Source organism: Hemicordylus capensis, chromosome 9, assembly GCF_027244095.1.
Source record: "Hemicordylus capensis ecotype Gifberg chromosome 9, rHemCap1.1.pri, whole genome shotgun sequence".
Taxonomy (NCBI): domain Eukaryota; kingdom Metazoa; phylum Chordata; class Lepidosauria; order Squamata; family Cordylidae; genus Hemicordylus; species Hemicordylus capensis.
In genome coordinates this window covers 6,389,827-6,491,063 of record NC_069665.1, presented here as the reverse complement: position 1 = coordinate 6,491,063, position 101,237 = coordinate 6,389,827, and the positions used below count along the sequence as shown (strand labels likewise).

The window sequence follows — 101,237 nt, the reverse complement described above, 5'->3', positions numbered from 1 at the left end:
TGGACTGTTGTTGGGTGCAAAGTCGGGTGTTCTGCCGGTATCTCCATCTCTTCAGAGCTGTGCTACGTGAGAGGAAAGGGCCTACCACAGTTGTGCTCACCGTAACTAGACAGTAACAGTAGATGACTTTCAGGCAGGGGCAGAAACGGTCCAACTCCAGTTCTGAATGGAGCATGGAGTGTTTTTTACTCATTTTTGTTACAGAACTCCTCAGTAATAACAGGGATTGGCCTTGTCTAGCCACTCACAGGAAGTGTGTCCAAAGCCTCGAAGAGCCCTCTGTTGGGTTTCATCAGTTCCAGAGAGACATCTTCAGAAAAGCAAGAGTACTACACCCCTAAGGTAGAAGGTCTCAGGCAGACCCTTAGAATCTCTCTGAAGGTTGCAACAACTTAGGAAGGAAATAATTCACAAAACCTAGGTCAGGGTTTCTTAACCTTGGGCCTTCTGATGTTGTTGGACTACAACCCCCATCATCTCCAGACATGGCCTTTGTGGCTGAGGATGATGGGAGTTGTAGTCCAACAACATCAGAAGGCCCAAGGTTAAGAAACCCTGACCTAGGTTGATCCAAACTCCTTAACAGCCAACTGCAAGGGACCTTCCCTCCACCCTAAATTCCCCCACACATCCCAACACCTTGGAAATATCACAGGTGAAAACTTCTGCTGCAAATCAACTATTCTGCTTAAGCTTTGGTTACCTTAAGGAATAATAAGCAAAATGTATATGCAAACCTTTATTACAGTATAAAATGTTTAAAATGCTTACTCCATAAAATATTTTAACCACTAGTCTCCAAAGCAAAGAGACCAGCATACTGTCCTGTAAAGTCCAAGTATTTGGCTTTGGTCAAATTGTACGTTAAGAACCCAACACTGACACTCAACACTCCTTGTACCAGAGTGACTTTATGGATGCGTCTGTATCCAAGAGCAGAATGTCAGCCTATTTCAACACTGTGCTGTTTGCACTGCCAGCTCAGTAATTAGTAGAGAGCGTTCTTTTTTAGAGTGCATCTGATCAGACGGGGGCAATGAGCGAGGAAAGCATTGATCACGGCTGGGCTAACTGGACAGGAACAATAGATCTCCTTCAGATTCTCACTGCCCAATGCCAGCTCTATGAGCACCTGGTTGAGATTCTCAGAGGCGGAAGTATAAAAGACCAGTTTCTCCAAAGTCCTGAAATAGGTGTCAGTAATATACCGAATGTGGTTCACCATACATATGCAGCCGTTGAAGCGCAGAGCGGACACAGGAATATTGGGCTTTAAAAAGCGAGATATTATCACGGTATGGACCAGGGGTCCAAACTCCAACCCTACCCGGAGTTTTGGGTGTCTCTCAGTCAGAGCAGACCAAACCTCTTCAGGGATGGGGCTTACTTCGCCCTCACAGAAGATGCCCAAGAACTTTAGGGGTCCTCTGCTTGGCTTCAACAGCACGTGAAATACATCTTCAGAGAAGGAAGCAAGATGGATCCCCAATGCTGATAGTTTAGGACACCACCTCAGAACCCCAACGATGGTATCTGGCCTGAGGACAGTTAATCCAGAGCGGTGGTTGTTGATTAACAAGGTGTGCAGGTTGGGGTTGCGAAATGCAATCCAAAGGATCAAGTCATTGTTCAGATTAAAAGAAGTTTTTTGTAAGTCAATATACTGAAAATCCATCTCTTCTGCCAATGCAAGAAGTCTCCTGAAGCTCTGTAAGATGTCTGGGCAAGAATAGAAGTAAATATTATCTCCACGGCACACGATACAGAGTGCCCTCACATTGTGGCTCCTCCAGACCAGCGTGTCTAAAATCTTGGTGACTTGGCTGCGATAGAGGGATTGTGTCTGATCAACCACAATCTTTAGGTGTTCGATATACTCCAGGAACCAGTGCAGCCTCACCAACATGTCCACCTTACATGCATCCACTGTGTTGAAACTGGAGGAACATAACGGTACAGCAAGTTCAAGTTATAGCGCGTCCCCTGGAATGCTGCAATTGCTATTTATTGGCATTCATTTAAAATGCCTTGAAATACTGAAAGCCTCAAGAAGACACTTCTTACACTGAGCAGCAGAGGTCAGACTAGAAGATCTCTAGGGTCCCTCACAGCTCTAACATTCCATGACATGAACAGAAGCACTGCAAGAGATGCCTTTCTGGGATTGTGCCTCCTACTCTGAGGGTGGCTCCAGAAGGGAAGGCAAAAGGAGGCAAGTGACCCCTCAGAAGTACCCCATTTCCATTTGAGAAATTTAAGATATGGGACACAGTTCAGCCACCCAGAAATGTTGTTTGATCTTTATTTATTTTATTAGATTTATATACCGCCTTTCATTAAAAACAATTTCAAAGCGGTTCTTCTGTGCTCCCAGGAGCATTTTCTGGAGCTCCCACTGGAGGGGTTCCTAAGCTTGGTCCCCCAGATGTTATTTGACTCCAACTCCCATCATCAGAGTCAAAGACCATTGTGTCTGGGGATGATGGGAGTTGTAGTCCATCATCAGGGAAATCCAAGTTTGAGAACCTCTTATTTATTCAGCACATTTGTATACTGTCCCTTATACAAACACCACAATTAGAAGACCAAATCATTTTAAAAATAAATACCAGTTAGCTTGAAATCTAAAATCTTGATTCAACAGGCATGCTTTCAGGTGTTTCTTAAAGACAGCCAGAGTTGGGGATCTCCAATTTTGTTTGGGCAAAGGGCCTGGGGCAACCCTAGAGAAGGCCCCATTTTGGGTTGCCAAATAAGTTGGTGGCGACCACAACCACACCTTCAATATGATCTCAATGTTGGTTAGGGTTCATGAGGAAGAAGGTGCTCTCTTAAATACCTTCAACCCAAGCCATTTAGGGCTTTATCGGTAATAACCAGCACCTTATGTTTCACCCAGAAACTAGTTGGGAGCCAGCCAATGTAGTTCTCTTAGAGTGGGAATAATGTGGTCTCTTCAGGTAACCCCAGGAGGCCAACCTGGCTGCTACTCTCTTCACCAACTACAATTTCCAGGCTACATACAATGGAAGCCCAATGTAGAGCACATTGCAGTAGTCAAGCCTGGATGTTTCCAGCAAGGGCACCACTGTTTTAAGGCTGTGTATCTCCAGAAACAGGCCAAGTAGGCATATCAGTTGAAGCTGATAAAAAGCACTCCTGGCCACTGCCTCAACCCAAGATACTAGGGAGAGATTTGGGTCCCAACTACATTCCCCCTCTTTCAGGGGGAGCATAACCCCAGCCAGAACAGGCAGATCTAAACGACTTTCTACATTCCAGCATCCCACAATAACTCACTCCATTTTGCTTTAATTCGCTTTCACTTTGTTCTCCATCATCCAGCCCATTACCAACTTCAGGCAGGCATTTAAAGAAGATAAGGCTTTTCCTGATCAAGTTGACATGGATAAAGCTTTGGGTGTCAACAGCATACCAATAACACCCTGCATTAAATCTCCCAATGCTCTCTCCTAGCAGGTTCATGTGGATGTTAAAGAGCACTGGAGATCAAATGGAACCCCATAACAGCAACAAATATTTATATACCGCTTTTCAACAAAAGGTTCCAAAGTGGTTTACATAGAGAAATTAAATTAAATTAAAAATTAAATTAAATTAAATTAAAATAGATGGATAGATCTCTGTCCTCAAAGGGCTCACAATCTAAAAAAATAAAACATTTTTGAATCGAAATGAAATGAGACACCAGCAACAGCCACTGGAGGGATGCTGTGCTGGGGGTGGATAGGGCCAGTTACTCTCCCCCTGCTAAATAAAGAAAATCACCATGTTTGAAAGTTGCCTCTTTACTCATACAGATCTCACTTTGAAGAGCAACAATCTTCAAGCGACACCTTCTGACATCTGTCCAAGAGGTAGGGGCAGAACCACTGCAAGGCAGTGCCTCCTACTCCCAACTGCTCAGACGATCCAAAAGGATACCATTGGCAAAGGTATCATCAGTCACTGAGAGGTCCAAGAGGACCAACTGAGTCACAATGACCCATCAATTCCTTGTTGGTTAGCCCATAACCTGTGCTAATGTTGGTTTAAAACTGGTCCAAGTTGAGCTCAAACATCCTTAGTTCGAGAACCAACTTAAGGAGGCATAGTTGGCAATTAGTTTCTGCTTTGCCTTGCTAATCCCCGCCACCACTCCCCCACTGCATGACCTCGGATAAGTCACTATTCCTCAGCCAGGGTTCCTTTTCTGCAAAATCAACACAGCCACCTAACCCGAGCAATTGCAATCTACCTTAGCCCACAAGTTCTGGGCATCAGTACCACTTTAGGGGACAAACGCTCAGAGTGATTTTTTGCATTGTATACTCCCCTAGAGATGAAACATCAGGTGATAGCTCTGAGGTCCCTGCATCTTTCTCTCTGTTATCACCCCTCCTTTATCCCTACCTGGAAATGACTAGGATAAAATTGCAGTCAGTTTTCGCACAGAGGAAAGGGATAGGGTCAGGGTATGAATGGACAAGTCCTTCTGCTCTCTCCGTGGAGTAATCTCTGGGAGGACATTCCTGCCAACCTTCATTTCCATTCCCCTGACATCATCATCAATATAGCTTTATCGTAGTTTTTGTGCTTTTAATAGCTGATAAAACACCACTGCAAATTTGGCCACTGCAGGGCCAATGGTCAGGACAATCCAAGCATGATAATACTTTGAAGACTGAATGGCGAGCAATGAGATCACCTCTTCGCCATCTCTAGGGGCGATGCCCTTGTTCAAAGTCACAATGAGCATCTATCCCTCCCAAGGTGATACCGACCATCCCAGCTGGCTTCCAAACACCCATCTGACTCTAGAAGCAGCCTTTGTGGCTGCTTCTTCTCACCTGACTTCAGTCGAACTCCAGACAGAAGGGGTAGAAACTGCCTCTGCCCAGCGCTGGCAGACCGAGAAGGCTGAATGTCTGTCTTCGAGAGGCAGGTAGGCAAATATGTGGATCAGAAGTTCTACTGGGATGTAGTTCCAGATATCCTTGGTGGGTGTGGAGATCTCCATGGAGCAGCTGGCTGTAAATTCCATGTGTGGCTTGATCCGCTCTGAAAAAGAAGTTGGCCCCCCAAGCAGAGCTGGTCTTAGGACACGACAAGCAGGGAAACTGCCCCCTCTCATTGCTGCCATTAAAATTAACTGGAAGGGCACTCCACACTGGCTGATGTGCACCAGGCCCCAGACCGCACCAGGGCTCTCTAGAGATACTCCTGCCCCAAAGGAAACATCACTGGAAATTCAGACCAAGCCCAAGATAAAATTATGTCAGTATTGCTCCAAAGAACAATGCACACAAACATTCCTGGGATGAAAGCATGGGAGTTTCTCATTTCATAGTCACACGATTATGTGCTCTTGTGAATAGGATTCCATAAGGTAGAAGTCAAGGGCCCTCACAAGCCATGATGTAATGAACAATTTTAAACACTGGGGGAGAAATGTCCCCACCCGGAGGGACAGGCTCCACTGACTGGGGGATAGCTTGCTCTTTGGTTTCCACGGCACCTCTGATGAAGAAGCCTGGATGAAGCAGGCAGGAGCTCATCTCAATTGTTGTACCAGGGCCCACTCCAACAACACAACACCCCTGCATTGAGCTTGGCCCAAATCCCTAGGGGGAATCTCTTACAGCACTCACATGTAGTCACCCAACCAAATGCAAATCATGGCAGGCCCTGATTAGCATCAGGCAAAATGCATGCTCACGACCACAAGGCAAGCTTAACCCCACTGGCCACAAGGTTACCCACTTCAAGCCTGACAGCCAGGGCTCCTCCCCAAAACGGAGTCCTCAGATGTTGGACTACAGCTCCTATCATCCCCTGACAAGGCTATTGTGGCTGGCAATGAGGGGAGATGAAATCCATTATCACCTGAAGACAGGAGCTCTCCCCGGGAGTCCCCTCACTTCAGCATTTCCTTCACATACTTCTGCAGGTCAAGGAGAAAACCAGCCCCACCGCCCTTCACCAGCTCGAAACCGAGAGGGAAGGAGGAAAGCGCCGGTGCTCGAGAGATCGCAGCACAAACCTGAGTTTTGAAAACGGGCGAGCCTAGAGCTCCTCGAGGATCACGCACCAAGCCCGCCGTCAGCAAGAGAGCTGCTTCCAGTCCTCAGTGCTCTCCGGTTGGTGCGCTCCCGAGCAGGGAGAAAAAGAGCAGCAGCAGCAGGCGCCACCGCCCATAACCAGCAGTCGCGGGACTTTGCTGCGGGGAGGCTCCACGTGGCCGCGGGGCGCACCTGCCTGCCTTTTGGGCGCCCAGCCTGCAGTGCGCAGGTGCGCGCCTCGGGGAGTTAACTCCTTCATCCCCGGGGCAGACCTGGGGAAAGAGGGGCAAATGCTGGACACACCCGGGGTGGATAAGGAGGGGGCGTCAAGGGGCTGGCTCCTGCGTGAACAGTGTCAATTGTCTCTCGGTATTACTCCCTCCCCTCCATGGATGGCGTGTGGGATGATGTTGTTCCCTCTTGGAGAGCAGGTGGGCTGGGCTGGCCAGTTTGGCTCTCCGCTCCTCCCACCAGAGCGCTGGTAGCTCAAAGCCAAGTCCTTCCTCTCCTGGAAGTTTTGCTTCACCTGCTCACCTGGCGGAGTTAACTCCTTCACCCCCGGCGCGGACCAGGGGTAGGAGAGGCAAACGAGGAGATGTGGAAAATGTGGCGGCGGGAAGGAAACGTGGTTGGCTTCTGAGTTAACATACTCTGGATGATTTTATGAATTGCCCCTTCTTTGAGACAGTGTGTGTAGTGGTCCACCAGGGGGACCCGATCTCAAATCTCCATGGGGACTCTGGTCCAGTCACTTAGCTCTCAGTCTAATCTATTTTTATTTATTTTATTTACATTTATATCCCACTCTTCCTCCAAGGAGCCCAAAGCTGTGTACAACTCCATACTTAAGTTTCTCCTCACAACAACCCTGTGAAGTAGGTTAGGCTGAGAGAGAAGTGACTGGCCCAGAGTCACCCAGCAAGTCTCATGGCTGAATGGGGATTTGAACTCGGGTCTCCCCGGTCCTAGTCCAGCACTCTAACCACTACACCACACTGGCTCTACCTCCCAGGACTCTGTAGGAACTCTAGAGCAGGTGAGTTGGGCTCTCCCTCAACCAGAGCTCTCTGTATTTCTCTCACACCCTATTTCAATAGGGAACTTCAAGGGAAAGTCTTGCATCTCCATTGACCAACTTTAGCTCTTCCACTAATTCCCAAGTGTTGTTGACTACAACACCTATCATCCCCAGCTGTGATGACCTCGGGGATGATGAGAGTTGTAGTCAACATCTGGGAATCCCTGTTACAGGGCTGACGAATATGACAAATATTTATATACTGCCTTTCATCAGAAGTTCCCAAAGGGGTTTATATGGATATAAACAATCAAACAAAATGGCTCCCTGTCCCCAAAGGGCTCACAAATCTAAAAAACAACAACCCCTAATTTAGGCCCCAACAACAACCACTGGAAGAATGCTATGCTGGGGGTGGATAGCCTGTTGCTCTCCCCTTGCTCAATAAAGAGAATCATCACTTTTAAAAGGTGGCTCTTTGCTCAGTTAGGAAACCCTAACCCAATGGCTTAGGGAAATAGGCAGAACCACAAAAGAACAATTTACATGATGGCTCATCCATTAGTACCATTTGGCATGTATGTCAAACAGGAAAACACACAAAGGGCTCATAGGACTGAAAGAAGCCTCCTGTGACTATGCCCACTGCATATCTCAAAGGGTCATTCCACAAACTCCCAGTGGAACAAGACCTTTGTCCTTGTGATGCTGGCCAAGTGGAGGCCATAAAGCAGTATATCATATACTGCCCTATCTATGATGTGAGCGGGGGGGGGGCGGGAATACTGAGACATATTATAGATGAACTTAACAACAAATATTTATATACTGCTTTTCAATTAGAGTTTCCAAAGCAGTTTACATAGATAAATAAATAAGATGGCTCCTTGTCCCCAAAGGGTTCAGAATCCTTAAGCATTTGGATGTAGAATGTTTGATTTTTCTTGTGGATGCATGCAATTCTGTCTTGTCAGTTATCAAGTTGCCACCTTCACCTTGCTTTGTTTCAAACTCAGAAAGAAAACCACATGTTCTAAATTGTAGCATTGGTTTCATGTTAACCTAACTGAAGTAACTTCTTGGTATGCTATGCTTTTTCTTTTACGTTATGTCCAGCTTACTGTGGTCAGAAGTGCACCTAGGTAATGCTGGAGCCTGGCCAGAAAGACCTTTTGCCCACCACCGGATAAGAAGCAATGCACTATTATTATTTTTACACCAGAACATGCTCAGGGAAAGCTGAAAACTCTGAGATTCTGAATAAGATACTTCCCACTGACTTGCAGAGGTACACCACATTTTGCATGGACACTCCTGCTGCTTAAATTATCTGGCTGCCCAGCATTTGGAAGGCACCCCCCCAAGCTTGTGGGGGGACTGGACCTCCACCCAGAAGTCCAGTCCAAAGACCGCTCTCTCTTATTACTTACCTCCTATGTGATGAGAAGGCAGGCTTCAAAGGGAGCCTCATAAGCAAAGTGACGGGTCTGGAGTTTGGGCTGAACAAAAGCCAGTTCCTTCCCCAACTTTGGCCATGGGAACTGAAGGAGGAGCATGCGACCAAGTTCCAAGTCTTGGGCATGCTCCTGAAAAATGGCTGTGCATGTTTGGCAAAAAGTTAGGTAAGAGGAGGGCAGTTGTTCTATGCTAGCTAGCCCCAACTGGGTAGGGTGGAGTGGGACATGCTTCCCCTCCACCCTCAAAACCATGCTGGGTACACCATGTGGGTTGGCTGCCAGCATCCTACACGGACTGGGGCTCACAGACGATCACTCCCCCTTCCAATTTTTGCCGATACACAGACAGTTCTTAGGAGTCCACATGGGATTTGGAGCCCTGCTGAATGCAAATCCATTCATTTTGGTCATGAGAACCACCCCTGCTTCTGTCAGAGACTGGTCATTGCAAATGTACCCTTACATTAAATGCTAAGTTACTGCTGGACTGTTGTTGGTTGCCAAAGGGTGGCATTCTTTGGTTATCTTCAGTGAGTTTCTCTTCAGACCTACGCAATAAAAGAGGAAAGCACTTACCGCTGTTTGGCTAAGCACATAGTAACAGGATCTCTTTCAAACGCATGCATTTCCTTCCAGGGGCGTAGCAAGGTTGGAGTGGGCCCAGAGACAAGATTTTAAAATGCCCCCCTTCACTGAAGCTCAGCTCATGAAGTAAAGAAATCTTAAATGAGGCTGAACAGGGGTAACAAAAAGCATTTTAATCTCTCTATCCTATGTGCCACAATAGAACATCATCCTTTTTAAAAAAAAACGTTTTGTAAATTGTGGACGATGCAAGTCATTTAATGGTCCTAGAGAAAGACCTGCTGTTCTGGTAGCTCCAGGTCTTAACACTCACATCAGTTTCAAAGGATGAATACAACTGAAGGAAGCCTGGGGAAGGTGTGTGCGGCTGGGGGAGTCAGTCATGTGACTTGCGTCTGGGGGCAGTGGGACAACCCCCAGACAACTGTCTCCCCTTGCCCAATTATAGTTATGCCCCTGTTTCCTTCACACACACACACACACACACACATTTCATTCTGAGGAGCTGAAGTCATCGGATGGGGTGGTGTGCAGGACCAGCTTTTCCAAAGTCCTGCTGTAGCAATGAGTAACAAACTGAATCTGGTTCGCCATATACATAGAGGTGTTAAGATGCGGAGTCGTGACGGGGATATTACTATTATTAATTATTAATTAATGACTTTAGGGTTCAAGGTATCTTCCAGGCAGGGACAGAATAGTTAAACTCCAGTTCTGCATGGAGCATTGTTTCTTACTCACTAGGACCAGGGCTCCTCTGTAATATCAGAAATTGTCCTTGTCTAGGCACTCCCAGGAAGTGTCCAAGCCCTTAAAGGGCCCTCTCTTCAGTTTCACCACTTCCAGAAGGACATCCCCAGACAGGCTAGTGTATTAGACCCCTAAAGCAGATAATCTAAGACAGACCCTCAGAACCTCACAGCTGGTTACAAGAAGAAAGGAAAGAATTGGCTTAATCCATGTTGATCAAAAACCCTTAACAGCCAACTCCAAAAGGAGCTTTGCTATACCTTAAATTGCCCCAACACATTCCAACACCTGGGAGTTACCACAGGTGAAAACTTCTGTTGCAAACAAGCTATTCTGCATATGCTTTTTACACCTAAATGAATATTAAGCAGATTGATAAAAATGTATATGCAAACCTTTATTGTAAGTTATAATTACCAAAACATATATTAAAATGCAAACTTCATAAAACATTTTAACCACCAGTCTCCACAGCTAAATGACCTGAGTGCTGTCCCGTAAAGTTAGAGTCTTTGGCTCTGTGTGCATTTAGAACCTAACGTTTCTCAACTCTCTCGCTACCACAGTCACTTTTAGGATACACCTATATCGATGCTCTGGAAGAGCAGAGGTCAGATCTATTGCACTTGCAGCAAGCAAAGATTAGAAGGGAGAGAACTTGGATAGAGTGTATCTGATCAGACCAGGACAATACAAGAGAAAAGCATCTATCACTGCTTGGCTAACTGCACAGGAGCAGTGAATCTCTTTCAGATGCACACATCTCTTTGCCAACTCTATGAGAGAGTCATTGAGCTCACCGGATGCAGCAGAGTAAAAGATCAGCCTCTCCAAAGTCCTGCTGTAGTTGGCAGTAACAAACCGAATGAGTTGTACCATGTACGTACGGCAGTTAAATCGCAGAGTGGCCACGGGAATATTTGGCAATAAAATCCGAGACATTTTCCACGTAGGGACCAGGGGACCAAACTCCAACCCTACACGGAGCTGTGGGTGTTTCTCAGTCAAAGCAGACCAAACTCCTTCAGGGATGTAGCGCTCTACGCCCTCACAGAAGATGTCCAAGAACCTGAAGGGGCCTCTGCTTGGCTTCAACAACTCTCGGAACACACCCTCAGAAAGAGTGGCATGGTGGACCCCCAACGCAGATAATTTAGGACAAACCCTCAGAACCTCTGCAATGGTCTTTGGCCTGAGGATAATTAACCTAGGGGGGTGGTTGTTGATTAACAAAGTGTGCAGATTCGGGTTACTGGTTGCAATCCGCCGGACCAACCCATTGTCTAAAGTAAAAGGTGTTTTTCTGAAGTCAATATACTGAAGATCAATCTTGCCTGTGTTTCCACAGATTTTTCTGAAACTCTGCATGATGTCTGGGCAAGAATAGAAAAACGGTTTATTTTCACTGCACACAATAGAAAGTGCCTGCACGTTTTGGTTCTGCCAAGTCAGCATGTCTAAAATCCGAGTGACATTCCTCCGGTATAGCTGCCGCGTCTGATCAAGCAGAATCTTCAGGTGTTTAATATGGCGCAGGAACAGGTGTAGGCTCTGCAGCAAGCACGGCTGACTCATCTCTCTTGGGTTGCAACTGAAGGAACATTGGATAAGACAAAGCAGTACCATGTCCCCAGGAATGCTGTATTTAATCATTATTTGCCTTCATTCTAAAAAGCAGGCATAATCCTGCAACCCCAGTGGCTGCTGCACAACCCCATCCAGATTGTGCTTAGGAGTCCTGCTCACTGAGATACCTCCTTCCTGCCATGGGATACTGAAAACCTCAAAGATACACTTCCTGCACTGAATAGGAGGCCAGAGTAGAAGACCTCCCTCCCAACTCTAACATTCCATAAAGTGAACAGAAGGTATGTAGGAGATGTCTTTCTGGGATTGTGCCTCTTACTCCGATCAGTTGGACCAGGGGTTCGTGGGTGGATCCATAGGGGAGACAAGTCTGGGCAAATGCCCCCCCCCCTGCAAAAGGTAGCCCCATTACCATTTGAGAAATCTAAGATTTGGGACACAGTGGCCCACTAGAGGCATTTGGTGGGCCACTGTGTGAAAGGATGCTGGGCTAGATAGGCCTTGGGCCTGATCCAGCAGGGCCTGTCTTATGTTCACCCAGAAATGTACTTTGCCATCTCTGTGTGCCCCTCAAGTTTTTTTCTGATGCCCCCAATACAAGGCTTCCCCATCCTTGTGCCCCCAGATGTTGTTCAACTCCAACTCTCATCATCAGATCCAAAATGCATTGTGGCTGAGGATGATGGGAGTTGTAGTCCCTCATCTGGGGGACCCAACTTTGAGAACCTATGCCTTAGTTTAATGGCATTTTTATACCATCCATGATGCAGATCTCTGGGCAGTTGGCAGATTTCACACACATGCAACAATTCAGAGATTAAATCAAAACAATTTAATAAATAAAATCAGTAAAGATTAATCAGGCTTTTAGATTTAAACAGGTATATCTTCAAGTGTTTCTTAAAGACAGCCAGACACAGGGAGCTCTAGTTTTGTCCGAGTGTGCATTCCAAACTCTTGGGGCTACCCTAGAGAAGGCCCCATTTGAGGGGAGGGAGGGCACCACTAAATGAGCTTAGTGGCAACTGCAACTGGACCTCCCCTGATGATCTTAACAGGTGTCGAGGTTCATGTGGAAGATGGTGCTCTCAAATACTTTGGATCAAAACCATCCAGGGCTTTATAGGTAATAATCAACACTTCGTATTAAGTGGAGAGTCCGCCTCTTCTTACCTGATCTCAGTAGAACTCCAGACAGAACCGATACAAAGTGCCGCAGCCCAGCGTTTGCATACGGAGAAGGCTGTGTGTCGGTCTTCAAAAGGCAAGTAGGAAAATATGTGGACCAGAAGTTCTTCTGGAATATAGTTCCAGAAGTCCTGGGTGGGTGTAGACATCTCCTTGGAACAGCTGGCTGTAGATTCCAAATGCAGCTTAAGCCTCACTGAAAAACAAGATTCCACCCACCCCGCCCCGCAAGCAGAGCAGTCCTTAGGGCACAGCAAGCAGGGAAGCTGCCTGGGTCCCACGCCTGTTGCTGCCATTAGCCTTAACTGGAAGGGGTCCCACACTGGTGGCTGGTTTGACCCAGGCCCCACACCCCACCAGGTCTCTCTAAGGATACCCCTGTTCCAAAGCAAACATCATACAGATCAAACCCAGAATAAAATTATGTCCTTAGAATGAGGCATGTAAACATTCCTGAGATGAAAGTGCAAGGTTCTCTTTTAATAAAGGTAAAGTGTGCCGTTGAGTCAGTGTTGACTCCTGGCGACCACAGAGCCCTGTGGTTGTATTTGGTAGAATACCGGAGAGGTTTACCATTGCCACCTCCTCCTCATCAGTATGAATTGATGCCTTTCAGCACTTTCCTATATTGCTGCTGCCCAATATAGGTGTTTCGCATAGTCTGGGAAATATACCAGCGGGGATTCGAACCGGCAACCTCTTACTCCCTAGGCAAGTTACTTCCCCGCTGCACCATTTTACTAGTCACAACATAATGTGTTCTTGTGAACAGGATTCATAGGAAGCTGCTTTATACCAAGACAGACCATTGATTCATCTAGCTCAGGATCGTCTACACAGACTGGCAGCAGCTTCTGCACGTTGGCTGGCAGGAGTTTCTCTCAGCTCAATCTTGGAGATGCTGCCAGGGAGGGAACTTCCCAGAGCGGCCCCATCCCCTGAAAGGAATATCTTCCAGTGCTCACACATGTAGCCTCCCATTCAAATGCAAACCAGGGCAGACCCTGCTTAGCAAAAAAGACATTCATGCTTGCTACCACAAGACCTGCTCTCATATGGTATGAATCCCATATAGTAGAAGTCAAAGGCCCTGAAAAGCCATAGTGTGCTCAACTGCAAGATGTCCCTTGCAGGAAATCTAAGAGAGGAGAGCTGGTCTTGTGGTAGCAAGCATGACTTGTCCCCTTAGTTAAGCAGGGTCTGCCCTGGTTGCATTTGGATGGGAGACTACATGTGAGCACTGTAAGATATTCCCCTTAGGAGATGGAGCCGCTTTGCGAAGAGCATCTAGGTGCCAAGTTCATTATCTGGCATCTCCAAGATAGGGCTGAGAGAGACTCTTGCAAGCAACCTTGGAGAAGCCACTGCCAGTCTGTGTAGACAGTACTGAGCTAGATGGACCTATGGTCTGACTTGGTATGGGGCAGCTTCCTATGTTCCCACAGGATAAACTCCGCTCCAAGATCACTAATCTTACTTGAATACAAGGGGGGAAACCACAAGTCAATAGCATCCTGTAAAAGATAAAAGTGTCCAAAAGTAGTTCAGGAAAGGTTGGAGCAAAGATATGCTTAAGAATATGCATAATAAGCATTTCTTACTGAAAGCTCCTTATCAAACCTTGTAATAAAGGGACCCATCAATGCAGTTTCCTTCCTGTAGTGGGACCCATCTGACTGTTCTAACTGGAGATGAGACACAATTGATGATGTCTGTTGATGAGCTGCTGTCTCACTGATGTATCACTATGTAAACCTATGATGATTACCTATTCTTTTCACCCTTCATAACTTTATACTGATAGTATATTATTGGAACCAACTACCTGAATATTTAAACGCATTAGTTAGCTACCCCATTGAATTCTCTATGTAATCCATACACATGCAAGTATACAGTAGCATTAAAAACAAGTTCCCAACGATAATACCGAGGGGCACATCTCTACTTCTATAAGTCACTGTTCTATTTTTTTCTTTCTTTCCTGTTTTCACTTAGAAGTTCGGGAAGTGCTCACAGAGGGTGTACCTGCTGCTTGGGCAGTTGGGGGGGAAAGCTCAGAGATTACATAAACCTTGCCGCGGTTGCTGGAGAAATCACGGGACAAACCCAACGCACACGCATCCGTGTTTTGAAACCAGCTTCTACACTCTGGACCAGGCCAGAAATTCTTTTTCTTTGGGCACACCAAAGAAGCTTAACCCTCTCCCCACAACAAGAGACCTTCTTGCTCCTTTACCTTCAGTTGGTGCTTCGCAGAACAGAGAGAAAAAGCAACAGCAGCCACGCCCGGCCAGCGTCTCTTCTGCGGGCAGCGGGACTCCACGTGGCCGCCCGGCACACCTGCCTGCCATTGGGCGCGCAGCCTGGACTGCGCAGGCGCGCGCTGGGGAGCTGCTCACCTAACGGAGTTAACTCCTTCATCCCCGGCGCGGACCTAGGGAAGGAGAGGCAGACGCTGGAATACAGTCAAGGTGGCAAAGGGGAAAACGCAAAGGGACTGGCCTCTGCGTTAATGTGCTGCGGCTTGCTCTAGAAATGGCTCCCCTTGGGCCAGTGTGGTGTAGTGGTTAGAGAGTTGGACGAGGAGGGCGGGGTTCAAACCTCCGAACCATCGTGAAACTCAGGGGGTGACTACGGCCAAAAGACGAGGCAAGGTTTATTCTAATGTGCAGCGGAAACGAGGTGTTTGTACAGATCGGAGCAAAGGTAAAGTGTGCCGTCAAGCCGATTTCGACTCCTGGCGCCCACAGAGCCCTGTGGTTTTCTTTTGGTAGAATACAGGAGGGGTTGACCATTGCCGTCTCCCGTGCAGTAGGAGATGATGCCTTTCAGCATCTTCCTATATCGCTGCTGCCCCATATAGTACCTGCAGGGATTCGAACCGGCAGCCTTCTGCTTGTTAGTCAAGCGTTTCCCTGCTGTGCCAGTTAAGGTGACTTGCAGTTCGATGTAGGGTTGGTTAATAAGGAACAGAGTTGTAGAAAGAGATGAGGGGGGGGGGGAAGTGTCCTGGGTCCAGCAGCCCTCAACTGCAGTTTTGGAAGGCAGACGGCATCCAATCTTTGCACAGCGCCTTCTTTTTCCTTCCTTATCTTCCCTTCCTTCCCTTCTACTTCCTTGTCTCTTTCTCCTGTGTTCTCTATTCTTTCTCATTTTCCCTCCCCTCTGTTGTGTTTCTCCTTTTCAATTAGAAAATGTTAGGGCACAGGGGCGTAATTATAACAGGGCAAGGGGAAACAGTTGTCTGGGGGCCCCACTGCCTTGCTCCCCCCCCCCGCAAGTCACATGACTGACTGCCCCAGCCACGCACCCGCCCAGGCTTCCTTCAGTTGTATTCATCCTCCGAAACTGATGTGAGAGTTACGACCTGGAGCTACCAGAACCGCATGTCTTTCTCTAGGACCATTAAATGACTGGCATCGTCCACAATTTACAAAACCTTAAAAAAATATATTTAGGATGATGTTCTATTGTGGTGCGTATATATATATATATATATATATATATATATATATGCACTTTTTGTCACCACTATTCAGCCTCATTTAAGATTTCTTTACTTTGTGAGCTGAGCTTCAGTGATGGGGGAGATTTAAAATCTTGTCTCTAGGCTCACTACAACCTTGCTACACCCCTGTGGGTGCTATTTGGTTTTTAGAACAGCCTTAGCTCAGGGCATGTTGCACCCCCTATGAATTATGTTGAGTCTCTTGGAGAAAGGCAGGAGCACAGAGTTTAAAAAAAACTAGTTTTAATGTGAACTAGATATTCATCATAATGGGGATGTGAGTGTGAGTGCACTATATATTGTGAAGTGTGTGTGTGTGTGTGTGTGTGTGTGTGTGTGTGTGTGTGTGTGTGTGTCAGTGAGGGGCCCATTTTACAATCTTGTCTCTGGGCCCCCTCCAACCTTGCTATGCCCCTGCTGGGAAACATACCAGCTGGGATTTGAAGTGGCACCCTCTTGCTCCCTAGGCAAGTTACTTCCCCCCTGCATCATTAGGTGGATTCTGCGTCTCCAGGTAGGCTGGGATAATAATGTGGTAGAGGGACCAGCGGTCCGGCTCAGTGCAAGCTTCCTGGGTTCCCAGATGTTGGGGGACTACAACTTCCATCATGCCTAAATCCCCCCTCCCCTTTCCCAAACCATGGACTTATCACAAGCAAGACCAACCTCTGCAAATAAACTGTTTTGCATGAGCTTTTGACATCTAAATGAATATTAAGCTGAATTGTGAAATTTCATATGAAAGCCTTTATTGTGAACTACAATTTAAAATCATTTTTAAAATTAAGATGCATAACTTCATAAAAATAGTTTAACCCTCAGTCTCCAGGGCAAAGAAACCCAAGTATTGTCCCATAAATTTCAAGTAAGCATCTTTTGGCTCCATTTCAGATTGTAAGTTTAGGGTCCAACACTTCTCCACCTTCTGTCCCAGTTCCTTATCTCCACTCTGGAAAAGAAGTAGGAAGTTTACTTCACCTCTGTCAGTTTCCACTGCCAGCAGTGATCAGGTTTTCAGAGTGTATTTGATTAGACCTGGGCAATACAAGAGGAAAGCCTCTTCCACTGCTTGGCTAACTGTACAGGAACAATGAATCTCTTTCAAACGCACACAGTTCCTTGCCAGCTCCATGAGAGACATGTTAAGGTCATCAGACGGGCTGGTGTTGAGGTCCAGCCGCTCCAGGGTCCTGCTGTAGTGGTTAGTAACCAACTGAATGAGTCCCACCAGTCTGTAACTGTATTTAAACTGCAAAGCAGTCACAGGAATATTCGGCTTTAAAGTTGCAGATATGTTCGCATAAGGGACCGTGAAACAAAACACGAGCCCTACACAGAGCTGGGGGTGTTTCTCAATCAGAGCAGACCAAAGCGCCTCAGGGATGTCGTCATTCAGGCCCTCACAGAAGATGTCCAGAAAGTGGAAGGGGCCTCTGCTTGGCTTCAACAATTCTTGAAATACCTCCTCAGAGAGGGTGGCATGCTGGACCCCCAAGGCAGATAATTGAGGACACATCCTCAGCACCTCAGCGATGGTCTCTGCCCTGAGAATATAAAATGGAGAGAGGCGGCTGTTGATGAGCAAGGCACGCAGGTCCGGGCTGCAGGCTGCGATCAGAAGCACCGTCTCATCACCCAGAGTAAAAGAGGTCTGTCGGAGATCAAGGTAGCGAAGACCACGCAGGCTGCTGAAGCTCCACTGGAGATCTTGGTCAGAAAAGAAATAGGGCGGACGCCTTCCCTGGCACACCATACTCAGCGCCCGCACCTCATTATTCTGCCAAATCAGCATGTCTAAAATCTGAGTCATGTGCTTCCGATTTGCTTCCCGGGATCCTTCAAGCACAATCTTCAGGTGCTTGATATGGCACAGGAACTGGTGTAGCCTCTGCACCACACACTCTTGATCCATCTCCTCTGCATTGCAACTGAAGGAAGATGGGAAAACATATCAGGATTGTGCTGAGGTGTCCTCGTCATTGCCCTGAAATACTGAAAGCCTCAAAAGAACTACTTTCCGCCTCCAAGGTCCCTCCTAACTCTAACATTCCATGAAAGGAACAGATTGAAGGGCTGTAATGCAAGCATTTCGGGCATCGTGCCTCTTACTCCAACCAACTAGTCCAGGGGGTCAAGGCTGGCTCTAAAGTGGAGGCAGGAGTGGGCAAGCGCCCCCTGATAGAAGTAGCCACCTGTGCAGCTGCCCCATTTCTCTGTGTCAAATCTAAGACGTGGGACACCGCTCACCCACCCAGAAATGCTCTTTGCCCTTTCTGTGCCCACTTTCATTTTTTTCCTGCAGCCAACAACACAGGTTTCCCAGTCTTGGGAGACCAGATGCTACTGGGCTGCAACTCCCACCATCATGGCCAAAGGCTGTTGTGGCTGGGGATGATGGGAGTTGTAATACAGCAGTGTCTGGTTTGGAGAAGGATATGAACTACGAACAGCCATCCTGAGTTCCTTGGAAACATCCCAACTACCAAAGGATCTCAGTCTCTATAATGAAGTTAGAGAAGCCATTGTGACTGGGGATGATGGGATTGGTAGTTGAGCATCAACTGGGGGATCCAAGTTTGAGGATGCCTGCTTACGTCGGGCTCAAGCATCCCTAGCTGCAGAAGCAAGTTAAGGAGTCTTGGCTGGAGATGTATTTCCTCTTTGTCTTGTTCATTTTCACCCACTGGGTGTGCTCAGGAAAGTCACTATTCCTCATGCAGCATTCCTCCTCTGTAAAATCAATGCCATCTCTGAAGCCAGCTGCTGCGGAGAGACTGCCTCTTCTTACCTGATCTCTGTAAAAGTCCAGATGGAAGTTGTATGAACTGCCTCAGCCCAAGATTGACACACTTGCAGGGCTGCAAGTCTTTCTTTAAGAGGCAGGTAGGAAAATATATGGACCAGGATTTCTGCCGGGACACAGTTCCAGAAATCCTGGACAAGTGTGGACATCTCCTTGGAGAAGCTGGCTGGAGATCCCAAGTGTGGCTTTGGCTTAATCCTCACTGAAAAACAAGTTTGCCCACAAAGGAAACATCATCTGAATGCAGATCAGACCCAGAACCAAATTCTGTTGGTATTATTTTGTTCCAGAGAATGATGCACACTAATGTTTCTGGGATGAAAGCATGGTTAAAAAGGTTCTCTTTTTAACAGTCAGAATAATATGGTCTTGTGAAAGGAATCCCATAAGGGGAAAGTCAAAGAGCTTGAAAAACCATGGTATACTAAATGGGCAGTCACCTGTATACAGGGGGAGAAATACAATATTACTACTACTACTACTACTACTACTACATGTTATATCCCACTCTTCCTCCAAGGAGCCCAGAGCAGTGTACTACATACTTAAGTTCCTTCTCACAACAACCCTGTGAAGTAGGTTAGGCTGAGAGAGAAGTGACTGGCCCAGAGTCACCCAGCAAGTCTCATGGCTGAATGGGGATTTGGACTCCGGTCTTAGTCCAGCAGCCAAGGGAAACCCTGCTTAGCTAAGGGGACAATTCATGCTCCCCACCACAAGACCAGCTTAATTGCACTAGGTCAATCCCAGGGGAATGACCCACTTCAGAGCTGGGAGCCAGAGACTCTCAACCTGGGATTCCCAATGCTGGATCCCCAGAGATTGTGGGACTACAGCTCCCATTACCCCCTGAGAATGCCAATAAGGTTAGGGACAATGGGGGATGCAGTCCACAGCTGGGGGGCCAGAGGTTGGAACTGTTGCAATTGGTACTTCCTCTGCAGATTAACAGGATGAGAAAAGACAGTCCAACTTTTGTCCCCCTTCAGCAGCTAGAAACTGGGGAGAAAGGAAGTTGGAATGGGGTGCAGGGAGATCACAAACTAAACACTCACACACCCCTAAGTTCTGAAAGCAGCTTCTGTCTGGGCGAGGCCAGAGATGCTAAAGAGAGAACAAGCAAAGCCCCCACGCCTCACTCAGCAAGAGCATTTCTTCCTTTACCTCCAGCTGGCTCTTCGCAGTGCAGGAAAAACAGCAGTCCATAGCCTGCCCGGACCAGCCAGCGCCTTTTCTGCGGGGAGCAGGACCCCACGTGGCCGCTGCTGGGCGCACCTGCCGGCTATTGGGCGCACCTGCCGGCTATTGGGCGCCCAGCCTGGACTGCGCAGGCGCGCGCTGGTTTGCTGCTCACCTGGCGGAGTTAACCCATTCACCTCCGAGGTTGAATTCTGGGGGAGGAGAGGCAAAACAGAGCCGATGTAGGAGGCGGGCGGGGGAAGCGACTGGCCTCTGAGTTAGCATGCTCCGGATTGTTTCATCATGCAGGGCTCTCTTTGAGCCAGTGTGGTGTATAGTGGGTGTGTTGGACGGGGACTGGGGAGAGCCGAGTTCAAGTCCTCACTCAGGGGGCTGTGGTGGCTAAAAGGTGCTCTTAAAAACCAATAACTCAACATCATGACTCAGCAAAGCGGACCGTAATTAGCCAATCCTGTTACTACGTCAGTCAGTCCTATGACCGTAATAGGACTGATTGACATAGTAACTGGGCAAAGAGGCACCTTTTAACGCGGTGATTCTCTTTATTGAGCAGGGGGAGAGTAACTGGCCCTGTCCACCCCCAGCACTGCATACCTCCAGTGACTGTTGCTGGGGTCTGTCTTGTGTTTCTTTTTAGAATGTGAGCCCTTTGGGGACAGAGTTCCACCCTGAGCCATTTTTGGAAGGGTGGTATAGAAATTGGATTGATTGATTAATTAATTAATTAATATAAATAGCACATATTACTCTCCTATATCTCATAAGCAGAGGGAGAGTGTAAAAATTGCCACCCTCACAAAACAGGAAAGGAGAGTAGTAATGAGAGGGAAAGAGTAAAGATTCACACTCTCACTCAGAATGAATTTTCCATCACTTTCTTCATTTCTTCTTTGACATTTATGGTGGGACACAGCTGCTCTATATACATAAAGTAGAGTGTGTCAAGGCAATTTATTTTATTTTATTACATTTTATGTCCCACTCTTCCTCCAAGGAGTACTACATACTTAAGTTTCTCCTCACAACAACCCTGTGAAGTAGGTTAGGCTGAGAGAGAAGTGACTGGCCCCGAGTCACCCAGCTAGTATCATGAGGCTGAATGGGGATTTGAACTCGGGTCTCCCTGCTCTTAGTCCAGCACTCTAAAAAGAAACATAAGATAGACACCAGCAACAGTCACTGGAGGTACTGTGCCAACCCCTGCTAACTTGGCAAAGAGGTACCTTTTAATGTGGTGATTCTCTTTATTTAGCAGGGGGGGAGTAACTGGCCCTATCCACCCCCAGCACAGCATCCCTCTAGTGACTGTTGCTGGTGTCTATCTTATGTTTCTTTTTAGATTGTGAGCCCTTTGGGGACATGAATCCATCTTCTTTATTTATTATTTCTCTGTGTAAACTGCCCTGAGCCATTTTTGGAAGGATGGTATAGAAATTGAATAAATAAAATAAAATAATAATATTATGGTACCAGTCAAAGACCATAATCAAGTATTTATTCTCTCTCTCAGTGACAAACAAAACAAAAAGAAGTTAAGCTTTAAAGGAGTCACAGGGATATTTGACTTTAGGATCAGAGCTATTTTGCACGCAGGGACAGATAGTGTGGTCAAACTCCAGTTCTACATGGAGCACTGGGTGCTTCTTCTCACTCCCTGTACCATAGAGTGGCTCTGAAATGACAAGGGTTTCCTTGTTTTGGCACTCACAGGAAGTGTTCAAGCCCTTGAAAAACCCTCTATTCAGTTCCACCAGCTCCAGAAGGATGACTTCAGACAAGCTAGCATAATAGACCCCTAAGGTAGATAATCTTGGGCAAACCTTCAGACCCTCACTGATGGTTGCAAGAACTCAAAGGTAAGGATTTGTTTAGGTCAAAATTACATCGATCAAAAACCCCAGCAGCTAACTTCAGGGGTGCTTCCCCACACCCTAACCCCCCCTTTCCCAAAACATGGACTTATCACAAGCAGGACCAACTGTTGCAAATAAACTGTTTTGACAGCTTTTGGCATCTAAATGGATATTAAGCTGAACTGTGAAATTTCATAGGGAAGCCTTTATTGTAAGCTACAGTTTAAAATCATTTGAAAAAATACTAAAATGTGTAACTTCATAAAATAGTTTAACCTGCAGTCTCCAAGGCAAAGAGACCCAAGTATTGTCCCATAAATTTCAAGTATGCATCTTTTGACTCCATTTCAGATTGTATGTTTAGCGTCCAACCCATCTCAACCTTCTGTCTCAGTTCTTTTTTGGAGGTGTCCATATCTGGACTAGAAGTTTCAGAAGTAGGACTGCTTCACTTGTGTATGATTTGCTCTGCTAGTAGTGATTAGTGTGTGGATAGAGTGTATCTGATCAGACCTGGGCAATATAAGAAGAAAGCATCTATCACTGCTTGGCTAACTGCACAGAAACAGTGAATCTCTTTCAAGCGCATACATTTCCTTGCCAGTTGTATGAGTGAGAAGTTGACATCATCAGATGGGGTGGCGTGCAAAAGCAACCTCTCCAACATCCTGCAGTAGCTGGCAGTAACAAATTGAATATGTCTCACCATGCAATACTGATATGTAAATTGCAAAACAGTCACGGGAATATTTGGCTTTAAAATGGAAGATATTTTCCAGGAAGGAACCGCAAGACCAAATTCCAACCCTACACGGAGCTGTGGATGTTTCTTAATCAGAGCAGACCAAAGCCGTTCGGGGATATTGTTGTTCAAGCCCTCACAGAAGATGTCCAAGAAGTGGAAAGGGCCTCTGCTTGGTTTCAACAATTCTTGAAATACTTCTTCCGAGAGGGTGGTGTGATGCACCCCCAACACAGACAATTTAGGAGAAGTCCTTAGAACCTTAGCGATGGTCTCTGGCCTGAGGAACTTAGAGGGATGGTTGTTGATTAACAAGCTATGCAGATTTGGACTGCTGGTTGCAATCAGAAGGACCATCTTGTTGTCCAGAATAAAAGATGCCTGTCGGAAATCAATATAGCGAAGCTCACTTGTGCCATCCTTCAGGCAGAGTCTGCTGAAGCTCTGCAGGATGTCTTTGCAAGAGTAGAAACGAACACTCTTTCCACAGCACTCAATGCACAGCGCCCGCACCTTGTGGCTCTGCCAAATCAGCATGTCTAAAATCTGAGTCATGTGCTTCCGATTTGCTTCCCGGGATCCTCCAAGCACAATCTTCAGGTGCTTGATATGGCACAGGAACTGGTGTAGCCTCTGCACCACGCACTCTTGATCCATCTCCTCTGCATTGCAACTGAAGGAAGATGGGAAAACATATCAGGATTGTGCTGAGGTGTCCTCGTCATTGCCCCGAAATACTGAAAGCCTCAAAAGAACTACTTCCCGCCTCCAAGGTCCCTCCCAACGCTAACATTCCATGAAAGGAATAGAAGGGCTGTAATGCAAGCATTTCTGGGATTGTGCCTCTTACTCTTATCAGCTATACCAGGGCAGAAGCACTTTTACCCGTGGTCTTCTGGGCCAAAGTCCAGGGCCTCCACACCCCTGGGAGCCCCCAAATCCTTTTTAGTCTGTTCCGGGTGGTGTGGCCACATTAAAAATGTGTTAAAAATACTGTATGTGTGTGTCGGGGTGTGATGTTTAACTTGCAGGGGGGGGCAGACCAAAATTTCCTAGGTGTATGCATCTCTGACTGGGGTTCAAGGTTGGCTCCAAATCCGAGGCAAGTGTGGGCAAGTGCCCCATAAGAAGTAGCCAACTCCCCCATTTCTCTGTGTAAAATCTAAGATGTGGGGCACAGCTCACCGACCCAGAAATGTACTTTGCCTTTTCTGTGCCTGCCTTCATTTTTTCCCCCCTGGAACCAGCATCACAGGGGTTCCCAACCGTAGGAAGCCCACTATCAGGGCCAGAGGCTGTTGTGGCTGGGGGATGATGGGAGTTGTAGTTCAGCAATGTCTAGTTTGGACCAGGCTAGTAAACCCTGCTGAGGACTAGGAACAGCCATCCTGAATTCTCTCGAAACATCCCAACTATCAAAGGATGCTCGGTCTCTATAATGAAGTTGGCATAACTAAAGGCTATTGTGGTTGGGGATGATGGGGTTTGTAGTTGAACATCATCTGGGGGATCCAAGTTTGAGGATGCCTGCTTAAGTTGGGTTCATGCACCCCCTAGCTGCAGTACCACGTTAAGGAGGCTTGGCTGGCCATTTATTTCCTCTTTGAAACTTGGTATGCTCAGGAAAGTCACTTTTCCTCAAGCAGCATTCCTCATCTGCAAAATGAATGCCAACTCTGAAACCAGCTGCTGCAGAGACTGGCTCTTCTTACCTGACCTCCGTATAACTCCAGACAGAAATTGTATGAACTGCCTCAGCCCAGCGTTGGCATACATGGAAGGCCACATGTCGGTCTTTAAGAGGCAGGTAGGAAAATATATGGACCAGGATTTCTTCGGGGAAACCGTTCCAGAAGTCCTGGGCAGGTCTGGACATCTCTTTCAGCTGGCTGAAGATTCCCAATGTGGCTTAATCCCAACTGAAAAACCAGTTTGCCCACAAAGGAATCATCATCTGAATACAGGCCCAACTCAGGATAAAATTCTGTTAGTATTGATTTGTTTCCAAATAATGATGCACACTAATGTTTCTGAGATGAAAGCATGACAGGTTCTAACAGTCACAGGATAATGTGATCTCTTGAAAGGAGTCCCATATGGGAGAAGTCAAGGGCCCAGAAAAGCAGTGGGGTGCTAAATTGCAAATTCGCCACAGGATGAACAGTGTGCCCCACAGTATGAAGCTCATACTCCAGCTGAACCTCAGAAGCTGCCTTAACAAGTCAGGTCCTTGATCCATCTAGCTCAAAATTATGTATATTGATGGTGGGAAGTGACCCTACATGGTTTCAGGCAGCAGTTCTCTCCTTTGCAGCGCTACCAGGTGATGCTCTTCAATTGCACCAGGGTCATAGCAACATCTAAATGTGTTTGTGGGGGGGGGGTGTCCCCAGGACCCTGGAGGAAGGCACTGGATGGGTCTTCCCATTGCACCTCTGATTAAGAAGCCGGCTTGGGGAGGGGGCAGGATCTCATCCTTTCCACTCCAGGCTTGCTATGCCCTGCACTGAGCTATGGTAAATATCTTACAGTGCTCACATGTGGTCACCCATCCAAATGGAAACCAAGCCAGACCCTGCTTAGCAAAGGGCACCATTTTGGCTCACAGCCACAAGACCCACTCAATCCCACTAGGTTATCTCATCGACAACAAGGTTACCCACTTCAGAGCTGGCAGCCAGGGGTCCCCCAACCTTAAGTCTTCAGGTGTTGGACTACAACTCCCATCATCTCCTGCCCAAGTCATTGTGGCTGGCAATGATGGGAGGTGAAGTCCAGCATCTTGATCAGTTCCTTTGGTGACATCTACAGATTGACAGACACAGGAATAAGCCAGGTCACCCCCAGCTAGAAAAGGGACAGGAGGAGAACCAGGGACTGGGGCGGCAGGTGAAGTAACAAACCAACCACCAAACACGCACATACCCCAGTTTTGAAACCAGCCTCTGTCTGGACCAGAGAGATCCTCGGGGGGAGCAAGCACGGGACGAGGAAAGGAGCCAAGCCCCCGCCCCGCAAGGAAGTGGCTTCTTCCTTTCCTGCCAGCCAGCCTCCCACACCGAAGAGGGAGAAAAAGCACCAGCCCCGGGCCAGCCGGCGCCTCTTCTGCGGGCAGCAGGACTCCACGTGGCTGCTGCTGGACTCACCTGCCCGCCATTGGGCGCCCAGCCTGCATTGCGCAGGCGCGGACTTCGGGGCTGCTCACCTGGCGGAGTTAACTCCTTCATCCCCGGCGCGGAGCAATCTTTGGATCCCGCCGGCGAGGTGGGACTGGGAGCGAAGGGGCTTGCTCGCGAGTTAACACGCCTCGGGGTGTTCCGTCAAGTGTACGGTTTGAGCCCAATGCAGAGGTACGAGTTTTGGACTGGGGCCGGGAAACCCGAGTTCAAAGTCTCACTCAGTCATCATGAAACTTGCCGAGGGGTCTTTGCGCCCCGGTCTCCTTAACAGGGGCCGCTGGGCCATTCTGTGCAGTGGGAACTCGGTGTTTCTGCAGCCGGGAATCCGTGGGGTTAATATGGAGCAGAGCTGTAGATGTAGACGGGGAAATGTCGCAGTGGTCCTCAGCGGTCGTTGGGGAAGGAAGAGGGCATCATCATCATCACCCTTCTTGGCAGGGAACCCCCTTCTCCCTTCCTTCGCTGATCTTCCGCTCCTTCCTTCCCTTTCTTCTCCCTCTGTATCCCTTTTTAATGTTCTCTATTCATTCTTGTTTCCCTTTCCCTCTACTGATTTTTCAAATAGAAAAACGGGGTGGGGTGGGCGCTGCTGCTGCTGCTGCTGCACCACTTCTGGTGGCTGAAGCGATTTCTATCTCCTCCACCACCGCCCCGGATATTTTTGTCCCACATTTTGCACCGTATGGAGTCATGAAACTCCCCAGGGCTGCATTCAAGAGTCACCGGGAGATTGGTGCTGATTCCAGGAGATTCCTGGCCAGGCCCTCGCAACTGTAGTGCCCACCAAGGAGCCAACGAGGGAGGCAGGAAGAAGGGATCCACGGGTGTAAAATTAAACACTCCCTGGTTGGGGATGGAGCCATAGCTCAGGGGAGGAGCATCTCCTTTGCATGCACAAGGCTCCTTCACTCCCTGGTAACACCCGAGACTCCTGCCGGAAACCTTGGAGTGCTGCTGCCAGTTTGTGTAGACAACACTGAGCCAGATGGCCCAATGGTCTATGATCCTTTGAGGGTCCCCACCTTAAGTGGCGCAGCGGGGAAATGCTTGACTAACAAGCAGAAGGTTGCCGGTTCGAATCCCCACTGGCACTATGACAGGCAGCAGCGATATAAGAAGATGCTGAAAGGCATCATCTCATACTCAACCCCTCCTGTATTCTACCAAAGGAAACCAGACTCAAACTTAGAATTTAGCATAAGGTCACATTTGCACTTACTGTCCCAAACAGAAGCAGGGCTGGTTCCCCAAACCACAATCAGGGTACCAAGTGATGATGATGAATATTTATAGACTGCTTTTCAACAAAAGTTCCCAAAGCAGTTTAAAGTAAAGTGTTGCCGGGTCGGTGTCAGCTCCTAGCAACCACATAGCCCTGTGGTTGTCTTTGGTAGAATACAGGAGAGGTTGACCATTGCCTCCTCCCAGAGTTACTGGTCTGTTGTTGGTTGCCAAGGATGGCATTATTTAGTGATCTTTAGCATCCAGCTTTACCCTTCTAACTGAGCAAAGAGGCACTTTTAAAAGTGACTATTCTCTTATATTTAGTAGGGAGGAGAGCAACTGGCCCTATCCATCCCCAGCACAGCATCCCTCCAGTGAGGGCAGACTGATCGATCTTTAATCTCTAAAGAAGTTTTCCTAGGTTTACAAATGTATAATACTAAACCTGTGAATTACCTGGGTAAGATTACTATCATTAAATATCGCAGGATGTTTACATTGGCCAGATTCAATGTGCTACCTTCAGCTGAATTAGAAGGTAAATTTAGAGGGATCCCAAAAGAACAGAGACTATGTCCTTGTGGCTCTGGAGAACAGGAGTCTATCTTACATATCTTACTCCGCTGTCTTTTTTATAGGGACTTACGAACTTGTTATATTTCCTCCTTACGGACTGATTTCCCAGGGCATACAGATGCATTTTACGTCAACTATCTGCTCTCAGATCAGAAGGAGGAAGTAACATTTAAAGTTGCTAAGTTCTGTGAGGCAGCTAAGAAGGCTAGACAACAGATGGTAAATCAGATTATGCTAACGGGAAATTGCTGATTAGGATGAGTCCATGTTCCTGATTATATTATGTATATATTATTACTATATTACGTGTATTATTATGTATGTAAATTTTGGTCTATGACTGTAAATAAACATGACATGACATGATGGAGGTTGGTGTCAACTTTAAGTTTCTTTTTAGATTCTGAGCCCTTTGGGGACAGGGAGCCATCTTATTTATTTTCCTCTGTGAACCATTTTGGAAACTTTTGTTGGAAAGTGGTTTATAAATAGTAGTAGAAGACCTGGGCAATATGAGAAGATGACGACTGCTTGGCTAACCACACAGTCACACTGGATCTCTTTCAAACATACACATATCCTTGCCAGGTCTATGAGAGAGTGTTGAAGTCATCAGCTAGTGTGCATGAGCCTCTTCAAAGACCTGCTGTAACATTAACTTGTAATTAGGAACATAGGAAGCTGCCTTATACCGAGGCAGACCCTTGGTCCATCTCGCTCAGTATTGTCTACCCAGACTGGCAGCAGCTTCTCCAAGGTTGCAGGCAGGAGACTTTCTCAGCCCCACCTGCAGATGCTAGGGAGGGAACTTTGAACCTTCAACTTTGAACTTTTGAGCCAGCATGGTGTAGTGGCTAGAGTGCTGGACTAGGACCAGGGAGAATGGGAATTCAAATCCCCATTCAGCCATGCAACTAGCTGGGTGACTCTGGGCCAGTCACGTCTCTCTTAGCCTAACCTATTTCACAGGGTTGTTGTAAGGAGAAACCTAAGTATGTAGTACACCGCTCTGGGCTCCTTGGAGGAAGAGCTGGATAGAAAATGGAAATAAATAAATAAACAAATTTTTGAGACTGCATGTGTGAGCAAGCATGCAGGTGCTCTTCCCAGAGCGGTCCCATCCCCTAAGGGGAATATCTTACAGCGTTCACACATGTAATCACCCATTCATATGCAAACCATGGAAGGCCCTGCTTAACAAAGGGGACAATTCATGCTTGCTACCACAAGAGACCAGTTCTCCTCCCATAACTGAGCTATAGGCCATCTCCAGCCTGAGAAGCATGATGCCTCTCAATACCAGTTGCAGGGGAGCCACAGCAGGAGAAAGGGAATGCACATACCTCTTGCCTGTGGGCTCCCCAGAGGCATCTGGTATGGTAGGCCCCTCTGTGAAACAGGATGCTGGACTAGATAGGCCTCGGGCCTGATCCAGCTGGGCTGCTATTATGTTCATTTGCAAAGTGGGCACAGGGAGAGTTGATATTAGGATCCGAGGTATCTTCTGGTTAGTGTGGTCAAACTGCAGTTCTATATGGAGCACTGAGTATTTCTTATTTCCTGTACCCCAGAGATCCTCTGTAATGACAGGGACGTCCTTGCCTAGGCGCTTGCAGAAAGTGTCCAGACCCTTGAAGGGCCCTCTATTTGGTTTCATTAATTCCAGAAGAACATCTTCAGAAGCCAAGCATAAACCCCTAAGGGAGCTAATTTAGGGCAGATCCTCAGAACCTCACTGATGGTTGCAGGAACTCAGTAAGGAAAGAATTTGTTTAATTCATGTTGATTCAAAATCTGTAACAGCTAACTTCAGAACAGCTTTCCCGTGCCCCTCCCCCCCCCGCAGCCTAAATTGCCCCTCTCCTGTCCAAAATATTGGATGTAACTAACACAAGTAAGAACAACTGTTGCCATTACAAACTATCTTGCATAAGCTCTTGATACCTAAACAAATATTAAACAGAATTGTAATGTTTAATGCAAACCTTTATTGCAAGCTACAGTTCAAAACTTTAAAAATAATAAAATTCATAGCTTCATAAAAGAGTAGAACCACCAGAGCAAAAAGACCCAAGCACTGTCCTATAAATCTCAGGTAAGAGTCTTTGGCTCCATGTCATATTGTAATTTTTGAGTCTCAACACTTCTCAACCTTCTGCCCCAGTTACGTTTTGTGTGTGTCCACAAAAACAGCAGAAATCTGACAAGTAGGACTGCTTCACCTCTGTACTGTTTGTGCACGGCTAGCAGCAATTATCACATTGATAGAGTGTATCTGGTCAGACCCCTGCAACACAGGAGGAAAGCATCGATCACTCCTTGCCTAACTGCAAAGGAACAGTGAATCTCTTTCAAACGCACACATTTGCTTGCCAGCTCTATGAGGGAGACGTTGAGGTCATCGGATGGGATGGTGCGAAGGACCAGCCTCTCCAGAGTCCTGCTGTAGCTGTCAGCAACATACTGAATCTCTCTCATCATGTACGTAAAGGTGTTAAATTGCAAAGCAACGATGGGAATATTGGGCATCAAAATTGAAGACATTTTCCACCGAGGGACCATGGGGCCAAACTCCAACCCGACACGGAGCTGTGGGTGTTTCTCAATCAGAGCAGACCAAAGCTCTTCAGGGATGTAGCGGTCCAGGCCTTCACAGAAGATGTCCAAGAACAAGAAGGGTCCTCGGCTTGGCTTCAACAATTCTTGGAACACATCTTCAGAGAGGGAGGCATGATAGATTCCCAATGCGGATAGTTTAGGACAAACCCTCAGAACCTCAACGATGGTCTCTGGCCGGAGGATCTTTATTCCAGAGGGGTGATTGTTGACTAACAAGGTGTGCAGGTTTGGGTTGCTGGATGCAATCAGCCGGATCAGCCTGCTATCCAGAGTAAAAGGTATTTGTCGGAAATCAATGTAATGAAAATCAGTCTTGCCCTTAGTCAGACAGAGTCTTCTGAAGCTATACAGGATTTCCTGGCAAGAATAGAAATCAGGACTCCTTCCACAGCACACAATAGTCAGCGCCCGTACTCTGTGTCTCTGCCAAGCCAGCATGTCTAAAGTCTGAGCAGCATGCCTCCGGTTTACTTCCCAGAGTTGATCAAACACAATCTTCAGGTGTGTGATATGGCACAGGAACTGGGGTAGCCTCTGGACTACGCAACTCTTATTCATATGATCATCGGTGTTGCAACTGAAGGAAGATTGGGACAGAAGTTATGTCAGCACCAGTGTTGGAACTGCAGCAAGTGACCATTTTAGTATGTCCTCTGAAATGGTGCAATGACTAATTATTTGCATTCATTTCAAAGTCAGGCATCATCCCGCAAACTCTGTGCTGCACAACCCCATCCAGATTGTGCTTAGGTTTCCTCCTCCCCGAGACACCTCTTCTTTCCCCTGAAATACTGAAAGCAACAAAGGAACACTTCCTGCACTGAACAGAATAGTCTTCTCACAACTGTAGGACTCCATGAAATGAATAGAAAGCCCAGAATAATGTTTCTGGGATCATGCCTGTTACCAGCTAGACCAGGGATTCCCAGATGCTGCTGAACTTCTCCCATTACTCCCAGCCACATTGGCCAAAGGTTAGGAACCCCTGGTCTAGGCTAGGAACAACTAGCTTGAATTCTCTGGAAATAGCCCATTCAAAGAACTGGGGCCATACCAACTCAACTGCCAAAGGATGTAGTCTCTAGAATAAAGTCGGTATAATTTTACCTCTGAGTAAAATTACAAAGGATTGTGCTCCAAATGCCGGTGGGGTTGCTTTTGGGTTCAAGGAAGACCCTGGGTATTTAAGAGAGCGCCTTCTTTGCTATGAATCACACCACTGATTGAGATCATCCAGAGAGGTCCCTCTGCCGTTGCCACCGGCTCGTCTGGTGGCTACTCAGGGATGGACCTTCTCCGTTGCCGCCCCGAGGCTTTGGAACACACTTGCTGCTGAAATAAGAGCCTCCCCATCTCTTACAACTTTTTAAAAGGCAGCCAAGACACATTTGTTCACCCAGGCTTTTAATTAGATATTGTTTTAATTGTGTTTTTAATAGTTTTAACATTTAAATTTTGAATTGTTGTAATGTTTTAACCTTTTTATTTGTTGTTTTTATAGTTTTGTTGTAAACTGCCCAGAGGCATTTTGGGCAGCATACAAATGTGTCAACTAACTAACTAACTAACTAACTAACTATAAGAGCAGCAGGGCATTGTGGCAGAGGATGATGGGAACTGTAGTCAAGCATCATCTGGGGACCCAAGATGGAGACCCCAGCCTCACGTTAGGCCCAAACACTCCTAGCTACAGAACAAAGTTAAGGAGGCTTGACTGGCAATTAATTACTGCTTTGTAGTTTTTAAGAGTAATTTTTACTCACTGAGTGTGTTCCGATACGCTACTCAGCAGTCCTCAGCTGTAAAATGAATACAGCCATGTAACCCCAGCAATTACAGAATGCCTTATATTCCATGAGCCAAGCCTGGAAATTTTCCCTATCAGTGTCATCTCCGGGGATGATTCTCATTGTGATACTTGGCTACCCCCCACTTGATTCTTGGCTACCCCACTAGAGATGGAAAATAGATAGGACTGTTGCGCTTACAGCTTTCAGCATGTTATCACCACTTTATCCCTATCCCCAAATGATTGGGGCAAATTTGCAGTCATTTTGGCACAGAGGCAAGGGTTAGGGTAACACCGAACTCCTCCATGAAGTTATATTTTGAGGACATTTCATTTCCATTCCTCTGACATTGATAAAGTTTTATAGTCATTTTTGTGTTTTTAAAAACCTTTTAAATGCCACAGCAAATCTGGCTGCTACAGGCCTGATGATCAGGACAATAAAGGCATCGAAGAACTGAAATCTGAGAGTCTTGCAATGCTATCACCTCTTTTCCATCTCTAGGGGTGAAGATCCTAAAAGAGAACAATGAACATTCACCTCCCCAGATGATACCAAGCACCCCAGTGACTCATGGACTGTCACAAGGGTTTCCAAACACCCATTTGACTCTGAAACCAACCACAACAGAGAGACTGCCTCTTACTTGATTTCGGTAAAACTCCAAACAGGACGGGTGGAAACTGACACAGCCCAGCGTTGGCACACTTGGAAGGCTGTATGTCTGTCTTCAAAAGGCAGGTAGGAAAATACGTGGGCCAGAATTTCTTCAGGGACACAGTTCCAGAAGTCCTGGGTGGGTGTGGACATCTTGGAACAGCTGGCTCTAGATTCCAGATGGGGCTTCATCCTCACTGAAAAACAAGTTTAACCGCAAAGCAAACATCATCTGAATACAGACCAGACCCAGTTTCAAATTCTGTCAATATCATGCACACAGATATTTCTGCACACAAATATTAATCCATGATCTTTAATCCATGCACACAAATATTTCTGAAATAAAAAGCATGGCAGGTTCTCTTTTAATTGTCACAAGATAATGTGGTCTTGTGAAAGGATCCCCTATGGGAGAATTCAGGGGCTCTGAAAAACAGCACAGCAGTATGCTATATTGTGGTCCACATATCCTTCCCACAGGATGAACTCCATTCAAAGACTGCCTTCCCACATATGAGTGGGAATATCCAGTTCTAAGCCCTAAACAACGTCTTAGGGTTAACTAGGAGAACACCTTCTTCTGCATGATCCCCACGCCCACATTAAGGTCATTGAGAGAGCTCCATCTCCAGATGAAACCAGCTCATCTGGCAATATCTTGGGAATGGGCTTTCTCTGTAGTCACTCCTGGGCAATGGAATGTGCTCCCTACAGATGTTCGTGGTTTAACTTTTTCCCTCTTAAGAGCCCTTAAGACTCATGTTTTTAGCCAGGCTTTTAATAATCTTTGAATGTTTAAAATTGTTTTAACAGTTTGTCTTATTTGGGTTTTCTTGTGGTTCTTTTTGTGAACCACCTAGAGCCTTTGGAGTCAGGAAATAAATAAATAAAATAAATAAATATGAGGGGGAAAGCCATCTCAATGAAGTCTCTACAAACTTCAGAATGACCGTGGAAAGAAAAAGGCTCCAGGAAAAGTTCTAGAAAAATATTCAAATATGCATAAGCATTCCATGCTGAAATCTCCTTGGCAAATCTTTAAATAAGGGATCCACCAATGGAATTCCCTTCCTGTTAGTTCTAACTGGAGTTGGAACACAGGTTTTGAGAAACTCTGAACTCTCCCAAAGTTCACAAACAAAATCTCATGGACTGGTCATGTTTAACTCAGAAAATTGCCCCAAGTTCACAATTATTAATCCATGATCTTTTGACGGCTACATGAAAGAGTCAAGCATCCAAGATCTCCCATTCAACATCAAACCTTAGATCCAATGGAAGGAGAGTAACGGGCCCTATCCACCCCCAGCACAGTACCTTCAGTGACTGTTGCTGGTGTCTATCTTGTGTTTCTTTTTAGATTGTAAGCCCTTTGGGGAGAGGGATCCATCTTATTTATTATTTCTCTGTGTAAACCACCCTGAGCCATTTTTGGAAGGGCGGTATAAAAATCGAGTGAGTAAATAAATAAACAAACAAATAAACAAACAAACAAACAAACAAACAAACAAACAAACAAACAAATAGTTCCCCTGATTATTAATACCTATCTACTGCCAACCAGCTGACAAATACACTGTTTCTGCAATACACTAATGGAGCTGAACAGTTTATTTTTGTAAGGGAGATCTTGGGATAATAGGCCAGGATGCCTGGGTGACATTTCCTTAATGCAGGGTTCCTCCCCAGATGTTGACTTCAGCTCCAATTAAAAGGTTGGTTCATTAAGTAACTCCGTATTAGGTTACTACTTGTTTGTGGGTTCAGGCTGTTCTCTCAGTTCCAACCTCTAACACTACATCCTCTCATCACCAGATTGCTGGCTACTGGCATAGGAATTGGGCAGAAGCTTATACTCCAAGTGAACATAAGGAAGCTGCCTTAATCAAGTCAGACCGCTGGTCTATCTAGCTTAGTATTTTCTACACTGGCTGACAGCAGCTCTCCAAGGAGAGGAGAGCTGGTCTTGAGGTAGCAAGCATGACTTGTCCCCTTAGCTAAGCAGGGTCCACCCTGGTTGCATATGAATGGGAGACTACATGTGAGCACTGGAAGATATTCCCCTCAGGGGATGGAGCTGCTCTGGGAAGAGCAGAAGGTTCCAAGTTCCCTCCCTGGCAGCATCTCCAAGAGAGGGCTGAGAGAGATTCCTGCCTGCAACCTTGGAGAAGCCGCTGCCAGTTTGTGAAGACAATACTGAGCTAGATAGACCAAGGGTCTGACTCAGTATATGGCAGCTTCCTATGTTCATAAAGATTCAGGCAGTAGTCTTTCCTTCATGCAAAACAGAGGCTCTGCCACTGAGCACAGCGCTCGCGTGTGGTTACCCATCCAAATGCATACCAAGGCAGACCTTGCTTAGCAAAAAGGGACCATTCATGCTTGCTACCACAAAACCAGATCTCCCTCCCCAAGTGGAAAGAAATTAATAGATCATTAGACAGAGACTGTGCCAGTATGATTCTGGGGATCGGGGATCGATTTTTCACGTTGTACTTTACTGTTCCCTTTACAGGGACTTCCGTCAACGTTTTATTGATCCGCTGTTGGCTGGTTATCCAGGGCATACAGAGATATTTTATGTTAATTACTTGCTTTCTGAAGGAGATAATGACTAATGTCACAAAGTTCTGTGTGGTGGCTAGGAAAGTTAGGCATCAGATAGGAGACCAGCTCATGTAACGTGGGGTTTATTTGTTATGCTGAGACATATCAAACTGCTGTAAGCACTGTTGATTCTTATTGGGACATCAGCTTGAATCGATCATTAGAGAAAAGCCAGCAGAACCTGGAGAAAAGACAGTTGGTTGTGCTGGCACCGTCCCTTTGGCATGTTCTGCTTGGGGAGATCCAGGCTCTGAAGCCCTTCCTCTTCTTGGAGGTTCCCCACTTTTCATCGCAGTCTGATTTCAACCTACTGCTGTCCTTTGGAGTTATTTCATTTTGTCAAGGCTTTTGTTTTCAAGTGTGTTTATAGTGGTTTTAAGAGATTTGCAGGTTGCCTTGGTAGGCCTTCAGCAAAGCAGGGCAGCAACATACTTCTGTAGAGGGGGTGCAAGAATGAGAGAGAGAGAGAGAGAGAGAGAGAGAGAGAGAGAGAGAGATGGGGGGGCAGGCAGTAGCTAGGAGAAACCAGAGGTAGATCATAGTCTGGGGTATAGCTACAATTTAATGGGGATGGGGGGACAAATATCCCAAGGGCCTTAAGGAGTCGGTGGGAATCTCCTGGCTGGGTAACAGCATGCTTTTAGGGCTTCAAAGGCAATAACCAGCACCTTGAATTGTACCCAGAAACCAACAGGCAGCCAACAGGCAACAGAAACCAACAGGCAGAAACCAACAGGCACCATCAGAACCGGTGCAGTATGCACACTGTGTTTGGTCCCAGAAATCAATCTGGCAGCCACATTCTGTGCCCATCTGTAGTCCCCAAATACTTTTCAAGAGCAGCCCCACATGGCGATGTGACTAAGGCATGGGTGACGGAGGGCAGCTCAGCCTTCTCAAGGAATGAATGGTTGCTTCTCAAGGAATGGTACACCAGCCAAAGCTGAGCAAAGGCAGCAGGTTTTCTGGTTTCCTACCTGGTTTTCTGAGAGCAGTGTTGGGCCTAGGAGAACTTCCAAGCTGTGAACCTATTCCTTCAGAGAGAGTGCAACCCCATCCAGAACAGGCCAAAACCCCATACTCTGGTCAGGTCTTCTGCTAACCACCATCACTTCCGTCTTGTCTGGATTAAGTTTCAGCTCGTTAGCCCCAGTATTCTCACTAACAGGGATTCCTAGACGTTGTTGACTACAACTCTCATAATCCTAACTAAAAGAAATTGCAGCTGCGGATTCTGGGAGTTGTAGTCAACAACATCTGGGAATCCATTAGAGGGAACACTGGTTAACCCCCATCCAGCCCATCTCAGCTTCCAAACCATGGCTCAGAACCTCCTCTGCCTCCTTGGGATCTGAGAGAGAAACCCGGAACTGGGTGTCATCTGCATATTGCAGACACCGAAGCTCAGATCTCCAGATGATCCCCCCACCAGCAGTTTCATGTAGATGCTAAACATGGAGCAGGGGAGAGAAACTGAGCCCCTAGCCCTAGCTGCCCCAGAGGCCAATGGCCATGAGGCCAAGCAAACGTCCCCCAATAACACCTTCTCGACCTGACCTTCCAAGTAGGACTGGAACCAGTCAAAGACTCGTCCCCAGCTCAGAGAGGCAGCCCAGAAGGATACTGTGGTCAATGGTATCGGAAATTGTCAAGAGAGATCCAGCTGACTGAACAGAGATGCATTCCCGCTGCCTAGTTCCCAACATTGATCAACCACCAGAGTGACCAAAGAGACTCCGGTCCCATAACTAGGTTGAAAACTGGATTGACATGGGTCCAGATACCAAGTGTCATCCAAGACCCTCTGCAGCTGGGTCACCACCATGGGCTCTACCATGCCCCAAAGGGGAGATTAGACACCAGGTGGTAATTATGAAAACCAGAGGAACCAAGAGAGGACTTTTCCAATATCAGTCTAATAACAACGGCCTCTTTCAAAGGAGATGGAAAGTTGCCCTTGCTCAAAGCATCACTGAAAATAGCCCTAGCCCAACAAACTGTCCCCCCACCCTGGGTGTGGGGGAGGGGGAGAAGGGGCAGTTGCTCCCCCACCCCCATTGAGCCTGTTCCCACTGAAGTCAATAGGGCATACTCCAAGAGAGAGGAGCCCAGCCTGGAATGCGCAGGCGCGCGCCCCGGAGCGGCTCACCTGGCGGAGTTAACTCCTTCACTCCCGGCGCAGACCTGGTGAACGACTACTACCAGTGCCAAACGCTGCTGGACACACTCGGAATAGAAGAGCTTCTTACTTATGCTAAATCATTGTAAACCGCTTAGAGAGCTTCCAGCTATAGAGCGGTATATAAATGTAAGTGCTATTGCTATTGCTATTACTGGGACTGGTTAACTTCTGCACTACCATTGTAAATTCTCCTCAATAAAATAAAATAAAAGGGGGGGGGAGTGTTTCATCCTTACACTGATGGGGTGGTGGGGCAGAGGGTTGCCAACCCCAGCACCCAGCAAGAAGCATAAGAGAGATGAGAATAAAAGATCCACAGGTGTAAAACTAAACACAGTTTTAAACAGGTCGTCCCAACACACTTCCATCCTAGTCCAGGGGTTATCAACCTGGCGTCCCCAGATGCTGTGGGACTACAACCCCCATCGTCCCCAGCTGTAATGATTGGCTGATTTGATGGCTAGGGATGATGGGAGTTGTAGTCCCACAGCATCTGCGGGGGCAGGGCGGGATGGAAACCCCTGCACAAGTGTGCTTCAGATTGAACCAGGAAGAAAAGATTGTTCAGAAGTTATGGGAAACAGTACATTTATTGTATTGTGTAGTGAGATGGAGTTGTGGCAACCATGAATTGTCCCTTTTGCTAACCAGAGTCGGACTTGGTTTGCATTTGGATGGGTAAGTTCTATCCGTTGTTAAGATGTACCCCTTAGGGGATGGGTCATAGCTCAGTAGTAAAGCATCTGTTTGCATGTAGAAAGTCCCAACTTCAGTCCCTGGCAAGCATACTCATGCAAGGCTGGGAAAGAGCTGCTGCCAGTCAGTGTAGACAATAGCTACAGTGTAGACAATAGTGTTGCTGGATGGACCAAAGGTCTGACTCAGTATAAGGCAGCGCCCAGTGTTCCTAATTGAGAAGGGCAGAGGCTTAGAGCAGGGATTTCCAGTCTTAAGTCTACAGATATTTTGGGGCTACGATAGCAATAGCACTTACATTTATATACCGCTCTATAGCCGGAGCTCTCTAAGCGGTTTACAATGATTTAGCATATTGCCCCCAACATTCTGGGTACTCATTTTACCGACCTCGGAAGGATGGAAGGCTGAGTCAACCTTGAGCCCCTGGTCAGGATTGAACTTGTAACCTTCTGGTTACAGGGTGGCAGTTTTACCACTGCGCCACCAAGGGCCCAGCATCCCCTGCCACAATAGCTTGGCCAAGGTTGGGAACCCCTAGTAATTTAACTAGTATTAGATTACTAGATGGAAAGCCAGGCTGGATCTAGTATTCTTTGGGGCGCCATTAAATCACCCATGCTAACCAATCAACAGGTGAGGAAAAGTCCTTGCCGGTTACCTGAACAGAAATGGGACCTCGCATTCCTCTCTGCCTCTCCATCCATACCTTTGACTTACCAGTCTTGAGAATAACTATTGCAAAATGAACTATATTTCGGCCTAAGGTTTTCATCCTGTCTTGTAAGCAGAACAGCAAAAGGAATCTGTTTTTAATATGCACATTTTTGTTGTGAATTGGGGACCTAGGGTACAATGGAGTAAGAGAGTCGCTTAAAGCAATGTTGTTACTAAAAAAAAATACATTGCAAGACCAACCATACAACTGCTAAGAGCTAATTTAGCTTAATGTCCAAATTGAAGTGGCTTCTAGAGGCTCTTGGAGTTAATGGAGAAGAGAGGGGGATAGAGGGAGATCAGTTACCATAGAGGGTACAGCAGTTATCATACAACCTTGTTTCTTCCTTCAGTAGCCAGGTGGATCCTTGTATCTCAGGAGCAAATGAAGGACTTCTTTTCCCTGGGACAGAGCAGGAGCAGCAACCAGCAGGGAAGAATCAAGGGGGTTAGGAGGCAGGGATAGATCCAGAGGGCGCCTGTTCTCCTGAAGCCAGCTCCAGGTGGTAGCAAGGAGGGCTGTGCAGGTGAGATCCAGCAAGAGCGTGTCCACTGCAGCGTCCCAGTAACGGGTGTGACTCCAAAATAGGGAAACCAAGTGAGGGGCAGTCTGGAGGCCAAGGGGAGGACATTGGCTCAAGATAAAGTGCAAATCATCATGTCCTGAGGGGATATTCCAATTGCCCTTCTTTCTTGACTAGGGCAGTCCCAGGGAATCTCAAAAGATCCCATTGTTTGGCTGTTGTGGGCATTACAACACAATGCTAGAATAGGTCAATGCAAATGGAGAGATTGGATGTGCAAACACAGGAACTCTTTTCGGGGGCCCCAAACACCTAGTCAGCTCATCAGTGGTTTAATGCGTACATCTCTGAGTTCCTATCGCCTTCTTCTGATAAGGAGGGAATGCGCATTCATGGACCTTATCTGACTGCCCTGCTGAGGTAATTGGTGAGGCTTCTATGGAGGGGAGGTAAACAAAAGGAGGGTCAATCTCTTGAGTTTGAGAGTTAACTGTTGTGAGTTAACTTTGGGGAGTCTACTTAAGAGTTCCAGCTGCATGGAGAAGGCACACAAGGCTAGTTCTCTTTCAGTCTGGCTCTTTTGCAGCTACTAAATCTGAGCGTAAGGGTCCCACTGCCTACTCAGTGACTCTTCCCCAATATGCCAGCAAATGGAATGCTCACAATGCTGTGAGGCTCCTGAGCATGTCAAAAGTGGGACCCAGACACCTGCAGTCTCAAACATAAGCAGAGAGGCTTCTGGAAGCCTGCAGGAAAGCAGTGCTAGCAACATTACCCTCGTTACCCATTATGATGATACAAAAGGTGGGGAAACCCTCTAAACATGTACAATCTAACGAAATAGAAACCTGTATAGCAAGGAAAGATAGACTTAGGTTCTCTTCAATCGGATCAGAAATAATCATTTACTTAACTCTGTCCAGATGGTGCATTTAGAAAAAAAATTGCCGAGCTGATATTATTAGTTGTAAATTGTAATTGTAATATTATTAATTGTAAACTGCCCTGAGCCATTTTGGAAGGGCGGTATATCAATCAAGCAAGCAAGCAAACACACACATATTATTATTATTATTATTACTATTATTATTACATTTTATATCCTGCTCTTCCTCCAAGGAGCCCAGAGTACTATATACTTAGGTTTCTCCTCACAACAACAACCACCCTGTGAAGTAGGTTAGGCTGAGAGAGAAGTGACTGGCCCAGAGTCACCCAGCTAGTTTCATGGCTGAATGGGGATTTGAACTCGGGTCTTCCCGGTCCTAGTCCAGCACTCTAACCACTACACCACGCTGGCTCTTTCCCTGCTCCATCTAACTCTGCTGTGTTTTCAGACCTGTGTCCTGAAACAGGGGCAGTTTATTCCATCCAGCGGTAACCTCAGCTGTGCAGTCCTTCAATTCTACACAGCCGGCTCAGGAGAGAGTAAACTGAGGTAGCAGTACAGAAGTGGGGTGGTTTACTGCTGAAGCTACAACTGCAGTAAAAGACAAGCTGGTTCTCTGAGCCCCAGGCAGGTTAGGAGGAGTGCCCAGGCGGGGTGTGGTTGCTCCCATGAAACAGTCACGTGTCAGCAAAGGTCGAGCTCGGGAAGTGATCAGATCAGGGTGGGAAGCAGTAGGACATTCTCTTCCTCCACCCTTGGCACACCCTGTGGGTTGCCTGCCTGCCACCATCTCATACCCAGATCAAGGCTAACAAGTGATCACATGCTCCTCCCCCCCCCCCCCCCGGGTCATTCACAGAGAGTTTGGAGCTTGACTGGATACTCTGCTTCTCCTAGCCAGCTGTTGGTTATGAGAACCAGCCCTGCTTGGGCTTAAGACAGAAAGTGCAAATGTGCCTTATACTATAACTCTAAGTTACTGGACTGTTGTGGTCAGAGGTGCACCTAGGTGATTTTGGAGCCTGGACCGAAAAGCCTTTTTGAAGCCCCCCCCCACCTTGCTGGAGCCCCCCTCCCCCGCTGCAAGTTGAGCATCATCCCCCTATACACACACACACACACACACGACAAACACAGTATTTTCAACACGTGGGTTCTTGAGGGTACAAACAGCAACTGAACTCACAAGAATGTAAGAATATCAAATGGGTATATTGATGCAAATCTGCATTAGCAGAGACATGACTTGTCCCCTTAGCTAAGCAGGGTAACCTCTGCCCTGGTTGCTTATGAATGGGAGACTTGATGTGTGAGCGCTGTAAGATATTCCCCTTCAGAGATGGAGCCGCTCTGGGAAGAGCAGAAGGTTCCCAGTTCCCTCCCTGGCCGCATCTCCAAGATAGGGCTGAGATAGATTCCTGCCTGCAACCTTAGAGAAGCTGCTGCCAGTCTGGGTAGACAATACTGAGCTTGGACCAATGGTCTGACTTGGTAGAAGGCAGCTTCCTATGTTCCTATTTCCACACACCTTAATATATTCCCATCTCACATATTTCTTTCCCCACACCCACACCCATCTCTAAAACACCTGGCACAGGCCATAATCACACTCAGCCAAACGCAGTGTGGGCCAGCAGCAACCACACCACCCAGGACAGACTAAAAAGGATTTGGGGGGCCCCAGGGAGTGTGAAGGCCCTGGACGTCAGTCCCAAGGACCAGGGGTAAGAGCACCACTGGTTGTGGTTGCCAAGGGTGGCATTCTTTGGTTATCTTTAGCATGTATCTTCTCAGACCTGTGCAATACGAGAGGAAAACACCTACCACTGCTTGGCTAACTACACAGGAACTTTGAACCTCTTTCAAATGCACACATTCCCTTGCCAGGTTGATGAGTGAGGAGTTGGAGTCATCAGATGATGGGGTGGTGTGCAGGAACAGCTCTCCCAAGGTCCTGCTGTAGCAGTTCGTAACAAACTAAAACTGGATCATTATATACTTAAAGGTGTTAAAATGCAAAGTGGTCACAGGGATCTTTGATTTAGAATCCATGGGGTCTTCCAGGCAGGGACAGTGTGGTCAAACTCCAGTTCTACAAGGAACACTGGATGTTTCTTATTCTCTAGAGCAGGGATTCTCAATCTTGGGTCCTCAGGTGTTATTGGACTTCAACTCCCATAATCCCCAGCCTCAGTGGCCTTTGGTTGGGGATTATGGGAGTTGAAGTCCAACAACATCTGGGGACCCAACTTTGAGAATCACTGCTCTAGAGCCTGAAGTTGCTCCGAAATGACAGGAATAGACTTGTCTAGGACTAATGGGAGGAGAGCTGGTCTTGTGGTAGCAGATGGTCTGTGGCCTGAGGAAAATTACTCCAGAAGGGTGGTTGTTGATTAACAACAAACATGAATTGCTACACAGGGTCTGCCCTGGTTTGCATTTGAATTGGAGATCATATAATGTGAGCACTATAAGATATTCCCCTTAGGGGATGAACAACTCTGGGGAAAGCAACTGCCTGCTTTCATGCAGAAGGTTCCAAGTTCCCTCCCTGGAAGCATCTCCAAAATAGGGCTGCAACCCCGGAGAAGCTGCTGCCTGTCTGTACTATAGACAATACTGAGCTGGATGGATTAATGGTCTGACATAAAAAAGCTTCCTATGTAACATGTGAGAATTTTGGTTGCAGATAAGCCACTCTGCAGAAGCTTTTGACACCTAAATTATTATTAAGCAGAGCTGTGAAGTTTTATATGCAAACCTTTATTGTACATTATCATTAAAAAAATCAACTTGAGTGGCTTCATAAAATAGTTTAACCACCACTGTCCAGGCAAAGAGACCCATGTTCTGTCCCTTAAAATTTTAGGGAAGGTCTTCGGCTCCGTGTCATATTGTAAGTTTAGAGTCTAATACTTCACAGCCTTCTGCCCCGGTTCCTTTTTGGAGGTGTCCAGAAAAGGTGTATGCTCTGGAAAAGCTGAAATTTGAGAAATAAGACTATGTCACCCCTCTACGGTTTGCACTGCCAGCAGTGATTAGGGTGTTGAAAGCGTGTATCGGATCAGACGTGGGCAATTCAAGAGGAAAGCATCTATCACTGCTTGGCTAACCGCACAGCGACAGTGAATCTCTTTCAAGTGCACACATGTCCTTACAAGCTCTATGAGCGAGAGATTGAGGTCATCAGATGGGGTGGTGTGAAGAACCAACCTCTCCAGAGTCCTGCTGTAGTTGTCAGTAACATACTGAATCTGTCTCACCATGGATGTCAAGGTGTCAAATTTCAAAGCAGTCACAGGGATATTAGGCTTTAAAATCATAGATATTTCCCATGTAGAGACCATGGGGCCAAACTCCAACCCGACACGGAGCTGTGGGTGTTTCTCAGTCAGAGCAGACCAAAGCTCTTCAGAGATGTAGCTGTCCAGGCCTTTACAGAAGATGTCCAGGAACAAGAAAGGTTCTCTGTCTGGCTTCAACAGTTCTTGAATCACATCCTCAGAGAGCATAGCATGATAGACTCCCAATGTGGATAATTTAGGACAAACCCTCAGAACCTCAACGATGGTCTGTGGCCGGAGGAAAATTACTCCAGAAGGGTGGTTGTTGATTAACAAGGTGTGGAGATTCGGGTTGCTTGTTCCAATCAGGTGGACAATCCCGTTCTCCAGCATAAAAGAGGTTTGCCGGAAATCAATATAATGAAGATCAATCTTGTCCTTGCTCAGACAGAATTTTCTGAAGCCCTGCAAGATGTCTTGGGAAGAACCGAAATCAGGCCTCCTTCCACAGCACACAAGGCACAGCGCTTGCAGCTTGCCCCTCTGCTGAATCAGCATGTCAAAAATGTGAGCAACCTGCCTCCGGTTTGCTTTCTGGGACTGATCAAGCACAATCCTCAGGTGTATGACATGGCACAGGTACCGGCGTAGGCACTGCCACATACACTCCTCCATCTCCTCTGCGTTGCAACTGGAGGAAGATGGGGGAACAAGGCATATCAGCAACAGCGCTAAATCTGCAGCAAGTGAAAGCTTTAGTACATCCTCTGGAATGCTATAATTCCTTCTTATTTGCATCCATTCTACAGTTAGGTGTAGGGATGTTGCTAGGTATTCAAACAATCTGGGGCCCAGGCACACAGCAACCTTTTTGATAATTAACTCAATCCTTCTCCACACACACACACACCCCAAGAATAATTAGGTATGGTTGTTGTTTTTTTAAAGTCTCTAATATTGTAATATAGTACAGGACCTCTGAAGGTGGAAGCAGCAAGTGGTTAGGTGAGGCTAGGAGCATCTCCCCTACTCTTTACATGTGCCCCCACTGCTGTATGTCCTTTCTGGAAGATGTCATGGAGGAGGGAGAGGGCTGATGGGATTTGGAGCTCTGAGCAATTCACTGGGGGCCCATGCCTCCTCCCAATGACATCCTCGATCCTGCAAACACAGTGGCTGTGCAGCCCCATCAAGGTTGTGCTTAGGTGTCCTCCTCACCAATCTCCTTCCCTCCTGCCTTGAAATACTTGACATCTCAAACCAGTGCTTCCTTCCTGTACTGAACAGAGGTCAGACTAGAAACCTCCAAGTTCCCACCAACTCTAAGATTCCATGAAATGGACAGACGATCTGCAGTAGAAGTGTTTCTGGGATCATTCCTGCTATCAGAAAGACCAGGGGTCCCCAGATGTTGCTGTATATAATTACCAACCGCAACAGCCAAAGGTTGAAAAACTCTGGTCTAGATTAGGAACACTCAGACTGAATTCTCAGGGAATACTGAGAAACACCAAAAGATGCTCAGACTCTAAAATACAGTTGGTATTTTAGACCACTGTGGTGGTGGGTGGGGGGAGTTGTAGTCCAACATCATCTGGAGGACCAACTTTGAGACCCCCTGCCTTGAGTTGGGCCTGAACACCCCTAGTTACAGAAAAAAAATTAAGGATGCATGACCGGCAATTAATTTCCACTTTGCCTTGCTAGTTACTAGCCACTGGATGTGCCCAGGTAAGTCACTATCCTTCACACAGCATTCCTCATCTGTAAAATGAACATAGCCTCCTAACCCCAAGAAATTCAAGACCTCTTAGTGCATGAGCCAGGACCAGAAATTTTGGCCATTGTGACAGTCTCACTGCCCACACACAAGTCTTGAGGTTGTTCACATAAAAACCGTCAATAATTTGACACCAATGTTAAAACATATGCAAAATTCAGATTAACACAATATCAGCAAAACTTCAACTAAAAACCTGGCTGAACAGGTGTGTGTCTTCAACAGTTTCCTAAAAGCCACCAAGGTTTGAAAATGTCTACCCCGCCGCCAGAGAAGGAAAATAGGCGATGGCATGGTTGCACTGACAGTTTTCTCTGCGTTATCACCCCTCCTTTATCCCTACCCCAAATGATTGGAGTAAAATTGCTGTCATTTTTGCACAGAGGAAAGAATCAAGGTTAGGGTAACCATCAACAAATTATTGTCCTCTCTCCACAGAGTAATCTTTGGAGGATGTTCCCACCATTTTTCATTTCTATTCCCCTGACAAGATCGATAAGAAAATGGTTTTTGCTTTTAAACAACTTTTTAAAGCTTTTAAAACACCACTGGATCTTTGGCTCCTGCAGATCCAACAGTCAGGACAATGAAAACACACACTTCTTTTCCATCTCTAGGGGTGAAGCCCTTGTCAAAGATCACAATGGGAATTCATCCCCCTAGATGATATGACCAGCCACCTAGTGGCACAGTGGGGAAGTAACTTGCCTAGGGAGCAAGAGGTTGCTGGTTCAAATCCCCACTGGTATGTTCCCCAGACAATGGGAAACACCTATATCAGGCAGCAGCAATATAGGAATATGCTGAAAGGCATCATCTCATACTGTGTGGGAGGAGGCAATGGTAAACCCCTCCTGTATTCTACCAAAGACAACCACAGGGCTCTGTGGTCGCCAGGAGTCGACACCGACTCAACAGCACAACTTTACGGCTTTAGGTGCTAGGACCACCCCAGCTGACTCATGGACCGTTAACAAGGATTTGCAAGCGCCCATATGACTCCCAAACCAGCCACTGCAGAGTCTGCCTCTTCTTACCCGATCTCAGTAAATCTCCAGACAAGACTGAGAGAAAGTGCCACAGCCCAGCGCTGGCAGACTGAGAAGGACGTATGTCTGTCTTTGAGAGGCAAGTAGGAAAATATGCGGACCAGGATTTCTCGAGCGACGCAGTTCCAGAAGTCCTGGGCAGGTGTCCACATCTTCTTGGAACAGCTGGCTGCAGATTCCAGATGTGGCTCCATCCTTGCTAAAAAACAAGGTCCACAAACACCCACAAGGAAATATCATCTATCCCCCACCAGAATAATCATCTAAAATGTAACGTTTGCTCCACCAAGCCCAGAATAAAACTCTGTCAATATCATTCCAAAGAATGATGCAAACAACAAATTTCAACAGGAAAGAGTGGCGTTTTTTCTCCTAAAAGAGGCAGGATAATGTGGTCTTGTGGAAGGGATCCCATATGGGAGAATTCAAGGTCCTAAAAAGCACTGGTGTGCAAAATTGCAATAGGATAAACTCCATCCCCAGACCACCTTCCCACTTGAACAGGAAGAAAGATTGAACTTGATTGAACTTCTCAATCAAGTTTCTTTGAACTCTAAATGACAATGGAAATGATAGGAAAGTCCAGTAAATATATTCAGAGGGAGGGATAGCCATAAGCATTCCATATTGAAAGCTCCTTGTAAAATCTTTTAATAAAGGGATGCACCAATGGAGTTTCCTTCATGTTGTGGGAACCACCAGCCCATCATAACTGGAGATGAAACCAGGTTTTGAAGAAACTCTGAACCCTCAAAATTCAAAAACCAAGTGCTGAAGACCATGTTCAAGTCAGAATATTGCCCCAACTTCACAATTCTGAATCTTTAGCTTTGGACATCAAAGATTTGAGAACAAGATCTCCCATTCAACGTCACACCCTAAATTCAGTGGAAGTGAAACTGTACAGGTGAAACTCGGAAAATTAGAATATTGTGCAAAAGTCCATTAATTTCAGTAATGCAAATTAAAAGGTGAAACTGATATATGAGACAGACGCATTACATGCAAAGCGAGATAAGTCAAGCCTTAATTTGTTATAATTGTGATGATCATGGCGTACAGCTCATGAAAACCCCAAATCCACAATCCCAGAAAATTAGAATATTACATGGAACCAAGAAGACAAGGATTGAAGAATAGAACAATATCGGACCTCTGAAAAGTATAAGCATGCATATGTATTCAGTACTTGGTTTGGGCCCCTTTTGCAGCAATTACTGCCTCAATGCGGTGTGGCATGGATGCTATCAGCCTGTGGCACTGATGAGGTATTATGGAAGACCAGGATGCTTCATTAGCGGCCTTCAGCAATTCTGCATTGTTTGGTCTCATGTCTCTCATCCTTCTCTTGGCAATGCCCCATAGATTATCTATGGGGTCAGGTCAGGCGAGTTTGCTGGCCAATCAAGCACAGTACACTGTATACTTTTCAGAGGTCCGATATTGTTCTATTCTTCAATCCTTGTCTTCTTAGTTCCATGTAATATTCTAATTTTCTGAGATTGTGGATTTGGGGTTTTCATGAGCTGTACGCCATGATCATCACAATTATAACAAATTAAGGCTTGACTTATCTCGCTTTGCATGTAATGAGTTTGTCTCATATATCAGTTTCACCTTTTAATTTGCATTACTGAAATTAATGGACTTTTGCATGATATTCTAATTTTCCGAGTTTCACCTGTAGAATAGAAGTGCCCTGCTGGATCGGGCCAAAGCATATGCATGCAAGCCAGCATGCAGTGGCCAACCAGATGCATCTGGAAGCCCACAAGTGAGAGGAAGAGGGCAACTGTCTCCTCCCCTGCTTCCCCCTAGTATATCTGATCCTGAAGGCATTATATAGCTAACAAACCTAGTAGCTGTTTACAGCTCTATCCTGTCCTAAAGTAAAGTGTGCCAACAGTGCCATCGAGTTGGTGTCAACTCCTGGCGACCACAGAGCCCTGTGGTTGTCCTTGGTAGAATACAGGAGGGGTTTACCACTGCCATCTCCCACGCAGATGAGATGATACCTTTCAACATCTTCCTATATCGCTGCTGCCCAATATAGGTGTTACCCATCATCTGGGAAACATACCAGGGGGAATCGAACCAGCAACCTCTAACTTGCTAATCTACAGGAACTCCATTTAACTTTTGCATGCCATTCCCACAAAGTCTTCCATCAACCACACAAAGTTTCTGCAGTACTCTCATGGAGAAGAGAGCTGGTCTTGTGGTAGCAAGCATGACTTGTCCCCTTAGCTAAGCAGGGTCCACCCTGGTTACATATGAATGGGGGACTAGAAGTGTGAGCACTGTAAGATATTCCTCTTAAGGGATGGAGCCACTCTGGGAAGAGCAGAAGGTTCCAAGTTCCCTCCCTGGCTTCTCCAAGATAGGGATGAGAGATACTCCTGCCTGCAACTTTGGAGAAGCCGCTGCCAGTCTGTGAAGACAATACTGAGCTAGATGGAACTAGATTTGGCTTATTTTAAGGCAAACTTTGGGTTACAGCCCATTTTACCCAGAAGTATACCCCTTGGGCCTTGGCAGCTCTGACCTATGGTCTGACTCAGTATATGGCAGCTTCCTATGTTCCTATGGGAGTCATGGCCCAGGATGCCTGGGTGATATTTCTTTAATTCAGGGCCTCTCAACCTTGGGTCCCCAGATGGTGTAGTTTGCTCAAAATAATAGGCTGAAATCCCAACCTCTATTACCCCATCCTCTTCCCACTAGATTTCTGGCTACTGGTGCAGAATGGTGTTGAAAGCACATAATCCCAGTGGAATGAAATTAACAGCACATTGGAAGAAAGCTAAGCAGAATCCGGAGAAGGCAAAGGCAGGTCTTTGGCCATGGCATCACCATTCCTTTGGAATGTCCTGCCTGGGGAGGTCCAGGCTATGAAGCCTCTCCTCTTCTGTGAAGCTTTGCCCTGAACCAGAGCACTCTCCAGATTACACGCTACAACAGGGTTAAAATGCCTCAACTTGGCAGGATCCTATTGAAAACTATCCCCAGAATCTCAAACTCCTACAACGGGGAGAATACAGCTGTTTTTCTGCCACAGACGGGCAACGTTGTAGCACAATAATGCAAAGATAAAATCCAAAATAAAGCATCAGAAATGTGAACGGCACCTTGCAGTCAGCGCAGGGAATGCATTGTCACAACACAGGGAGTACGGAAGCACAGTTAGCAAATCCATAGTGACACTGTGATAGGGTTTAATCTGGAAAGCGCCGCCCAGGTTTCATACTGTTCTGGTTTTGCCCTCTTGCCGTCCTTTTGAACCAGTAAATGTTCTGAAGAGGTTAACTTTTGTTATTAAACATGCTTATTTTGGGTTTAAGATGTTTAAGAATCCCATCTCGCCCACCCTGTGAGAGTGGGGGAAAAGTTAATTAATTGATTGATTGATTATTTATTTATTTATTCGATTTATATACCGCCCTTCCGAAATGGCTCAGGGCAGTTTACAATTAAAACAAAAAACATTAAAAACAATTAAAACAAAGATACAAATATAAATACCAATTTAAAACTGATTGATTGATTGGAGCTTGTAACCAAAGGTTCCCAACCTTGGGTCCCTCGATTTATTTATTTTTGTTAACTACAATTCCCATCATCTCTTGCCCAAGCCTTTGTGGTTGGGATAATTAATGGGAGGCATCAGCCAGCAGCATCTGGGGGCCCAAGGTTCGAGGCTCTGCAGCAATGGCCATTTCTTTCGCAAACTTCTGCACATTGTTCATAGGCACAAGGGGGAACCAGGAGCTTCCCTCCAAAACAGACACCCGGGGTGGGGTGCTGGTGCTGGGGATGTCAACACAAAGCAAACATACCCCCCAAGTTTTGAAGCCAGCCTCGGTCTCGACTCGACGACGAAGGCAGAGATCCTCGAGGACCGAGCGCAGGAGGACCAGGCAAGGAGCACAAAGAGCAAACCCCTCCCGCAGCCCGCCAGAATCGTCCTCCTTTCTCACCTGCAGCCGGCGCTCCCCGGAACAGCTCAAAGAGCAGCGAGCGGGGGCTGGCTGGCCGCGCGCGCCTTTTCTGCAGCCAGCGGGACTCCGCGTGGCCGCTGGCCACACCTGCGCAGCCTGGACTGCGCAGGCGGGCCCTGGGGAGCGGCTCACCTGGGCCAGTTAACTCCTTCATCCCCGGGGCAGACCTGGGGAAAGAGAGGCAAATGCTGGGCACACCTGAGATGGATATCAGCGGGGGAAGGCAAAGGGGCTTGCCTCGGGGCCAATGCTGTAGATTGTTCTCCCTCTCTCTCGCTCTCTTTTAAAGGTCAAAGTCAAGGGTGCCGTCGAGTTGATTTTGACTCTGACCAGGAATCAGAGCAAAGGAGAAAGGAAGAGTCCATGCAGACTGAGTCCATGCAGACTGCCCATTCTGAAGCGATTCCTGGAGATTCCCCACCTTGGGATATTCTCGTCCAATATTTATCACCACATCAAGCCATTAAAACCTCCAGGGTTGCGTTCCACAGTCACCAAATCATTGGTGCTGATTCTGGACCCATCCTGGAACATTGGCAACCCCAGCACCCAGCAAGAAGCATAAGATTTATTGGGGGGAGAGTAACGGGCCCTATCCACCCCCAGCACAATACCTTCAGTGACAGTTGCTGGTGTCTATCTTGTGTTTCTTTTTGGATTGTGAGCCCTTTGGGGTCAAGGATCCATCTTATTTATTTATTATTTCTCTGTGTAAACCACCCAGAGCCATTTTTGGAAGGGCGGTGTAGAAATCGAATGAATGAATGAAGAATGAATGAATGAATGAATAAGAGAAGGATGGAAGAAAGGATTCCCAAGCGTAAAACAAAACACCTTTTTAAACACTGTGTTCAAACCCATTGCCTAATGCAGGGGCTCTCAGTGCTACAGATCCTTAGCTGCACTGGTTGGCCACAGCACCTCGGGGTGGTGGGTGTTGTAGTCCAACAACATTTGGGGCACCAGGTTAGAAACCCCTACACAAGTGTCTTTCAGATTGAACCACACACACAGGAATGACTGGATTAATTAATAAAGGAGGGTTGAGGGGTGATGGAGATTAGTAATGGAGGGGTGAAATTGGGAAAAGCAGAGGATTAGTTTCTAATCTGCAGGATGGGGCCGTAGCTCAGCTTCCTAGGTTCCTATTTCTGGAGAAAGGTCCCAGGTTTCATTCCTGGAAGCATCTCCAGGTAGGACAGGGAAGGTTTTCTGCCTTGAAACCTTGGAAAGCTGCTGCCATTCAGTGTAGAGTCAGGGATTCCCAACGTTGGGTCCCCAGATGTTATTGGACTTCAACTCACATAATCCTTAGCCCCAGTGGCCTTTGGTTGGGGATTATGGGAGTTGAAGTACAATAACATCTGGGGACCCAACGTTGAGAATCCCTGGTGTAGATGATACTGAGTTAGATGGACCAGTGGTAGCTTCCGATGTTCCTATCAGATCAAGGGTTTCCAGCCTTGCATTCCCAGATGTCGTTCAACTACAATACCCATCGCCCTCAGCCAGAATAGTTTCAGCCAAGGTTGAGAACCCCCGGATTAGATGAATAATTGGAACGTCTGACTGGGCCGGATGTTTCTCGACTCCACTACTCACTAGGTGACTGAAAAGTCCTAAGTTGCCAGTGAACTGTGCAGGAGCAGGATTTCACCCCATTTTCTCTTCCGCACCCCCTACCTTTGACTTGCCACAGCCGAGAATATCTGCCGCAAAACAAACTATTTATTTTTTATTTTATTTATTGTTAAATTTATATACCGCCTTTCATTAAAGCAATCCCAAGGCGGTTTACAGCAAAAACAAATTTAAAACAAGATGGTTAAAAAGACAATTAAAATATTAAGTGGGGGGGAAATATTAAACAAATCTGATTAAAAAACTAGACTCTGTCTTAAGGTTTTCATCTTATATCGTAAGCAGAACTGCAGAAACCATCTGTCTTTATCCACACATTTTTATTATGAGTTAAAATTGATAATGAACGACCACAGGTATGAATTGTTTTTGAAATACCAACTGCAGTTGTACAAGGGGGTGTGGGTGGGGAAACCTTATAAATGTGCAGACTCGACACAGGGGTGTAGCAAGGTTTGAGTGGGCCCCAGGACAAAAGGTAAAGATGGGCCCCCTCCCCATCTTCTTTTCCAGAGAGGCAGGAGGGGGGGGAGCGGTTCCTCAGCTGGTGGGGGGCTCCCTGATGGTCCCAGGGACATTTTTCACCTCCTGTTCCCTGTTAGTGACTGTTCCCTGACTCCACATATCAATCAATCAATCAATCAATCTTTATTATGGTCATAGACCAGTACAAAGTATAAGACGATTTATGAATATGGTTAGAGAAATGGCGCAGTGGGGGTGGGGGGGAATGCTTGACTAACAAGCAGAAGGTTGCCGGTTCAAATCCCTGCTGGTACTATATCGGACAGCAGCGATCTACGGAGATGCTGAAAGGCACCATCTCAGACTGCACGGGAGGAGGCAATGGTCGACCCCTCCTGTATTCTACCAAAGACAACCACAGGGCTCTGTGGGCGCCAGGAGTTGAAATAGTCTCCAGGGCACACTTTACCTTTAGGAGGCATGAGAGGCATAACAGCAACCTTGCAAATAGTATAGCTATTGACAGTGTAGAACTATAAAGGCGGTGAGAGCTTTAAGAACAGGTTCAGCTAGTTTCATGGCTGAATGGGGATTTGAACTCGGGTCTCCCTGCTCCTAGTCCAGCACTCTAACCGCTACACCACACTGGCTCCATGCTGTTGCAGTGATAGAACTGCAGTAGCAGATACTATGTGATGAAGCGATAAAATTGTAGAAATATAAACATCATAAAAGCTGTTATATTAATAAAACAGTAAATGCATAGTCACAAAGCTGTTAGGCTGGTGGAGCACATGTCTTTCATGAGGCTGAATATTACATGGTCACTAAATATTGATCTGTATCCCAAAGAAAGACTTGTGTTCTCTGCTCTCTGGTGGGAAATAAGGTGGTGAAGAGCTCTTCATTCTTGTGCTCTACAATTACAATCCATTTAGCCACATGGTTTCCCCTTCCGCACTGAACTTCCGTGTGTTTATACACCCTGGAATTTAGGAGAACCCCCGGATTTTGGTTCCTCCACCCGGCTGCTAAATTCCAGCAGGATTTACGTGGATTTCAAATGTGCTGCCCAGATTGCCCGGATTTTACTCTGGATCCAATCACATGAGAGGGCAGAGAAGGAGGGTAAACAAATCTGTCACATAAATAAATAAATAAATAAATAAATAAATAAATAAATAAAGTAAGTGCGAATTAGTTGTCACCTAATTTGCATAATTTGCAAAGAAGGGCACCCGGATTTGTTAACCCTAAGTGGTACAGTCCTTCAGTTCCACACTGCCAAGATCAGAAGGGAATCAACAAAGGAAGCAGCGCAGACAGAAGTAGGGTATTTTCTGGCTAAAGTGACTACAGCAGTCAACTACTTCAGTTTGAGAGAGTAAGCTAGGTCACATGATCCCCACCTGTGTAGGTGGAGTACCCAGCAAAGGTAAGAGAGCCAGGTGCACTCCCGAACCAGGGTTGTGTGAACTCCAAAAGCTAGGTAGGAGAAGAGGGGAGTGGTCAGATGGGAAGTGAAAAATGGGTCAGATGGATGCACCTCTCCAGATTCACTCACCAGCATTTGGAACCTTAGAAAGATGCTGCCAGTCAGCGTAGATGATACTGAATGAGATGGATCAGTGGTCTGACTCAGTACAAGACAGCTTCCGATGTCCCTATCAGATTGGGGTCATTTGGGGTGGATGACAACATCATTATACAGTTAGATCTACCTGTAGAATCTCTTGGGCGCAAGTGGCTTCATGAGTGTTTGACCCACCTAACAGCAGTCCAGTTGGTGGGGACTAGAGACAGGGTCTTCTCGGTCTTCTCACTTGTCTTCTTGGTTGTGGCCTCTTGGTTTGGAATGCCCTCCTGGAATGCCAGCTCACTGGTTAACAGCCTGCTTGCAGGCTAGATTCAAGGTGCGCATTTAAAGCCCTAGACACCTTGGGGCCGGGATACCAGTCGAACCGCATTCACCCATGTGAACTAGTCAGGACCCTCTGCTTATCCTGTCAGCCCCTATTCATGGCCCCACCACTAACAGAGATCCACTTGGTGGGGACTAAAGACAGGGTCTTCTCAGTTGTGGCCCCTCGGTTTGGAATGCCCCCCTGGAAGAGCTTTGCCATGCTCACTCCCTCAGTGTTTTAAAAAAACCCACCACAAAACATATCTTTTTAAAGATGCGTTTTAATGTCTTATCTGCTGCTTATAGTCTGGTAGGTCCTTTAATTTTTTAGTTCTTAGTTTTTAGCTGTTTATTAATAACCTTTAATGTGAAACTTTAAAAATCTGTCATTTTAAATGTGGTTTTAGCTTGGTCTTTTCACTTCTTCAATGTTATTAATCTTTTACTTTAGATTATATCTATTTTATTAACCTGAGCCACCCCAAGCAGAAGTGTACTGGAGGGATGAGGCACAAATATCATCGATTGATTGATTGATGCCAAAGAGGAAACCTGAGAGCAAGACTGGACTTCCATTCAACCCCCAAAGAGACTTCCAGTGGCCAAATAGACTTAAATGGACTCTCCGGAACTTGGGTCTGGTCTCCCCTTCTGAACGTCTAAGTGAAGAAGATGGATGGTTTGATCGATGGTTTGATATCGGTAGAGAGCCTGTGTGAAGATGGCCATGACATCATCTTGCATCATCACGACCCGCTTCCGACATTCTTCTGGCCCCCACCCCACCAGCTGCAGGTTGCCATAGGGACCGCGATAAACAATGACGCATCATCGCGCTTCAGTTGCCCACTCCCTAACCGACTTTCCAGCGGTTAAGGACGAGTACGGACAGCAGGCTCCTCTCACTGGAGAGCTTGCCTGGTCTGCTCTCACCGGAGAGATCAGCTTCTTGTCGTCGTCGTTGTTTTAGTTGTCCAGTGGACTTCTTTAGACGTTGACAGTCATCATGGCAGGTAGGAAATGGTGCCATCCAGGAGGAAAAAGAAAGGGAAGGTTGTGAGTTGGTGTCGATTCCTGGAGACCACAAAGCCATGTGGTTTTCTTGGTAGAATAAAGGAGGGACTCGGTGGCAACTCATTTGGATGGATTGTGCCCTGTGTCTGCTCTTGGGTCACATTTCCCTTGCTTTCCTTTATCTGACTTTATACCACACCTTCCCTTTCCAGTTTGTTCTACCTTCTGTCCAAAGAGGTTATCCCCTTTCCCCAGCCTTTTAATATAGTTCATTCTTATCTGGAAACATCGATGGCCCCTTCCAAAGTCTTACAGGCACGAGACAAGGAAGTCAACAATCTAAATTTTGCCAGTAGGGGTGACCATGCATAACAGAGGCGGTAGGGGGCAGTGTTTCCTCAAACAGGGATGCCCAGGTGTTGTTCACTGCAACTCCCAGCATCCCCAGCTGCAATGGCTTTCGGCTAGGGATTCTGGGCATTGTGGTCAACAACATCTGGGAATCCCTGTTCGAGGGAGGCAATGGTCATTGAGAGGGAGGCTACAGCAAGGCCTGTTTGAAGTACTCCATTTCCATTCAGAAAGAGGAGTGCCCTCTAACTCTAACAGGGAGGGGGCTCTTTCTGCTGAAAAGACCCACAAAGTCAGTCCCTGCTTGAGTGACTGCAGGCTTTTCAAAGAGCTTCTTGAAATGGCCCCACAGGAAAACATCTGCCATGGTGCTTATGTGACATATGAAGGGCACAGAAGGGGTGAATCTCAAAGGCTTAATGGAGAAAGTGGACCTAGAACTAGAATCAGAAAGGTGGGGTGGGAGAATTCATGATGCAATAATTCATGCAGGACAGAAATGACATCAGGGTTGAAAAAGGAAGATGAAAATTATTCAGAGTCATTTGTGAATGAATTACGTTTCTTGTCAGTCCTAATCAGAATCCTAATGAAGGGGAATGTAATAGGGGTGTGTTTGAACGAGTGTCCAGGACTGTGCTGAGTATCCAAAAGAATCGACTCCTGCTTGGGAGAGGCTTTCCATGGGCAGAATGGGTGTAAAGGGGTTCTTTCACTGGTTCTGCTTAATTTCCTCCCCGGTTCCCCTGGGAGGGCCTCTTTCCTCCCAGGGCTGCCCCTTCAGCTCAGGCCAACTGCCTCTCACTCTGGAATCCGATTCGAACCACAACATTCTCTGGCCTCCTGGAACCAAGAGTGCTCAGAGGGGAGCAGATTTCTCCATGCTCTGCATCCCCCAGGTCCCAGACAAAGTTCTTAGCATCTTTGGTTAAAGCAGGCCTGCTCAGCTTTGGCTCCCCAGCTCTTTTTGGACTACAACTCCCATAATCCCCAGCCAGCCACAGCGGCCAACAGCCAGGGATGATGGCAGCTGTAGGCCTACATCGACAGGAGGGCCAGTGTTGAGCAGTTGGGGGAACCCCAGAACCTTGGAGAGCGACTCTTTGCTGTTGCAGACCATAGCAGGGGAGAGACAAGTGCCCTGACTGTGGCAGCTGCATGCACATCATCCACCTAATCTGGCCTGCTCAAACTCAATGAGATGCAGGAGCCCCTCTGGAAGTCCTCCAGGACTAAGAGGCGGAGCGGGGCATGAGTGCCGCTAGTTCTCCACATCAGGGTTGTTGGGCTTCCTCACCTGAAGAGTGGGACAATACTCCGAGCGTCCCAGCAGGGAGGTGGGCGCCTCCTTCCAAGTGACTGAAGCCATGGGTTCAGAGGGAGGCCTCGGGACAATTGGGTAGTTGCCTCTTCCCTTCCCATCAGCAAGGCATCAGTTGGGCCTCCTTTGCAGGGCTGTTGTAGGAATGACAGAAATCAAGGTGCCCCCTTCCTTTTTCTTACAGATGAGTCGACTGAAAAGAGGCCGTCTGCTGGCTCTGCCTGTACGAGCGCGAGCTCGGCCGGGGAAGGAGGCGGTTCGCCCAGCAGCTTCCTCGAGACACCGACGGCGACCATTGGTTCCACCTCCATGTGGTCCTCTGTCTCTGACCTCTCCCTTCAATCCATCGAAGGGAGGGACAGCAGGGACCACAGCCACCCAGCAGAGGGAGATCTGCAGAAGCCGCAGCGGGAGCACCAGTGGCCTGGCTCGCCGGCGGCATCCCCCTACCATCTCCCCGGACCCTTCTTTGGGCCGCTGGCCCCCAGCCGTCCCACTGCGGACCCCATGGCCCAATTGTTTGGCCATCCATCCATTGGCCAGCTGCGACCTCCAGAGCCGGAAGATTTCCCACCACTCTTGCATAGGGTGAGGGAGGCTCCTGGCTACAGACATGCCACGCTGGGCCCCATCCCTCCTGCGGAGACAACATCTCTGGCCCAGCTTGCCCCCATCCCTCCTGCTGCAAGAACATCTCTGGCCCAGCCGGCCAGGGCGGACCCGGCGCGCAAGATGAATCTGGTCCTGCTGGCCCACCGGCTGCAATCAGAAGGCAGCACCACCACCGCTGCCGCTGGGGGGTTCCGGCCAGCCCCACCGGATCAGCCCAGGAGCGGCAAGCCGACGGACATTCGATGTGCATCCAGAGGTTTGTGCTGATGCTGGGAAAGGGGCGTCCTGCCGCCTAGGGCTCCCTGTGTCCTTCCCATGTGTCTGGAGCAATCCTTCTCCTGAGGCCATGGTATTCGAAATATATTCTTCGGAGCCCTGATCTTCTCCAGGGAGGAAGAAGATCAAGAAGCATTCCTCGGCTCTTTGCCAAGAGGGCCAACAATTCTCCCCATAGACAGCTCTCCCACCACGGCCCCTCATCCCTTTAGCCATGGCGCTGCATTTCTAGAGTACGCCATCTGCTCCCACTCCACACAGGGGGGACACCTTTCCAGGCCTGGCCATAGGAATAGAGCATGTATTTTGAAACATAGCCCAGGGTTTTGGGAAATGTGCAAATGGCATGAAGGACTGAAATCCACCACCTCCCCTTACGACACGGCAGGGCTGGCTCTGGATCTGATCCTGACCCATCCCCTGGTTGTCCTCCCTCCTTCTCTTTCAGTCTTGATTCCTGCCACTGAGCAGCCACTAGCCATCCAAATCAAGGAGACTGCAACTAAGAAAGCAGAAGGCTTCCGCACCAGTGCTGCCCCAAGAATGAAGATCCCAGAGTTGGGACCATACAGAGGTGGGTGTGCACCATTGTGGGGGAATGACATCCCCGTGACTGACCCCAGCAGCCCTTCGAGAACCTTGTGCTAAGAGAGTTGAACAGTGGAGGTCTGATGTGGGTTGGGGGGAATGCCACTCCCTCAGCATCTGTGCCTTGGGATGGGGAAAAGCTGCCCACAAAGAATGAGCCCAGATCCGGCCTTTGGGACCCCATTCCTTTGCAACTCTTCTCCATTGAAATGTTTTCATGATTAGAACTTGCCTGGAAGTTACAGACTTGCTCCGTCATTTCCCAAAAAACTGACTTCTCCTCTTCCTTTCTAGCAGGGACCCAGGAGCGCCACCCACCATCTCCTCCCCAGCTGCAGGGTCGAGGAATGGCCAAGGGAGGAACAGCCCCGCCCACTGGGGAGATTCAGCTGCGCCCTAAGGGCCCTCCAGATCGGAAGAAGCTCCTTGTTCCCAAGCAGCAGTTGCTTCCGGAATTCCTCTTCCCGCCTCCTCCACCAGAGAAAACCAAAGTGCTCGCCAAGGGAACGGCTTCCCACCTGGTAGCCCCAGGAGAGAAGGACACCCAATGTGCCAAGCCAAGGCAGTAGCTCTTGACTTTTTGCCCCCCATCTGCTTGGCGCCCAAAAAGGCCAAGGACCGCTCATATGGGGAGTTGGTGGGCAGGAAACTCCCTGCAGAGAACAATGGAAAGAGGGCAAGGGCAGCAGGGGCAGAGAGCGTCCCAGCACCGAAGGTGCCACGGGGAAGCCCAAAGGCTGAGGGGAGATCAGGAGAGACGGCCAAAGCACCCCTGGACCAGAAGGAAGGGAGAACCATGCAGAAGATCCCCACTTGCCATCTGGAGCTGGCCGTCCAACCCCATCTGCCCACCAAACCAGCAGGTAGAATGCCAGGCCAGAAGCTGCTGAAAATGCCTCAGGTCCTGCCAGGAAGGGGGAAAGCACGGCTGCTACCACCTGAAGCCGAAGCTGGGGACACCAAGAGGCAGAAAGTGGGGGCAGAGTCCAGTGGATCCGCCCAGACGGTGCCCCCGACTCCGAGGAGCAGCCTGGCCAGAATGATGCGGGACTCTGTGCAGGTGTTCCATGCCCTGGGGGCCCCGGCAAAATCCAAGAGTGCAGAGGGACATCCTGGGCAGAGCATGCCCCAAAAGACACCAGCGATGTCCATGGGAAGGCCACCGTCGGGAAGCATAGCCGAGCCTCCACCAAAGCCTTTGGCAGCCCTGCCAAGCAGACCAGCGGGGAAGGCACCGCCCAGCTCCATGGCCAGGCCAGCAGCCATGCCGATGGCCAACCTCCCCCCTAGCTCCCTGGCCCACCCACAATCAATGCCAGTGTGGAGGCCGCCAGGATCCCGTCCCTTCATGCTCCGGCCCTCCTCCCTTGCGCAGGCAAATACTTTGCGAATGCAGTGTCTTGCTGGGAGGACATTTGGCCAGCCCCCGCCGGCCCCTCAACCACAGCCACAGCCTTGGGGTCCCACACCAACCCACCGACCCGTCCTCCCTGCCCACCAAGCCTCCACGGAGCATCCGGTCCTTCCACCTGGTCCCCAGAGCACGAGAGCAGAGCAGGAGTTTAAGGGGGACACGTTCATCCCTTGGAGGACGCCCCCGGCCCACCTGGAAGTCTCCCGGCCCATTACGGAGGAGCAACGGCCCGTCCGGGAGCTGATGCGGCGGCAGGCACAAAGAGCGAGGGAGGAGGCGGCTCAGTGGACATCAGCCGGCCGGAAGCAGTAATTCGTGGAGCGGGAGGAGGAAATGAACATCTCCCTTCAGTCTGGCTACCCCTGGCGCCACTGAGAGGCAAGTCTCGTCTCTCGCTGGGTGTCCTCCTAAGCAGCAGGACTGGAGATGGCCGGTCTTCTCCTTCACGGGCAATGATCGGTGCTCTTCTTTCCCTGATTGCTGCTGGCAGGGGGCAGGAAGGGCAATTAAACCCCTTCCTAAAAGGGGCCGTCCTTTCACTACCTCCTTCAGTCGACCCTTGAAGGGTCCAAGGAAGGCTCCAACATTCCTGGATTCCATCCTTGATCGCAGCACCTTTTAAACAGCGGGGAGAAAAGTCGTGGCTGTAGTTCCCTCTATTAAAAGCGCTTTTCATGATCTCAGGGCTTCCCAGTTCACTTTCTTCAACCTCTCATGTTTCTTGAGTCTATTTTATGTTTGCAACGAATGAAAAGAATTCAGCTTACTCACAGTATATTACAACTTCCCCGCTCCCATATGATCGCAAGTTTATATAACTTCATTTTTAAAATCAGTAAATCTTAACATTTTACGTGTTATCTTCTGGTGTTGATAATTTTTTAATGATGTTGTTTTAACATTAGTACAGATTGGGTTGAGGGTTCTGGTATAGAGGTTAAGGCTAGAGTTCTGCATCTTCGATGACAAGAGTATGTCTTTCTTTTGTATTTTGCTTAGGTCCTTTTGCGAAGAGCCAGACAAGCTGCCCCCAAGAAAGAGAAGCAAGCCACACGGAATGCCCCTCCCCTTTGCCTTGTGAGGAGGGGAGGGAGCTTGTCCCAGCCACACTCTGCATGAGATGCGAAAGACACCTGATTGGCCCATTCCGTTTTGGGGGTGGGGCTTGGGCCCTTGTTGGGTTTTCCCCGCCCCCGCTCTACAGTTCGGGCCGAGCATCCGTGGAGGAAGGAGCTCTTTCATCGGCGGCCGTTTTAGCGGCCTGCGGGGCATCGGCCTGCGGCTGGAGTGCGGCGGCATCGGCCCCGCGGCGGCGCCGTTCGGCGGCATCTTCGGGGCTTGGGGCCCTTGGTTTGTCCGGGTTGGTCCTTCCTGGCCTGGGGCGTATTGGGTGGCCTAGCTGGGCGGGACTGGTGGCTGCTCCGATTGGTGGCACTTATTTGGGAACCTGCCGCTCCCTGCCGTTGGGTGGGGGTGTTGGTTGGCCTTGGGGTTACTGGCATTTTTCGTGTCCCTCTTCTCTTCAGTTGGCTTCTTTGGGGGTTCGGAGTGGGGGTCTCTCAGGAGGGCAGTGAGTGGCTCTCTGGGCGCTCTTCTCTCCACGCCTATCATGTTCTTTTGCCCATTGAGTATTCTGGGTTGTTTTTGATGGCATTGGGGGGTTGGTTATTCTGGGCCCCTGCAATTTGCCCACATGCCTAGGAAAGCCAAGGAGAAAACTGGTGGTCAGCCTATCAGGCAGCCCAAGCGGCCTGTACCTCCACCTTCTTCCTCTGATGAGGATGATGAGGAGATGGTTCTAATTAGGGGCCTGAACAACAGAATGGAAGCTCTGGAGAAGGCCAAGGCTTCCTTTCTGTTGGAAGCAAGGGTGCTGGCCCGTCTGGAGCGCCGAAGAACGCTGACGCACACGTGGTGCTGCTAGAACACAGTTATGAAAATCTCTCTCTGACAGGTTAGGAGCTCTTGAAAAGGGCGAGGGCCCGCCCAGCCCACTGCTGCCTGCAGAGCCGGCTGATCCTGTATTGCCAGTGCCTGGCGTTCCCATTCCTGAGATGGCTTCTCCTGCGGTTCCGGAATCCCCGCTGCCATTGGATCAACCCCGTGTGGATCCATCTTTGCCTCCTCCCCCGGGTGAGTCTATTGCACCGACACCGCCCGGTGGCACCAGTCAGTTGCCCTCTGGACCCTGGCCGATGCCTGCCATGGGTGGATGGGGACCAGCCCCATTTTGGGCACCTTACACACAGCCTTGGGGCGTGGGTCCTCCGTTGGGTTTTCCGGTGATCACTGCAGGGCTCCAAGGGGCGGCAGAGCAGGTGTGGCTGGGTAACAGGCCGGCTTTGGCCCCTGTAGGGGGCGGCTCTGTAACTTTGCCGACAGCAATCTCAGGTGCAGGGGGGACCTCTAGGTTTTACCCCATGGGAATTTTGCCTTTCCCCCAGCACGCCCCTTATGGTGCTATGCGGCTGCCCTTGGGTGACCATCTGCTCCCGGCTGTGTTGTTCGTCTGGCGGCCACCAGCGACCCTTCGATTTGTCCGGTGGCTGCCTTACGGCATAACCTGGGCCCTTTCCAGAGGGCTGCCTTTTTGTGCACAAGGACAAGACACCCCTCACCCAGTATCAGTTCCTGGCAGTCATACAAAGGGCCTTGACCTTGGCCGGGGTTCCCTTGGAGGAACTTACACTGTTCTCCTTTCGGACTGGGGTTGCCACCATGGCTGCTCGCATGTCGTTCAAAGGATAGGGTGATGGAAGTCCTCGGTGGTGCGGCGCTACGTGCGCTGAATGGAAGTTGGCGGTGCCCGCTCTGACCTTTTGTTTTCTTGGCAGGTGCTGGCAGAGCAGCGGCTCCTGTTCAGGTCCTGGTTTGCGGCCATTCGTGGGTCTTGGGGGCCTTCAAGAGAGCCAGCTCATAACATTGGAGCACCCATTTGGGTTTTGGAAAGCATGCTTCAGTTTCTTGGTTGGGTAGGAGGGGCATGTTATGGAGCCAGTTGCTCCCGGCCATTTGGGATGATTGAGCTAGGTTCCCTGGGCCTGATGTCATTGTGATTCACTTGGGGGGAAACGATTTGGGCAGGCGGGCTGGTCTCTCTCTTATTATTATTATTTCCCCGCCCCAGCTCTTCCGTTTGGGCTGAGCATCCCCCTCCCTCCCTTCCCTGGAGCAGAGCGGGTCTAGTGACTGGTCGCCCTTCGGGGGCCGAGTAGGAATTTTTGGCTCTCAACGCATTGGCCACTGTTGGGGGTTTTTCCGCCTACTCCGTTCTGCGTTTGGGGTTTGAGTTAGAATTAGGCTGGTCACACTGGCAGGAGCAGTGCGGGCTGGGTGGAGTTTGAGGGATGGAACATGGGTGAGCACCCTTGGATATTTCAGAGGTGGGTTGGCAATCGCTCCCTTGCGGTTTGTGCGGCCCAGGGGGGAAGAGTTTGCCATGAAACCAGCTTCAGGGCTTCACCAACCCTTGGGCTGAGCGGTCCAGGGTGGATGAAGCTCTAGAAGTATACAGACCCTCTTTCTTAAAGGGTTGGCCTTGAAGGAATTGGGCAGCTTTTACCTGCCTGTTTCCTGAGCCAGGGTGTGTCGCCCTCAAAGGTGCAGGGAAGGGCAAGGAGCCCTAACCCGGCCTTCTTAGGCCCGCACTGTTGTTTTGGGGGCTGATTAATCCCCTTGGATCCAGTCCGCCATGCTTGGTTGTTATTAGTTAATAAAGTTGTGTCCCTTTTCACCCAAACTATGTCTCTGTGTCTTTTGGGGGCTGGGGGCTGGGGACAAGCCACGCTTCTCTTCAGCTGCCGGGGTCCAGGCCTCTGGATGGAGCTCACTTTTTCAGTCCACAATAGGTTTCATTGGTTAGCACCAGTTAGCACTCATCCCTATGGATGAGGCCATCAGTGATTAACTAGCCAACTAATTGGATTGGCTTCTAAACAAAGTTCTTGATACATTTGTGGTAGTCTTTTTCTTATTCTTAAATTCAATTGACCAGAGAAAAACTGTATTTAATTACAGATTACTTTACTCCACTGCTTTCCTTTATCTCCCCCTCCCCCCCGCCCCCAGTTTGCCTTGAAGCAATCATTCAATACTTTTTGGTAGATAATATGCTGGACACCCACACGATATAGAAGCCAGAGAGATTCAGGTTAAATTTGATGCCCAGAATTGACAGGGTTGCCACTTTTCAGTTATCATACCTTTTCCTTTGGACTTTACTTAGAAAGGACATTTGGTTGGATCAGATCACTATGATGATAAGATGGTATTTTATTCGTGGATAATAAGTTTGCAAAATAAGTTTGCAAAATTGTTCTTATTAGTGGATATAGTAAGTTTGGAGATGGAGCCTATTCTTTTGATTTTATACTATTCTTATTTTCTTTTTCCTTACTTTTTACTCTTTGCATTCTGAAAACCAATCCAATCTGTTTTACAAAAGAGAGAGAGAGAGAAATTGTCATGACCTGGATGGTGGGTTCTCCCCCCATTGGGGGAAGAGGTGGAGAGTTCAGGGGATGATGAGCCAGGCTGGGAGGTCCCTACAACCAAGACCTCCGGTGACCAGGCTCTGCCAGGACTCCCACAGCAGGACAACCAGAGCCATAAGCCCCCACCAAGACCCAAGGATACAGCCCTTCCTTCACTCTCTGACACAGGCGATTCCCCAGAGGATTAGTCAGCCCCATTCGAGGTCCCCAGCCCCACCAGAACTAGACCTGAGAAAACTGAGTAAGGTCCCTTTAAGCAACTGAGCCATCCCCAGGGGAGGAGAGGGGCCAATCCACTCTACCTGGGCAGCACCCAGAAGCCTCCCCTTATGTTGCTATAACCAGCTCTTCTAGGACCATGTTTGGGGCTAGCCAAGGTCCTGAAGCTTTTGCCCGCGGAGCTGTCCAATGGATGTGTCCTTCCTGAATCCATGCCATGCCAGAGACCCCGGCTCAGGAGAGAAATTCCCTCCAGAGATGCCAATGGATTGGGGCCTGAGGGGACATTTGTACCAATAAGCCAGGAGAGGGTTTGGGCCAGTGGGGTAAAAAGATTGGTGTGGAGGTGGGGTGTGTGGAGAGGAAGATTGGGAGAGGGAGAGGGAGAGGTTTGGAATCTGGTGGAAGGCGCCCACACTTACCTTGCACTTACCACACTTACATTACCCCCAGCAACAGCTGTGGAAACAGACACCATTTCCCAAACCTAATGCTCAGAGTGAACTAAGCTTGCATCCTGTGGCAGGGAGTTCTATACGGTGGGTGCTGTCGCAGAGAAAGTGGTGCTGTCTCACGTGGCCCTCTCAAGCGAATCTCAGAAAGCAAAGGAGCATGTCAAAGGGTCTCCTCTGAGGAGCGTCATGGGCAAGGAGCCTCATATGGGGGGAGGGGGCAGCATTCCTTAAAGTGCCTTGTCACCAAACTGGTTTTATTTTATTTCGTTCTGTTTTATTTTATTGCATTTATACACTGGTTCCAGGTGAACCTCCCAAAGCGGTTTACAAAAATCTTAGCTATAGAACAATAGATCAAGCCACATGTTTCCATCTTTAAGGTGAACGGACAGGATGTTGTCCCGGGGGCGGGTCATGGCAGAGGAAACAAGTGAAGAGGCTCAGGAGGCAGAAGTGTCCAGTGGCGGTGATGGCAGTGGCGGTGGTGGCGGGATAGAGTGTTCTCCGGTGCACCCTGACTCTCCCAGAGGTATTCCCTGCCCCGCTGCCTCCTTAGGGAACACTGAATATCCTGATTGGCACAACCGCTAATTGGCACATTGCACGGTCAGCAGTTCATCCTTCCTTGTTCTCCACAGTGCTGAAGGGAGAATGAGGATGTGAGACTTCCTTGGGGGAAAAGGATGGGTTAGACAGGGATCTGAAACCTGGGTCCCCAGATGTTACATAGGAACATAGGAAGCTGCCATAGATTGACTCAGTCTCTTGGTCCATCTAGTTCAGTATGGTCTACCCAGACACCCAGACTGGCAACGGCTTCTCTAAGCTTGCAGGCAGGAATCTCTCTCAGCCCTATCTTGGAGATGCTGCCAGGGAGAGAACCTTTTTTTTTTTTTTAGCATTAAAGCATTAAGAGCTGGCCCCCTTTGAAATAATCATTGTTCAAAGGCACTTCCAGGACTACGAAACACACAACAAACATTAAACATGCAAGCATTTAAAACAGAGCCTAACTGTCAAACTTCTCCTTGCAGCTCTGATGTGTCCTAACTAGTGAATTTGCTAAGAGTGCAGTGAAATTCTCTCCTGATTTCAAGGTCCCAAGGAAGGAGACAATGGGGAGAATTCCTTAGCATTTCTCTGCAGAGTGGTTTGTCTGCATCTGCTTGGTGTAGTGGTTAGAGTGCTGGACTAGGACCGGGGAGACCCAAGTTCAAATCCCCATTCAGCTATAAAACTAGCTGAGTGACTCTGGGCAGATCCGAACAATGTCTCTCTGGTTGGAAGTCTGGCTGCTGTATTCTAAGCCAATCCAAGTTTTCTGACCATCTTCAAAGGCAGCCCTAGGTACAGCACACATTACAGTTCGCTAGCCTGTATTTCTCTGCCCACTCGCTCGAAAGGTAAAGTGTGCCGTCGAGTCGGTGTCGACTCCTGGTGCCTACAGAGCCCTGTGGTTGTCTTTGGGAGAATACAGGAGGGGTTGACCATTGCCTCCTCCTGCACAGTAGGAGATGATGCCTTTCAGCATCTTCCTATATTGCTTCTGCCCGATATAGGTGTTTCCCATCGTCTGGGAAACAGACCAGCGGGGATACAACCCAGCAACCTCTGGCTTGCTAATCTTTATGAACTCCATTTAACTTTTTAATGCCACTCCCCAAAATCTTCTGCCAACCACACACAGTTTCTGCAGTACTCTCATGGGAGTCATGGCCCTGATATTTCTTTAATTCAGGGGCTCTCAACCTTGGCTCCCCAGATGGTGTAGTTTGCTCAAAATAATAAGCTGAAATCCCAACCTCTATTACCCCATCCTCTCCCCACTAGAAAGCTAAGCAGAACCCAGAGAAGGCAAAGGCAGGTCTTTGGCCATGGCATCACCATTCCTTTGGAATGTCCTGCCTGGGGAGGTCCAGGCTGTGAAGCCTCTCCTCTTCTGTGAAGCTTTGCCCTGAACCAGAGCACTCTCCAGATTACACGCTACAACAGGGTTAAAATGCCTCAACTTGGCAGGATCCTATTGAAAACTATCCCCAGAATCTCAAACTCCTACAACGGGGAGAATACAGCTGTTTTTCTGCCACAGACGGGCAACGTTGTAGCACAATAATGCAAAGATAAAATCCAAAATAAAGCATCAGAAATGTGAACGGCACCTTGCAGTCAGCGCAGGGAATGCATTGTCACAACACAGGGAGTACGGAAGCACAGTTAGCAAATCCATAGTGACACTGTGATAGGGTTTAATCTGGAAAGCGCCGCCCAGGTTTCATACTGTTCTGGTTTTGCCCTCTTGCCGTCCTTTTGAACCAGTAGATGTTTTTAAGAGGTTAGCTTTTGTTATTAAACATGCTTATTTTGGGTTTATGAAGTTGTTAAGCTCGGCTTACTGGCCCATCTCGCCAGTATATGCTTATCGTCATAGCCAGCGGCCCCAATCCAGCCGCAATCACATGGAATAACCGGCAGTTGCAGGCGGGCATTCTGACTCACTCCCAAAGCTCCAGCTAGCTCGCTCAAGTGGGCTCAGAGGCACACCGCCAAATTCATACTATAATCAAAGGAATTAAAGAAAGAAAGAACAAATACACATACAACCCCCACTCCCGAATTATTCATAACTGAAATGATATATACACCCAAACAAGAGGGGAGGGGGGGCTTCTTCTAAGGATATAGCACTTCAGAATCCACAGAATTTTTTAGCATTGGACCACATTGTAAATAATTCCTCTGCTTTACAACTTTGCAAAAAACTGCTGCAAAATGTTTGTATGAGCAGATATAGAAATGAAAACGAACATAACAACCTTGTCACAACAATGCAAAGGAACACATATCCGTCATGCACGTTTGCAAAGCAGGAGTAAACTTATCCCTCTAATGTTGTCTAACAATACTTTTGGAAATTCTTCAAGCTCGAAACATCCATAATTCTTCAGACAAAGATGAATTCTATGTTGGAGGGATATTTTCTTTTAATAAGATTGTATTATGCATTTGTTAGTAATATAAGTGAAAAGAGGAAAAGTTACATCTCTGAGAGAATACATGATTACAAACAAGAACATATCCATCATAAGAGCCTCCTCTATGCAAGATACAATTGGTAATTGTATATATTTGTGTATATATGTGTGTATAATTATAGAATGAGAAATGTTAACATGAGATTTAATCCTAACATCAGCGAAATTACAAATCTAGCAGTTAAACAATATAAAGAGGGATATAACCTAATAGAATACGTACTTCTTTAACAACCAATGGTTGCTGTACAGTACTATTAACAATCTTTGGAATTTCTGACCAAACTGACATAACACGGCAGACCCAAACCATTCACAGAAGTGACCCCACCTCTCACTTCTCCAGCATTTGGGGGTCTGCATCCCGTCTGCCCTAAACATTCTCTGCACTGTGTCATAAGCACAGGAGAAAAGCTTCTGCAGCAGAACCTCCTGCTCAGGGCTAAAGCGGCACATTTCACTACCTTTAGGGCCATGGCCATTGAGGTACAAGGCTGGGGGAGCTGAGCTTTCCTTCACTCCATCACAGGTCTTCATGGTGGTCCCTGGTCTGCTCCTCTGCTTTCCGCCATGACATCATCTTGCATCATCACATTCCGCTTCCGACGTTCTTCTGGCCCCTACCGCACCAGCTGCAGGTTGCCGTAGGGACCGCAATAAACAATTACACATCGTTGGGACTCTCCAGCGGTTAAGGAGTATGGACACCAGAATCCTCTCACTGGAGAGATCATCTGGTATTCTTGTTGTCTAGTTGTCTTGTTAGGACCTTGACTGTCATCATGGCAGGTAGGAAATGGTGCCATCCAGGAGGACTCAGTAGAGTCCTCATTTTGTGCCCCATGTCTCCAATGGGGTCCTATTGGGGTCACATTTTCCTTGCTTTCCTCTATCCTACTTTCTACCACACCATCCATTCCCAGCTTTTTCTACCTTCTGTCCAAAGAGGTTATTCCTTTCCTTACCATTTTTATTTAGCTCATTCTTACCTCTAAAGGCCTAGCCGCTATGCACCGTACCGCTCAGTGACCTTTGCCTCCCCTTCCCTCCCTGTTGTGCATGGTCACCCCTACTGGCAACATTGAGACTGTAATTTCCTTGGGGCAGAGAACTGTATCTTGCCTGGGCCACTTTGTAACAGGCCTTTGATGATTCCAGGTAAGAATGAACTCAAGCAAGAAAGAGGAGTGGAGTGCCCTGCTCACTGAGCAAAGAGGCACCTTTTTAAAGTGGTGATTCTCTTTACTGAGCGGGGGAGAGCAACTGGCCCTATCCAACCGCAGCACAGCATCCCTCCAGTGGCTGTTACTGGCGTCTATCTTATGTTTCTTTTTAGACTGGGACTGCCATTTGGGGACAGAGAGCCATTGCATTTATTTTTATTTCTCTATGTAAACCGCTTTGGAAAATTGGGTGAGAAGCCATATATCAATATTGATAGTCATGGTAGTAGTACCAGTAGTCCATGGCAGCTGGACAGACATCCTCCGTCTTGGCTGGCCACAGCCGGTGGGAGGGTCTATTCTCTTGATGGGATGAGGAGGCAAGATTGGATGGGAAAGTGATTCTCAGGGGATGGGAAGCAATCAGTGGAATCAGAAGCAATGTGGTTCTGGGGGAGAAGAGAACAGCAGGAAGCCCCACAGGACCAACGGCTAGGTGGTTGTAGGGCAGCCCGCCTGCTCTGAGGAGAGGGATGCATTGAAGACTTCCATGGTCAAACCCAACTAAAAGGTTAAGCCTGCCAAGGGCAATCCTTCCCAACTGATTATGGAAATCAGGGCGCCCCCTTCCTTTTTCTTACAGATGAGTCGACTGACAAGAGGCCGTCTGCTGGCTCAGCCTTTACGACTGCAAGCTCAGTAGGGGGAGGAGGAGGTTCGCCCAGCAGCTTCCTTAACACCCCGACTGCGACCATTGGCTCCACCTCCATGTGGTCATCAGTCTCTGACCTCTCCCTTCAGTCCATCAAAGGGAGGGACAATAGGGACCACAGCAATCCAGCAGAGGGAGATCTGGGGAAGCCGCAACGGGAGCGCCAGTGGCCTGGCTCACCGGCGGCATCCCCCTACCATCTCCCTGGATCCTTTTTTGGGCCGCTGGCCCCCAACCATCCCACTGTGGGCCCCATGGCCCAAGTGTATGGGCATCAATATGTGCATGCCATGCCAAGCCTGAAGCTTGTACAGTTGCCAGCTTCAGGGTCGGCAGAGATCCAGGCACATTTGCATGGGGGGAGGGCGGCTACTGTCTACAGACATGGAACACTAGCCCCCATCCCTCCTGCTGAAAGAACATCTCTGGTCCAGCCGGGCAGGGCTGACCCAGCACACAAGAGGAATCTGGTTCTGCTGGCACACCGGCTGCAATCAGAAGGCAGCACCACCACCGCTGCCGCTGGAGGGTTCTGCCCAGCCCCACCAGATCAGCCCAGAAGCGGCAAGACAACATTTATCCGATGGGCTTCCAGAGGTTTGTGGTGATGTTGGGAAAGGGGCATCCTCCCACCTAGGGCTCCCTGTATCCTTCCTATGTGTCTGGTGCAATCCTTCTCTTGAGGCCGTGGTCTTCAAAATATATTCCTGGGAACCCTGTTGAAGAAGATCAGGAAGCAGGCCTTGGCTCTTTGCAAAGAGGGCCAACAATTCTCCCCACAGACAGCTCTCCCACCGCTGCTCCTCATCCCTATAGCCCTGGGGCTGCATTTCTAGAGTACACAATCTCTTCCCACTCCACACATGGGGAAACACCTTTCCAGGACTGGCCATAGGAATAGAGCATGCATTCTGAAACATAGCCCAGAGTTTTCAGAAATGTGCAAGAGCTGATCACTGGATGACTAAATGACTGCCTCAATGTGGAATGTTTGAAAGCTGTCTTTGGATGAGAATTCCTGCTCCCCTCACCCCATCCCGTCCGTGACTGCTTGATCCCCCTAAGGAGTTAGACCTGCCCCTTCCCTTCCCCTCCCTCAGGGCTGAAATCTACCACCTCCCTTTAGCACATGGCAGGGCTGGCTCTAGATCAGATCCTGACCCATCCCCTCGTCATCCTCCATCTTTCTTTCAGTCTTGATTCCTGCCACTGGGCAGCCATATTGGCCCAGTTACCAGCCACTGGCTGTCCAACAAAAGGAACCTCCTACTCAGCAAGGAGAAGGATTCATCAGCACCAGTGCTGTCCCTCAGCTGGGTGAACTCCTCACTATCCAGCATGTTCATTTAGAAACAAAGATGAAGATCCCGGAGTTGGGAATGATCAGAGGTGGGTGTGCACCATTGTGGGGGAAGAACAGTCCCGTGACTGGCCCCACCAGCCCTTCGAGAACCTTGTGCTAAGAGAGTTGAACAGTGGAGGTCTGATGTGGGTTGGGGGAAATGCCACTCCCTCAGCATCTGTGCCTTGGGATGGGGAAAAGCTGCCCACAAAGAATGAGCCCAGATCCAGCCTTTGGGACCCCATTCCTTTGCAACTCTTCTCCATTGAAATGTTTTCATTATTAGAACTTGCCTGGAAGTTACAGACTTGCTCCATCTTTTACCAAACAACAGACTTCTCTTCTTCCTTTCTAGCAGGGACCCAGGAGCGCCACCCACCATCTCCTCCCCAGCTGCAGGGTCGAGGAATGGCCAAGGGAGGAACAGCCCCGCCCACTGGGGAGATTCAGCTGCGCCCTAAGGGCCCTCCAATTCAGAAGAAGCTCCTTGTTCCAAATCAGCAGTTGCTTCCAGAATTCCTCTTTCCGCCTCCTCCACCAGAGACAACCAAAGTGCTCGCCAAGGGAACGGCTTCCCATGTGGTAGCCCCACGAGAGAAAGACACCCAATGTGCCAAGCCAAGGGTGCAACTCTTTGACTTTTTGTCGCCCATCACCTCGGCACCTAAAAAGGCAAAGGCCCGCTCATATGGGGAGGAAGTGGGCAGGAAACTCCCTGTGGAGAACAATGGAAAGAGGGCAAGGGCAGCAGCGGCAGAGAGCGTGCCAGCACCCAAGGTGCCACGGGGAAGCCCAAAGGCTGAGGGGGAGGAGAGATCAGGAGAGATGGCCAAAGCACCCCTGGACCAGAAGGAAGGGAGAACCGCACAGAAGATCCCCACTTGCCATCTGGAGCTGGCCGTCCCACCCCAGCAGCCCAGGAAACCAGCAGGCACCATGCCAGGCCAGAAGCTGCTGAAAATGCCTCAGGTCCTGCCAGGAAGAGGGAAAGCACGGCTGCTACCACCTGAAGCCGAAGCTGGGGACACCAAGAGGCAGAAAGTGGGGGCAGAGTCCAGTGGATCCGCCCAGACTGTGCCCCCGACTCCGAGGAGCAGCCTGGCCAGAATGATGCGGGACTCCGTGCAGGTGTTCCATGCCCTGGGGCCCCCGGCAAAATCCAAGAGTGCAGAAGGACATCCTGGGCAGAGCGTGCCCCCCCAAACACCAGCGATGTCCATGGGAAGGCCACCATGGGGGAATGTGGCTGAGCCTCCACCAAGGCCTTTGGCTGCTATGCCAAGCAGACCATCGGGGAAGGCACCGCTCAGTTCCATGGCCAGGCAGCAGCCATCCCGATGGCCAACCTTCCACCTAGCTCACTGGCTAATCCACGTTCAATGCCAGTGTGGAGGCCGCCGGGATCCCGGCCCTCCTCCCTTGCACAGGCGAATACCTTGCGACTGCAGTGCCTTGCTGGGAGGACATTTGGCCAGCCCCAGCCAGCCCATCAACCACAGCCACAACTTTGGGATCCCAGACTAACCCACAGACCCTTACTCCTTGCCCACCAAACCTCCACATGGCATCCGGTCCTTCCACCTGGTCCCCAGAGCACAACAGTCTCACGAGACCAGGAATTTAATGGGGCCACGTTCATCCCTTGGAGGACGCCCCCGGCCCACCTGGAAGTCTCCCGGCCCATTACTGAAGAGCAACGGCCCGTCCGGTAGCTGATGCGGCGGTGGGCTCAAAGAGCGAGGGAGGAGGCGGCTCAGTGGACATCAGCCGGCAGGAAGCAATATTTCGTGGAGCGGGAGAAGGAAATGAACATCTCCCTTCAGTATGGCTACCCCTGGCGCCACTGAGAGGCAAGTCTCGTCTCTCGCTGGGTGTCCTCCTAAGCAGCAGGACTGGAGATGGCCTGGTGGGGAGAACTCTGACGGGCCCGTCTTCACCCTTCCTCCTGCCGCCCTGAGAGGGAAAGCTGGTCTTCTCCTTCACGGGCAATGATCAAAAGCCTGTACTCTTCTTTCCCTGATTGCCGGCAGGGGGCAGGAAGGGACTCCTGTGCTTTTGGTGGTTGGATGGATGGTGGGTTTGGGCCTGGGGTGCTGTTGCGGCACAATCTGTGGCCTGGCAGAAGAGACCTTATATTGTGCGTGCCTGCTGTAGATTGACAAGATGCCTGACAAACCATAGCTCTGTCAGACGCAGCCGTTGAAAAAGGGGGTGGGGCAATTAACCCCCTTTGTAAAAGGGGCCGTCCTTTCATTTCCTCCTTCAGCCGACCCTTTAAGGCTCCGACATTCCTGGATTCCATTCTTTATCGCAGCACCTTTTAAACAGTGGGAAGAAAAACTGTGGCTGTAATTCTCTCTATTATAAGCTCTTTCCATGATCTCAGGGCTTCCCAATTCTCTTTCTTCAACCTCTCATGTTTCTTTAGTCTATTTTATGTTGGCAGTGAATGAAAAGAATTCAGCTTACTCACAATATATTACACCTCCCCCCCCGCCCCAAATATGATCACAAGCTTTTATAACTTCTTTTTTAAAATCAGTAAATCTTAACATTTTACCTGTTATCTTCTGGTGTTGATAATTTTTTTAATGATTTTTTTTAACATTAGTACAGATTGGGTTGAGGGTTCTGGTATAGAGGTTAAGGCTAGAGTTCTGCATCTTCGTTGACAAGAGTATGTCTTTCTTTTGTATTTTGCTTAGGTCCTTTGCGAAGAGCCAAACATCTCTCATCTGGGATTCTTGGAGGGGATTTCACTCCATAATTTCTCCTTGGCAAGAACCCTGAAATCCAGGGAGGGTTTCAGTTTCTCTCTAGGCTAGTACTGAATACCCAGATATAAGGAGAGCATCTGCAGCACTTCGCAAGGCCATATCTATGTGTTCAGCTGTCACTCACTCCAAGGAGGAGGTCAACAGTGAGAAATTGTCATGACCTGCATCTGGGGCTCTCCTCCATTGGGGGAAGAGGCGGATAGTTTAGGGGTTGTTGAGCCAGGGTAGGAGGTTCCTACAACCAATATCTCAGATGACCAGGCACCACCAGGTCTCCTCTCAGCAGGACCACCAGAGCCATAAGACCCCACCACAACCCAAGGACCACAACCCTACCGGCCCCTGGTCCCACCAGAATCAGCAGTGTAAAGATTGGGCAAGGTCCCTTTAAGCAACTGAGCCATCCCCAGGGAAGGGGCCAATCCACTCTATCTGGATAGCATTCAGAAGCACTCCCCTTATGTTGCTATAACCAGCTCTTCTAGGACCATTTTGGGGGTTAGCCAAGGCCCTGAACCTTTTGCCCTTGGAGCTGTCCAATGGATGTGTCCTTCCTGAATCCCTGCCATGCCGGAGACCCGGACTCAGCAAGAACAGGAAAGAAAATCTCTCCAGAGATGCAAATCGATCTCCAGAGATGCAAACAGGAAAGAAATCTCTCCAGAGATGCAAATGGATTGGGGGCCAAGGGGATATTTTTACCAATAAGCCAGGAGAGGATTTGGGCCAGTGGGGTAAAAGGGGGGGGGCAGGTAGATAGTGGAGGTTTCAGGGGAGAGAAAACAGAAGGCAAGATTAGACCCACCCAGCAGAAAAGGCAGGAGAGTTTCAGGAGAAGCAGATAAGAGACTGGTATTAAGGAGGTTCGAGTAGCCAAGATAGGAGCAGTAGAAGAGATTGATTCTGGGACCTAGAAGGGTCTGTATCCTACCCTTTTAAGTGCTCGTGCAACACGAAAAAGCAAATTAAGCACTCACATTTACATGGCCAATTTATTCTTCTGACTAAATGTCAGTAAAGTGGTTTCTTTTTGGTTCCCTTCATTTTTTTTGCCCTGTCTGTTCCACCCTCTTGCTGACTTCACCAAGCTACTGGGTCTTTTTCTTTCTTTAATGACTTTATGCTTTTGTCCCAGAGTGGATAGATGGTGACATCAGATGAGGTTCAGAAAGATGGGTGGGGTGCTGAGAGGAGGATTGGGGAGGTAGGTTTGGCACCTGGTGGAGGGAACTCACACTTCTCATTACTCCAGCAAAGACCTGTTGAAACAGGCACAATTACCCAAACTATATAGTCAGAGCAAGCTAAGCTTGCATCACATGGCAAGGAGCTCCACATAGTGAGTGGTGTCACAGAAAAGGCCTCTCACATGGCCCTGTCAGTTGAGCCTCAGAAAGCAAAGGAACATGCAAATAATTCTCCGCTGAGGATGCTAACAGGCAAGCAGACTCATATGGTGGGAGGGAGAGTGGTCCTTAAGGTGCCTTGTCCCCAAAGTATACCTGGAGATGCTGTCAGGGATTGAACCCGGGACCTTCTGCAGGCAAAGCAGATGCTCCACCACTGAGCTACAGCCACATCCATATATGCCTCTCCATATACATGGTGCAGCATGAAGCACAGTTGAAGATACAGATTGATGAACAAACTATTGATGAAACTAATACCTGCCCAGATTTCAATGAGGCCACATCATAACTCACAGGTTGTGGTCCAAGTGGGACTGAAACCCGAGTTTCACCATTCCATCTCACTGCAGACTAGGTTTGCCACTCCTTCTTTGTTTCAAAATACAGTTCTTTATTTAGCATTAACATGCTTAGAAAAGCAGTATATAAATATATAGGATAAATTCAATACATTAATATATTGCACTACTAATAAACTATTGTTCATGTTCTGACAGAGCAGAATCAACAAAAAAGGGGGTAGTGTCATAGAATACACAGCAAAAATGATAAAACCAGATACTGCTATGCAAATAATGTAATGCAAACAGTATACATCATATAACATCTTCCAATCTTTATAAAACATGTTACAATGCATTACAAAAATTGTAATGAACTAGCAATGTACAACAGGTCTAAATCTTTTTTGTATCTCTCTTGAGAGATGAATGTAAATGTCCAAAGTGATTATTTGTACAATTTACTGGATGTGCAATGTTGAATACTACTTGGAATGGCTGCACGAGCTGATGGATAACAAGAAGTTCTAATGACTACAGAACAGGTTGTCATAAAAAGATGACAGTGAAGTCACGCATTTTATGTTTTAATCCTCTGTTGTGAGTCACTCAGAGAACCATTTGTTATGAGGTGGCTAACAAAAAGTTTATTATTATAACTTGCAAGTTGTGGTCCAAGTGAGACTGAAACCCGAGTTTCACCATTCCATCCCACTACAGACACTCAAAGAGAAGGCCAGTGATCAGCTTGGAAATGTGGGCAATTAAACCCACGTTCTCTAACAGGTAGTTGTAATTTACAGAAAGATAATTTAGGAAGCCCCTCCTTGCCATAAAAACTCTCTAATTTGAATAACCTTTTAAAAGATGAAGCAGGTATAGAAGTAGGAAGATCTCTCCCTCCATAAACACATAGACACGTACATGTGAGAGAGAATAAGTTCTAAGCCATACATTCATCTTGAACAAGATTTATTCCACCTCAAAGATTCAAAGGAATCTTAAACCATCTATCCAAATCATTTTCAAAGGAAACATTGGAAACCTTAAACTTTGAGATACTCTTTCCTAGACACCACTGTACCAGATAAACAAACCATCCCAGGCACCACCTGAAACCCCAGGTCTTATGATCTGCAACATTATTAAAACCTAAAGGCAGCAACTCCAATTCATCCCAAAGAATTCAAAAGTCAGATAGAATGCTTGCCTGTTCAGGAATAATGTAATTCCATTACACTCTCTTTTTTTCTATTTTGGTGTGGAGGAAATGTTGCTAGTATGGAGGGGCCAGCAGCCATCATGTGAGCCCTCACCTGCAGCCTGAAACATGAAAGTGCTACAATGAGGAGATGTCAAGCAACATTGAGAACGATGGTGTGAAGAAGGCAGATGATGCAGGAACCTAACTGAAGCAGAGCCTGGCTGGTTGCTGGGAGATTGCTTGAGGAACCTAGCACTGAAGAAAGGTAGGAGATGAATGTACAAAATATTTGGCCTTTTTACAGCACTCAAAAGTATTTCATGGAGATACCTAGAACAATCCTGAAATGTCTGTTGGATTTATGAGCCCCGTATTGTGGATGGGGGTTGAAGATGAGAGAGAGGTTTCTTGAGGCCTTTTCTGGAGGAAGGGTAAGATCTGCACCCAGGACATTCTGATTCAGAGTCCTTGTGGAAAGGTACTTTGCGACTTTCTCTTATGGATGCCCTCTCACCCACATGCTTACCACAGAGGGATAAAAACTTACAACACAGGATTTAAAAGCTTCCCGGTGCAATGGGAAGAGGACCACAGGATCCTCAATCCTTCCATCCCTTGGGGATTAGCTCCCACGAATGCAAGATGGGGATGCCAAAGAGGAAACCTGAGAGCATGGCATGCTGGGCTTCCATTCAAACCCCAAAGAGCCTTCCAATGGCCAAATAGACTTGAAATGGACTCTCCGGAAACTTGGGACTCGGTTCCCCTTCCGGAAGTGCACGTGAGGAAGAGTAATAGCTTGATGTCTGCAGAGAACTTGTGTGAAGATGCTTAGTCTACCAGGCTGGAGGAGCTGAGCATTCCTTCACTCCATCTTAGCTCTTCATGGTTGTCCCTGGTCTGCTCCTCCACCTTCCGCCATGACATCAGCTCCCATCATCACATTCCACTTCCAACATTCTTCTGGTCCCTACCCCACCACCTGCAGGTTGCCATACGGACCACAATTTTGCATCATTGTGTTTCAGCAGTCCACTCCCTAACCAACTCTCCCGCGGTTAAGGAGTGCAGGCATGTGTCTGCTCTTACCGGAGAGATTATCTTCTTTGTTGTCTTCTTTGGACATTTACTGTCATCATGGCAGGTAGGAAATGGTGCCATGGATTTCGGTGGTGATTCATCTTGGCAGATTGTGCCTTGGATCTCATCTGGGGTCACATGTTTCTTACTTTCTATCACACCTCTCCTTTCCAATTTTTTCTTCCTTACCTTAACATTTTTATTTAGTTCCTTCTTAACTGGAAAAATCAATGGCCCCTTATAAAGAGGCATGGGCAAGATTCAGTTCCCTGCCCCAAGGAAATTACAATATTGCTAGTAGGGGTGATCATGCATAACAGAGGAGGGGAAGGGGGGGGTCACTGAGAGGGAAGATCCAGAAAGGCCTATTTGAAGTACTTTGTTTCAGTTCAGAAAGAGGAGGGGAGTGCCCTGCTGAGCAGAGGCACCTTTTAAAAGTGGTGATTCTCATTATTGAGCAGGGGGTGAGCAACTGGCCCTACCCATCCCCAGCACAGCTTCCCCTCCAGTGGCTGTTGCTGGGGTCTTGTGTTTCTTTTTAGATTGTGGGCCCTTTGGGGACAGAGAGCTGATTTAATTTATTTATTCTTATTTATCTATGTAAACCACTTTGGGAAATTTGGTGAAAAGCAATATAAATATTAATAGTAGCAGTAGTAGTAATGCCCTTTAACTGCAACAGGGAGGGGCCTTTCTCTGGGTCTGCTGCCAGCATAAGAAATTTGGAGGAGAGAAACTGGCATCACCCATGGGAGTGTTCAGCAAGAGGTCACACATTCGGCAAGATTTTTAATATTGGAGTTAAAAGGGGTTGGTAGTTTTTCTGCAATAATTGATTCAGGACAAAGCTATATAAGTGTGGGGAAAGGAAAATAGAAATTTCTCAGTGATATTTTTGAACGGATTCTGTTTCTTGTTAAATCATAGTCTGAATCCAAATGAAGGGGAATTTGACAGGTGTGTGTTAACTGATGCCCAGGACTGCGCTGAGTATCCAAAAGAACCTACTCCTGGTTGGGAGAGCCTTTCCATAGGCACAATGTGTGCAAAGGGTTTCTTCACTTGTTCTGGTCTAATTGCCTCCTTGGTTCCCCTGGAATGGCCTCTTTCCTCCCAGGGCTGCCCCTTCAGCTCAGACTAACTGCCTCTCACTCTGAAATCCAATTGGAACCACACCATTCTCTGGCCTCCTGGAACCAAAAATGCTCAGAGGGGAGCAGGTCTCTCCATGCTCTGCACCCCCCAGGTCCCAGACTCAGCATCTACATTTAAACAGACCTCGTTGGGAAACAGCTCGACCTCGGACCTTGGAGAGCAAGGATGTTGGAGTGAGCTAGAGACCAGTGCCCTGACCATGGCAGTTGCACACACATCCTCCATCTTGGCTGGCTACTCCTCTTGATAGAAAAGAGGTGGCAAGACTGGCTGGAGAAGTGATTCTCATGGGATGGGCAGCAACGGGGTGCTGGGGGAGAAGAGAACAGCAGGAAGCCCCACAAGAACAAGGTCTGGGTGGTTTGAGGGCAGCCCCCCTGCTTTGAGGATAGAGAAGGTGCTTTGGTTCTGGGGGAGAAAGTTGATTTTTTAAATTGTCTGCTTTCTCATTTCTTTTGTGGGTTGGATGGTAGGTAGCACCCATCATGCCCTACCACCCAACCCACACTGATATCCCTAGGACTTACCCATAGGGAAGAGTGGGTTCATTCAAGTATCCATAAGTCAAGGGGTGGTTTTTTGTGTGAAATTCCCATTTGATTCATCGAACCAGCTAGCAATGAATAGCTGGCTGATTAGATGAAAAATTTGATTTGATAGAGGCAAAACCGAATCATAAGAATAGATTTTTGCACACCTCTAGACAACAACAGCAGAAAGCCCTACGAGACCAAGGGCTGGATGGTTTGAGGGCATCCCCCTCAATTTAAGGAGGGGATGCATTGAAGACCAACAAGGTCATTCCCAACTAATACTCTACGAGATGCAGCAGCAACTCTGAAAGGCCTTCAGGACTGAGAGTGGGAGGAGTGTGCCAGTTCACTGCCTCAGGGTTCTTGGGCTTCCTTAGCCGAAATGAAGTGTTGCTGTGTTCAGAGCAGCCCAGCAGAGAGGTGGGTGTTGTATCAGACAGTGCCTCCTTGCAAGGCACTGAAGCCATGGGTTCAGCAGGCAGCCTGGGGCCAGGCACTTCTTCTCTCATTCTCAGGCCCATCTGTCTGCAAGGCTTAATATGGGCCTCCTTTGCAGGGCTGTTGTGAGACTCCTGCAATCAGGGTGCCTCCCCTTCCTTTTCCTTACAGATGAGTCCTCCAACAAGCAGCTGTCTGCTGGCTCAAGCAATCCCACATCAAGCTCTGCATGGGAAGGAGGAGAGTTGCTAATGGAGAGTCGCTGGTGGCTGCTGGCAAACACCAGCAGCTCCACCTCCACTGAATCTGCTCTTCATTGAGTCCATCCTAGAATGGGCCAGCAGGGAGAGCAATCCAACACATCCTCTCCCACAAGAACTGGGTGGTGAGTCCCAGCAAGAGCACCTGATGCCTTCTGCCTACCATCTCCCCGGTCCCTTCTTTGGGCCGCTGGCTTCCATGGCTACTACAGGCTCCATAGGCAGGACAGCCCCAACGCCACCAGCTGTGCCAAACAGGAATAGGGTTCTGATGGTCCACAGATTGGAGTCAGAAAGCAGCATCGCACCCACTGCCACTGGGGGGTTTCGCGCCACCCAACGTATATCCGACGCGCCTCCAGAGGTTTGTACTGGTGTTTGGGAGAGAGGAGTCCTCCCACCCAGGGCTCCCTTTGTCCTTCCCATTTGTCCAGTGCAACCCTTCCCTTGGGGCTATGCTCATCAAGGAACTCATTGGGACTCCTGGGGTTCATCAGTTGCCCTCCAGTGGGGGAGAAGATCAAGAAGTATCCCCAAAGACAGCTGGTCCACTGGCCCACTATCACTCATCCCTCTAGCCCTAGGGTTTCATTTCTAGAGCACATTGTCTGCTCCCAGTTCCCATAACTTGCCAGGCCTGGCCATGGGAATAGAGCATGCAACCTGAAACGTACCCCAGAGCTCTTTGCAATGCGTAGGAGTTGCTCACTGGATTGCTTACTGGATGACTCAATGTCTGCCCCAATGGTGGAATGTTTGAAAACTCTTTGGATGAGAATTCCTGCTCCCCTCAGCCCTGCAACTGCTTGAGGCCCATAAGGGGTCATACCTGCTCCCTTCCCTCTCCACCAATCTCCCTTGGGGCCGAAATCCACCATCTCCCCTTACCACACGGCAGGGCTGGCTCTCGATAAGATCCTGACCCATCCCCTGGTCCTCCTCCATCCTTCTCTTTGAGTCTTGATTCCTGCCACTGAGCAGCCACTGGCCATCCAACAGAAAGAACCTCCTACTCAGCAAGTAGAAGGCTTCAGCGCCAGCACTGTCCCTCAGCTGGGTGAACTCCTCCCTGTTCAGCCTGTTCATTTAGAACCAAGGATGAAGATCCCAGAGTTGGGAGTGATAAGAGGTGGGTGTGCACCATTGTGGGGGAAGAACAGTCCCATGACTGGGCCCAACCAGCCCTTCTAGAACCTTGTGCTAAGGGGGTCCAGCAATGGAGGTCTGATGTGGGTTGGGGGGGGGGAATGCCACCCCCTGAGCATCTGTGCCATGGAATGGGAAAAAGCTGCCCACAAAGAATGAACCCAGATCTGGCCTTTGGGACCCTATTCCTATGCAACTCTTGTCCATTGAAATATTTTCATTATTTTAACTTTCTGACAAGTTGGAGACTTTGTCAGTTTTCCCCAGACTTCTAGATCTCTGGTCTTCTTCCTTTCTAGCAGGCACCCAGAATGCCATCCACCATCTTCTCCCCAGCCAGAGGGTCCAGGAATGGCCAAGGGAGTCACAGCACACCTCACTGAGGAGTTTCCGCTGCCTCCAGAGTTGCCTCAAATGAAGAAGAAGCTCGTTGTATCCATGGAGCGGTTTCTTCAAGAAGGACTCTTCCTGCCTGGGAATCCTGAGCCAACCAAAGACAGTTCTTTGGGGAAAGCACCTTCCAAGAGCATCCTGTCTTGTACCCACAGGAAATAAGGAAAGCAAAAGTGGCGAGCCAAAGGGAAATCCCAATGACTTGTTGCCCCCCATCACCCCTCTGCCAAAACACCCAATGATGAATAAAAAGGGAAAGGCCACCTCAGATGGGAAGGAGGGTCACAGGAACATCCCTGAGGAAAGAAATGGGGAGAGGGCAAGGGCAGGGACAGAAAGAGTGCCTGCACTGAAGGTGCCAAGGGGGAGCCCAAAGGCTGAAGGGAAAGAACGAACAGGGGAGAAGGCCAAAGCACCCCTTCCCCCAACAGCAAGGGAAGGTCATGCAGAGGATTCCCACATGCAAACTGGAACTGGGCACCCAACCCCCACAGCCAAGGGAAACCAGCAGGCCACACAAGCAGGGCAAGATGCCTCCAGTACTGTCAGGAAGTGGGAAGCACAGCTATTAGTCCCAGAAGCCAACATGGGGCAGAAGAAAAGGCACAAAGTGGGGGGAGAGGCAAGTGGATCCACCCAGGTGGAAGAGCCAGCTGTGCCCCCGACTACAAGTAGTAGCCTGGCCCAAATGATGACGAACTCCGTGCGGATCTTCCATACCCTGGGGGCCCATTCTGTGCTGCTCACTAAGACCAACCTCCAAGCTAAATCCACCAGTGCAGGCAGAAATCCTGTGCAGAACCTGCCCCAACCAAGGCCTGAGAGCTCTGTGGGAAGGCCATCTAGGGGAAACGTGCCTAATCCACCACCGAGGCCTTGGGGATCCATGCCGAACAAAGCAGCAGGGAAGGCACCACCCAGTTCGATAGCAGGACCATCAGCCATCCCAGTGGCCAATCCTCTGCCCAGCTCGTTGGCCAACCCAAGATCCATGCCAGTGCTGAGGCCTCAGAGTTCACATCTCTTCATGCTCCGGCCCTCCGCCCTTTCACAGGTCCCCTCTGACAACAGTCAACAGCACAGTCTTGCTGGGAAGACGTCTGGGCAGCCCTGAACGTCCCATCAGCCTCAGTGTCCAAGACCATCACAGCTACCATCCCTCTTTGCCTGCCAAGTGTCCTCAAAGCAGCAGGTCCTTCCACCTGGTCCCCAGCACTCTGTATCCTCAGCAGACCAGGAATTTAATGGGGCCACCTTCATTCCCTGGAGGACACCTCCTGCCAGCCTGGAAGTCTCCCACCTAATTACCAAGGAACAACGGCTCATCTGGGAGATGATGTGACATCGGGCTCAAAGAGAGAGGAAGGAGAAGGCTCTGTCGATGTATGCTGTCTAGGAGAAGGAGATGAACACCTCAACGAAAAACAGCTACCCCCAACGTCACTGAGAGGCAAGTCTCATCCCTCACTGGGTGTCCTCCTAAGCCGCAGCACAGATTGGGACTCCTCTGCTACTGGAAATGGTCTGGAGGGGAGAATTCTGGCAGGCCCTGCTTCACCCTTCCTTATGCTGCCCCGGTAGGGGAAGCTGATATTCTTCCTCACATGCAACAATCAAATGCCAATGTTGTTCTTTCCCTGATTGCCAGCAGTGGGCAGGAAGAGACTCCTGGGCTTTTGATGGTTGCACAGAAGGAGAGTTTTGGCCAGGGATATTATTACTGCAGAATATGTCTACCTGTGGGTCAGCGGAAGAGATCTTATATTGTGCAGGCCTGCTGTAGATTGGCAAGGAAAAGGAAAGATTGTGCCGTCAAGTCGGTGTTGACTCCTAGCAATCACATTCCATTTGATGTTCTTGATAGAATACAGGAGTGGTTTGCCAGTGCCGCCTCCCACACAGTATGAGATGATGCCTTTCAGCACCTCCCTATATCACTGCTGGCTAATATAGGTTACTACAAATGTATTTACTAGGCACAGTCTGGGAAGCAAACTGGCGGGGATTTGAACAATCTCTTGTACTCTAGGCAAACTGCTTCCCCACTGCAGCTGACTTTATATTGTGCGGGCCTGCCGTAGATTGACAAGCTGCCTGCCAAATCATAGCTCTGTCAGAATCAGCCGTTGAAAAAGGGGGCAGGGCAATTAATCCCATTCATAAAAGGGGCAGTCCTTTCATTTCCTCCTTCAGCCGACCCTTTAAGGGTTTGACATTCCTGGATTCCATTCTTTATCACAGCATCCTTTAAACTGCAGGTAGAAAAATGGTGACTGTAATTCATACTATTATAAGCTGTTTTCTTGATCTCAGGGCTTCCGAATTAACCTTCTTCAATCTTTCATGTTTCTTTGTGTTAGTGATGAATGAAAAGAATTCCGGTTATGCACACTATATTACTGTGCATAATATTAAAATCAGTAGATCTTAGTGTTTTACTTGCTATATTCTCATGTTGATAACTTTTTAAATGACGTTGTTTTAAAATTAATAGAGATTGCGTAGAGGGTTCTGGTATAGAGGTTAGACCTAGAGTTCCGCATCTATGATAATAATAATATCATCACTTATTTTGTATTTTGCTTAGGTCCTTTTGTGAACAGCCAGACAAACATCTCTCATTGAGGATTCTTTGAGAGAATTTCACACCACAGTTTCTCCTTCGGCAGAACCCTAAAATCTAGGGAGGGTTTCAGTTTCTCTTTAGGGGAGCTCTGAAAACCAGAATGTAGGGAGACAATTTACTGCACTTTGCAAAGCCAGCATGGTTCCTTGTCCTCCACAGTCCCAGGGAATGAGAAGCCTGCTTGGCTCAAGTGTGACAGTGGGGCTCTGCCATTCTTTCCCAGGGCGAAGAGGACACTAAAGTCAAACTGCCTAGGGCACCAAAAACCCTCAGGCCTGCCGCGTTTCCCACACTGAATAGCACCAGCTGCTAACACTGCTGCCCCCTAGAAAAAGCAACAAGCCAAACAGAAATCGCGCTTCTTTGCAGCTGCTAGAGCCCTGGCCTCTGGATAGACTTCGCCCTCCAGGGCTGCTAGGAGACCGTATGACTAGTCTTAGACCAATAGGTTTCATTTGTTAGCACCAGTTTGTGCTTTTTATTTTTAAATACATTGTGTTTGTTTTATGTTGGAGACTTGTCTCCTTAGTGTTCTTGAAATAAATCCTTGAATTAACCCCCTTCAATTCCTGGTTTCTCTAAGAAATATGGCTTTAGTTTTTTATTGTATACTCATATTGTTCCCCCCCAAAAAATTAAAGAGCTTAAGTTCCATTTGATTTTTTTCCCCCAGTTATCCATCTGATTTCATGTCTATTTGATTCTAAAGGAGACTATTATGGTGGTCATTGTATGAAATGAGTCGTGTTTCTAGGGATCAGGGCTCAAACCCAGTGCCTTCAGTGTCTGCCCCACAGACTCAGCTGGCCCCTCTCCCTCGGAGTTTTACTTAGTTTCTTAGGAAAATGTGTCATCCACTTTCCTTTCAGAGAAGGTCCGAAGGGGATGGCAAAGCAATGAAAAGCCACCAGTTCTTACAAGGGCCAAATGTGTCAAAAATACCACAATGCACACAGACAGCACTTAGACCACTCAGGAGGGTGTGGAGAATTCAGTTTGGATTGGTGGATAATCCATCATTGATATCGGTCAGAGTTCCCTTCACAGTAACTCAGGAGAGTCATGGTTTGATCAGGAGGGCAGGCCAAGTCAGGGAGGTGGATGTCTTTGTGCTCACCTGTCACTCACTCCAAGGAGGAGGTCATCAGAGAGAAATTGTCATGACCTGCATCTGGGGCTCTCCCCCATTGGGGGAAGAGGTGGAGAGTTCAGGGGATGATGAGCCATGGTGGGAGGTCCCTGCAACCCAGACCTCCGGTGACCAGGCACCAACAGCCCCCCAATAGGACAACCAGAGCCATCATTCCCACCACGACCCAGGGATACAGCCCTTCCTGCAGCCTCTGACTCGGGGTGGGGTGGGGGGGGATTTCCCAGTGGACAAGTCAGCCCTATTAGAGAACCCCTGCCCCACCATAACTAGCACTTTGGAAATCTCCCTAAGTGCAGGGTCCCTTTAAGCAACTGAGCCGTCCCCAGGGAAGGGATGACGCCAATTTCAGTGGTGGCTGGTGACTTCTGGAACTGGGTGGGCACCAGGCAGGGCAGGTGGTGGGCAGAGCCAAAGTGGGTGATGCAGGGGTGGAGCCAGCTATGGTGGGCGGAACGGCAACTGGGGCATTGCTAAAAATGAAAAGCAATATAAGTGTTTCTTACCGTGGTTCCTGAAGTTCTGCTCTTGTTCCAGAGATTAGAAGAGCGTGGCCTCCGCCTCCCCTCAATAGCCACCCCAGTCCTCCATTAAATCCTCCTTATTGCCTGGGGGGGGGGGGAATAGAAAGTTAAGTGGGGCAAGGCTATGTATGACAGCACTCCCCAAACTCCAATGGACTCCTACTTTCTCTGGCTGCTGAAGATTCCCAGTTTCTCTGGGCCCAGGAGAAGCATTGTTCTGTGTGGCTCCAAAGTGGCTGCAGCATCTGGACTGGAATCTTCCATGCAAGAGAAAGAGGAAGAGTGGGAAAGCAAAGTCAGCCCAGCAGAGCAAGGCAGGGCACTACCAGCTATTGCTAGCAAAGCCTTGCTCCCAGACGCCTCCCTGCCTATGTTCAATCCTTGGAGAGCACACTCTGTATATGCTCAGGAGCCTCACAACATTGTGAACCCTCTGTTTGTACACATGTGGACAGGTAGGACAGGACATGTAGTAGCAGTGGGCCAGTCGCGCCTAGAGTTGGCTCCTAAACAAGCAAGTTGAAAAGGGGAGTAGAGATTCATGCCCTCCCTAACTCTAAGTAGACCTCAGAAGTTAACCAAAAGCCTCAAGGCCATCCTGCACCCAGGGTGAACGGCTTTCCCCCTCCTTACACGAAAGATAGCAGTGAGCTAATGTGCTAATTGGCTCAGCAGGAAGAGATAGATAAACTGGCAAAGGTAAATCGTAAATCATCCTTCTCCCACAAAAGAGGCTGGGCAAGCTATACAAACCCATCAAAAATAATGCTTAGATTACCAGACTTCATGGTTTATGCAGAATCCCTTCCTTGCATCTATACACCCTTTTTTAATGACAAAAGCCTTGGCATTCCTCAGCAATTCCCACATTGTTACATTCGGGGAGACAGATCAACTGCAATGGGATCCAGTTGAAATTCACCCCCAGGGCACGTTTTGGGATATAAGGATCCCTAACTACATGATCCAGTGTGTTCCCCTGTACCTTTCATTGGGACTCCATCCAGTGCTCCCTCATATGCTCTACTTGGGACTTCATCGGGTGCTCCTTGCAATCTTCATGCTCCCTTGGATATCTCACTTGGGACTCCATCCTGCGCGCTTTTGCCTACTCTATCAACATTTTGGGCAATCTATGGTTCACAGGCCACACCAGGCTGTGTTCAGTATTTCATGCCAATTTCCAGATCAGCTCTCTTGCCCAGCCTTCCCTGCTAACCTGGGACCATGGAGGAAGCACTCTCCTGGCATCACCTCCCTGGACTAGCCTCTCCAACTTTCCTGCACCTGCTTTGGCCCAACCTGTTCCAGAGGCACGGCATCCATCAGTGGTCCTCGGAGTTCCCCGTCCAGACCAGGTGATACAAGCCTTCGTCCCTCCTTGGGCCCCAAATCTAACTCTGTTCCCCTTTCTTAAATGCAACCCCCTCCTTCTCTAAAAAGCCTCTTTCTCTTGCCTGCCTGGGAATTTATACAATTAGGACTCTAAGCTAAAACACCTCATTGTAGTTAACTGTATTTGTGATAGTAATATTGCTCTACCCACACATTTCTCTCTCCTTTGTACCCCTCCCTACAATAAATATCTTCATTTGATTTTGAAACTTAAATCTTGTCTCAGTCCAGTCATTTCCCGAGTCCAGACTTGGTGCAAATTAAAATCCAACATGAAACTATTTCTTTCTGAGTTAAATTCCCCATGTGAGCCCAAAAGGTAGTTTTGGGGGTGTTCACCCATCACCCCGGAGCAGTTTCATTAACACAGCCCACCACTCTGCTCTGCTGCAAAACTACTCACCTTGGCTTCTGAAGACTCCCTCCTGCTGCTGCCCCATGAGTTGCTTGCAATTCTGCTGCCTCTTATGTCTTGTAGAGGAAGTTGGCACAATGGTCTTTTCATCTGGCGAACAGTTCAATGGTCCGATAGTTGAAGTCCAGGATTTATGCTGTCATCCATTTCTCAATAGACAGCATTGCCAAAGCATTCAGTCTTTCTTCCATCATGGTGTTGTGCAGGGAAGTCTTGAGTCTCTTCAGTGCCAAGAATGTCTGCTCTGCCTCTGCAGTTGTCATTGGTGTGGTGACCAGGATTCGCAACAGCTTGACAGTTTGCTCCAATATTGTTTCCAGATTGCTCTTTAAGAGCATACGCAGCAGTGTGGATGCAGTCCTGGAAGTGTAGAATTCTTGACTTTTGTACCATACTGAAAGTTCTACTTTCAGTCTGTGATCCAGCATTGGGCAGGCGTCTATAAAGCGTGCCGTCAAGTCGGTGTCGACTCCTGGCGACCACAGAGCCCTGTGGTTGTCTTTAGATTCTTATTCACTCCCGAAGCTCCAGCTAGCTCACTCAAGCGGGCTCAGAAGCACACTGCAAAATTCATAATATCAAATGAATGAGAGAAAGAAAGAAAGAAAGAAAGAATACATACCCCTCCCAAATTCTTCATAACTGAAATGATATATCTACACACAACAGTACACCCCCCAAAAGGGAGGGGGGCCTTCTTTTAAAGATATAGCACTTCAGAATGCATACAGTTCTTTAACATTGGACCACATTGTAAAAAAATTCCTCTACTTTACAATTTTGAAAAAACACACCTCAAAATGTCTGTATGAGGAGATATATAAATGGAACCAAATGAACACACGAGACAAAGATAAATTCCATATTTGGGGGATATACCCTGAAATAACATGAACTTCTTTAATAACCCATGTTCACTGTACAGTACTATTAACACTCTTTTGAATTTCCGACCCAATTGACATAACAACAGGTCAGGCCCAAACCATTCACGGAAGTGTCCCTCCCACCTCTAACTTGCACCTCCAGCATTTGGGGGTCTGCAGCCAGCCTGCCCTAAACGTTCTCTGCCATAAGTACAAAAGAAACGCTTAATTCTCTGCCCTAAGTACAAAAGAAACGCTTCTGCCGCAGGACCCCCATGCTCAGGGTTAAAGAGGCTCATTTCACTGCCTTCAGGGTTTCAATTCATCGCCATTGAACTAGAAGGGCAGGGCACTCAAATTCACTTATCCAAAGCTCCCAAATAGGATTAATCTCCGTCTTCTCCATCTCTTCACATTTGTGATTGTCTTGACTCTTGAATCCTTGCCTGCAAGGGATTCACGGGAGGCTGCCGCCACCACCACCACCACCTTTATTTTGATGTGAGGAAACCCATATAAGGTTCCTGAGGGACTCAAGTGGCAAAACCCTCCCCGAAAGGGCTGAGCAGTCCTAGGCCTCCTCCCAAGGCCTAGGACTAAGGCAGACTCAAAACCAAGAGTAGCACACCTTAGCAGCAAGGATGTATTGTCAGATTAAAAGGGGAAAGGGATGCAAGAAGGACAATGGTCTTTTCGTAAGACGATTGCAGGAGAGAGTTTTCATTAACTTGGCAAGGCAGATTCCAAGCCATCAGTCAAGGGAGTGAGGCCCCTGAGGCGTTTGGCAGCCCTGGCCCTGACTACAAACAGGCTGCGGCCTTCCCGTTGGCCCAGCCAGCTCTCTGCCCGCGGCTGCCTCCTCAGGGCACTACTGGGACAGACCCCAAACTGACAGCCCAAAGCTTCCTCCGCTCCAGCAGGTGGATGAGTGTCTTCTTCCCACCCACTCCTCCGGGCTGCTCTTTCCGTTTTGAATTTGCCCAGCTTTTTTCCTGATGAAGAAAGGAAAGCTGCGCCGAGTGAGGCCTAGTCCTCCCTCAAAGCCGAGTGAGGCCTAGTTCTCCCTCAAAGCCTTGACGTCACTACAGTGAGAGCGCAAAGCGTCTGGCTGGGATCCATCCACAAGATGGTCCAAATCTAAGAAGCCTGGCTACACATCCCTGTCTCCTTTACCCAGCCTGGCTAGGCTTATGGGGTCCGGCCTCAGAGCAGGGACAGGCAGGTGGTTGAGCATCACCCTGGGCTGCCTCCATCCCAGGCTGCTTGCTCCTTGAGTCTGCCCCTCTCTGGGGGGCCCTGACACTCTCCACCAACCAGCCTCTCGTCCCCGGCCGGCTCCTTATAGGCCTCCTCCCAGGCTGTGCATCATCCACCCCCAATTGCAGAGCCAGCAACCCCCTTTATCCCCCGCAATTGACTAACCCTTACAGCTGTTGCCAAGGCCTCTCCTCCTTCTCCCTCCTCCTGCTCGGTCCCCCTCCCTTCGGGAGTCTTGCTGCTGGAGTAATCCTTGCATGCCTCCCTTTCGGTCTTATCAGGGCTCTCCTCTTCCTCCACTGGAGCCGCGTCCCTTCTCTCCTGGCCGCCACCCGTCCCTGTCCCTTGGGCCCTCTCACTAGTCCATCCTCAGAGGTAAGGACAGCCGGCCTCACCGGACATATGGAAGATATGTATTCACAAGGAGGCTAAACTGATTTTTCTAATGAACACTGACTCCTAATGGTTTAAATGACACTATAGAATACTCAGTCTGTCTGTAAAACAATCATGATTTAGTCTATGCTAGCCAAAAGGTTGTGAGACCTCTTGAATTCAAACAGCAGGGGAAGCTAGTGTGTGTGTTTCTCTTGAAGCTCAGAACAAAAACTACAGCTGCCTGTAATTTAACAAGAGATAACAAAGCTTACCATTATAATAAGCTGCTCCAATATATTAGGAGCATAGGAAGCTGCCATATACTGAGTCAGACCATTGGTCTATCTAGCTCAGTATTGTCTTCACAGACTGGCAGCGGCATCTCCAAGGTTGCAGGCAGGAATCTCTCTCAGCCCTCTCTTGGAGATGCTGCCGGGAGGGAACTTGGAACCTAGATGCTCTTCCCAGAGTGGCTCCATCCCCTGGAGGAAATATCTTACAGGGCTCACACTTCTAGTCTCCCATTCATATGCAACCAGAGCGGACCCTGCCTAGCTAAGACCAGCTCTCCTATTAAGGCTATAGGAAGCCCAGCTGAGCCAAAAAAACAGATTAATGAGAAATCCTTAAAATCTGGATTCCCCCCCCCACCCCCATGTAAGTTTTTTGAGCATATAAGGGTGAAAATGTGGCCTGTGCCCCAAAGGCACCATATATATGCCTCTCCATATAGAGGGTGCAGCATGAAGCACATCTGAAGATACAGACTGACAAACTATTGACAAACCTCAAACCTGCCCAGATTTCCATGAGGCCACATCATAACTCACAGGTTGTGGTCCAAGCAGGACTGAGACCCAAGTTTCACCATTCCATCAGCCTAACCTACTTCACAGGGTTGTTGTGAAAGAGAAACTCAAGTATGTAGTACACCACTCTGGGCTCCTTGGAGGAAGAGCAGGATATAAATGTAATAATAATAATAATCTCACTACAGACTAGGCTTGCCACGCCTTTGTTTCAAAGTACAGTTCTGTGTTTAGCCTTAACAACATGTACCTGTTCTTTTCCAAGTTAATAAAGAACACAGTTTCTTCTGCAGGCCAGTCACTGACTGCAGTGCAAACGCAATGAAGAGGCCGGGTCCATGTTGCACGCCTCTAGAAAGCAAAGCAGTCTTCTTCAGCCCTGCAGGCTGGCTGGCAGATTGCACTCAGGCACTACAACTCCCATGATGAAGCTGGCTTTTGGAGCCAAAAGTTCTCCTTTGCCCCTGCAGGTGATGGGAGGAGGCTGAGCCTTGTGGAGCAGAGTAAAGAGCAGCCAGGCTTATGAAGGCGTGGCCCATTCTGCAAAAGTCTCTCCCTAGAGTGGAACAGCCTAGCTGTCTGTCATCATGGCTTCTTCTTCTTCTTCTACCCAACCTCCAGGGAGAAGAGAGCGGGGGAGGGCTGGTGAATGCAAAAATATCTTGGTTGTATAAAGTGCAATGCTTTGAAAGCTCATTGGAGTATAACCAGCCGAGAATTTTTAATTTTGCATGGTGAATGTGAGAAGCATGGAGATGAAGCATGCAGCTGGAGAAGGTCATGTTCTCAACATTCAGATGGGGAGCTGAAATCAAGTCATATCCAAGTTTCTAATTAATACAAGTTCATCAGAAGCCAATAAGGTAAATCTTATCATCTCTAGTTGTACCAGTTAAATGAAAGAGTGGGGGGCTGTCTCTAGCAACAAAGCTACTCTCACTTTATATGAAAAATGTTAACACTAGTATTTCTTTTATACTGCTTAATGGGTGTATATTGCTGAGCCTGGGTGTGTATTGCTGAGCAACAAGCTTCCTTGTTTTATTTATTTGTTAAAACTTTTGTACCCTGCCTTTCTAGCAAGCTATTCAAGGCAGCTTACAATACCAAAATTGTACAAATATGGATTTTCAAAATTGCTATTGTTTATTATGGAGTAGCATTCAGACATAGTTACTCATAAGAAGCAGCACTGAAATCACTGAGAATTATCTTTACTACCTTAAGGCCCGTAATTTCCAATGGAACTTAGTAATGGCTAACTTAGTCTGAATGCTACCCATGAATTCTAGAACAACTTGCTTAGAAAGGCAGTATATAAATATTAGATAAATTTAATACATTAATATATTACACTATTAATATATTTCATGTTCTGACAGAGAAGCAGAATCAACAACAAAAAAGAGGCAGTATCGTAGAATACACAGCAAAAATGATAAAACTGAATGAGATGAATGTAAATGTCCAAAGGTGATTATTTGTACAATTTACTGGATGTGCAGTGCTGAATACCACTTTGAATGGCTGCAAGTTCTGACTGCAAAACAAGTAGCACTAATACTCTGTTTCATATAACTTCATCAAGTTATATGAATATTTTTGGCCAGAGCCTTTGGATAGGGTGGTTTATAAATGTAATAAATAAAGAGTAAATAAATAAATAGCTAGTGAAGCTAGTGTTTCAAAACTACCATTATTTTAAGGACTTTAAAGTCATGATTATTGATAGTCGAATCATGCAAATACTATCAAGTGGACATATGGAAGATATTGGTTTAGAAGGAGGCTAAGTTGATTTTTCTAACGAACACTATGACTCCTAATGGTTTAAATGACAATATAGAATATTCAGTCTTTCTGTAAAACAATCATGATTTAGTCTATGCTAGCCAAAAGGTTGTGAGACCTCTTGAATTAAAACAGTAGGAAAAGATAGTGTATGTGTTTAAGCTCAATCAGCAGAGCAAAAACATACCAGCTGCCTGTAATTTAATAAAAGATAACAAAGCTTACTATTATAAAAAGGTAAAGCTACCACAGCCATGAGAGAGCAGTTGTTAAGAGGTATTAGAGAAGAGAACAGTAGGGATGTGCACGGACCGACAGAGGGTGTCCTCACACACACACACACACCCGGTGTGTGACTGCTTGAGCCCCCTAAGGAGTCAGACCTGCCCTCTTCCCTCCCCCTCCCTCAGGGCTGAAATCCACCACCTCCCCTTAGCACATGGTATGGCTGGCTCTGGATCAGATCCTGACCCATCCCCTGGTCATCCTCCATCCTTCTCTTTCAGTGTTGATTCCTGCCACTGGGCAGCCATATGGGCCCAGCCACCAGCCACTGGCTATCCAACAGAAGGAAGTGGAATCCCAATGACTTTTTGCCCCCCCCCCCCCCATCGCCACTCTGCCAAAACACCCAATGACCAATAGCTGGAAGCTCTCTAAGCGGTTTACAATGATTTAGCATATTGCCCCCCAACATTCTGGGTACTCATTTTACCGACCTCGGAAGGATGGAAGGCTGAGTCAACCTTGAGCCCCTGGTCAGGATCGAACTTGTAACCTTCTGGTTACAGGGCGGCAGTTTTACCACTGCGCCACCAGGGGAAATAAAATAAAAGGGAAATAAAAGGGAATAAAAAGGGAAAGGCCACCTCAGATGGGAAGGAGGGTCGCAGGAACATCCCTGAGGAAAGAAATGGGGAGAGGGCAAGGGCAGGGACAGAAAGAGTGCCTGCACTGAAGGTGCCAAGGGGGAGCCCAAAGGCTGAAGGGAAAGAACGAACAGGGGAGAAGGCCAAAGCACCCCTTCCCCCAACAGCAAGGGAAAGTCATGCAGAGGATTCCCACATGCAAACTGGAACTGGGCACCCAACCCCCACAGCCAAGGGAAACCAGCAGGCCACACAAGCAGGGCAAGATGCCTCCAGTACTGTCAGGAAGCGGGAAGCACAGCTATTAGTCCCAGAAGCCAACATGGGGCAGAAGAAGAGGCACAAAGTGGGGGGAGAGGCAAGGTGGAAGAGCCAGTTGTGCCCCCGACTACAAGTAGTAGCCTGGCCCATATGATGAAGAACTCGGCACAGATCTTCCATACCCTGGGGGCCCATTCTGTGCTGCACACCAAGACCGACCTCCAAGCTAAATCCACCAGTGCAGGCAGAAATCCTATGCAGAACTTGCCCCAACCAAGACCAGCGATGTCAGAGGGAAGGCCACCTAGGGGAAACGTGCCCAATCCACCACTGAGACCTTGGGGAGCCCTGCCAAACCAAGCAGCAGGGAAGGCACCACCCAATTTGATGGCAAGGCTATCAGCCATCCCGGTGGCTAATCTTCTGCCCAGCTCATTGGCCAACCCAAGATCCATACCAGTGCTAAGCCATCCAGGATCATGTCCCTTCATGCTCCGGCCCTCCGCCCTTTCGCAGGCTCCCTCTGGCAACAGTCAACAACACAGTCTTGCTGGGAGGACATTTGGGCAGCCCCGAACATCTCATCAGCCACAGCCTTGGGGTCCCCAGACCAACCCATCTATCATCCCTCGTTGCCTGCCAAGTGTCCTCAGAACAGCAGGTCCTTCCTGCTTCTCTGCTACTGGAAATGGCCTGGAGGGGAGAATTCTGACAGGTCCTGCTTCACACTTCCTCATGCCACCCTGGTAAGGGGAGCTGATATTCTCCCTCCCTCCCTCCCTCCGAACAATAATGCAGAGAAAGACAGAAAAACTGTCCCCCTACAACCAGATCATCAGCTCCAGCCTAACACAAACCCAGGCAGGCCTTGGGTGACCTCTTCTACACCAGCCAGAAGACACCTTCACAGTGAGTACCAATGTACCTTTCTTGGCTGGTGTAGGAGGTCACCCAAGCTTGGGACATACCACACCACCAACCACGGGAGGGAAAATACCCAAGCTGGAGCTACAGACCCGGAAGGATCCGATGCAGGACCCTCCGATCAAATGCCGCTCTGGCAGCTTCATGTTCATCCAACCTGTAATGTCTTGAAAATGAAAAGGTGACGACCAAGTAGCTGCCTTGCAAATCTCTCCAATGCTGAAGATAACACAGCAGAAGTGGCTGCCAATGTAGTTGAGTGTGCCGTAATCTGGCCAGGCACCGGAAGTTTCTGGGCTTCATACTACACCGTAGTGCATGAACGGACCCATCGGGCGATAATGGCTGTAGAGACCTTGTATCCCATCTTAGAAGCCTTAAATGCCACAAAAAGAGCATCTGACTTACGAAAAACCTGCGTCCTGTCAATATATATCCTCAACGCCCGCCTGACATCCAGATGGTGCCACTCCTTCTCTGCAGGGTGATGAGCATCCAGACAAAAAGAAGGTAATTAAATGTCCGCCTCACGATTAAACTGAGACTTTATCTTAGGGATAAACGAAGGATCCGGGATAAGTCTCACAGAGTCCTTAGAGAAAATACACAAATTACTCTCAACTGACAGAGCCTGCAATTCAGAAAACCCTCCTGGCCGATGTTACAGCTACTAAAAAGGCCACCTTCCAGGACAAAATCTGCAATGATACAGATCAAAGTGGTTCAAATGGCAGAAACTGCAGACCCCACAACACAATATGCAAATCCCATGACGGAAAACGATGGCAGAGCGGTGGGGACAACAAAGCTGCCCCCCTGAAGAACTTGCATAGAAGAGGGTGCCGTGCCTGAACGAACGCTGATGAGGAAACAACATCTGGATCAAGCACGCCGCCCGGCGTTTAAGCGTGTTGAGTTTCAGACCAAGTGCAAGGCCATCCTGAAGGAAACCTAGTAATTCCCTCGACCTGCACTTGTCTAGCTGCAGGGAGAGCTTTGCTGTCCCACGCAGAAAACTACGCCAAGTCGATCGGTAAATCTTGTTGGCTGAACACTTTCTAGACGCAAGGATGGCAAATCGGACCTTGACACAGCAGATCTGGATGGTCTGGCAATCTGAGTGGATGACCTATGGTCAAGTCGACGATCTTGGAAAACCAAGGCCCTCTGGGCCAAAAGGGCTCAATCGATATCAGGGATGCCCGTGACCCCCGCAGCTTCCTGAGGCAATGGGAGAGCAGCGGCACTGGAGGAAATGCATACAGCAGACACGGAGGCCATGGCACCGATAGCGCATCCTTCTCTTCTGCCCCCAACGTCGGGAAACGTGAGTAAAACCTCTGAATCTTGGCATTCTGAGAATATGCAAACAAGTCTATCTGGGGCCACCCCAGCCGCTCTGTCAGCCACCAAAATACTTGAGGGTGCAGGCCCCATTCTGCCGGCTGGATCTCCTGCCATCTTAGCCAATCTGCCCAAACATTGGAAATTCTGTTTACATGATGGCCCAGAATGGATATTAAGTTGTTCTCCGCCCAATCCAACAACTCCACAGACTAAAGGAAAGGAGATCTTGACCTTGTCCCCTCTTGCCTGTTTATGTGTGCCTCGGTTGAGATGTTGTCTGTACACACTAAGATGTTCCTTCCCTTCACCAAGGGCGTGAAGACTCTTAGGGCCAGAAAGAGAGCCCACAACTCAAGCCAGTTTATGCTATGGAGTGACGCCTCCACCGACCAAAGCCCCTGGGCAGAACTGTTCCAACAGTGAGCCCCCCAGCCCGATAGGCTGGCGTCTGTTGTGACCATCACTCTATCGGGTTCTATGAACAGCTTGCCCTTGTCCAGGTTCCCCGGGCCGTCCAACGAATCGACTCGCGAAGAGACACCTAGAGAGGATTGTTCTTGTCACGCTTGAGAGCAATCCTGTACTGGTAAGGGAGGAAAACCCACTGTAACTGGCGTAGATGAAAACCTCGCCCAAGGCACCGAGTCCATAGCCGCCACCATGAGACCCAACAAACTTGCTAGATTGAGAAGGCTGGCCCACAGTCTCGAAGCAATCACTCGAGCCGGTGACGATAAGACCTCCATCCAATCCTGTGGCCGAAACAGTTTGCCTACTGAGGTGTCCATTACCATGCCCAGATGACAAAGGCTCTGTGTGGGCGTCAGGTGACTCTTGCCCACATTTATCAAAAACCCATGGGCACATAACGCAGACATTGTTCTGGACAGAGCCGACTGAATTGCCCCTTCTTGAGCAAGTTGTCGAAGTAACAATACAGGTGGACCCCCTCGGTGCATAAAGTGGCCACTAGCGGACTAGAACCTTTGTAAAAACTCGGGGGGCTGATGAGAGACCAAAAGGAAGGGCTCTGTACTGATAATGCCTCCCCATGTAGCAGAAGCGGAGTATATGTCGACTGAGTGGATGAATGGGGATGTGTAAATAGGCCTTCTGGAGATCTATTGAAGCCATGTAGTCCCCCATCTGCAATGCCTCTGAGATGGTACAAAGGGTTTCCATCCGGAACCTCCTTTTTATCACGAAGCGCTTGACTGGGTGTAGGCTGAGAACTGCCCTGGCCGATCCGTCTTTTTTTGGCACCGTAAAAATCACAGCAATAGATGCCCTTGCCTCTCTGAAGAGGTGGGACCTCCCCTGTGGCCCCTATAGCCACCAGATACTGAATGGCCAAGGACAACCCCTTGTGCTTTTCCGGTTTCCTGGATCTAGGGGTAAGGAGGAATCTGTTTCCTGGGGGGCTGGCCAGCTCCACTTTGTACCCATGAAGGATAATGGAAAGAACCCACCTGTTGTTGATGGATTCTTTCCAAACGGGCCAAATGGCAGACCCCCACTTTGCCTGAGTGGGAGTCAGGACTGCTGCTTGGGGGACCCGCTGCTGGCTTCTGAAAGACTGACGGTTCTGCTGATTGAACCTTTGCCTGCCTTGGCCTCTGGATCTGTTCCACTGTGATCGAAAAGGCTGAAAAGGCTCCCTCTGACAAAACTGAGGTCTAAACACCCTGAAGGTTTGCGTCGGTCTACAATTAAAACTCTTGTCCTCCTTCCTAGGGGCTGATGGCAGAGCCCTGCGCTTATCCTTAGTTCCAATGAGGACCTCTTTCAGGGCCTCATCCCCAATTAGCTTCCCCCCAGCATAGCTACCAGCAGCTAAATTAGCCCTAGACGTATTATCAACTTTCCAATATTTCAGCCATATGTTGCATCTTGCCAGGACACCTGCACTGACCGCGCGTGCCGAGAACTGAACACTGTCCAGAGTAGCATCCGCTAAAAAGGCAGCCACCCTCTGCAGACGAAGTAGCTTACGCCACATCTTAGATTGATCAGCGGGAGGGTCATTGGGTAACTCGTCGATCCACAAGACCGATGCTCTAGACACCAATGACGCAGTGGTGTCAGCTCTGATGGCCACAGCTGAAGCCTCGTGGGCCTTGCGCAGTGCAGATTCTGCTTTTCTGTTTCCTGGCTCCTTAAAAGAGGAGTCCCCATCCTTGGGTACCACTATGCTACTAAGTAGGACCCCCGAAGTGAACATCCATAAGTGGCACCTTCAGCAAGTTCAGAGTCTCCTCCTCAAAGTTGTAAAATTTGCTAGCCAATGCCAACATACGCTTTGGGAGCCACAATAGCCCATTCCTCCTTGATGGCACAAGTAAAGCCCTCAGGTATCACTGATTTAATCTGCGGTACCTTAGCCTTAGGCAGCACCAAGGACCCCTTGGACACAGGAGAGATCTGTTCCTCTGTAACTGGCTTCAGATCAAGCGCAGCAATAGCCTGGTTAATTAGTGGCTGAAAATCTTCCATAAGAGAGAGCCTCTGACTGTGCAGGTTTGCTGCAGAGTCCTCAATCATCTCCCCATCTTCCGAGGAGGAGGGCCCCTTGTCTGGGTTGCCCAGCAATGTCTCCGACCCACTGACCCTGGGTCACAATAGATCTGGGGAGTCCTCTCCTGACTCATCTGACGACCTCCCCCTATACAAGGGCACAGAGTCCTGGCGTATAGCCACCCTGGGCTGCTTAGCGGGCACCGTCTCCTCCTGAGAGTCTGAGGGCGACACATGGATCACAGCCTGCCTTGCAATGCCTTGCAGGCTTCCGCACTTTAAGCGCCGCTGCCAGTGAGACCTGAACGGCCTCCTGAATCCAGCCCTTTGCAGTGGCAGCATCAGGGGGAACCCCCACATTCCCTGTAGGAGTAGGCCCTGAGGAAGGGGCCACATAGGGGGCATCTGCACTCACCTCCTCCCCCCCGAGCAAGTCCCGATCTTACCGGGGGGAGCTGTTCATGGCCTTCTGGGTGCTCCGACGCCCCATCCACGGGCTCAGCACCGCCTGCCTCATCATCCTGCTCGTCTTCCCCGTCTGATTCCGACGGGCTCTGGGGCGGCCACTCCTGCTGACGTTCCCTTCGGCGCGGCCCCAATACTTGCTGAGGCAGTCCTCCTCCTGCACGCCCAACTGCTAGGGAAAGGAGTGGGGGGCGGGGGGGAGGCCAAACATCACAGGCTTACCTTGCTCGCGCTGCCGGGCGAAAGCTCTCTCACCAACGGGGCCTCCTTGTAGGGAAGCCTCCGATTCTGGTGCCGCCACCTGCGTCCTGCTTCGGTGGATTGCTGGTGGCATGAATTGCGCCCAGTCTCCTCACCGGTATCTGGCGACAGAGAGGACCGCTGTGGCCTACAGGCGCCAGCAAGGTCATCTGATACATCCATTTTCCTTACAGGATCTGCGCAGTCCCGAGTTTTTGGCGGGAACAGGCGCTGACAGGCGGATCTCTCCCTAACGGCCAGGAGTCCGAAGGTCTTCTTAGCGGACATCGGCCAAAAGGTCAGCAAGAGGTAAGGAGAGGTAACGAATAACAGAACGGACAGTAGAAGAACAGATATGAAATAATGTTTTTTTGTTGTTTTTAAATTTAAATTTTTTTTTCTTTTTAATTTTTTTCCCTTTTCTTTAGTAACTAGAGAAAAACTAATAGTAGTAGAATACCAGGTGAAGAATAGATTGGAAATAGGCAAACATAATAGGAATATAAGCAGAAGAAAAGAAGAGGCCTAGTTAACAAGGCCAAAGCCAGCGAGCTGTAATGCGAGCCTTCTGGAGCAAAGGCAGGAAGTGGAACTGGGGAGATCCGCCCACATGCTGAGGGTTTAAGCATCTTCAAGTATGACTACTTCCTGCCTTTTGGAGCATGTGGGGGGATGTAATCCCAAGCCTGGGTGACCTCCTACACCAGCCGAGAAGAGAAATTTCTGAGAGGAGACAACTGGCTTTAAACACACTTTCACAACGGTGCTAAGGCAAGCAGCCTTTACAACATGCCTTCAGCCACTTGCAACCACCACTGAAAACCAGACCATTGTTGCCAGAACCTAAGGGGTATACTCATGGGTCAAATGGGCCATAACCCAAAATTTGGCACCAGACTAGATGTTCAGGGCAAGCACACAAGTCTACTACTGCTTATACCCTAGGAGAATAAAAACTGCCCGCTGCTGCTTTAAGCAGTTCTCTCCTGTCTCATTTGCTTTTGGTATCCAAGGTAAGGAGATGGCATAGGTTTCACTCCTTTTGGGCAAGAAGTACTCCACTCATGCTTTGGTGGTAAATGCAGCAAGTATGCATGTCACACAATTTTGACCTTAGGGCTCTTACACTGCTACATTCTTCATTTCCACATTTATTTATTTTTTAAGAGACTGGGTTTTCCCTGAGTGAGGTTGCAGAA

General features: G+C 48.3%; 7 protein-coding genes across 26 annotated transcripts; 2 read left to right on the top strand and 5 right to left on the bottom strand.

The window, feature by feature from the left end:
- Window positions 1–724: 724 nt before the first annotated feature.
- Window positions 725–6,367, bottom strand: LOC128334472 (F-box/LRR-repeat protein 8-like). 2 transcript variants are annotated; one of them, XM_053271337.1, is made up of 3 exons: window positions 6,044–6,367; window positions 4,851–5,061; window positions 725–1,937 (listed from the first exon to the last, which is right to left on the bottom strand). In XM_053271337.1, exons 2-3 carry the CDS (start codon window positions 5,042–5,044, stop codon window positions 989–991), a joined length of 1,143 nt encoding a protein of 380 aa, XP_053127312.1. In that variant the 5' UTR covers window positions 5,045–5,061; window positions 6,044–6,367; the 3' UTR covers window positions 725–988. The 2 variants fall into 2 exon arrangements, with proteins under 2 accessions (XP_053127312.1, XP_053127313.1); XM_053271338.1 differs by lacking the exon at window positions 6,044–6,367 and adding an exon at window positions 5,887–6,027.
- Window positions 6,368–10,254: 3,887 nt separating this feature from the next.
- LOC128334452 (F-box/LRR-repeat protein 8-like) lies at window positions 10,255–15,074 on the bottom strand. 3 transcript variants are annotated; one of them, XM_053271307.1, is made up of 3 exons: window positions 14,887–15,074; window positions 12,633–12,843; window positions 10,255–11,463 (listed from the first exon to the last, which is right to left on the bottom strand). In XM_053271307.1, exons 1-3 carry the CDS (start codon window positions 14,999–15,001, stop codon window positions 10,515–10,517), a joined length of 1,275 nt encoding a protein of 424 aa, XP_053127282.1. In that variant the 5' UTR covers window positions 15,002–15,074; the 3' UTR covers window positions 10,255–10,514. The 3 variants fall into 3 exon arrangements, with proteins under 3 accessions (XP_053127282.1, XP_053127283.1, XP_053127284.1); XM_053271308.1 differs by having other exon boundaries at window positions 12,633–12,813; XM_053271309.1 differs by lacking the exon at window positions 14,887–15,074 and adding an exon at window positions 14,676–14,788.
- Window positions 15,075–16,890: 1,816 nt separating this feature from the next.
- LOC128334142 (F-box/LRR-repeat protein 8-like) lies at window positions 16,891–20,274 on the bottom strand. 3 transcript variants are annotated; one of them, XM_053270459.1, is made up of 3 exons: window positions 20,126–20,274; window positions 18,947–19,163; window positions 16,891–18,086 (listed from the first exon to the last, which is right to left on the bottom strand). In XM_053270459.1, exons 2-3 carry the CDS (start codon window positions 19,108–19,110, stop codon window positions 17,165–17,167), a joined length of 1,086 nt encoding a protein of 361 aa, XP_053126434.1. In that variant the 5' UTR covers window positions 19,111–19,163; window positions 20,126–20,274; the 3' UTR covers window positions 16,891–17,164. The 3 variants fall into 3 exon arrangements, with proteins under 3 accessions (XP_053126434.1, XP_053126435.1, XP_053126436.1); XM_053270460.1 differs by having other exon boundaries at window positions 20,021–20,144; XM_053270461.1 differs by lacking the exons at window positions 18,947–19,163; window positions 20,126–20,274 and adding an exon at window positions 18,753–18,940.
- A 1,925-nt stretch (window positions 20,275–22,199) lies between these two features.
- LOC128334461 (F-box/LRR-repeat protein 8-like) lies at window positions 22,200–25,937 on the bottom strand. The gene is made up of 3 exons (XM_053271322.1): window positions 25,682–25,937; window positions 24,469–24,675; window positions 22,200–23,429 (listed from the first exon to the last, which is right to left on the bottom strand). The coding sequence occupies exons 2-3, from the start codon at window positions 24,630–24,632 to the stop codon at window positions 22,496–22,498; spliced, it is 1,098 nt and encodes a 365-aa protein (XP_053127297.1). The 5' UTR covers window positions 24,633–24,675; window positions 25,682–25,937; the 3' UTR covers window positions 22,200–22,495.
- A 3,769-nt stretch (window positions 25,938–29,706) lies between these two features.
- LOC128334268 (F-box/LRR-repeat protein 8-like) lies at window positions 29,707–90,579 on the bottom strand. Of its 13 annotated transcripts, none has more exons than XM_053270829.1 (5): window positions 89,812–90,579; window positions 88,306–88,878; window positions 86,490–86,764; window positions 32,791–32,998; window positions 29,707–30,931 (listed from the first exon to the last, which is right to left on the bottom strand). In XM_053270829.1, exons 4-5 carry the CDS (start codon window positions 32,991–32,993, stop codon window positions 29,992–29,994), a joined length of 1,143 nt encoding a protein of 380 aa, XP_053126804.1. In that variant the 5' UTR covers window positions 32,994–32,998; window positions 86,490–86,764; window positions 88,306–88,878; window positions 89,812–90,579; the 3' UTR covers window positions 29,707–29,991. The 13 variants fall into 13 exon arrangements, with proteins under 13 accessions (XP_053126804.1, XP_053126805.1, XP_053126808.1 ...); XM_053270830.1 differs by having other exon boundaries at window positions 86,490–86,591; XM_053270833.1 differs by lacking the exons at window positions 86,490–86,764; window positions 88,306–88,878; window positions 89,812–90,579 and adding exons at window positions 39,343–39,616; window positions 50,510–50,650.
- LOC128334270 (uncharacterized) lies at window positions 55,221–59,312 on the top strand. Of its 2 annotated transcripts, none has more exons than XM_053270839.1 (4): window positions 55,221–55,552; window positions 57,410–58,093; window positions 58,562–58,687; window positions 58,996–59,312. In XM_053270839.1, exons 1-4 carry the CDS (start codon window positions 55,546–55,548, stop codon window positions 59,268–59,270), a joined length of 1,092 nt encoding a protein of 363 aa, XP_053126814.1. In that variant the 5' UTR covers window positions 55,221–55,545; the 3' UTR covers window positions 59,271–59,312. The 2 variants fall into 2 exon arrangements, with proteins under 2 accessions (XP_053126814.1, XP_053126815.1); XM_053270840.1 differs by lacking the exon at window positions 55,221–55,552 and adding an exon at window positions 57,089–57,241.
- On the top strand, window positions 60,361–63,848 carry LOC128334271 (formin-2-like). 2 transcript variants are annotated; one of them, XM_053270843.1, is made up of 4 exons: window positions 60,361–60,493; window positions 61,115–61,475; window positions 62,070–62,248; window positions 62,950–63,848. In XM_053270843.1, exons 2-4 carry the CDS (start codon window positions 61,231–61,233, stop codon window positions 63,033–63,035), a joined length of 510 nt encoding a protein of 169 aa, XP_053126818.1. In that variant the 5' UTR covers window positions 60,361–60,493; window positions 61,115–61,230; the 3' UTR covers window positions 63,036–63,848. The 2 variants fall into 2 exon arrangements, with proteins under 2 accessions (XP_053126818.1, XP_053126817.1); XM_053270842.1 differs by lacking the exon at window positions 62,950–63,848 and having other exon boundaries at window positions 62,070–62,924.
- Window positions 90,580–101,237: the final 10,658 nt, after the last annotated feature.

Coding starts and splice junctions, on each gene's coding strand:
- LOC128334472 (XM_053271337.1), bottom strand. CDS start 5,044: ATGGAATTTACAGCCAGCTGCTCCATGGAGATCTCCACACCCACCAAG. Junction 1,938..4,850: donor TGGAGTTCGACTGAAGTCAG/GTGAGAAGAAGC, acceptor ATGTTCCTCCAG/TTTCAACACAGTGGATGCAT.
- LOC128334452 (XM_053271307.1), bottom strand. CDS start 15,001: ATGGCAGGCAGGTGTGCCGGGCGGCCACGTGGAGTCCCGCTGCCCGCA. Junction 12,844..14,886: donor CTGCGAAGCACCAACTGAAG/GTAAAGGAGCAA, acceptor CTTGTTTTTCAG/TGAGGCTTAAGCTGCATTTG. Junction 11,464..12,632: donor TGGAGTTCTACTGAGATCAG/GTAAGAAGAGGC, acceptor ATGTTCCTTCAG/TTGCAACCCAAGAGAGATGA.
- LOC128334142 (XM_053270459.1), bottom strand. CDS start 19,110: ATGTCCACACTTGTCCAGGATTTCTGGAACTGTGTCCCGGCAGAAATC. Junction 18,087..18,946: donor TGGACTTTTACAGAGATCAG/GTAAGAAGAGGC, acceptor ATCTTCCTTCAG/TTGCAATGCAGAGGAGATGG.
- LOC128334461 (XM_053271322.1), bottom strand. CDS start 24,632: ATGTCCAGACCTGCCCAGGACTTCTGGAACGGTTTCCCCGAAGAAATC. Junction 23,430..24,468: donor TGGAGTTATACGGAGGTCAG/GTAAGAAGAGCC, acceptor ATCTTCCTTCAG/TTGCAATGCAGAGGAGATGG.
- LOC128334268 (XM_053270823.1), bottom strand. CDS start 49,728: ATGGATTTGCTAACTGTGCTTCCGTACTCCCTGTGTTGTGACAATGCA. Junction 46,728..49,660: donor TTCCCTGCGCTGACTGCAAG/GTGCCGTTCACA, acceptor TTTTTTAGCAAG/GATGGAGCCACATCTGGAAT. Junction 44,395..46,520: donor TGGAGATTTACTGAGATCGG/GTAAGAAGAGGC, acceptor ATCTTCCTCCAG/TTGCAACGCAGAGGAGATGG.
- LOC128334270 (XM_053270839.1), top strand. Junction 58,094..58,561: donor CATTCGATGTGCATCCAGAG/GTTTGTGCTGAT, acceptor CTTCTCTTTCAG/TCTTGATTCCTGCCACTGAG. Junction 58,688..58,995: donor AGAGTTGGGACCATACAGAG/GTGGGTGTGCAC, acceptor CTTCCTTTCTAG/CAGGGACCCAGGAGCGCCAC.
- LOC128334271 (XM_053270842.1), top strand. CDS start 61,231: ATGAGATGCGAAAGACACCTGATTGGCCCATTCCGTTTTGGGGGTGGG. Junction 61,476..62,069: donor GGGGCCCTTGGTTTGTCCGG/GTTGGTCCTTCC, acceptor TCTCTCTGACAG/GTTAGGAGCTCTTGAAAAGG.